At 38.0% G+C, this 136475-nt stretch overlaps 2 protein-coding genes, 1 long non-coding RNA gene and 3 other non-coding genes across 16 annotated transcripts; 2 read left to right on the top strand and 4 right to left on the bottom strand.

Annotated features, from left to right (window-relative positions):
• Positions 1 to 325: 325 nt before the first annotated feature.
• opn1sw.L (opsin 1 (cone pigments), short-wave-sensitive L homeolog) lies at positions 326 to 7537 on the bottom strand. The gene is given in 5 exon segments (NM_001085652.1): positions 326 to 1576; positions 2561 to 2800; positions 3781 to 3946; positions 6730 to 6898; positions 7180 to 7537. Coding segments are annotated over 5 exon segments (1044 nt in total). The 5' UTR covers positions 7526 to 7537; the 3' UTR covers positions 326 to 1453.
• trnap-agg lies at positions 2946 to 3017 on the bottom strand. The gene has a single exon. It is a non-coding gene; the product is annotated as a tRNA-Pro (tRNA).
• On the bottom strand, positions 4530 to 4603 carry trnat-agu. The gene has a single exon. It is a non-coding gene; the product is annotated as a tRNA-Thr (tRNA).
• A 2512-nt stretch (positions 7538 to 10049) lies between the features above and the next one.
• trnap-ugg lies at positions 10050 to 10121 on the top strand. The gene has a single exon. It is a non-coding gene; the product is annotated as a tRNA-Pro (tRNA).
• Positions 10122 to 31070: 20949 nt separating this feature from the next.
• impdh1.L (IMP (inosine 5'-monophosphate) dehydrogenase 1) lies at positions 31071 to 110097 on the bottom strand. 11 transcript variants are annotated; one of them, XM_041584967.1, is made up of 17 exons: positions 110007 to 110097; positions 109648 to 109904; positions 78207 to 78305; positions 67216 to 67264; positions 63125 to 63226; positions 62579 to 62653; positions 56213 to 56419; positions 53788 to 53875; positions 53022 to 53221; positions 47716 to 47806; positions 46972 to 47067; positions 46008 to 46151; positions 43444 to 43588; positions 43206 to 43349; positions 41886 to 41969; positions 35120 to 35136; positions 31071 to 32477 (listed from the first exon to the last, which is right to left on the bottom strand). In XM_041584967.1, the coding sequence occupies exons 2-17, from the start codon at positions 109869 to 109871 to the stop codon at positions 32380 to 32382; spliced, it is 1863 nt and encodes a 620-aa protein (XP_041440901.1). In that variant the 5' UTR covers positions 109872 to 109904; positions 110007 to 110097; the 3' UTR covers positions 31071 to 32379.
• On the top strand, positions 81948 to 83953 carry LOC121401527. The gene is made up of 2 exons (XR_005966319.1): positions 81948 to 82261; positions 82548 to 83953. It is a non-coding gene; the product is annotated as an uncharacterized LOC121401527 (long non-coding RNA).
• Positions 110098 to 136475: the final 26378 nt, after the last annotated feature.

Below are 136475 nucleotides of genomic sequence, written 5' to 3'. Positions count from 1 at the left end.
GGACCTGCACATGCCTTCAAATATATTGAGGAGAATAGGAAATTCAAAAGGGTGAGGTCCCTTTTTTTTTTTATAGTCCTGCTACCTCTTCGATCCATTCCTGTCAATTATACCTGCCATTTTTTCTCTACCTAAACACCCTCGCTGCCATTGTTTTCAGTGTAGCACAACAATAGTTATGTGATCCTCATCTGAAATCACTTGCACTTGTACACAATTTTAAGGGCAAACAGTGACTGTGTGTTCAGGCATTTGCAATTGGCAGAAAGTGACAGTAGTAATAGATTAAACATATAGAGCTTCACATATTCAGTACAAAGAGCCATTTTACTGCATAAATGTCTTTATTACAATGTTTTTTCATGTTGAGGTAAAATTAAATATTCATGAACCCCACTTGCCAATTGGCCATGTGTTTTTATGCCACTTGTACCATTGCAAAGCCTTCATCCAGCAGAACTGAATTCTATTTCTATGCTCCTTCTGTGCAGTATGACATTGCATATAATCATTTATACACACTTTATAACTTTAGCTAAAAAACCTGGATGAAATTATCTGTGCAAATAAGCTGCGAAAACAGAAAATGCATAAAAATGTATTGGTGCCAATTTATTATTTGAATTAAATGTTATTTTGCTCAGATTTCTGAGCTACTCAATCCTTTAGGAACATTAGGCCACAATAGAAAGGTATTGTGGATTTGTATGCTTTGTATTGTGTTTGTTTTCTCCCTACAGTTTTGCTGATCGGGTCGTTTACACAAACTTTTTGGTTGCATGGCATTTCAATCAACCTTTCTAAACGGAAAACTTTGTTTGTGTAAACATATGTACAGCACCACAGAGCTGCTTCAACTGAGCAGAGATTTGATATTAAGTTACTAAAACCTTCCAGGCTATCAAACCAATGAATGTTGCTGTCCACTGAAACAGATTAAGAAAATCCTTTAGAATCTATATGTGTGTTAATTCACAATTGCTCATATGGTTAAACTGTGATAAAAACTGTTCTAGGCACGCGTAAAAGAAAACTTTTTTTTCTTTCAGCACATTAAGCATTTTTGCATTGCATAAAAATATGTTGCCACCAAATACAGTCAGTGGAATTGCAGGTGTAATGATTCTTGTTGTTTACCGGTTGGCAGCCTTACTACTAAAGATTTTGTCAAATTGATTAGAATGAGAAACTTCAACCCAAAACCAGCCTTCATGTGTTGTATACAGTGTGCACAGGTTTACCAAAGAAGATTTGAATTACTGACCGTTTTGCCTCCTTGCACCAACAAACTATCTGCACTGAGAAGGCTCTGTTGAGCATTTGCTCTCAGGTTCTGTGATGGAATGTAGCAAACTATGACCATAAGTAGCTAGTAACTAATGCCTGTAGAGAACATGTATAAAGTAATCTTTATACAGAGCACAGAGCAGTGATTATGCAGCATATCTTCAGTTCAGGCAGGGCTGACTTGGCTGGAAGACACTGTTGATACTTCAGTCCTTTGGCTTGTGGAAGACACTGAAGAGTCATCAGACATAGGTCTTCCACACACTGTTTCCATAATGCATCCTCTGAACTGTTGAAGCAAAGTAAACATCACATAAATATCAATGATATAATATAGCAGTGGTTATTGAGCTTTTGTAGTACATGGTTTTCAGGGTACAGCCTTCTCTCTTGTCTAGTGCTTAAACTAATCCTCTGTGGATCTTTTTTGATTATATAATTGTACATCTGTGTGTATTCATATTTAATGTTAAAATAATGTATTAATGCTACATTTAACATTGCATCTGGTAGCATAGCCAATCACAATTAACCTAACCACAGGCAGATTTCAGCTGCAGATTTGGGCCCTTCAGACCGACTCAGTAGCTAATCTGCCCGTGAATGGGGCCCTCCAATGGGTTTACCTGACAGATATCTAGCCAAATAATCGGGCAGATAATCTAGCAGGCCTGATTTTTGGCATTGGATCAAGGTCTGCATCTATTTGTTGATGCAGTTGCAGAAGCAATTATTATCATATAGTTGGACCAAGAGCCAAATGAGCAGATCAGCCTGATATTTCCCAACTCAAGGCAGGTATACACTTGTTCAGTGGCCTCGACCAAATGAACAGATCTTATAATGTATGGTATGGACATGAGTTTTAATATGCTGACTAGAGGCCAGCCTGCATACTCTCCTTTGTCATGACTTTCAAAGTTTTGCTTTATTAAAGAATTGCTTTAGTATAAATTCAATACTAATTGTGGATGTAGATTGATGGATTACCAGCCCATGTTCTGAATGAGAGTTGGATACCACAGATGTTGCTTATGAAGGACATTGGCCAGAATATGGTAGCACTGCCATCAAGAAAATGCCTAGTATGATATTTGCCTAAGCATTCTTTAATTATTGCTCTGATCATGTCAAAATCATTGTTTCATTATTGTAGTTTCAAATGTAAACTTATTCCATCCTTAGAAAAACATATACACAATACCCCTCAAGCATAATCTATACACCATAAGTCTGTGCCTTTACATAATTACAACTTTGGGGTTGTTTTTACCTGTTTGTTCATGAATGAATATATAATGGGGTTATAGACACAGGAGCTCTTGGAGAAGAAGGCAGGGATGGTGACAAGGCGAAGATCTAGCCCATGGTTGCGATTCGTCACCATATACATGGCCATTGCTGCATAAGGGACATAACACAGACAGAAGGACCCTACCATGAAAATCACCATACGGGATACCTCACGCTCTGCCTTTTGAGTGCTGGCAGATTCCTGCTGCTGTGCTGCCACCTATGATTGAAGGAAAGTTAGTCAGTAAATGACTGTCAATAACCTTCCTTAAAATTAGTTGCTATTATACAAGGGGAACTTTAATCTGATGAGTGGTAGGAGAAAAACATGAAGGCTGACACACAAGCAAGTCTGAAATAAAATTGGGCTCGTCCGGGATTTGAACCCGGGACCTCTCGCACCCTAAGCGAGAATCATACCCCTAGACCAACGAGCCACTGCTGATACAAGCATAACTTTATATGATTCCCTTTTTCAGGTTTACTCTATGAAATGCATACCTATATATTTAAAAATGCACTTAAAAACTGGCAAAGGAAAAAAAAATGCCTGCCATAGACAGCCATCTACTGTAACCCTTGCCATGCCCTCCCTAAGGTGCTCTTAATTTACAACAGACCGTAACCTACAATAGTGACACACAGAATGCAGCATACCTTCCAGCTATGTTTCTGATTGTTACAGACTAAGATAAAAGAACAATAGGAGGGAAAATAATAATTTCCCAAAAGAACTATCAAATAGGTTGCACCTCCCCACTTGGTGCCTAGGTGTTCATAAGCACAATGATTAGAACATATATATATATATATATATATATATATATATATATATATATCTATATCTATATATATATAAATTTATATAAAATAGAACCATATATTGTACATATTTAAAAAAAATTAAAGTCCAAAAAAAAGAGTGCTAAGATAAGCAGCAAAATTAAATGCCTAATGCGTTTTACTCATAATAGTGGATCTTTATTTTTCTCAGCTTTTTGCCACTGAACTGCGTTTGGAAGGTCATATCAGTAGCGCATGACCCCATTTGCCTCAATTTACTGTATCGATAGCATTCGTAAACATAGGTAGTGCAGTAATATTCACCTTAGTTCATAAATGTAATGCTAGTTAACAAGCAGTGCCAAGACCATGGATAGGTGCTTGAGGTACTTACTATGCACAGTTTGAGGTACTTACCGCCCGCAGAGCCCCAAGGAGTCTCCCGTAAGAGAAGCAGATCAGTGACAGTGGGATAACGAAGCAGAATATGAATATAAACCAGGTATAATATTCACTCCGGTACTTTGTGCCAACTGTGTACCAGTCGGGACCACAGGAGCACTGCAAGCCTTCCGGCATGTACCTGAGATAAAGAACATAATCTGTGAGGCAAGGGGGCTGCAGCAGCAGGGTTAACCCAGCAATTTCTATTGTGCTGATTATGTCCTTGATGCTTAGGGGTATATTCATTATGCTGTGAAAAATAAATTGCAAATTTATCAAGGTTTGTTTAGTTTTAAGCCCTGCGAACGCTAGATTTGCCATCGTTATTTAACTTGGCTTCTGGCGGAAGTCACTCTAAGAAAAAAAAGTGCAAAAAATCGACATCGTTTTTTACAATGGAAGCCTGGTGATGTGTGGTGTATTATCCCACCATTTTTTTACACCACATAATGAATATTCTCCTTATTGTAGTGTCAGGGCCCTGTGGGCAGTGCAGTTAAGGTCAAATCTGCAGGTATAGAACTTTACTACAATCCAAACTTGCCTAACTTCCACTCTGAATGCTGAACGTGTTCTTTTCAGAAATAGCATCTTATCACATGTATCCTGTAATACTTTAGTGCTCTGAAATGTCTGAAGTTAAGTTGATTGGAAACGTGGCATGTTACAGTAATAAATAGTGCTAACAGATATGTGCTATGGGAAAAACATATGCACAGAAAAGGCACTGCTGAGATTTGAACTCAGGATCTCCTGTTTACTAGACAGGCGCTTTAACCAACTAAGCCACAGCGCCAGTTCCTGCTCTACAATGTAACTTTTGAAGCATCCAAAAATAGTAGTGAGATTGCAGTTCTATTTGCGGTTATATTTGCAGTTGTAATTTAAATTTGAGAGTTAATGTGGCATAATATTAGAGCAAGATCCTATTTGAAAATATTCTTTTTTTTTCCAGCTATTTGGGAAATCAATTAATTTTCAGGATTGTTCTCTGTGTGCGTGTGTTTTTGCGGCATGCTGATCCAAATACACAAGCAATTCTGCAAGGCTGTGAGAAGAAATTACATCCTGTATTGTGGATATCTGTCTACTGTAAATCCCCCATGCCAATTTAAAAGGGTTCTTTACATTCGGGTTCAATTTTAGAATGATGTGAGCAAGACAATTTGCAACTGGTTTTCATTTTGTATTATTGTGTTTTTTGAGTTATTTAGCTTTTTATTCAGCAGCTCTCCAGTTTGCAAATCTGGTTGCTAGGGTCCATATTACCCTAGCAACCATGCAATGATTTGAATAAGAAACAGGAATATGAGCAGGAGAGGATCTGAATAGAAAGATAAATAATCAAAAAAAGTAGCAATACATTTGACCCATACAGAACATTTGCTCTTTAGATGGGGTCAGTGACCTCCTATTTGAGAGCTGGAAAGAGTCAGAAGAAAAGGCAATTTATTAAAAAATGATTAAAGTTACTTAAAGATGTACCACTCCTTTAACAGTTGTGGAGGCTTGCACTGCTTGAATTGTAGAGAGCTGCTCTGAAAATTGATTCCCAACAGTGTTTCTCTTTGTAATGCATTAGGTATGCACATATCAGATAGTAACTGCCTCTGCTGCAACGGGGCTTCCATTGGTTGTAGAATTTAGTCGCTCATTTACATGAAAAGGTGGTACAGAAGATTGTTGATGCCTTATCTTTTACAAAATGGCAGTGCATTTGTATCAAACCTGTTCATAGTATATTGGCTAGTAACCCTTACATTTAATCCTTATATTTAATTTAATGTGCTGTTGAACATACTTTGTAACATGCTTTAAATGATTACAGTATGCCTTGTGCAGGGTGAGGCTGAAACTCCAGATTCATTCATTTGTGCTGTTGCAGTTTTTACCAGGGTTCACAGACAATCACATTTACATACATTAGCCATGATCACATGTACTCACACTATGGTCAGATTTAACAGGGGCCAGTATGTTTTTGAAGTATTTCTCCCCAGAATACCCAGAGGAAACGCACACAAATACAGAGTGAGCAAGGAGGAGTTGTACTTAAAGAAAAGTCATGAATTTACAGTGAAACCTCAATTCTACATACCCAGAGTTTAAGTTTTCCTACATTTAACACTGTTTTTCTGTGGCCCAGGGGTGCTCAGCCAATGAAGCAAATTAAGAAACTCTCCTCAGATGGCAGCGCCCCCCTGGGTGCCAGGGGCGGGAAAAATGAGCTGAATTTCAGTTTTTTAAACCCAGAAATTCGGCTCTTCTAGTGCAGAGAGCGCAATTGCGGCGAAATGAAGGCCGTCTCGGGTGGCAAAATGGCCAGGATTGCCCCTTCTGTGGCCCCACCAATAAATAATACATTATATGTTCCTTGATTGTACACCTTTATTTTTCTTGTCTCCTGAAAAAGGTAAAATATAACATAAGACAGTGATCCCCAACCAGTGGCTTGCTCACCAACCCATTTGATTGCTCCCAGGGGCCTCAAAGCAGGTGCTTAATTTTGAATTCCTGGCTAATAGGCAAGTTTTTGGGGTATAAAGACCATTTACACTTCCAAACATAGCCTCCTACAGGCTGTCAGTCCATATGATACTAAATTGCCAATCTGTGCCCTGATTTAGAGCTGCCTATGAATTTTTTTATTCTTGTGTTGCTCTCCAACTCTTTTTACATTAAATGTAGCTCACCGGTAAAAAAGGTTGGGGATTCCTGCTCTAAGAGATCCCCCAAATTAATTGTTGCAAAAGCTGTCCCAAACACTTTGCAGTAAGACCAAAATTTCTGCATGGAATAGAGAAGTCAACTCTACCCAACAGTGATTATCTGCAATAGCTTAGTATATCATTTTAAATGGGTGGGTAAGAACATACTATTTTGAGCCAAGCCTGTGCACCACTGTCCCACTGAGAAATGTACCTGCTCCAGCCCAAGAATGGAGGCACCGACACAACAATTCCAATTATCCAAGTGCAGATGACAACAGCCAAAGCATGAGAAGAGCTGAAGTTGAAGTTCCCCATCGGCTTGCAGATCACAATATATCTCTCAAAAGCCAGGAATGCTAGTGACCAACCAGTAACCAAGCCTGGGGAAAGGAAAAAAGATCACACTTCTAAAGATCACAAGCCATATAGGTCATTGGCATAGAGTGAAAACAACATGCAAAATGAACCTGAAAATGACTGATTTTTGGCTAAACTCTCGCTCAGCCTGTCTGTCTCTGAATTGTCAGTCAAGATTTTAAGATGAACAATGAAAATACAGATGCTAACAAACGTAGTGTAAAAAGTCGGCGAGGTGCCATAGGAGAGCAGTTGCATACTTTAAGTTGTAATACAAGAATATTTGATTTCTCTTTTTCCTTACCTGTAAGCGTGCCTACGAAGGCGTCGATGGAACAAGCTATCCTCCCAAAGAAAAAGTAGCCTTGTGAGCTAGAGACGAAGACAGGAAAAATTGAGAAAATGCACATGAGGAATCCACCTACTGTGATGTTCACCAAGATGTAGTTGAGAGGCTGGCGAAGCTTCTTGTACTTGATTGTTACCAACAGTACAATGAAGTTTAGGGGTGTTCCAATGAGAAATACCATGCCCATAAATATTGCTTGCAGGGTGAATGCCCATTTAGGCGCAATGTGGTATTGTGGCCCATCAAAGGGACTCACATTAGACACATTTTTAAAGAGATAGAAGTCTTCCTCCTCCAACATTCTGACAACTTCTGAATGCTCCGAATGTGATCGTTGACTTTCTTTGCAACACTATTATATAGTTCTGGGGCTTGTGGAAATCCCTTTAAATGCCATCGGAATTAACGGCTAATCCTACTCGCCAAACTGGATTAATTTCTTTCATCTCACTCATTTTTTTTCTTGTACCAGAGAGGAAGAGGAAATAATACAATACCTAAAATGACTTTTCAGATGATGGAAAGGCAAGTGAGGGGAAGCATTTGGATCAGTTGAAATGCAAATAATTTAACGTGCAGGTGTATTTAGGAATGTGTTTGTGGATAAGCCATGGCATCAACAGCTGACCTAACACCAAAACAAGAATGAAATTCATATCTGCAAATTGTGATTTCACATACAACTTTACAGATAATAATAGAGATCTAATTTAGATAATCATTTTATAAACATTTTGGCATACAGAACCATGGCTACCAACTCATTCCTGTATTTGCAAAAAGTTTATAAAAAGAAACTGATATTTATGCTTAACCATCTGCTTGCACTAGTTCTATTCATTCTTTTAATATGCTGCTGACTATTGACTTGTACTATTAAGCTAATGCTGTAATGGACAGAATGTGGTCTACCTATATATAATATAAAATATAAATACTATACAGTTTATTTTGTAGTAGTTTTGATATCTTTCGGGTCCTCTTACCTGAATTAGCAGATCTGACCTTTACAATCTGCTTTGTTGGACTGCTCTGCTTTGCTAATTAATCAGTTTACTAGCGAGACTTAGAATGGACACATTTACTTCCATAAGATTATAATACTACTATAGCAAGCTTGTCAATTAAGCCAGTAAAAACTCAGGCCAGAAATTCAATTAACATGAACAATGTATGAACAGTATAAGCTAAGAAATCTTTTCCGTTCCTGTTGACTCCTCCGGCAGCATTTGAGGGTGCCTTGATACTAGGTGAAGGTGTAAAATGTGATGTTAATATAGCGGGATCAGAGCCCTGAAAAAAATACAGCTATTTACAGCAATGGTACTTTAAGTGATGGAGGGTTGAATGCAGGTAGGAACAAAGGGGAATCTGGTTTGTTATAATAATAATGGAGCATTTGTAGAACATAATATTTATACTGGAGATGTTGTTTATATTTTCTAGTAAACATGTTTCTTCTACATGAATTGTGTTGGGTACAGGCAAATAAATGTTCATTAATGTATCGTGTTTGTTTGAAACCTTTACTGTAAAGGTGGCTACATGAATTCTTTTTTTGTTTAAAGCCTGATTGTGGTGTGTGCAATATTGAACTACTGATAGGGAGCCATTGCATCGTTTCTACATAAAGACGGGTGTCCATCCCAGGCTATGGGTTATATTTTCAAAGATTGGAGTCTCATCAAATTCCATATTGTGTTTAATATAGAAATATGCTAAATAAAGTACAAGCAGTACAAGCAGTGGCCAGTAGGGTTGAGAAACATTTTCATGGTAAATTTTGTAGTTTCACCATGCGTTGTGTTTTGCCAGTAAGAAAATTAGGTCTGTTGCACCAAAAGAAGACAAACCTAGTCGTCATTATTATCCGGCACTTACTTTCCACATTGACCAATAGGATTGGAGCCCTCGCACAGTCTATAAAAGGAGCTGCCTGGGCTCCATGTTTGAAAAAAATTAGCAACATGGGAGCTTTTTTTCTATGAAGAACAGTTGTAGCATAGTGAAAAGGGGCTTCTCTAGCAAGGTAGGGCAATGTATATGCTACTGCAGAGCTAAAATGCCTTTATCCAGGGGTGCCCAAAAGGTAGATGGGGATCTACCAGTAGACCTTTAGCTGATGATCAGTAGATCTCAAGACACTGTCAACAAACAGCTCTAAGTAGACCTCACATTAGTAAAGTATGGGCACTCTTGCCTTAATCCAAAGACCAGTGTTTTCTTTCCTTTTCAAGCACAGTTATGGTGTGTTATCTAACCTGTTATACAGAAAGCTTGAGACCAGGAGTTTTCCAGATAACGGATCTTTCAGTAATTTGGATCTTCATACCTTAAGTCTACTAGAAAATCATGTAAACATTATATAAACCCAATAGGCTGGTTCTGCTTCCAATAAGGATTAATTATATCTTAGTTTGGATCAAGTACATACTGGTAATACTGGCTAAAAGGCTAAAAATTTTGATAAAATGGAGTCAATGGGAGAAGACCTTTCCGTAATTTGGAGCTTTCTGGATAATGGGTTTCCGGATAGCAGACCACATACCTGTGCTCATTGACGAGCATTTTGGGGAAACATTACAGGTTTTGCAATTTTTTTTAGCTAACCAAAATGTTTTGTTCATTATTAGTGGCCAGCAAGTTTAGATTTAGTGGACAATTCTATATGATGGATAAGCCAGCACTGGCTGTACATACTCTGTTACTAAAATAAATATTAAATGCATCTCAGAAGTAGCTACTTTCAATGTTAACTACACATTCAGTAACTTTAGACACAGTTACAGTTTTTATTTTGTATAATTTTGTGAAGTATTCCAGCTGGCTCGTTGGTCTAGGGGTATGATTCTCGCTTTGGGTGCGAGAGGTCCCGGGTTCAAATCCCGGACGAGCCCGTTTTTCATTGAGTCCATCTTTAACTGTCACCATTATTCCCTATCCATTTCCCTATGTTGTATATGATCACGTTAAAGCCATATATGATATACCTTTTGTATATATCACAGCTGCCCTGTATTAATGATATGTAACACATATCAGTGTCCAGTTTGTACATCAGCACACTAACTGCACATTACATGGTTCCTGTGTAACACATGCATAGTAACCAAGCAGCTGGGACTGAAAAAGAAAAATGGACATATTCAGTCCTTTTTTTAAATTATTTCTAATGGATTCTAGTTGATCAAGAGGAAGGGTAAATCTTCTCTTTTTGTTGTAAAATGGCGAAAGATCATTTAAAGGGGATCTATTGTGAATATGAAAAATGTTATATAAGCATCTCGCTGAAATAAGACACTTTCTATATATAATCAATTAAAAATTCTGTACAATGTATTAAAGGAGAAGGAATGGCTGAATTTACTTAGGGGTGTCAAAAGTTAGGCACCCCAAGTGATTGTATATACTTACCTGAAACCCCCGGGCCAGTGCTTGTATCAGCAGAAAACTGCATCGGTCCAGGGATTCTTTCAGCGAGTGCCACAGCAATTCCTTCTTCTTTTTTCGCACAGGTGCGCATGCACCAGTAGTACGAAAAGCCGAACTTTAATGAAGTCGCCTATTTCATTTTATTGCGCATGCATGTGCCCCATGATATTTGAAGAAAGAAGAAGCCAATCAATCTGTGGTGCTCGCTGGAAGAATCCCCAGACCGGTGGAGCTTTCTGCTGGGCCCAGGGTTTCAGGTAAGTAAATACAATCATTTGGGATTCCTAACTTTTGGCACCCCAAGTAACTAGTCCTTTCCCTCTCCTTTAATTAAATCTTCACTCTCCCTCTTTTAGAATCCTGTCTATCTTCATTCTCTCTTCATGCAGCAGTTTTTGATTTACATTACATACATTTTATTTGGGGGGTGGGAGTTGCACCTTTTGCCTAGAAGATGGAATAGAGCTCAACCTTAAAATTACTGTTTCTGATGGGAATTCTATTCTATCTCTGCACGCAGGGTGTGTGCCAGAGTCAATTATTTTATTAGCTATTTAGCTTTTGTCTGTGCTGGAGTTGGTTATTTAAGTTAGTGTCTTATTTCAGTGAGATTAAGCTTATATAAAAGCAGCATTTTCTGTCCAGATATGATCTTCAAATATCACCTGACAGTGTTTCAGCAATGCCAATAATACCATATTACTTTTCCAATACCATTAGATTAAGCCCTTGCATCAGGCTTTTATCATAAGTGAAAAATACATTTAAGATTCCTAGCTGGCACTGGCGTAACTATAGAGGAATCCATTGATCACTAGGAGACTTGTATAGAAGGCCTAGGGTGTGTTGGCGAGTTGTGTGCAATATATAAACTAAGCAGTGTTGGGCCATTAAATAAGTCATTAGCCCACCCACTTTGCCCCCCACTCATCTCCACTAGACATTCTCCAACCCACCCAACCTCCCAGAGCAACGCAAAACTTACTCATAAATGACATTAACATGCAGGACCTGCAAAAGAGGCATGTGCCTAGGGTCCTAATACCTCCCCATTGCACCTTAGGCATGTTCCTCTTCTGTCTAAGCCAGGGATCCCCAACCTTTTGAACCCATGAGCAACATTCAGAAGTAAAAAGGAGTTGGGGAGCAACACAAGCATGAAAAATGTTCCTGGGGTGCCAAATATGGGCTGTGATTGGCCATTTAGTAGCTCCTATGTGGATTGTCAACATACATTGAGACTCTGTTTGGCAGTACATCTGGTTTTTATACAACCAAAACTTGCTTCCAAGCCTGGAATTCAAAAATAAGCCCCTGCTTTGAGGCCACTGAGAGCAACATCCAAGGGGTTGGAGAGCAACATGTTGCTCACGAGCTACTGGTTGGGGATCACTGGTCTAAGCCCATCATTTTCCCTGTCTGCATTTTCCACACTGTTCTATAGTGGCTACCGTACTACTACACCCCAGCAGCACTCACTTGCAGCCTAATACTACAAAAGAGCTTATAAAAAAATCCAGACAAGTTCTCTGAAAGTCGTAAATCCTTCCTCCTACACTGATTCTTTTGTGACATGTTAATCTCTCTGAAATCCCATTGGTACAGTTCATAACAGTATCACAGATATTATTAGCTGGGAAGCTCTAGTCTTAAGATTGGTGCCGGGTTCTCTCAAATCAATTTTATAAGGGTCTACATGCAAAATAAATAAATTAATGTAGCTCTCTGAGCAATTTTGTATTTTTCATTTATTTTTGACTGTTTCTGAAATAGGAGATGTGCTTCTTATATATTAATAAATGCCCTGTTGCCTGTGTTAAACTTATACTACAGTATTGCACCTACATAGCACCTACAGCCCATGTTGACTTTTACATACTTCTGGTCCCTTTGATGCTATGTACAAACACAGTTATACATATTTTTTAGGTTCTACCATTGCTTTTGTTGGAAATTATTAGCCCAACTGTTCATGTTAAATAGTGCATCAATACCTTTTACTAATGTATTCTAATTAGCACCAAGTCATTCAACCGGAGGCACAGGCTAATAATTGTACACTGTAGTTAGACATAAATTGGGAGGTGAGGCTAGAGAAGAGAAGGACAGGAGTCCTTTGCTACTTGAAGCTTCAAGATCTCAGTATGTATGATTATGATTGGACTAACAGAAGAAATAGATAGTAAAGGTTATAGAGGCAGTAATGAGTAAATTAAAAATGTAATGAGGCTTTTTATACTTGACTGGTTGAAAAAACTAAATATAAAATAAAAAATCAGGTCTAGAGTTTTTTATTTGAATACGTTTTACAATTTTTTTTGTAAAATTGCAAAATTCCAAAACAGGAACTCAAATATATTTGTTTGTGAAGATTCTCATTCATCCAGGTCATGGTATATCTGTAGAAATAAGTCAGAATAGTTCTGAATTGAGAAAGCCAGTTGGACAGCATGCTGATTTGACTTCTTTCTACAGATATATCAAATATATTTGCAATCTTGAATATTAACACATTTGCCCCAAGAGTCCACTGACATGTAATTAAACCCTAAAAATGGAACAGTCTTAGCCAGTGTGGAATTCATGTCTGACATTATTGTCCTCTATTCCTCCCTTTACTTTCTTTCTATTACAGGGACAAATACAGGAATATGATTACAAGGAAAAAGGGTGGTGCTTTAACACCCTCTATTGCTGCCAATGTACATTTCACTCAAAACACTGAGCTTTCTTAAGGCTCAATATAATCACAGACCCATCTGTCATTATACCAGTATCTTCAAAAGAAACAGTGTTGTTGTGCAGTACCTATCATTGTTTCTGTCTTTTCTGACAATACCTGTGCAATGGACAGAAGAGCCCACAGTGATTTAACACTCAGATAATGTTTGTTATGACAAAAATAATGCTACTCTAGATATTTTCATTTATGTTCATCAGATATTTGTTTGATCATTCAGGTTAAAGGGGTGGATCACCTTTAAGTTAACTTTTTAGCATGTTATAGAATTGCTAATTTTAAGCAAATTTTCAATTTGCCTTTCTTTTTTTTTCTATCTAAAAAACAAATGCCCAGTAAGGCTACAAATGTATTGTTATTGTTACTTTTTATTACTCATCTTTCTAATCAAGCCTCTTATATTCATATTCCAGTCTCTTAATCAAATAAGAGCATGGTCGCTAGGTTATAGGAATGCACCGAATCCAGGATTCATTTGGGATTCTGCCTTTTTCAGCAGGATTCGTATTCGCCCGAATCCTTCTGCCCAGCCGAACCGAATTCGGATTTGCATATGCAAATTAGAGGTGGGGAGGGAAATCACGTGACCTTTTGTCACAAAACAAGGAAATAAAAAATGTTTCCCCTTCCAACCCCTAATTTGCATATGCAAATTCATTTCTGTATTCGGCTGAATCTTTCGTGAAGGATTCAGGAGTTTGGCAGTATACAAAATAGTGGATTCGGTGCATCCCTATTAGGTTAATTTGGATCCTAGCAACCAGATTTCTGAAATTGCTAATTAGCGAGCTGCTGAATAAAAAGCTAAATAACATAAAAACTGATAGCAATTTGTCTCAGCATATCATCATGCTAAAAGTTAACTCAAAGGTAAACAACCCTTTAAATGAGTGATTTTACCTGATTTTAAGAATCAATTTCTGCTTTAATATTTTAGTTCTTTGTTTCGTGTTAAAGAGATGAATTTTGAATTCTAGTATCACAGAGAAATGTAACTATGAGAGTAAAATCGTTTCTATAACATTTATCTTGCTACATTTTATTCTAATATGTTTCAAATTTCTTGTGGTAACTGCATTTGTTACAATGTATATTACGCAAGGTTTTCTTCTCAGGAATTGACCGGATAGGATTAAAACTGGATTGGGAAATGTTGTTTAACTGCTGGGACATTCAATGCATTTATTACTTTAATCACAGAATGTTAAAATGAACTGGTATATTTGGACTTAGGTAAGTGTATTTATTACTACTGAATTTTGGATAATTGTTTTGAATTTTGCTATGTATGTGAATTATTTTGCCTTTGTCAATCATTCACTAATTTGCATGCTTGAAGAAGGGGAGTGCCTAAGAAATGTTGCATTTTACAAAATAAAACTATGCATGTTACCCTGAATACAGCTGCTCTATTCTTAGCACAGAATTCACATGGACAGAAAAAGAGATCCTTCCCTTTAAAGGAGAAGGAAAGCTCCAAGACAGTTTATTGGCAACAGATTAGCCACAATAGTGCAAGCTAAAATGTTATATTTATTCTGCAGAATGCTTTACCATACCTGAGTAAACAGCTGAAGACACTGTCTCTTTTTGTTTAGGATAGAAGCTGCCATATAAACTTGGTGTGACATCACTTGCCTGAGTCTCTCCCTGCTCACTTACAGCTCTGAGCTCAGATTACAGCAGGGAGGGGAGGAGGGAGGGAGGGAGGAGCAAACTGAGCATGCTCAAGCCCTGCCCTGGAGGTTTATGCTGAAAACAGCAAGTCTGATACAGAAGCCCATGTGTACACAATAGAAGGAAAGAAATATTGTGTTTCTTTTGACAGAGGACTCAGAGCAGCATTACTTTGAGGGTTTACTGGCGTATTTATATAGACCTTTCTAATAAAGCTTACTTAATTTTAGCCTTTCCTTCTCCTTTAAGTAAAACAGGGAGTGTTTGTCCACATATTGCAATATATTCAAACTGGCCAAAATACAAGTTGTATATAAGAAGAACCAATGTTCTATAAAATAGAGGTGACCTTATAACTATGCCGTAGGAATGTACTATAGCTGTCACGCCTTTAGAAGAAATAGTATACAGTATAATGTGATAAATTGTGGGACCTATTTTATCAGTTTCATTTAGTCTCTAGCAATGCCCTGTATTATTAGGAGAGTATCCCAGTAATGTATGGAAGCCTGATTATTTAGAGTTTGTGAAGAACTGGGAATTATTAGCTACCCAAGATAAGTTATTAGGAGTACATATTCTTAATAATGATAATGAACAGAGCAGAAAAGTCTCCACTCACCAGTGTAAATGGTGTAAATTTAATTCATGGGTTGTTTCCTTTGACAGTGAAATGACCAGATGACCCATAAGAAAATAATATATTATTGGGTAGTGGAATAAGTCTGTGCACATTATCTAGCATGACCGCAGTGGCAGCACATGTCAGTGAATGAGAGAAACGGAGAAAGTATTATTATTATTATTATTAAAAAGTATTTATATAATGGCAACATTCTGCATTACTATTCAGTTAAAAAATACAACTTTATTTACTGATTCCATTGGTGTAACTAGATGTTACTGGCTCCACAGCAAATTAATTTTAGGGCCCCCCACATATGCAGAGCTTGTCCTTTTTTTCACCAATATACAGTATGTTAAAATTGCTCATTAATTAGGGCCTCGTGGAGCCCTCTATACCCCCTGGGACCCCTGCAGGCGCAGGGATTGCTTCTCTCTCTATATAATGGATGGAGAAACTGTTAATGATATCTGCACAATAACTCACCAAAATGCACCAGGGCCCAATGGACATATTATCCCTTGTGGTCTGGTACTGTAAATACACTATATATTGCTCCATATCTGATGATATTCTTGTTGGCAGCTCACATAGAGTAACTATGATTGTACTTTTTTGGGGTACGCTTTCTTATTGTAACTATACAGTTATAAGACCATTTAGCTGTTATTTCATTTTTTGAACATGGGCTTAGACTACTGTACCTTGGCTGGAGCGATTCTTTTATCATCTTTCTATGTTCTTTCATTTTAATGTATTTAATTAAAGGTCTGTGAATGAATCTGCTCTTCTATGAATTTAACTTCTCTGCCTCCATTATGCGAGTCCCTTTTTTGCATTGCTGATATTCCCCATGTACCAATTAAGAAATAGAGTACCTCCATGATTGTCTGTGAAGGATGGAAATGGGTCCCTGAAATATGTATGCAGTACAAGATCAATGTAGTCAAGTCAACTTTTTCCATAGGTATTTCTTACCCCTCTTGCTTGAACAGACTATACCCTGGAGTCCCTTTTGTGTGCAATAGATATGAGGAACCAGTGGGCACTTTCTTGCATGTATTATTAACTTGCCCAGTTATTCAAAATTTTGCAATTTTGGCTACAATGCAAATGGAACTGCTACTATTGGGTATCAAAAGGCAAGTATTCTGTCTGCTTGTCCATGTAACACTCACACTAATTAATGTTGCTTATGCCTAACACAGGTCCTGTTTTATGCAAGAAACACTATACTCATAACATGGAAATCTGGTTGTGATACAATGCCTTTGCAAAACTGACATACATAGCAAGGGAATGTCCAGAGAAATTTGAAAACATTTGGGGAAATTGGACAGAATCTACAGCACGTACATCTGAAGTGGGAGACTTGGCATCCAGTGACCTTGGGGAGAGTATAAAACCCAGACAGGCCCTTACACAGTGATCCCCAACCAGTAGCTCGCGAGCAACATGTTGCTCTCCAACCCCTTGGATGTTGCTCTCTGTGTCCTCAGAGCAGATGCTTATTTTTGAATTCCAGGCTTGGAAGCAAGTTTTAATTGCATAAAAACTAAGTATAGTGCCAAGTAGAGCCTCCTGTAGGCTGCCAGTCCACATAGGGGCAACCAAATAGCCAATCACAGCCCTTATTTGGCACCCCAAGGGACTATTTTATGCTTGTGTTGCTCTCCAACTCTTTTTACATTTGAATGTGGCTCCCGGGTAAAAAAAGGTTGGGGGCCCCTGCCCTTACACATGGGCGTTGTTCCTGCATCCCTGTGCAGTTAATCTTTCATGCGTTCCACTGCTGGGGGTGCAGGAACAAACGCAGCCCATGCTTCCTGATCAAGCTGCACTCACTGAAGGGAATGTAAACGCTGAATACAGGTAGAAGTCATCAAGTTGCACTGCACCTTAATTCGGAGCTTACCTGTGTCAAAATGATATCCATAACATATTGGCACCCCAAATGAATTAGGCTTCCCTTGTCTTGTTTATTTTACATAATTAAGTTTGTGATCGTAGATAAAAGTGGTGGTGGGTTTGTTCCATTACAATAAGCAGCTGTGATCAAGTCTGGAGGGAGTTCATATGACACAAAATGGTTTAGACAAAAGGTTCAAAGTAAAATGGGTTAGTATCTAACATTTATTTTATACACCATGGACTGTTATTTAAATCCAATTTTGAAAGTATTAAAAGGGAATATGTGCTAAAACTGAAAGTACTGTTCCTTTTTTTTTTAGGAGTTTATTCTATTAGGGCTGAGGCACATGCTGCTATTTCAGGAGATTAGTCGCCCAGCAACAAATCGCTTCTTTTTCGGGCGTCTAATCTCCCCGAACTGCCTTCCCACCGACTAGAATGTAAATTGACGGCAGGATGGCGCTCTGATCGATTCGGCTTTCCGAAATTACACGAAGTTTCCTTGTGAGGCAACCTCAGGTGACTGTAAAATGAAGCGTTCTGATCGATTTCCATTGTAGCCGGTGGGAAGGCAGTTCGGGGAGATTAGTCGCCCAAAGAAGAATCGAGTTGTCGCTGGGCAATTAATCTCCCGAAATAGCATCCTTAAGGATTTACCTCTTGTTAGCCAATGCAAAGCAAATACTGCTGAATATTTAACTAAACTGAGTTTGTGACTAGCTGACCCTCAAACTTTCTAAATTGTAGCCATGTTTTAGGTTTTTTTATGAAAAAACATTGCAAGAATGTTGCTGTTATTTATTCAAACAAACCCCTGAGAGTTTTCTACAAATCATTTTGCAAAATGCTTTATAAAAAGCTTAGTCTTGGCTAAATGTTAGACAAATTTAATTTACAAGACACATTTTTATACCGGCAACATATTGAATCCACATCCTGCATGGCTAGCTAGCAATTTATTCACATGCATTCTGCATATAAATCAGTTTATTGTGCAGCATACATGTACATTTATTTCTAACTAGCCATGAAGGATGTGGATTCAATATATTGCCGGTATTAAAGGGTTGAGACAGCAACCCCACCTACAATGCATGCCAAGCAGAATGGGATAGATACATCCTACTGAGATCTAAGGGTCTATGGGAGAGCAACCCTTTACATTTTTGATTTGAGCAATAATTTAAAAAACAATGTCTTAATCTGTCCAAGACTTCAAGGGATGTAAATTAAAAAACAAGTGTATTTTTTGGGGCGGGGTGTGTGTGTGATCATTTATACACACCCTGTTTGTCATCTGAGGACAGTCCATGCTTTTAGTTTTAACATCTCACTTTTCAGTAAGCAGCCAACATATGCAGTATGGCTTGATTGAGGTTGGGTAGAGAGAGGGATGAAGCAATGTTGATGTTTATGCTTGTTTCTTTCTACTTAGCTAAGGTAATGGAGATTTGGGAATGCATAAGAGACTTACTGAGTAGTTTGGGTCTGTTAATCCTACTCTGCCAAAGAGGATGATCCCATGCTTTATTTTTATCTCATTATTCCTCATTAAAGGGTTTTATCCTTGGCTAATAGCATATCTTAAAGGCAGTCCAAATGTCTTTACATGACTGCTGCATGTCATTATTAAACCTTTCATAAACAAAATATTGTGTTGCGCATGGAATCCTTTTTGTATAGTATTGTATTTAGACTTGAGTTGAGCCAAGCTCCACTACTGCTCACTTTCATTGATTTGACTGAAAAATGCATGACAGTCACACCACCATTTTGATCCATGAATGCTCAATATAGCAGTGTTAGTATCTGTCATTCGTTTACCATTCCAGTAAAGTGTTATCAGTATTCATACTAATATACTAACAAAATTGTATAGCTGCACCTCCACCAAAAATTTGCACACTTAATTTGCAATGATAGTTACAACTTACATTTCATAAGCTGCAATAAAGCTTTTTAACAGAGCCATACACACACACACACAATGTATCATGCAGATGAGGAGCTTGTCCCAATTATTCTGACCACCTGTGCATCAATGTTCTGGATCGTAACAAAAGGAGGGCTGTCCCCCAATGCTGATTCACACATGGTCACAATAAACAGGGTATGCTCTCACCTGCATGATTACATGGGGGTTATTTATTAAGCTCCAAATACCCAAAATCCAAAAAATTCGGATTTTTTCGAACCTTTAATAAATCCTGAAAAATTCAGATTTTTTTTTTATGTCCGATGGTATGAAAACTCCGATTCGGAAACCCCGGCATCTAAAAGCTCTCGAGGTCCTGTATAAGTCACTGGGGAAGGTTCCAGTGTCTGCACTGATATCTGTACTGATATCTGATGATTCGGAGCAAAAAACTCTGAAAAAATCGTCGTTTTTGCGGAAAACTCTGAACAATTCAGAGTTTTCAGGGAAAGCTCCAGAGTTTTCGGAGTTTTGCCCAAACCTATTTTTTCAGGGTTTTTTTCTTCATAAATAAGGTCCATTAGGGAATTCGGAGTTGCTCGAAGTTGGGTATTAGAAACACTGAGATAAATTTCGGACCTTGATAAATAACCCCCTATGTGTGTCACGTCTTTAAAATGTTCTGTTTCATCCTTATATGCCCCATTGGCATTTTTGTATGTTAAACTTCTCGGGACTTTGGTTCCTAACTCATCTATGTCAAAGGGTTTCCAGCTGCCATGAACTGTGAATCTGAACTCATTTATAAAGACCCTACAGCTTTTGGCTTTTATAGTTTGGGTTTAAAGCTATAGGGCTGCATTTAGTTATTGGTGCATTTACATGGTTGTATAAACGCCGCTGCTGACTGTATTGTAAAGCTGAGTACTGGTAAAATAGGCAGGATAAGATGCTGTATAATAGCTAGCCGGATCACCCCATTCACATTAAAGTGCATGTTGTATACGCACTCTTATATATATCAGCCATGCAGAAAGTTGTTTGTATTATAGTAAATGCCAGAAACAATGCAGCGTAGGGCTTGCCTCCTTCGTGTCTCATTTTGATCATTAAAACACCCACTAACGTTGTGAAACTTAAAGGGCAATTCAATGGCAAAATAAAAAATTGCCTAATAAAAGAAAACATAATTCTTAGCAACTTTCCAATACACCTTTATTAACAAATTATCAGTGTTTTCAAAGTTACAGTAGAACCAATATTTTAAATTTTTCAGGGGACCAGGAAAAAATTATGTAAAATCTGGGAAAATATAAACAGATAGTTTATATCATATTAAGTGACATATTAAAGAATATTAACAAACTGGTATATATATTTAAGTAAACATTGCCCTTTTACATATCTTGCCTTGAACCACCATTTCGTTATGGTCTGTGTGCTGCCTCAGAGATCACCTGACCAGAAATACTGCAGCTCTAACTGTAACAGGAAGAAGTGTGGAAGCAAAAGACACAACTCTGTCTGTTAATTGGCTCATGTGACCTAATATGTTTGTGTGCACCGTGAATCATATGATCCCGGGGGGGGGCTTGGGGGGGGCTTATTTTTTATATGTGGCAATTTTCTATTTAAGATTACCCAATGGCACATACTAATAAAAAAGTATATTATTATGAAAATGGTTTGTTTACATGAAGCAGGGTTTTACATATGAACTGTTTTATGCAATATCTTTTTATAGAGATCTACATTAGGGGGGGTTTAGTTTTCCTTTTAAGCAGCTTTTAGTATAAGTACTGAAAGGATATAAGCACATGAGTCAGTTTTATTTTGAAAAACAATATTTACTGCTTTAATGATAAGGGTTAAGCATTGCAGCTTTAATTTTACATTATGGGGGGGGGGGGGCAATCACCTCTCTGCTAGTCAAATGCACAACCTAAGCAATAAATGATTGGTGCAGGACTGTATGAGCTGCAGACTAATTGGAATTGACTATTTAAAGGCAGAACAGTGACAAACATATTTCTGGTTAGTATATTAAACCCCTTTAAACTAATAATAACATTCACAGAGGACAAACAACCATTTTTGGGAACATCAGGACAACATTTTTATGTAAAATCTGGGAAATGCACCCATTGATTTAAAGGGATACTGTCATGGGAAATTTTTTTTTTTCAAAATGAATCAGTTAATAGTGCTGCTCCAGCAGAATTCTGCACTGAAATCCATTTCTCAAAAGAGCAAACAGATTTTTTTATATTCAATTTTGAAATCTGACATGGGGCTAGACATATTGTCAATTTCCCAGCTGCCCCAAGTCATGTGACTTGTGCTCTGAAAAACTTCAATCACTCTTTACTGCTGTACTGCAAGTTGGAGTGACATCACCCCCTCCCTTTCCCCCCCAGCAGCCAAACAAAAGAACAATGGGGAAGGTAACCAGATAACAGCTCCCTAACACAAGATAACAGCTGCCTAGTAGATCTAAGAACAACACTCAATAGTAAAAACCCATGTCCCACTGAGACACAACTATTACCTTACCCTTGGGATGACTTTGACGTAGTTGACCAGCTTAAATATATTGCAATATATGGACAAACAATCCCTGTGTTGTTTAAAGGGTAAGGCATTTTTCAGTAGCAGTATGTACTAAATGTCTCTGTCTTAAATATATTGATAATGGGTTGAGTGCAGAGGAATCTTGTATTTGTCTATATGTATTTTGTGGTCACACCCTCATTGCACCCCCGCCTAATGGTTTTAGAAATCAATGGCGAACCGGAAGCTAGTTCTTGCTGCTGTACTGAGGATTTTAAAGACCTCTGCAGGATTTACTTCTGTGTTGGAACTTCAAGGGTCTACTGAACAGTTTGATGTCCTATATGCATACTTATGCAAAAGTATGTGGCATGTACAGACCCTCTAATAGTACAAAGGCATAATTGCCCCTAAGAGTATGTTGATATGTATGTAATACAATCACAAACACCAAATACAATTAGGCACATCAATGAAATACAAAATAACTGATCCAACAGTGTGGTTAGCAGTCACAATTCCTGATCCAAATAAAACAATTTGTAGCAAGAGGCAAAATGAGAAAATGAAGAATAAAAAAAAAGTGTTTGTGTATGCCTGTGTGTACAGTTCTAAAAAGTGTGTGAATGTGTATTTGTGTATTTGTAACACTACCTTTGGTAAAATGTGTCTGTGGCCACTTACTGGTTTTCTAAACAGGAGGGTCCTTGGCAGCGTTGGAAGGTTTGATGATTCATAGCAGCAAGTGTGTGGGCTTCACAGGGGGGCTGGAAAGGGCATCCCTAACAACAGACCTGTGGATTTAGTGTCTGCTGTTAGAAGCTGGGTCCTAAGATGATTGCACCGCAGTAACAATGTAGCAGCCCCCTTGGTGTGTTATAGAGCCTAATGCACAAAATATTCTGTTGTTATTAATCTATTGAAGAGATAGGCTATGGGCACAAAGGCTGTTGTCAGTGGCTGTTGTCAGCCTGTGTAAATTTGCAGGCTGAGAGAAGCAGATTGATTTGAATCTGATCAGCCTGTGTGCGGTCACACACAGGCCGTGGTCCACACAAATACGCAGGCTGAAAGCAGCCACTCACAACAGCCTGTTTGTCCATAGACTTAATGCAGAGGATCTGTTGTCTTTGTGTGGCACAAAGAATCCCAAGTGCGATACTTTGGTTAAAGGGCCACTATACCATCAATTTATTTTCCCCATTTACTTATTTACTGTTGTGAAGGGATTTCTCTTCATCATGGAAATGATTGTGCGATTATCCACCACTGTTGTCTTCCATGGACGTCCAGGTCTTTTTGCTTTGCTGAGTTCACTAGTACTTTCTTTCTTTCTCAGGATGTACCAAACTGTAGATTTTGCCACTCCTAATATTGTAGCAATTTCTCGGATGGGTTTTTTCTGATTTTGCAGCTAAAGGATGGCTTGTTTCATCTGCATGGAGAGCTCCTTTGACTGTATGTTGTTAGTTTACAGCAAAATCTTCCACCTATAAGCACCCCCCCCCTTAAATCAACTCCAGGGCTTTTATCTGCATCATTTATGATAAAATAAAGGAATAGCCTACACCTGCCCATGAAATAGCCTTTGAGTCAATGGTCCAATTACTTTTGAGCCCCTGAAATAAAGTGATTGTGATAAAAAAGCGGCTTTAGTTCCTCATATTTCTATGCAATCTTTTTGTTCAACCCACTGAATTAAAGCTGAAAGTCTGCAGTTCAACTGCATCTGAGTTGTTTCATTTAAAATTCATTGTGGTAATGTACAGAACCAAAATTAGAAAAAATTTGTCTCTGTCCAAATATTTATGGGCCTAACTGTATATGCAAATGATTCAAGTTATTTACAAGGACTATGAAAAAAGCTGCAGTGGGTCTCTGAATGGTCAGAGTCACCATTACGAAAGAACATCTGAACCACAAAGCAACACAATTTCTTAAAAAAAATATTACCAAATAACAATTGTCAACAAAACAATACAACGTATAACATAAATGGTAGATGTTTTGGCTGTAACTATTGGAAATGTTTCAGATAACTTGTAGGAAATAATTGAAAAACGAGTTAAATCATGTACATGCGAGTGAGGGTCTGAGTCTAAAGGGTTTTCAAGATAATTTGAGCATCAGGATAAGTCGATTGTCATAGCCAGCATGCACTTCTGCATCTACTGTAAAAGTCATTACTCTGATGTATCACAGGGCTGTTATCATCAACGCCAAAGTGGATTATACTGCTTTAAACAAATTCGAAAAGCAATCAACTTTCTATTCTTTTCAATGTGTATAAAGAAAACATTTACTTTTTGAATATATATATATACACCAATAGTTTCCAAGCCAGCACTCCCTTTTGGTGAAAACATGTAATTTTTATTGTGACATGGTATCTTATTCCAACGTTTCGATCCCTATTGGGATCTTTATCAAGGAAGATCCACAGTGTTAAAAAACAAAATCTTAAATACCCTAGTGCTTCACAGCAAGCCAATCCGTGCTCCGGTGTTTCTTAATTGGTTAATTAGTTAAAACTTGAATTGGTAACAACATTTAAAAAACTTTATATATGTGCAAAAAATCTTTTTTTAAAAAGCATATCCACATCATGTGTCATTCAACTTAGGTTTTGTGCTCTATAAATATATGAATATATAAATATATAAATATATAAATACGTAACAATGCATAATAAAATCCTAGTGTTTAAATCTTTAAATCTTCAGCAGGATGTGATTTTTAACTTGTCATCATATCGTCTCAGTGAAGCAGCAGAGGAATCGTTGCTCACCAAAGGGCTAGGTTTTGTGCCATCGGCGGTGAGTAGCTCTAAGTTTACACATATTATCGATAATTTTAAGTTGACCAGGCAAATTAAATTGCGCGAGCATTTTGGTAAAGGAACTGAGGACATAGAACTGGGGGTGAGTACAAGTGAAGGAACAAGGGGTACCACATGAGGAAGGAGTGGTGTGGGGGGCCCCTATAAAGTTGATATGGACAAACAGTTCAAAAAGAAGAGTGAATTTGACCCCACCAGTAATAATGCCTCTATTAAAACCTTTCATCGACTCCTTAACAATGACATGACGAGGCTATATTCGGATAAAAGTAAAAGGCGAGGCAATTTGTCTCCAGTGGAAAAACAGGCTATGAAGTCTCTGCAGGGTAACAAAGAGATCATCATCCGGAATGCGGATAAGGGAGGTGGAATAGTGATAATGGACTATGTATATTATCGTAACGAATTGTTGTCACAGTTATCGGATACCATTAATTATGGAAAGTTGTTGTTTAATCCCACAGATAAGTTTAAGAGAGAATTGAGTAACATATTACGGATGGCGACAGTGCAAGGGTGGATAACCAACAATATGTATGAATATTTGGTGCCGGAGTACCCCGTTATACCCGTGATCTATACATTGCCCAAAGTGCATTAAGATAATGTAAATCCACCAGGTCGACCGATTATTGTATCTAGGAGTTCCCTAAATGAGAACATTGCACATTTTGTCGATTATCTCTTACAGCCTTGTGTTACAAAAATTGGGAGCTATTTACGTGACACAAATGATTTCCTGAAGATGATACAGAGTGTAGACATGAGTCTTGATGATGTGGTTTTCGTGACATTAGAGTACAGAGTTTATATACATGCATACTGCATCAAGAGGGTTTGAATGCTGTGAGAAATTTGATAACTGAAAATGCAGATTATGTTGGTCCCCCAATTGAATTTGCATTGTCGTTACTAGAATTCATCTTATATAAGAATTATTTTAAATTCGAAAATATATTACCTCTAACGTACAGGGACTGCCATGGGCTCACGTGTTGCCCCCGCATGTGTCAACGCCTATATATGGGAGTATGAAACCCAACATATTTTTACGAATGATATTTTTCGGAGATATGGCGCCTTTTATAGGCGCTATATCGGCGATATTTTCTTTATATGGTTGGGGCCCGTTTGTGAGCTGGTGGAGTTTATTGATAACTTGAATCGATTGGAAAGTCCAATTAAATTTAAGATGAATTATAGTGAAGACAAAGAAAACTTCTTGGATGTGACGGTGTATAAGAATGAGGGAAAATGACAAACCTGTATATACACGAAACCTACGGACAGGAACACCATATTGCATTATAACAGCCATCACCCCAGGCACCTTCTAAGCTCAATGCCCAAATCACAAATGTTGCGGGTAGCCAGAATTGATAGCGAGATCTCCAAGAGGAGACAGGATCTACAAATTATGGGTGAAAAATTCATTTCACGTGGCTACATGAGGCAATTGGTCGATTCAATATTGAAATGGGCGGAGAGCTTAGATCGAGGGCAATTGCTAAAGGAGAGTCAGAGCAGGAGCCAACATAAAGATGAGATCTATTATGTAAGCCAATTTGGCGCAAAGAGCAGAGAGGTAAAAATATAATACTCAAATATTGGGATGTTGTACGCACTGACGAGCAATTAAAGGGGAAGTTATGTAAGAAGCCCAAATTTAGCTATTCGCGTGCCATGAATTTAAACTTAGTCCATCTGATCCGAGGGACAAATATAACAAAAAAAGTAATGGATCAATGACCCCAGTACAGCCGGGTGTGTTTAAATGCAAAGGATGTGTGATGTGTGGGACGCTGATCTTGGGTACATACTTCACACACCCATACACAGGCAAGAGGTATAACGTTAGACAGCGGATGAACTGTGAAACCACAATGGTGGTGTACATTATAAAATGCCCCTGTGGGTTACTTTATTGTGGGAAAACGGTAAGGCAACTAAAGGAGAGGATTGGCATGCATCGATCAAGCATTAGGGCAGCATTGAATCCCGAAAGGATGGTAAGAGAGGGAAAGCAAGATATTGCCCAACAGCCGGTCGCGAAGCATTGGGCTGAGGCCAGACATGATGCCTCCTCTTTTAGGTGTATGCCAATTGAACAGGTTAAAGCACATCCCAGGGGTGGGGACATTGAAAAAAATGCTGTTAAAGAGAGAAGCATTTTGGATTTATGAGTTAAATTGCATGATCCCTAATGGCATGAATGGGCAAGTTAATTTGAGTTGTTTTTTTGACATAATTTAATTGAAATTTCTCTCAGTTGGCTGCTACACTGCAAACAGAAACTTTTCAGTGGATACAAAAATGACGCCTATAGTACTTATGTGGTTGTTACAGTAATGTTTTTAATAGTTACAAATTTATTTCTTTGTTTCCTTTTAGGATTTATATCTAATGGACACTATGGACACTGTAACTTGAACTCATTTAGAATGCACTGGTGACACCTTGTGGAGACATTAAGGTTTTACAATTTTATGTTTTTTTAATGTGGTGATAAATAATTCACACTGACATAAAAAGATTTAAACACTAGGATTTTATTATGCATTGTTACGTATTTATATATTTATATATTCATATATTTATAGAGCACAAAACCTAAGTTGAATGACACATGATGTGGATATGCTTTTTAAAAAAAGATTTTTTGCACATATATAAAGTTTTTTAAATGTTGTCACCAATTCAAGTTTTAACTAATTAATCAATTAAGAGACACCGGAGCACGGATTGGCTTGCTGTGAAGCACTAGGGTATTTAAGATTTTGTTTTTTAACACTGTGGATCTTCCTTGATAAAGATCCCAATAGGGATCGAAACGTTGGAATAAGATACCATGTCACAATAAAAATTACATGTTTTCACCAAAAGGGAGTGCTGGTTTGGAAACTATTGGTGTATGCTAAAATTACCGTGCACCCCTCCTTATCCTTATTGCATTGGAGTGCAGATACTCATTGGAGAATTATATATATATATATATATATATATATATATATACACACACACACACAGGTATGGGACCTGTTATCCAGAATGCTCAGGACCTGATGTTTTCCGGATAACAGATCTTTCCGTAATTTGGGTCTTCATCCCTTAAGTCTACTAGAAATTCATTTAAACATTAAATAAACCCAATAGGCTGGTTTTGCTTCCAATAAGGATTAATTATATCTTAGTTGGGATCAAGTACAAGGTACTGTTTTATTATTACAGAGAAAAAGGAAATCATTTTTAAAAATTCATATTATTTGGATAAAATGGAGTCTATGGGAGACATTCTGTAATTCGGAGCTTTCTGGATATCGGGTTTCCGGATAAGGTATCCTGTGTGTGTGTGTATGTATGTATGTATGTATGTATGTGTGTATGTGTGTATGTATGTATGTATGTATGTATGTATGTATATATATATATATATACACACACACACACACACACACATTATCCAAATGATTATTTCCTTTTTAATTGATTTCCCTTTTCTTTGTAATAATAAAACAGTAGCTTGTACTTGATCCAAACTAAGATATAATTAATCCTTATTGGAAGCAAATTGGGTTTATTCATGTTTATATGATTTTCTAGTATGAAGGTCCAAATTACAGACAAATCAGTTATCCAGAAACGGATCCTCAAAGCAACTCTCAAAAGAACTGAAAAAAAAAAAAGATTGTTCAGTATTATGGTCTCAGAGGTTTAAACTGTCAGTTTCAGCTGTAAGGAATGTAATCAGGAAATGGAAGGCCACAGGCACCGTTGCTGTAAAACCCAGGTCTGGCAGGCCAAGAAAAATACAGGAGCGGCATATGCGGAGGATTGTGAGAATGGTTACAGACAACCCAAAGATCACCTCCAAAGACCTGCAAGAACATCTTGCTGTAGATGATGTATCTGTACATTGTTCTACAATTCAGCGCAATTGGTACAAAGAACATCTGTATGGCAGAGTGATGAGAAAGAAGCCCTTTCTGTACTCGCCAAAAACAGAGTCGTTTGTTGTATGCAAAAGCTCATTTAGACAAACCACAGTCATTTTGGAACAAAGGGCTTTGGACAGATAAGACAAAAATGTAGTTGTTTGGTCATAACAAAAAGCACTTTGCATGGCGGAAGAAGAACACCTGCTACCTACTGTCAAATTTGGTGGAGGTTCCATCATGCTGTGGGACTGACTAGTTCAGGGACTGGGGCCCTTGTTAAAGTCGAGGGTTGGATGAATTCAACCCAATATCAACAAACTCTTCAGGATAATGTTCAAGCACCAGTCACAAAGTTGAAGTTACACAGGGGTTGGATATTCCAACAAGACAATGACCCTAAACACACTTTGAAATCTACAAAGACATTTATGCAGAGGGAGAAGTACAATATTCTGGAATGGCCGTCACTGTCCCCGACTTGAATATCATCGAAAATTTATGGGATGATTTGAAGCAGGCTGTCCATGCTCAGCAGCCATCAAATTTAACTGAACTGGAGACATTTTGTATGGAAGAATGGTCAAAAATACCGTCATCCAGAATCCAGACTCATTAAAGACTACAGGAGGCGTCTAGAGGCTGTTACATTTGCAAAACGAGGCTCAACTAAGTATTGATGTAATATCTCTGTTGGGTGCCCACATTTATGCACCTGTCTAATTTTGTTATGATGCCTATTGCATATTTTCTGTTAATCCAATAACCTTTATGTCACTGCTGAAATACTACTGTTTCCATAAAGCATTTTATATATTACTTATTTGAATCTGAAATACAAAAATAAGAATCAGAAACCAACTTGTGAAGCCTTGTGGTTTTTGGTATTACTATTGTCATTTTAATTACAAATTTGATTAAGTGGACTATATTATGTGTGAATGTGATAGGGACTGGATGTGAATGATGCATAAGCTCAGTTATGTGCTGGGTTATAGAGATTGTTGTAGGGCAGGACTAGCTTAGAGCTAACTCCACTTCTGTGAATTCCCTATTTGCTTGGATTTATGGTTGTACCACACAGCAAATGTATTACACAGCATAGATTTTCTTTGTGTATAAATGGTTATTCTAGTCAGTCATTGAAAATTACAACAGTGCCGCCTTCTGGTCAGTTTTCAACCATGAAGTAGTCAAGGAGGAGAAAGAGAGGACTGCTCTGATATTCTTCTGGTTAGGAAAACTGTTACAAACCTCAGATAACATTTTCTGAGCAGCGCTTTCTCCTAATGTCCTTGACTACTTTATGATTGAAAACGGACCAGCAGGTGGCGATGTTGCAACAAGATTAATTCACATTAACAGTACAGGTATGGGACCTGTTATCCAGAACAGCACAGAGTTCTCGATCCCCTAAGAAGCAGAAAAGCCAAGTTCTATTTCGTGAATAGATGCACTTCTGGGGAGAGGAGGCAAACCAATGAATACAGATTACCTGAACCCAATCACGAATGAGACTGAAATGTGCATTAACACTTTACCTGCTTCACAAAATCATAGCATTGATATCCGCATAGATCTTGGTTGTCTGTAGAGAAATCGTTCATACCTTTTTTTGTATGTTTATACTTATAGGGGTACGTTAAGCGCAGGGACGGTCTATATTGGGAGGAGAACGGAGATTTCAGTCAATGTACTTCTGAACTGTATTTTGGCTCATTGCTTTCTTTAGACGACTGTACTCGAGGATGAGAGCGTTACAGATGCCAAATACTACACCTCAGCCCATCAATATGCATTAGATGCAAGTGAATCATTTTGCCACATCCACAATGTGCCCAACTTCTATTATAAGTCTTTTGTCCAGCATCCATTTAGACCAGTGATCCCCAACCAGTAGCTCGTGAGTAACATGTTGCTCTCCAACCCCTTGGATGTTGCTCCCAGTGGCAACTAAGCAGGTGATTATTTTTACATTACAGGCTTGGATAAAACTTTTGGTTGCATTAAAACCAGTTGTACTGCCAAATAGAACCTCTTATAGTCTGCCAGTCCATATAGGGGCTACCAAATGGCCAATCACAGCCCTTCGTTGGCATCCTCAGGAACTATTTTCATGCTTATGTTGCCCCCAAACCCTTCTTACATTTAAATGTTGCTCATGGGTGAAAAAGGTAGGGGATCCCTGATTGAGCATTTTCAAATACACAAACACGGGATATATATTTTTTTTAAACTGAAATTTTTATTGAGCATATATCATAGGTAACTGGGATATTTTAACGATCTGTGTAGTCTCATTTCTGAAAATGGGCTTCATATGTCATAGTTACTGTTGCAAAACAAAAACAAATGTCCAGAGACGAAGTAAAACTCGGGACTAGCAAACCAATCACAGGCTATCTGCAGCAGTTTGGGTAAACATCAAAACTTTATTAATCTCTATACAAGATCCAAACTGACCACTTTCAATGAGGGAGATTTGTGGCGAGGCTCATACATAAAAGATTAAGATACCCTTGAAATGTTTTAGAATAACGAGAAAAAAACAGCAATGTGTGTTTCCAGTACAGGCATCAGCAAATCTTTGTAGACATGAGATATATTACATTTAGGCTCAGCTTTGGCGTGTCCAAGCAGAAAACAAGCAGAAATAAGTACACACATGTACCAAAGAACTAACTAACTGTGTGGCTTACTGTATAAATGGACTAGTTAGCGCTTAATAGAACAGCAGCTATTGTCACCTAACAGCCAGCACACTGAGGAGCAATTTTCCAAAGCTACTGATTATTGTCGTTGATCACATCAACTCTGAAAATAACAAGAAGCAGTCCTACAAGATGGACTCTGCCTGGAGAGAGATACTACAGTGAGTACTTCAGACAGTGAAGGCATCATGATAACGATGGAGGAAAAGTAGAAGTAAAAGGAATAAACCATCTTCAACTAAGAGAAATAAACACCGGTCTAAGGGCACAGTACCACTAGTTAATTTGGTGTTTCGTTGCACAGCTTGGTCAATATTCAGTTCATTAGAGAAGAAATTTGATTGGTTTCTGCTCCGGGAGAATGTATCTGATTATGTACAAATAGTACATTTATCAAAATCATTGTTTACTACACTTCTTCATACATTTTAAAGGTCATGGAGTGAGAGAATGAAGAGACATTATTGCAATCAATCATATAACCCATTGTTTGTTGGTTTAAGCCACAACTTTGTGCAGCCAAGCCATGTGCCTGCAAACAGGCTTACCCAGCATCAGGCTGTAGGCATAACCAAGGTCAACCAAAAGTTGAAGATTTAATAAATAGGTTTAATCAAGCTTGTTCATCACAATTACAAATAACATGGTCTGGATGCTAATAGTAACAGTGATCTCAACCCTTGAAGTCTTTCACGCACCCCATGGAAAGGTTTGTGTAGTGCAAATACATGCCATGTGCTCAGTAAACATTGCCGAGCTGGATTTCCTGCATTATTAGGGTCAGGGAGAACGTGAGCAAATTCTAAGTACATCAGTGGCTTCTTCAATGCTTAGTAGGTTTGGATTGCACCAGACTGGGAATGTTGGTAGTTGACTGTCGGTGGTTACGCCTGCTGGCCTCAGTACAGACGCTTCTCGTAACTGCAGGGGGAAAAAAAAAAAAAAAGATTTTGGACATTTATATGCTTTTTACCAAAAAAAGGGTGAAGAAAAATAGACCTTATTTAGATAAAGAGTAAATTAAACAGTTAACATGAAATAAATTTAGTTTGGTTCTTTAAATGTATATTGTTTCTCCAACAATAGCAACCGGGGCAGCATTAAATGGAGCAATAGAATATATTAAAGAACTGGCATATAAGGAGGCCTGCTGGATTAGAATTTTAAAAACATATAGTCCTCAATTAGGATAGAAATTAGAATGTAAGCTCTTTAGGTAAGAGAGTACCCAAGTAGTAATGGTACCTTTTTATTGATAGTCTGTATTTGAATATACAAATTAATCCTTGAGCAAAAAGGTTTTTTTTTTGATATCCGTTTCTTTTGTAATGTGTTGTTAGATTGTAACATATTGCTACCATATAATAATAATACAAAGGTGATTGTTCTAGGCAATGATAAAACTAAAAATTCTGCTTTCCTATCTGTGCTAATCTGCAATAAAGCCTTTTTATTCTCATTTTGAATCAGTTCAAGTGTTACTTCTCAAACAATCAATTCGATTCTGTCAATAAGAGAAAACACTTATGATGAAAGGAAAAAATGAATAGATCAGCTGTTTATCTGTACAGTAACTCAAGTGTGGGGAGTGCTCGCAGTGGAACAACTCTAGTGAATATTCTAACCACGCCGCGCACACACTGATGTGTTTATAGTACAATGTATCAGTATGGTAAAGGAAAGCGACTCCAACACAATAATCCCCTCCTGACACAACTTGCACACTTGAATGAAAAAAAACTTTTTATTTTTTATGTTCCTGATTTTCATGATTTTACAGATTGTACAGTGTGATTGTGGAAAATAATAAACTGCTTGAAACTATGAAATACACCAGAGGAATAAAAACGGGTTGAGCCATCATTCACTTTCAGTTCACTTTCTGGTAACATTTTATCATGTTTGGAGTTGTTAAGGGGTGTCTTACTTTTCACTGCTGGTTCTTACTCCTAGATAATAACTGAATCTCCAAGACTACTACTCCCACAATCCTTTGCATTTACTCTGTGACTAACACTTGTAAAGAAAGAAAAGAAACAAGCATGCAGCAAGGCATTGTAGGAGATGGAGTCTTGGCTGGAGGAGGTGAGCAGTAATGAAAATAGCAAAACACAGACAGATACTGCCTTCTTGGCAGTTACATTTATCTTTAAAATTGTTGAAAATGTTAAAATATATATTGTAAAGTTGCTTAGAATTAGGGGAAATAACACTGGGTTGACATTTACTTGTTTGTACTACCCACTCAGGCTACTCTGACCATGGAAAATGGGAAATTCTGGAATTTTATTTTACCTCCCCCCTCATGTGATACTGTAGGTGGAGCAAACACCCCATGTTTGCAAGCTGAAATGTACAGAATTTACCATTTTTTTTTAATCACCGTCATCCAGTGCTATAACAATGAAAAAGGTATAGATTTGCTTCAATCAAATCAACAGATTCAAACCGAATCCTGCACATAAAATAACATTAAATCAATATTTAGGCTAGTAGATATACCTGCCTCTGAATGAGCCTTATTACACACACATTAAAGGGCACCTAGCACAGCCAAAATCAAACACAAATTAACAATCTGACCAGTACAACCTAAACACGTTTAATCAAACTACATATATAGTTTTTTGAAAAAAAAAAAAACCTGCAGTCAAATGGCTTCTTTCACTGAGGGAGTCCACACAGTGACTATAACAGTGACCATAACATGCAAATTTTAGGAGCATGCTCACATTGTAGCATTGCCTTGAGTATTCTACCCAGAATGCCTTGTTTTAGTAAACTCCTCCACTAGAAGTATCACAAGATTTCCCTATCTTGTCCCCTGCTGGTGATGTTATTATGCCAGTGAAATCCAAGATGCCTGCCCCAGCTAGAACTGCAGTGGAGATAGGCGAGATCTTGTAGGAGGTATAGTGAGCTGATGATTTATACGACTGTAACAAAGTTTTATTTGACGTGTGTTGGGCAGGCTACCCACAGCATAAAGATATATCAGTTGGTTCAGCTATTGGGTATCCATTTGGAACATAAGATCCTATTCATTTCCTGCCCAACTGAACGAAAGAGAAGATGGTTATACCATGTACAGTACACTCACTCAGAGTATTTGTTGGTTTAGCCCACAGGCCTATTGGTCAAATACCGAGGAGTATCGCAAGTGCAAAGGTTTAAAGCTTACGGCACTTGGAATGTATGAGTCTTCTAGCATTTACCAACTTCATCTGATTATAAATACATCACTCTTTCAATCCTTTCACTTTGCTGTGTGCAGAATAATGTCAGGGCCCTGTCTCTTTGGAAGGATGATACAGACTTTTATCAATCGTATGTTCTGAGATGAGTCTATCTACTCAAAAACAACCAAACACACTAGAATTCCAAATTACAGGCTACATCTCTACCACAGTGCCCACAACCCACTGCCAGTAAAACAGAATGCCACAGAGATACTACTTTTACTATTATGTGGAATGGTATAACCTGTTCTTCTGCACCATTATTTCCTTCATCAGAGCCATTCGCAGAACAAAACACAGATAAAAACACTACAGGTTACTTACATGGCAGAAATGTATAGCTAGGATGAATGCATGGGCAAAAGAAAAAGAAAAGAAGAACCTAAGTTTAGATAAATATATATAATTTAGGCCTTGCTTATAATACAGACTTGTATGTTGTGAATTATATAAAAAGAAAAAATACCCCACATACAATGTCATATTTACGGTTATTTGCAGCTGCATTACCCTGGCACACCTCATACTTCCTTTTACAAAAGTTTGGCCAACTGCAGCAGATGAAGCAGCTCAGATGAGGGGGGGGGGGGGTTTTCAAGAAAACTTCGAGAAAATCCACTTGCAAGAGAAGCAAGTTCACCTTTAAATGTGGACAACAATGGTCTATTTTTTATATTTTGGGTAGTTTACCACAACTATAAGACACATATACAGTGGTGTGAAAAACTATTTGCCCCCTTCCTGATTTCTTATTCTTTTGCATGTTTGTCACACTTAAATGTTTCTGCTCATCAAAAACCGTTAACTATTAGTCAAAGATAACATAATTGAACACAAAATGCAGTTTTTAAATGAAGGTTTATGTTATTAAGGGAGAAAAAAAACTACAAATCTACATGGGCCTGTGTGAAAAAGTGATTGCCCCCCTTGTTAAAAAATAACTTAACTGTGGTTTATCACACCTGAGTTAAATTTCAAAGGTTATAAAGCCATTTCTAAAGCTTTGGGACTCCAGCGAACCACAGTGAGAGCCATTATCCACAAATGGCAAAAACATGGAACAGTGGTGAACCTTCCCAGGAGTGGCCGGCCGACCAAAATTACCCCAAGAGCGCAGAGACAACTCATCCGAGAGGCCACAAAAGACCCCAGGACAACATCTAAAGAACTGCAGGCCTCACTTGCCTCAATTAAGGTCAGTGTTCACGACTCCACCATAAGAAAGAGACTGGGCAAAAACGGCCTGCATGGCAGATTTCCAAGGCGCAAACCACTTTTAAGCAAAAAGAACATTAAGGCTCGTCTCAATTTTGCTAATACACATCTCAATGATTGCCAAGACTTTTGGGAAAATACCTTGTGGACCGACGAGACAAAAGTTGAACTTTTTGGAAGGTGCGCGTCCCGTTACATCTGGCGTAAAAGTAACACAGCATTTCAGAAAAAGAACATCATACCAACAGTAAAATATGGTGGTGGTAGTGTGATGGTCTGGGGTTGTTTTGCTGCTTCAGGACCTGGAAGACTTGCTGTGATAGATGGAACCATGAATTCTACTGTCTACCAAAAAATCCTGAAGGAGAATGTCCGGCCATCTGTTGGTCAACTCAAGCTGAAGCGATCTTGGGTGCTGCAGCCGGACAATGACCCAAAACACACCAGCAAATCCACCTCTGAATGGCTGAAGAAAAACAAAATGAAGACTTTGGAGTGGCCTAGTCAAAGTCCTGACCTGAATCCTATTGAGATGTTGTGGCATGACCTTAAAAAGGCGGTTCATGCTAGAAAACCCTCAAATAAAGCTGAATTACAACAATTCTGCAAAGATGAGTGGGCCAAAATTCCTCCAGAGCGCTGTAAAAGACTCGTTGCAAGTTATCGCAAACGCTTGATTGCAGTTATTGCTGCTAAGGGTGGCCCAACCAATTATTAGGTTCAGGGGGCAATTACTTTTTCACACAGGTTTGGATTTCTTTTCTCCCTAAATAATAAAAACCCTCATTTAAAAACTGCATTTTGTGTTTACTTGTGTTATCTTTGACTAATAGTTAAATGTGTTTGATGATCAGAAACATTTTGTGTGACAAACATGCAAAAGAATAAGAAATCAGGAAGGGGGCAAATAGTTTTTCACACCACTGTATATTTTGGGTAGTTTACCACAACTATAAGTAAATATACAGTAAAACAAATGTTACTACCACAAATATTATGGTCACAGGAAACTCTCACTAACTAACCAACTAACAAACAGTATGGAGGTTTTAGATAATTAGAGTTAATGTCAGATTAATGTCATTAAACTGAAGACGGTGAGAGCACAGATTTCATACTAATTAAAGAGCTCAACACAACTCTCTAAGTGATTCAGTAGTTACTTACCTGCAAGTCATGAGGAATGTGGGTTAAGCAGGCATACATATTATGTAAGGGATCTATGATCTGAAAAACCTGTGATCCAGAAATGCTATTTCTTATAGTTTCCGTTTTAGACCATTTCTCTTTTTCTTTATCAGATTTGCTTTTTCCCCTGGTATACTAAAACAGTACCTGGCAATTGATGGTAAATAAGCTGCAAAAACAGGTAACTGTGTCAAAATAATCCTATTGGCTTGTTTAATGTATCGATGATTTATTGGAAATGCCCCAATTTACCCCAACAGTTCCACAATTTTGCAGAAAAGAGTCTATGTTTCCAGACCAGAGCAATAGGCCTGTTTGAGCTTTCTGCCTGAAGTCCTGACCCCCCCATTAGTGATTAAAGTGTGAGGATGGGTCGAAAATGAGGGTTCAAGGGAAACACCAGGAAGTTAACCAGCATGAGTGGACAGAAGGATGGTTATAGGCATCAATTGGGTTTTAATCATCTGCATTTTTTCCTTACTGCTGCCATGCAAACAATGCTTGTACCCCACACCCAGCTGAATTTCCCCTGCTGCAAGTACAATCTAAGTGAGTACCAAGGTCTCACTACCTTAGAACTGCTGTATTACACCAAGACCAGTCGTAAATGTCCTGCAAGGCCTGTGCTAACCAAAGCAAACCAACAGCCATGAGATGATAAAAACCCTATAACACAAAATGAGGATGTCCAATGAAAAGACAGCAAAAGCAACTAGATAGTATTTACAGTTGCCTACAGCTGCAGGCTGAAAAGACTCCAAACAGATAATATAATATTAAGTGCTTAGCTTAGTAAAAGGCACCTTAAACAAACTCTGTTTGTCATTTGCTAGTCTCTACACTGCTGGTTCTGACCTAATACCACGGGAACTTATTTGCGATGCATTACTTCAACCATTACTCCTACAATACTTTGTACAATTTTGTGATTCTCCCCTTTACAGGTCTGTTTATCACAGAATACAAGTATGTATGCATGTAAGTTGTAGCTAACTTGGCCAGACCAGTCACATTTCCATTGTAGGAATACAAGGTAGATAAACCATCACTAGAAGCTCGGGGAAAGAAGAAAAAATATATGGTGTAGTATTTCTTTGTTAGATATATAACACCCCTGTGGCTATTAAAAGTAAGACCGTGTCTCTCCACCTGTGCGGTTCAATCACCCCGCAACCGTTCACCAGAGTGTAAATAATTCACCGCCTGTGTTTGACACACGAATATACTCACAGACGTTTTAAATATTTGTTCGCACTAAGAACGTTCGTTGTTGCTCCGTTCGTTTAGGCATCTAAGGACATATGCTTAACATCGTGTAAAACAATTTATTAAACGAATTTAAAAGTTTAAAATCTCACTCACAAAACTTTCTTGAGGTATGCACATATAAAGAGTCAATTCAAGGTCCTCCCAGATCCACCACGATTTGTTCCGCTGTATGAAGATGTTAATTTGCCGGCATAGTCAGCGTGCGGTGTTTGGGCCCCCTTGGATGACGTCACAGCCTTGAGAAAGTCTGTCTAAGACGAAACGCGTCGGCTGTGACGTCATCCAAGGGGGCCCAAACACCGCACGCTGACTATGCCGGCAAATTAACAACTTCATACAGCGGAACAAATCGTGGTGGAGCTGGGAGGACCTTGAATTGACTCTTTATATGTGCATACCTCAAGAAAGTTTTGTGAGTGAAATTTTAAACTTTTAAATTCGTTTAATAAATTGTTTTACACGATGTTAAGCATATGTCCTTAGATGCCTAAACGAACGGAGCAACAACGAACGTTCTTAGTGCGAACAAATATTTAAAACGTCTGTGAGTATATTCGTGTGTCAAACACAGGCGGTGAATTATTTACACTCTGGTGAACGGTTGCGGGGTGATTGAACCGCACAGGTGGAGAGACACGGTCTTACTTTTAATAGCCACAGGGGTGTTATATATCTAACAAAGAAATACTACACCATATATTTTTTCTTCTTTCCCCGAGCTTCTAGCGCTGGTTTATCTACATTGTATTCCTACTATATATCCGAAGGAGAACGGATTTCCTAACCGGCAGAGGGGCGTGAACTACAGAACTTGGATAAAAAAAATTTTCTATTGACATTTCCATTGTACCCCACTGTAATTGTGACTGGAGGAGAGTTGACTTCAGCTACGTTGTCTTACTAATATAGGAGAGAACAGAACCAGCAGTGCTGCAAATATCAAAGGACAGACATTGCACATTTTCAACTATTTTAAGGGTATTTGTAAATTGTTTCACTGTATAAGGGAGCGTTGCTTTTCGATTTGTATAGTTCTGAAAAGATTTGCCTTCCTATTTTGCCTCTTTTAGACTGCAATGTAAAATGCTCAGGCTGATATGGGGGGTGGGGTCACAGACCACAAAAGCAACAAATAAATATAGCTCTTCAGCCACAATGTGATTGTGACCTTTCATTATTTATTCTTATATTCAAGCCAACGCCTATCCATTTTCCAGACTCTCATTAAAGATACTGTCTGTTTGCTACGGTAAATTAGACCCAAGCAACAAGATGACTGCAGAGCTGCTGAACAAAAAAACAATAATTAAAATATCACAAAAAAACGAAGACCAATTAGAAATCGTTTCAGAACATCACTGTGCCTCAGAATTCTGTAACCAGCCCTCTGCTGTTGTCCATACACTCTATTTAGCCAACCCTCTCTCTTTATTTGGCCTTAAATATCACTTATATGAAGATGACATGCAGATATACTTAGACACCCCTTGACTAACCAGATCCAACTGCTTCCTATTTATATCCTCTAGGATGAACCAACACACCTTAAACTAAACCCATCTAAAACAGAGCTCATACTTTCTACCCAAACATTCCCTTCTCCTTTTACCATTAGTATTGATGGCATGACCATTAACTCTGTTTTTTCAGTATGCTGTCTGTTATCTTTGACAAGTCCCTCTCCTCTAATCATATGAACACCATTGCCAAAAAAAGTTGCTTTTCCTTCATAATAGCCCTAGATACTTTCGTTTAATAATCCAAGGATATGATCAAGACAGCTTCAGGCAGTAGTTTTAAACTGCAACATGTTTATTAGCAGTGTAGGCCTGCACATAAGGTGTAACACAGACACCTGAATCTACAGCTATGAAGTAATGAATTTTGGAATCTGAATCATATCTACTATATTGACGTTCTTTTGTTTGTCAAGCAACTGCTAAAACTGTCATCCATGCACTAAAGCTGGCCACAGACGCAAAGATCCGATCGTACAAATCAATGTACGATCGGACTTTCCCATCTCCCGACCTGCCACTAACCATTCAGATCAAAGTCTTACCATTCCGACCAAATAAAGTAGTAAAAGAACAGATCAGCCGATGTTCTGCCCCTGACAGCAATCGTACGATAGACAAAGCTAGTGACAGTCTCCCATTGAAAATCGCAAGATTGGCAATACACGCAGAGATATTAACTGCAGCCGACAGAAATTTTCTAACCTGTCCGATCAACCAAACGACCGATTTCCGCCGGACGAAAAATGTCGGGTCTCCACACACGGTCCGAAAATCGTATGAATCCTCGATTCGTACGATCAGATCTTTGCGTCTATGGTCACCTTTAGCCTATCCCTTTCAGACTCTTGCACCCTTTCCACCTCTCTCCCCTGCAATCAATAAACTCCACTGCTAAACCTCCTGTCTTGCTCTTACATTATTTTATGGCAAGCCTAGTTGGGAAAAATGGTTTAGGGATATACTGGGCCTTGATGAGGAAATGTGGGTAGAAGCACTGAAACAGGTTGCAGACTTCACTATTTTAGTAGGGGACAGATATATACAGATGAACTTCCTGAATAGGATGGATCTTACCCTGTACAGCCTTCCAAATCTTTACCTTCTGACCCCTTATCAATGTGTAAATTGTAGTTAAGAGGTGGCTCTTGCATTCATGGGACTTCTCTCTAATCCAAAACTTCTGGTGGAGATTGTGCAATTTGTTTTGAAAGCTTTCGACTTTGCATATCATGAGTGTGAGGGAGTTCAAAACTCTGGAAAGCTATAGGCTGCAGCCCCTGGATTTAGAGCTCTATATGGTTCTTAAATGTTATTTTGCTGCTTGAAATTTCAGCACTACCTGAATATAAAATGGCAATCTCCAGGGGCGTAACTACCGGGGGTGCACTTGGAGGAGTGCACATATTCCTTATGTAACCTTAATGTGATAAATTCGTCCCACAAAATCATCCATGTAGTTTTACCCTTACTCCCATACTCCACCCCATGTTAAAGTCTATATTAACTCGGATTTCCTTGTTCAGGGTTTTGACTCTTGGTGGTGGTCTCCTGTAACAACTGCCCAGACAAAAGAAAGCATTGGAGAAATATCCCCTCTCTCAGGCAACTATGAGACAGTTTCATATGATAAATAAGGGTCCCACAGCATGTAAAGAATTGCACAGCATGTTAGGTGTTGGTGTTCCTCATATAAATCTATGATAAAAGGTTACTCTTACAATACAACTAGGAACCCATGTATGTCACCAGTAAACACTAAAATACAGCGTATACTCTGAGAACCTTTCCCCATTTCCTTTCAGCTCCTTGAAGATTTTCCAGTATGGCATTAACAGCAAGAGATTGGAGACCATATGCAAAAGGCACAAGAAACATCTATAAAGAAGGAATTAACTTACGAATGAAGACCATGGACTCCTCCTTCTACTTGGGCAGACATGGTCCTCTTTTCTAACTTGAGTTCCCCTGAATACATCATGGAGCTGCAAAAAACAAAAAAAAAGAAAAAAAACCCCACAATTTAAAAATCCTTAGCAAGGGAATATTATTAACTGATAATATGTTGGACACAAAATGTTTAATATAGTTTTTACTTAAAGCAGCATTTATATGAATCTATAGCCTTGCAATGGAACCTCTCCAATAGCCAAGCTAGTCACAGGTGTATGTGCACCAATTCCTTTATAATCAGTTGGTCATTTGTTTGTGATTAAAACAAACAGCTAGAAAAAACCTTCTTGTATAGATTGTAGAATGGGTTTTACAAGGGAATTATAAATAGTGTGGTGACCAGGTCATCTGAAAAAAATAAAATTAGTCACAAGTTAAAAACAAAAAAAAAAAAAGCAGTCTTTGTGATGACTAGGCTATGAATTCACAAAATATATACCTGCAGATCACAAAAAAATTTACCTGCAGATCTCACCATCCAACTTACTACTTTTAAAGGTACTCTGTTTATTCTGTTTTTTTTTCTTGTGATTATTACTATTACTATTAATTTATTTCTTTGATAGTATCTCCCAGTGGCTTTGAAGCACCTGCGTGTATTAGAGGTTTAAAGTGATACCGACACTTTCATGGTCCCATTCCCAAGACCAACATTGCTGGTGCAGAAGCAGCAGCTACAGAGGTGTTGGAAGTCAGTAAATAACAGGGGCTTCAATAGAAATCCTGTTTTTAAATTCACATTTCTATGAAAAGTCAGTATTACTTTTATTAAGCATGGTTACAAAATAAGTGCAAAAAATGGAAGGAATAGTTGTTGACATAAAACAGGAACAGGTATGTTATTTATCTTCATGTCCCAATGGCTCAAAGATTATTAGTCACAGACTTTTTGGAGAATGGCTGAGCTGGGTGTAAGCAAGCACTACTGGACACACAAGTGTATCGCATTTAGGAAGGATGTTTATTTCAAAGACAGCCATACACGTGGCAATCTAGTATGCTATCCAACCATTTGGCCTATAGAGAGCGAACTTTAGGGCTACACACTATGGCCACCTTTCTATTGTCCTGATTTAGAGCATGAATGACTCCACTTCTTCATTTCACCATGCACTGGATGACATGGTGATGTATGTTGAAAAATGTTTGGAAAGTGAACAGCACATTTAATATCAAATACTTTTGTTTTCCCCTTTCTCTCAACTTTTCAGTGACTGCTTCTATACCATTATACCAAGATTAATGTTTTCATATAGATGAGAACTTACCGGAGGATAGAAAGACTCTTAGCGCCTATGTCTTGGCAGCCATGCTGAATACCCGCGATTAGGTATGGTACAAATTTATGTATGGATCCTTTATCCTGAATAGAACCAGAAACTCCTTGGGCCACTTTAACTTTATCTCCTTCACTGCAGAAACATAGAAAAAAATCAAACATGATTTGTCTCAATAAACTGAAAAGTGATGCATTCAAAGGCAAAATTATGATAGTTGTGTAAAGACCTGAAGTATCTTTTCTGGCTGCTTGTGCTCTTTTCCATGGCATCCAGTGAACCCATGCCTCTGTACTTTTTGAGTCTCACACCATCAGAGAAGAAATATTCACCTGGAGCCTCTGTAGTGGCAGCCAATAACGAGCCCATCATTACTAAAAATAAAAATTCAAGGAATTAGGATGAAATGGAAATGTTATATTTGTAAAATAGAAAAATATTAATTGGGTCCTACCAATTATTAGTCCTACCAATCATTAGTCCTACATCTGGAACAGTCATTATAAAATATGCAGCAGCATCACCGACAACAAACAGCAGCTTTAAAGACAGTGGTATGAGAAAATGCCCCAAAATTATGAAAGGACTGTTCAGAAATAAAAATGGTAATTTCCCACTAAACAAAATGTTTGTTTTCAGACAAACTATGAAACCTTTTAAAAAAATATATAGCCGTTTTTAATTTTTTCAGCAAATCCTTATTTGAATTGTACAGTTACATTACTAAATCATAAAAATCTCCATTTACAGTAATATGAAAAAGTGTGGGAACCCCTCTCAGCCTGCATAATGATTTACTCCACTTTCAACAGAAAAGATAACAGTGGTATGTCTTTCATTTCCCAGGAACAGGAGTACTGAGGTGTTTTCTGAACAAAGATTTTTAGCGAAGCAGTGTTCAGTTGTATGAAATTAAATCAAATGTGAAAAACTGGCTGTGCAAAAATGTGGGTACCCTTGTAATTTTGCTAATTTTTAATGGAACTGCGCAGTAAGGATTACTGACAACACCAAATTGGTTGGATTAGCTCGTTAAGCCTTGAACTTCATAGGCAGGTGTGTCCAATCATGAGAAAAAGGTAATTAAGGTGGCCAATTGCAAGTTGTGCTTCTTGTCTGAAGAGCGACAGCATGGGATCCTCAAAGCAACTCTCAAAAGCTCTAAAAACAAAAATTGTTCAGTATCATGTTTTAGGGGAAGGCTGCAAAAAGCTATCTCAGAGGTTTAAATTGTCAGTTTCCACTGTAAGGAATGTAATCAGAAAATGGAAGGCCACAGGCACAGTTGCTGTAAACCCCAGGTCTGGAAGGCCAAGAGAAAAAAAAGCGGCATATGCAGAGTATTGTGAGAATGGTTACAGACAACCCAAAGATCACCTCCAAAGACCTGCAAGAACATCTTGCTGCAGATGGGGTATCTGTACATTGTTCTACAATTCAGCACAATTTGCACAAAGAACATCTGTATGGCAGAGTGATGAGAAAGAAGCCCTTTCTATACTCGCTTGTTGTATGCAAAAGCTCATTTAGACAAGCCACAGCCATTTTGGAACAAAGTACTATGTACTGATGAGACAAAACTTTAGTTATCTGGTCATAACAAAAAGCACTTTGCATGGTGGAAGAATAACACTGCATTCCAAGAAAAACACCTGCTACCTACTGTCAAATTTGGTGGAGGTACCATCATGTTGTGGGGCTGTGTGGCTATTTCAGAGACTGGGGCCCTTGTTAAAGTCGAGGGTCGGATAGATTCAACCCAATACCAACAAATTCTTCAGGATAATGTTCAAGCACCAGTCACAAAGTTGAAGTTACGCAGGAGTTGGATATTCCAACAAGACAATGACCCTAAACACACTTCGAAATCTACAAAGACATTTATGCAGAGGGAGAAGTGCAATATTCTGGAATGTCCGTCAATGTCCACCGACTTGAATGTCATCGAAAATCTATGGGATGATTTGAAGCAGGCTGTCCATGCTCGGCAGCCATCAAATTTAACTGAACTGGAGACATTTTGTATGGATGAATGGTCAAAAATATCGCCATCTAGAATCCAGACAATTAACAAAGGCTATAAGCGGTGTCTAGAGGCTGTTACATTTGCAAAAGGAGGCTCAACTAAGTATTGATGCAATATCTCTGTTGGGGTGCCCAAATGTATGCTCCTAATTTTGTTATGACGCATATTGCATATTTTCTGTTAATCCAATAAACTTTATGTCACTGCTGAAATACTACTGTTTCAATAAGGCATGTTATATATTAAAAGTAAGTTGCTACTTTGAAAGCTCAGATAATGATAAACAAAACTCCAAAGCATTAAGAGGGGTTCCCAAACTTTTTCATATTACAGTATATGAGCATTAAATGCAGATATCTGGAATTGTTAGCCAAATGCAAACCATCGCTTAAGTTTTTAATTTCTAATATTTGATTATCGTTATGAACCTGTATACAGTTCTGTATTTTCTGTTGCACCCTTTTTTTTCCACCCAAGCTTATATTATTAGCAATGCATGCTAAATGGTGTCACTCCCGAAGACAAGGGTATGTAGAATGATACTTACAGTCATGGTATAGGGAAATATACTGGCCCAAACAGGAGCACTAATTTCAATAGGCTAACAAAAGTCACACCTTTCTGTCAAGATAGGTCTCACACTGTGGTTTATAATAGTACTGTGTTTTTTTCCTTATAGCTGGAGAATGTAGTTGATGTATAAGAGTTTATGATCAAATAATAAGCTGTGTGCCCCAATTAGGAAACTGTATATCTTTGTTAAATACCTGTAGATGCACCAAGAGCTAAAGCTTTCACAACATGTCCCACTGTCTGGATACCTCCATCAGCTACGACTGGAACGCCAAACCTTCGGGCATACTCTGCCACCTTGTACACTGCTGTTCCTTGAGGCCTGCCACAAGCCATTACTGAGAGCAAATAACACATGTTACATGAGGAAAATATGAAGCATGCAGGCAATCTACAAACAGTTTTTACTTATGTCTTCTATAAATTTCTGAATGAGCTGGATGCAGTTTTTATATCTAAAACGTGTGCTACAACGCAAGTGCCCAAACATACATTTCAATCATTAATACATTAAAACAACATGGATAAATTCCAAACCCATGGCTACATAGCAGCTTTTTTATATAAACTAAAGGTTAGTTTCTGAAGCAAACACACCAGTTTTACTAGTACAAGACAACAGTACATTATATTTTCATTACTTTATTAAGTACCATTAGTAAAACACAAATTTTTTGGTGTTACTGTTCCTCAGTCTAAAGAGACTCTACCTTTGTAAAGAGTAGGTATACTGTAAACAGATTTCAGTCTCTGTCATTACATATGTTAGCCCTAACAAATACCCTGCATCTTTGATAGAAAATTGAATTACTTTATTACAGTAAAGTTACAGCTGCTTTTACAATTTACAGCTCGAGGGGTTGCAATTTACCAGCAGCTCTAACTACAAGTGAAGAGCAGGTAAACGAGTCCCCTAGGCAACAAGTCTGCCAGGGAGTGTCTCAGGAGCAACAGACAAGAATATACCACATTTTTATCTGCCCTATCCTGACTCCCCATGTTTCTCTGCTGCAGGAATATGATGGAAACACTCCTGTAACTTCCAACAGTTATCCAGCTTCTGGAATGTTTTAATGATACAGATGACTACTACGTTCCTAATGTATAAATGGGAAATTCCCATTTATAATGTATCGGTAGTATATCATGAAAGCTCACCTTCTTGTGTGATGCATATGGATCCACAGCCCATCCCTACACGCAAAGCATCTACACCAGCATCAATTAGATTTTTAGCCTGTGCTGCGGTCACCACTATGGAATTAAAAGAACATACAACAGCAATTTCAAATTTTCTATAGTGATGTTTGTAATATTAAGTCATGTTTTTTTTAACCATAAAAAGAGCTACAGGATATCTTATTTGACCAGGAAGAGTAAAATTGTAGAAAACATCTTATGTCTAAAGAATCCTTTTATGATAGAGCAATTAAAGACGGCACAGTAGGTAGAGGTCTGTGGAGATCAACTACCAACATTGTGGTAGTTTCTAGCTTGTTGGCCACTTGCTAACCACTTAACCATGCAAACTACAGTCAATGCCCTTCCTTTCCTGTAACATTTAGTACATCCAGTCTTATATATGGCCAAATACATGTATTTGATCCAACTCAGGGTCCAGCTGCCACAATATGTTCCTGTAGGTAGAGAAATTATAGTCACTAGGTCCAGGGAATTAAGCAACACTGTGGGCTTTGATTTATTGAAGAAAACAGTGGATAGCTCCCATGGCACTTTCTACCACTTAACTTATAGAACTGTTTAATTTGCAAATTTTCACAGGAAAAAAAAAAACAAAAAAAGGAAAAAATGATTCTTTTCCCATCATGCCTTGCCTACAGGATGAAATAAGCTAAACCATACTGATCAAACAAGATGAAAACCTACTAAAAAGCAGCTCACCATTTCCTCCTACCACTTGCAGCTCAGGGTATTTTTGTTTAATGTAATGGATCATGTTTATCTGATAGACTGAATTCCCCTGGGAGGAGTCCTGCCAAAACAAGAATAAAATTAGAAGGGTTAATTAATTAACAAGATGTAACATGCACATTCAATACATGTTGGCTGGATACTTCCAGAAACTTGTCGGATCTAGAAGCGCAAAGAATAAGAACAGAGATACTGTTTTCACAGCCAATTACTCCTACAAATAATTATAAAACCAATACAAAATGTTTAAATAATAAATACTAATACTGTACTGGAAAGTTACTAAGAATGACATTTTCTTACATCATGCAAAACCATAATTTGACTGGAGGCACCCTTAAAAAAAAGCGACAAGCCTGCCATTAAAACAGTACTGTTGAACCAAGGATCAGTTATGGATTTAAGGAGAAACAACCCCTTAATAAAAAAAAAACCCCTACCATACATACACATTGAGTTAACTTTTAGTATGATGTAGAAAGTGATATTCTGAGACAATCTGCAATTGATTTTCATTTCTTTATTATTTAAGGTTGTGGAGTTATTTAGCTTTTTATTCAGCAGCTCTTAAATTTTCAATATATATGATACATTACCATTATATTATTATGGTAACTAGGATCTAACAAACCAGCAACCATGCATTGATTTGAATAAGACACTGGAATATGAATATGAGACAGTCTTGCTATAAAGATGAGAAATAAAAATTAGCAATAACAATAAATTTGAACCTGTAACTTACTGGCCATTCTGTAACATACTAAAAGTTTACTTAAAGGTGAACCACCCCATGTGTTTCTCTCCACGAAAATACATAAAGATTTTGTACTTAAAGGAACTGTTCAGTGTAAAAATAACTGTGTAAATAGATAGACTGTGCAAAATAAAAAACATTTTTAATATAGTTAGCCAAAATGTAATATATAAAGGCTGGAGTGACTGGATGACTCACATAATTGCCAGAACACAACTTCCTGCATTGCAGCTCTCTTGGTTTCCACTGATTGGTTACCAGGCAGTAACCAATCAGAGACTTGAGGGGAGGGCCACATGGAAACATTGTTTATGTACTTAACCAGTTTTATTTTTATAAAAATATTTTTAATGACATTTTAATGTTACAGTAGAACAGTATTGTTGCCTCGAAGAGGCTTGTCATAAAGTCCATATTGCAACAATTTTAACAAATTATACAAAAGCAAGAAAAAGATTGCGCTAACTGTGCATACACCGACACGCCGCTCTCTTCCTGAAGATTGCGCCCGTGAACTCTGATGCCCTGAATTTGCAAAGAGGGGTAAGTAAGTAAGAGTTAGGGGCATTTAACCAGGGTAATACCTAGGCTGGGGGGGGGGGGAGCAAGGAGGGGGGTCTATGTAGGGTAGGGGATTTTAATAAAAAGGGGTTGGTTCTCCTTTAAGGGGCATGTTTACTAACATTGGATGTAAATATCACTGGGGATCTCCTAAAGGTCTCGATAAAGGGCCAGGGTGGCCCGAAACATTGCCTTTTTTCTGTATGCTTTAGGCTTTGATAAGGCTGTGATTATCGATAGTAGAGAAATATCTGGGAGCTGGGCAACCTGCAGTAGTGAGTTAAAAAGATCACATGGATGGGGAGCTAAAATCTTAAACTTTTTGTAACAAGTAACAGAGAATCTGTAACTTGAAATTGCACACAAACAAAGTCAGCGTATAGGGCTGGGTGAGAGCTCTATCCAAAATCCAAACGTTCCACTGTGGTCATGTGGATAAGACAAGCACTGTACTGAAGGCGCATAAGTCGGATTCTTCTTTGGATGGAGACACTATATGAAAGAACTGTATAAAATCTTCCTTTATTGATCAAACTTGGTTAAAATCACAAAGGTCCAGATGAACAGGGCAGGGGAGTGCATGGCTCAACACGTTTCGTGACTACAAGGTCACTTCATCAGAAGCCTTCTGATGAAGTGACCTTGTAGTCACGAAACGCGCTGAGCCATGCAAAAAAAAAAAAAAAAACATGTTTTTCCATGACAATATCCCTTTAAGAGAATATATTGATGCCGGGCGGGTAGATTTCTCAATTTCTTAGCTAACATTTTGCTCGACTTAATGGCATTAGTATAGAATCTTTGTTGGGACCAGTGGAGAGCCTTCTTGGCTTCGTGTGTAAGAGGTAGATTAAGGTTAGACTGAGTTCGGTTTATTTCATCCCTTAGATCTATATGTGGGTTGTCACACTGCTGATCAATCAACCTATCAAGTTCTACGGACAGGTCACTGCGCTGTTTTTTTGCATTGGTATCCTAGCTGGATAAATCTGCCCCTGATAACGGCACCTCCCATAATGTAGTCCCCTGTGAAACGGAACCTACGTTAACTTTAAGATTCTTCTATAGGGTTGATTCTATATCCTGCTCAGTTGTGGGAATCATTAATAATGAATAAATGAGTTTCCATTGAAACCCTACCCAGTTTTATTTTTATACTGAATAATTCCATTAAAATAAGATTTCTTATAGAATCATTATACAACAGTACATAAATATAACTGCCCAAGAATTGTATCAAGTGTACCTTCAATTTCTATCAACCTGGTATATTTGTGCTTGGCTAAGTAGGCAGTTGGAGCCTTCCTGGAATGCCAATAGCTGTAGATCCTACATACCTCCCAACATTTAGAAAACAGAAAGAGGGACATAAACATTTGCTGGATGGAGCGCAGCGAAAAATTTTTTGGACCATACCTGCTTTGTGGTCACACACCCTAAATACCGCATCCTTTTTACAAAATGTGGCAGGTTATGGAGAGTTTGAACACATTTCTGGGGGTTTTAGGTTTTATGTGTTATTACAGTTTTGCTAATGAAGGTGCACTACCCTTTAATCCACAAGTCACAGTTTCCCCAAGAAACTTGCTTATCTTTAAGTTACAATTGTATCTTTGCTTATCTTAAAATTGATACAAATATTTATAAGTACACATGTAATTCTGGGCTCTATGCCATAAGTCTCCATTTTAGAAACTGTTTCTTGTTCTGGCTGTTCAGGGCAAGAGATCAAGGAGAAAGTCGCGACATTTCAGTAACAATACGGGACTGAGGTGTCAAAATAGTAACTGTCCAGTGAAAAACGGGACAGTTGAGAGGTATATAAAATACACTTAGAAAAGGAGTAATGAAAATGGAACAGTTAACCAAGTGACTTTGCCCTATGAAGGAATATCATTTTGGAATGAGTAGGTTTAATATGTACTGTATTTTTCTATGTGAAAGTGACAAAGAGACATTCATGTAATGTAAAGGAAAGAAAGGTAAACACACATTTTAAAAAAAAATAAATAAGGAGATTGCTGCCAAGGCATAAGATACTATTCCCAAAAGTATCAGGACATATGCCATATAACAACCCACTCAAAAAACAAGGGTATTAATATTAAGTATGTTTTTTTTTTTTTTTGCTACTATTCTGGGAAGGCTTTCCACTAGAAATTAGAACACTGGTGTTGGGTGGTTAGGCACTCCAATTTATCCTGATGTCATGTTCTTACAAGTTCCAACACCATCTCAGCAAAACAAATATTTAAGTCCCTTTATCAGTGTGGGAAGAATTACTCAGAAGAACCAGAGAAAATTGGAAAGTACTTAAATCAAAAACTACTGTATAGATAATTTTTAATATAGGCAAAAACACAGGTTTATTATAAGCCCCGTTTCTCGAACTTGTGCTGGTTCATACTAAAGTCATTGCTGCCAGCTTCCCTGAACAAGTTGTGAGGAGACATCTGCTTTCCACTTATTTTGTAGCCAGGCATTATGTTGGCTTCCATTTAGATGGTAAAAAAGTAATGATCTGTGCACACAAAAAGCTATGTATATATACTTTAACAACATTAGATTTTAGACACTAGATGGCAGCAGTATATCGCAGGCTCTTTGTTTACTCTGTAGCACTTCATGTACTAAACTGGAGGTCCCCATCCTTTTTTTTTTTAACCCATGAGCCACATTCAAATATAAAAAAGAGTTGGAAAGCAACATAAGCATGCAAAAAGTTCCTGGTGCCAAATATGGGCAGTGATCAGGGGCGTAATTACAGAGTATGCAGACCCTGAAGGTGCAGGGGAATGCACAGAAAAGTAACCCACCTGCAGCGCTGACAGACTTATCCACGGGAGGCCAAACAGCGGCTTTATTGAAACAATACACAGTGGTAAAGTTGTGTTGGGTGTACCGCAAACTAACGCGTTTTGTACCCCAAACACCGGCACTTCTTCAAAAGAAGTTACTTTTCTGTGCATACCAAGTATCGGACGAAGCTACCGACATTCCGCGATAGCTGCTATGGACGAGGTGAGGCTTTCTGTGCGGATGAGCTCAGCCATTAATGCCTCTCTTCCTGCAGGTGCAGGGGGCCTAGGAGGTGTAGGGGGCCCCATGTGCAAGACCAAAATATTGGTAAAACAGGACAACCTCTTAATATGTTGGGGGCCCAAAAATTAATTTGCTGTGGTAACATCGGGTTGCACCACTAACTGTGATTGAATATGGGTAGCTCATATGTGTACATGCAGCCAACAGGAGTCTCTGTTGACAGTACATCTGTATTTTATGCAACTAAAGCTTTTCTTTTAAGCCACAAATTCAAAAAGATGCAGCTGCTTTGAGGCAACTGGGAGCAACATCCAAGGGGTCTGAGAGCAACATGTTGCTCATGGGCCAATGGTTGGGGATCACTGTACTAAACTATTAATTTGCACTGCCAGCATCTCAAAGATTGGAAAAAACTAACTAGACCACATCTACTGCACTTCACAATTACAATGTCCTGTAGCTCTGACTTCTCTATTGTATACACAGAAAAGGCAAATATGCTTAATTAGCTCAGAGACCCTTGTTCCTAAAACTACTGATAAACTTTAATAACTTTTTGGGATTAGTTTTATCCTCACTTCCCATCTTTGATTTTCTGATTTATGTCTAGGGATTTCTCTGGAAAGTGTAAGGAAATGTGTTAGTGTTAATTAAAATATAGTGGCATGTTCCTGTTAAAACCAGCGACATGTCACTATCACTTGAAATATAGCATTGTTTAAGAACGAACAGGTAAACCTACAGGTATTTAAGCAGAGCAGGAATTGACTGACCAAATTCACCAACAAACTCCGTCTACTTGAACAATAAATGCTAGAAATTCAGTGTTGCTTGCATTATCAGTTTAAGGAAAGTACAGGTAAGCATTCAGGACCATAAATACATCTTAAACATAGTTCAAGCTTTAGATACATACAAGAACGACAACATCCACGCCAGCTTGCATGAGCAAATCTAGTCGGTATTTGTCATCTTCTCTTGTTCCAATGGCTGCCCCACATAGCAACTGTTTCCTACAGTCCTTGGAGGCCAGTGGGTAGTCTCTGTTTTTCTTCAGGTCTGTCCTGGCAATTATGGCAACCAGTTCATCACTGTCATTTACAATGGGAAGTTTTCCTGAGAAGAATTATTACCATAATCAGAATATTTGAAATGCAAACCATTGCTGGCAAAAAAAAAAAATAATAATTTTGAATGAGCTAGAGATCTGGAACTATATTAGATGGGGGCATTTTCATGGTCCATGGTGAGTAGCAAATCACTGGCCATCGCTGCTCAGACAGCCCAATTTGCACCCAAATGATGCTTTACAACTTTTTAGTTGATTTGCTCTGTTTTGGGTAATAGCACATAGGTGGAATTCCTCATATTGTGTTGCCTGAGCATTTTCTATCTCAGTGGGCAAGAAAAAACTCAAAATCTCTCCTTCCTTTTCTATCCTAAGCAAGTGCAGGAGACTATTGTTAGAAGAAATGTAATTAGCCAGCATATCACAGCTATAACCCCGACAAAAAGGTGTTATTGCCCCATATGCCATTACCCTTAGGCAAAATGGAAGTTAAAAGTACACTAACATGAATTTTAAGGTTTTTTTTTTTTTTTTTAAGAATTCCGTTTCCAGTAAGCAGCTTAGGACAAAACAATGTAGCACTTAGCCAGTCAAAATCATTCTGTGCTCATACCTTTCTTACTCCGCTGAAGGATCTCATTAGCTTCTTTAAGTGTGACTCCTGCAGGAGCAACAACCAGATCTTCACGTTTGGTCATAACCTGGAGCCATTAATGTTATGAATGTCAGAGAATGTGAACTTCGTATAAGTAAATACATCACAAGAAAAAGTGCTACACAAACAGAATAAAAATGAGCATAAAAGTATTAGCAATATTCAGTTATCTGTTAATTGGACTGATCTACTAGAAGAATTAATTTAGAGAAGAAAAAATTTATATGTTTTAGATAAAAGCAAATGCCATGCAAAATTAATGTATTCAATGAGGGTTAAATTGCCCTGTTTTATTCCATATACAAAATCCACCATTTATGTAAGTTCTATAACACGTGACACTAATAAAGAGAAGGTAACCTTGCCCTCATGTATCCACCTCTGCGTCAATCAGCACTGTGCCACATGGAAACAATTTAGTATGGAAGGGGTCAAAAACCAATGATAATATAAACAAAATAAGCATTACATAATTGATGAAGTAACTAAAATATCATTTTTTCCAGGTTTACTTGTTACACAGACACTGTAGTATATGTCAAGGGAACTAGAGCTATAGGAAATTCAAATATAATCTGACAAACAAACCACAATAAGCAATTTACCTTCACCCAATTTGGCAGTTTTATTTTGTCTGACAAAAAGTGTTATAGAATTTGAAAATTTCCTTTAAAAAACTGCTGAAAAGTGAGATTACATTAATTTAAGACTATGAAGATTTTCATTCATCCAGGTCATAGTATATCTAGTATAGGTCAATCTAAAAACAACTGGATTCATTGATTACTCAGCAAGTCCAGTTGTTTTTAGATTGACCGATACTAAATACATTAATTTAAGAAGAGTTTAGGTGGCCATAGATGCAGAGATCCGCTCGTTTGGCGATCTCTCCCCGATATGCCCACATTGAAGTGGGCGATATTGGGCTGATCTGATCGTGGGCCCTAGGGCTTTGCTTGTGTCTCTGCCCTTATGCTCTGTTTAAAGACTCAAAACGGTTGCACCTAAAAAAACAAAGATTATATTAAGGGAAGGTGGAAAAACATTGTACTTTGTGCAATGCAAATTCGCACTTTTAATGGTGCCCTTTTTGTTAATGGCATCTATGAGTTAAGATATAGCATTTAGCAAAGCAGAGTTAAAACCATATTACTTGTGTGTGATTCTGTGAAGGTGTTATATGTATGAAAACAAGTTCTGCCTAGCCTTTCAAGACAAAATGATTGTTTATTTTGTCCCTAATCACTCAAGTTCTCTTCTCAGTCTTAAAGGGAAAATATTCCCCCTCTTTTTGACAAAAGCTCATTTACAGTTGTGCTTATTAAGAAAAAGGTGCATAAACATTGTCTAATAAAAATTGTCTGAACTTCCAAAAATAAAAACTAACAAGTGTGTATGTACACACACACATACATACACGTTGTAAGACTGCTGCACACACTTCAAAATGAGATAATGCCCTGGTGCCAACAGAATATATATATATTGATTTGTAGAAGGAGAACTGTTGCACGCATGGGACTTTATCAGAAGGCAAAAAAAATTTTTATTTAGATCGCCGTTTCGGCCCTCAATGGGGTATCTTGATAAAGACCCCATTGAGGGTCGAAACGTCAATCTAAATAAAAAATTTTTTTTTTGCCTTCTGATAAAGTCCCTTGCGTGCAACAGCTCTCCTTCTACAAATATATCTATCTATCTATCTATCTATCTATTATTAAGACACATACTTGCAAAGGATATTTTTTACATCTTTCACAAACATACTGCATTATATTTTCACTTCACTGTGTGTTTCCTTATAGCTTGACACCAACATTCTTTAGGTTGACTGTGTAATGCAACCTCTACATCACCTTCTTCCACTGTGAAGTGATGGGTTCAAGCCCCGGAAATGGAAGAACTTAACTTAAAGTACCAGAATCCACAATGGAAGGGAGAGGGAAGGATTTTTTTTTTTTATATATATATATATATATATATATATATATATATATATATATATATATATATATATATATATATATATATATATATATATATATATATATATATATATATATATATATATATATATATATATAAATAAATAATTAATTTGGAAGTTCAGATAGTGCACCTTTTCTACATAAAACCAATGAGCTCAGGTCAAAAAGGGAAGAACAGTTTACCTTTAATGTCACATAACAAATATTAAACAACAAAATGGATTAGGGTGTGGTCTTGCAGGTAAGGGTATTGAGTATTAGGTTTTGGTGAAGAAATGGCAGATTATGCAAATGTGAACAGATATCCTCTAGTTGTTTAACTAACATAACTATGCTAGTGAGCACAATTTTAAACTATAGATTTTAAATCTAGATTTTTTTTAATAAGATAATACCTCGCTCAAATACGTGGAGTAGTCCTTTTCTGTCAAGAAGTCGATATCCCGTGAAGTGACAATGCCCACCAGCTTGCTCCCCATCTTCCCGGTTTCAGTCACTGGAATCCCAGAAAAGCCATGTCGATTTTTAGCTTCAAATACATCCCCTACAGTGTGGTTGAGGCTCATAACCACTGGGTCAGTGATAAATCCTTGCTCGAACTTCTGCAGATCAGCAGAATAAATATGACCTTAGAAGTGCATATCCATCATACATAAAAATATACTTGTGGAATTATTCTTCAAGTTTATATTACAATCTGTGACTTGTAGAGGATTGAAATATGCACATTTTCTACTCAAACAAAACAGAAGTACAGAGATAAGTTATTCAGCAAAGGCAGCATCCAGTTTTAGCACAGGTACAAGAGTCAGGTAAGAATCATTATAGCACCCACGCTTTAACCATTATAATGACCGCTGTAACCTTTTACATTTGGATATTAACATTTTCTATTTGAAAGTTGTTAAAGTTTCACTTTGGGCAATGACCATGTTGCTTGTACAAGCAAAGAAAAGCATGTGCCAAGTTTAAATTGGGCATATTGAAAATATTTATATCTGGAGCTTGAGGGGGCATAGGGTTTGCTGTACCAAAGCAATTTGAAGCCTCCCCCAAAGCTCAACTCTGGGTACCAAATCACCCCACCCTTCTAAGATCATTTATCTCAGATGCGAAAGTGTATGTCAACTCTAAACCTCTTGTAGCACACTTTTGCCTGGATGATTGTTGTGGCGCAGTGCTTATTTTTAGTTAAGTTAATTTACCCTAAATTCAGCCTCATAGTAGTGATGTGTGGGCTGGCCTGAAACATGCAGTTGGACGGGTACGGAAAAATCTTCAGGGTCTGTTGAGAGCTCCCTTCTGCTCTCCCCACCTACAACCTTACACTGCAGGCTTCCGGCATGTCAATTTATAAACTCACGCCTGCCCCCCCCTTTTTGTGATGTCACCAGGGGGCAGGGTCTATAAATAGAGGGGATAGAGTGGGCCAGGTTAGGGTTGGGAGGGTGTGGGGTGGGGTGGGCAAGGGTCAAGGAAAACTCACTACTTTATAGCATATAGAAAAGGATAAACAGGCTTCATAGCATGTAAAAAAGGGTGAAATGCTTTAAGTAGATTTTCACATTACAAATACATTTATACTAATTAATGTAATGCATTAACCTACTTCATGTATTTCACTATATTCTTTTAATTTTAGCGATTGTGTGTGTGTTTTACATGTGTACGAGTTCACAGCTAAGCAGTTATGATTGTATGTGTGCGAGAGAGACAATGCTATAGCAATTGTAAGCTGTATTGGGACGGGGTCTGTTATGCACTGAAGCACTAAAATTATTTTGTACTATATAAAGAATATTACATTTCAGTAATGCACCTGCTTAAAAAATGGTCCCTCAAGCAATATATTTAGCACTGCACAAAAATTAGATTTGCCAGGTGCATAGAAAAAATAACTGAACTTATAAGAAAATACCTTGGTAAAGTTTATGTTTTGTTTTACTATATTTGTAAAATTATTTCACTACTTTTATAATACTAACCATAACTCAATGGAACATGGGGTGTTTTGGCTACTGCTGTGGCATAAAGCAATAGTGGTTCAACACCACTTTTCACCTGTTTGCTCATGGTGTTATAAATCGGGAGACGCCAAATACAAGTAATTTTTTTTTTTTTAAAGGTAAGTTTTATTTCTCATTTTTAAACACATACAACAATCATACGTACAACAATAAGTACACTCGCAGACTAGACTGTACAATTTAGGCAGGAAGAAAATATGGCACATGCTATCACCAAGCATAACACAATACAGTTATTGAGCAGTTGAGATGGACACTATCAAACTCAGGGGAACTATACATCTGACGGTTAGGTTGGGACCCTCGAGGATACGAAGGATAGCAAACCATGCGGGGTGTCACAGTAGGAGATGGACTCGGCTATGACCTACTATAGAGGGGTCGGGGCAATGTCATTCCACAAGCCCCAAATTTTATCGAATTTTGTTGGTGTTCCCCTAATTTCGTAGGTGAGCTTATATAGGGGTACTGCTTTGTTAATCAGTTGTATCCACGCATTGAGAGAGGGTGAGAGGTTACCCATCCAGTGAAGGGCTACAGTTTTTTTTGCATAAAAGAGTAGGATACGGAAAGAGATTCGAGTATATTTAGCTGGGACTATCTCTTCTAGAACCCCCAAAAGGCAAACTGCAGGTGAAATTATTCTTGGGAAGTCAAGATTATCTGATAGATAGTTTACAACTTGTGTCCAAAAGCTCAGTATGTAATGGCATTCCCAGATTAGATGGAAGAAATCCGCAGCTTGTTGGTGACACCTGGGACAGGAGTCGCAAGGGATCTGGCCCATCAGTTTGAGTCGTGTGGGAGTTATGTAAATATGGTGCATAATTTTATATTGTATTAGTTTGTCTTTCAACGATATCAGGCCAGTGTATATGTGTTCCGTCGCTTCGTCCCAGTTATCTTGGTCAAGGCCTATAATTTTAGTATTCCACCAGTCTTGTGCTGCTTGAAAAGGTTTGGGGCCGGATAAAAGGAGCTGCCGGTAGAGCCGGGACACCAGTTTTGCTGGGTTGGGATCATGAAGAATTTCTTCTATGACTAGGCAGGATTGCTGGGGGGTAAGACTGTTAAATTGGGAGTAGAAGGTATGACGTAATTGTAGGTATTTAAATAGTGGAATTTGCGTTGGCTGGCATTTAAGTTGTAATGTGCAATGGGTGACAAAGGAATGATTCTCAAGGAGGTCCTTCAAGCATTTAATGCCTTGCCTGGGCCAGAAAGCAGAGTGTTGCAAGGATCTAAAGTGATTCAAATAGGAATTTCTCCAGAGTGGGAGGTGAGGGGATAGGAGGGGTGGTGAATGGCCCAAGATTTTGAGAGCCATCAGCCAGGCCTTCTGTGGGGTAGTCAGTGTCGTCGGTAGCGGGGCAGAATCCCTGGGGCTCCGATAGGGAAAGTTGCGGAGGCTCTCCCACGAGGATAGTAAAAGAGCTTGTAACTGGGAGTTTGGGTTATACGGGTCAGGGTTAAAGCACCAGTGGAGGTAATATATTTGTGAAGCTATGAAATACCAATGGAAGTTGGGGAGGGCCAGTCCTCCCTTGTCGCATGGTGCACATAACTTTGACCAAGCGATTCTGGGTGTTTTCTTGTTCCAGAGAAAGGGGGTCACGATTTGGTTTATACTTTTAAAGTATTTTTTGGGAATAAATATTGGCGCATTATGGAGTAGGTAGAGAATTTTGGGGAGGTAAATCATTTTAATGACATTTACTCTACCCCAGAGAGAGAGAGAGGGAGTTTAGCCCATCTGTTTAAGGTATTGGTCAGATTAAGTAAAATAGGGTCTAGGTTTAAGGTAGTGTATTTGGTGAGATCTGTATGGACTATCACTCCTAGGTACTTGAACTGGGTGGCCCATTCAAGTGGGGTCTCTTGTGGTAGAGATCGAGGTTGGTCAGGGTCAATGGGGAATAAAACAGATTTTTCCCAGTTAACTCGTAGTCCGGAAAACGAGCCAAACCGGTTGACCAGGTCAAGGAGGGCAGTGAGAGAAGCATTGGGATCTGCCAAATATATAAGGAGGTCGTCAGCAAAAAGGGAGATTTTTTTCCTGAATAGTGCCGTAGGTTAAACCCTTGATTAAAGGAGACTGTCTGGTCAGAATTGCAAGTGGTTCTATTGCTAGGGCAAATAGAATTGGGGAGAGGGGGCAGCCTTGCCTTGTTCCCCTCGATAGTAAGATAGGGGGGGAGATATGGCCATTAACTCTCACCCGTGCCGTGGGGTTCTTATATAGAAGTTTGATCCAGGATATGCATCTAGGGCCAAATCCGAAACGGGCTAAAACCTCCCACAGGTAATCCCACTCCACCGAGTCGAAAGCCTTAGCAGAGTCAAGGGATGCAACTACTCTGGTGCCTGTTTCAGTATGGGCAATCTGCAGGTTGGTAAAGAGTCTGCGGAGGTTGATGTTAGTGGAGCGTCCTGGCATAAAGCCAGATTGATCAGGGTGAATAAGGTCAGGGACTACCTGTTGGAGGCGGGAAGTGAGGACCTTAGCCAGGATTTTAGCATCTGTATTTAGGAGAGATATAGGGCGGTACGAAAAGCAGCGAGCTGTATCTTTACCCGGTTTAGGGATGACAACTATGAGGGCCTCTGTAAATGATGGAAGTAGAGAATTACTATCAAAAGCACTTTGCAGCGTTTCTAGATATTTTGGGACTAATTGTTCTGAGAGAGCTTTATACCAGTCTGGAGGGAGGCCATCCGGTCCTGATGTCTTATTGGGGGGTAGGGAGGCAATGGCATCAGCAATTTCTCGGGGCGTTATAGGTGCATCCAGAAATGTTCTGTCACTAAGTGAAAGAGACGGGATAGGGATTGAGTCCAAGAACTGAAGGAGTTGGGTTCTAGAGTGAGTAGTTGTGGTAGAATAGAGGGTTTGGTAGAAGGTGGCAAATTCTTGTGCTATGAGCTTGGGTTCTGCGACTATAGAGCCATCATCCAAGATAAGGCGGGGAACAGCGGAGGAAGTTGTCTGTTTAGCCAAAAATGCCAAAAGCTTACTATTTTTGTCGCTCTGATCAAAGATACGCTGGTTCTGGTAAAGTAAGGCTTTCCTAGTTAGTGATATGGAGGCTCTGGAAAGAGAGTCTTGGGCGCTTAGGAGACCGGCATAGTTGGCAGGGGTAGGGTTCAGAGTATGTGCTCCGGAAGCATTGTGGAGTTCATTCTCCGCAGCTTTAACCTGGTCTAAAGTATCCTTCCTCGCTTGTGAGATTGCCCCCATAAGCGCTCCTCTCATGACTGCTTTAGACGCATCCCACAGAGTCAGAGGGGAGGTGGACCCCACGTTATGGACCCAATAGTCGCCATAGGCCTGGGCATTCGCTTCAGCCACCGTAGTGTTTTTAAGCCAAAGAGGGCTTAAGCGCCATAGCTTGTCTGAGGCCTCCGGATTCCAGCGAAAAGTAACTTGGAGTGGTATCGGATTTGGTCAATCATAGGCAGGAGGTCATGAGACACTAGGGCCAGGTCTATCCTAGAGAAAGTTTTGTGTGTTGGAGAGTGGCAGGAGAAGGTTCTTTGGAGTGGGTATTTCCATCTCCAGGGGTCAGTCAGCTGTAAGGCTTCTGTCCACTTGGTGAGCTTTGTAAGCGTATGGGGGTCAGGGCTAAGCTTATCCAAGGACGGATTTAAGCAACAGTTAAAATCCCCCATAATACAGAGGGGGCTAGGTGGGAATTCAGACAGTTTAGTCATCATTGTATCCAGGATTGACACTGCAAATGGCGGAGGCATATATAGATTGACCAATAGAATGGGTTTGTTGGCGATAAGGCCATGTAATACCAGGAATCTGCCGTAGTGGTCTAAGTGGAGCTTTAGAAGTTCAAATGGCAGACCCTTGCGAATTAATACGGAGACCCCCCTCGAATGAGTTGAAAAAGTAGAATGGAAATGCCAACCCACCCATGGTTTCTTAAGTGCGAGAACTTTTTGCCCGGAGAGATGCGTCTCCTGGAGGAGAAGGATAGAGGGAGGATATCTCTTGAGGTAATTAAACATCAAGCTCCTTTTAAATTTGGAATTAAGGCCCCTCACGTTCCAAGAAAGTACTGATATATTAGCCATAACATACAGTAGCAGGTATATGCCGAGCCAGAGGAAGTGTCCATCCCTTCAGGTACATGAAATACAAGTAATTTTTAGTAGGATTGGCCAAATCCAAGAGTCTGGCCAAACAGAATCCGTACACTATATAAAGAAAAGATTTACTGCTCAAAAATCAGCTTTATCCACTCGCGTGTCAGCGATTTCTACCCCAAGCAAAGGTTTGGATTCGTTTTAGTATTCGTCCAACTCCGTACCCAAGGGAATTGGCTAAACCCAGAAAAGAAGGGTTTGGTGCATCCCCACCTATTAATATAAAGTGCCCTGGCTGCTGCACATGGAGCTGTGAGCAGCAGACAAACACTCATTTTTCAGGAGTGCTGACAGGTAGACATTGTTAGCGGTGTTCGCTGCTGTTTTCTACTTGAAGGAAGAAGCGGGCAAAATAACCAGATGGCATTAGCCTTAATCATGAAAAGATAGTTAACTTTACTTAACAGTACATACTGCTTTCAAACTTTTTGAAGTACTTTGAAAATAGGAGACCTATAAATGCAATAATAGTATTTCTAAAAACTTACGGTAAGTAATTAAGTAAATAAGGAAAAAAATGTAAAATTATCCTACATCAGGACCAGAAATGTACCAGAGCTATACTGATTTATTACTTGCCTTCACTTTGCGAACTTCATTGGCTTGAAACTCTGGAGTGCAGTTGTGATGTATTATTCCAATGCCTCCCATCAACTATAATAAAAATTGTGACAATTCAACTTCATATAAATAAGTTTCCTGTAAACAAAGGTTGACTAAATGGACACTAACCAAGACTGTTAAATCTATAGGTATATTTCTGCATATGGCCTTCTTGCAAATATTGCAAGTTTCCCAAAAAAGGGTCGCTTACAGAATGGGTAAATAAGGGCAACACTATAATAGTAGGTGTAGGGGCTGTATGTCTATGTTCACAGCCTTTTGGGAAAGGGGCCATGTGTTTGCAGCCTGTGAATAAACATGGGCAAACAGCCCCTGCACCTACACTTACAGTGGTGCCATTGTATGCCAACATTTAAGAGCTATGTCTTCATAAATTTACCAGACCAGAGGAAGTTACTTATCACCTGCACTAAAAGAACATTCTGTTAATTGTGGCATAATGTGCACATTTTGGCTACTCTATTCCTAAACAAGATGCAAGTACAAGATTTCACAACATACCGCCATTGCTATTGCCATGTCAGATTCTGTAACGGTGTCCATGGGAGAGGAGATCATGGGTGTTTTCAATGTAATCTTGCGAGTCAAAGCAGAAGTCAGATCCTAAAAAATAAGGAAAGTAGAACAATTAGTTGGTAAAAAGGGTTTAGAAGACAGCCTACATGATTATAGCATACCACAGAGTTGACATTTTCAAATAGGTGTCAAAATTGTCTGTCTAAACTAAGGAGTGGGTTACATTTCTGGTATTGCAAAGAGCCACAGAATGGGTAGTCTTTAATGGCAGTTGGTTGACTTTACACCAGTGTCATTTCACCTTTTTCAAATAGTGAGCTGATTATTGCTCAAAATCATAACATGTTCTAGGGCCAGTTTGTAAGGTTCCACTGGCATTTTAATGTAAATATGTCAGTTTTGCTGACTGTGCTTACAGTCATAAATTATACCTCATTATTTTCTACATTTAAGACACAGACATAAAAAAATTGTTAAGTAGCCAAACTTAGTTTTGATATTATTTGTGGATAAATGATTTTAAAAAGACGCAACCCCTTTTTACAACCATGAGACTTTCAAATTAAACATGAAATCCAATTTCTATTTTTTATTAAAGCATTCATAGCCGTTGTAAGATCATTTAAAAATCTCAGCTGTCAATCAAATATTGTCTGCCCCTCCTCTATGCCTAAGGCATAGAGGTGGGGCAGACAATTACTTTCACTTGCTCTCCCCACATTCCCCCATTCTCTAAACTGTTTAATTGTGTAGCCAGGGCATGGGGGATGGACATTGGGTCCCCCATTTTGGTGCACAAACAAGATCAGCTGCCCTGCTCTCCAGCCTCCACCTCACTTACTGTAATATAATATTTAATATATTTAATCTAATGTAATTCTAAGAAGTTTCCCTGTATATGTTAATGAAATGCTCTATGGTTATTTGTAAATGTAAGTGGTATTAAAAGCAGTGCCTGTTTGTATGTATGAAGTGGTGCCTCGAACACGCAGAACCACTGGCATACAGTAACTATAGAGGTAGCAGACCCTGAGGTCGTGGGGGGCAAGGTAATGGGGTTCCTAGGTGGTCTGCTTGTTCTGTAATTAAGAAAATTGCTCCTCCGCAGCCAGGGGATGCAACTGGGAGGAGGGAGTGCCAGACTGGAGCTGCAGTGCACCGTGTCCGTCCGAAGTTTTTTCGCAAGGGGGTCCCAAAGCGACTGTTATGACACTGTGCAGTACAGTTACAAACATGTCATAATACAGGATTCTTTGTACAAAAGTACAAGATCTGATAAGATTATAGAATTTGCCCCAAAAGATACAGGAAATGTATTACTCTTCCACATTATTAAGACACTGGCATCTTTTGATAGTGCCCTTTATTTGCAATTGTCTTTTAATTCTCTTGCACTAGAAATCAGCTGTCACAAATGAGTATCTAAATGTGATTAAATGATAAAATATGAACACCAATTGTAAAGTATCTAAGGATATCAGTCTGCATCATAGTAAATAGATGGATGAACTACCCCTTTAATAATATCTGCCAGTTGTTCTTTTTCATCAACCTCTAGAAAGTCTGCGGACCAGGCTGACTAAACTTTGCTTGCTTTCCCCTTCAAAGTTACATACAGATAAGTAGATGCATTTTCAATGTATCTGTGCTGGTTTCAGAGATCTAAAGTAAAGAGTACTTGATATAGATAGTTAGGTCCATAAATCTTTGACCAGAAACACATTTTTTCTCATTTTGGTTCTGTACATTACCACAATGAATTTTAAATGAAACAACTCAGATGCAGTTGTACTGCAGACTTTCAGCTTTAATTCAGTGGGTTGAACAAAAAGATTACATAAAAATGTGTGGAAGTCCAGGGCTTTTATCTGCTTCATTGATAATGACATAACAAAGGAATTGCCCACACCTGCCCATGAAATAGCCTTTGAGTCAATTGTCCAATTGCTTTTGAGCCCCTGAAATGAAGTGATTGTGTTATAAAAAAAAAAAAAAAAAAAAAAAAAAAAGCGGCTTTAGTTCCTCACATTTCTATGCAATCTTTTTGTTCAACCCACTGAATTAAAGCTGAAAGTCTGCAGTTCAACTGCATCTGAGTTGTTTCATTTAAAATTCATTGTGGTAATGTACAGAACCAAAATGAGAAAAGTTGTCTCTGTCCAAAGATTTATGGACCTAACTGTATGTTCATATATGCCCTGGCTGTGAATACCAAATACAATACACATGCCCCAGCTCAGGTTTAATAAGTTTAAACAACACTTTTAACACACAAAAAAACCCCTAATAGGATATGGTCTCCATCTTATTTTTGATGCTAAATTGCATTAGGGAAGTCAGGGATTACCAAGCCTTCTTTGCTCATATTAGCCTACTTTTAGACTGTGCTTCTGACCTTCAACCATTACAACATGGATTAGGGTTTGCGCTGCAGACACAGAAGCTTGATTAACCATAAATCTATAAACCACTCCACAATGCATTCATGTTCCCAAACAGGTCCTGTATGCAAAACATTACCATGGGAACTGAACTCGAGATATTAATCCTGCCCAGGAAATATAGTAGGAATACCACCAAAGCAGGAACAGAGCAGTGGAAAACAAATCATGACAACCTGCTGCTTTGAAACGCATTTATCCACATGCCCTTGTGCGGCAGTTCCACTTTTACATTAAAGGATAAGTAACCCTTTAAAATAAGTTAATTCAAACTGATTAATTTAAATTGACAAGGGTGCTATTCTAAGCACTTTTGCAATGTACATTTTTTTTTTTTTTTAATTCAAATATATTAAAGGATAGATATACCATTAACATTAATGTACTTTGTTACAATAGCACCACCTGCTGGTCATTTTCCCACCATTCTGACCACCACGTAGCCATGGAAGTTGTCAGGAGAAAGAGGCTTCGCTGATGTTCTTCTGGTTAGAAAAGCTTTGAGAAAGTTTCTAATTTTTTTAACAACGAAATACATAACCAGTGTAGGCTAATCAATTGAAATTTTAGCACAAGGACATGTACATTTTAGTAACATGGAATAAACTTCAATTTTAAACTTCATTGGTTGGCTCCAGGAGTGCATTTTCGTTTTTTCTGGTTCTGATTTTTTTGCCTAACCATAAGAACACTAGACCAGGCCTCTTTTCTTTCTCCTGATTTAACACAATTCATTCATGTTAATAGTACGTATATCCTTTAATATCTTGGAATTAAAAAAAAATGTACATTGCCGAAGTGCTTAGAACAATACCCTCGTCAATTGTACATTCAATTTTTACGTTCACTTATTTTAAATGTTTACTTATCCTTTTAAGAGTAAGTAAAATACAAGTGAGGTCATTCTGGTATGGGAACCTGTTATTCCTGGAATGTTATTTTCATTTTTGACCAATTTGCATTTTCTCTGTATTAAGACATCATTATAGCATAAATGAACACTAGTTGCAAAAATCATCTTGGGCTTTTGTATGTAGCTTAGGATATTTATGGAATGGTGCTCCAAGTTGATGGAAAGTTGCTTTATCCAGAAACCCCAGAACCCAAGCATTCTGTAAAACAGATCTTGTAGGTATACATGACCATCAATTTGTTGTTAAGAATTGTTGTTTCTATTTCCAGTTGCTTAGAAAAAAACAGTAATGATATGTTACCCAATCTGGCAGTTTTTTTTTCAATGACAATATTCCTTTCCAAATACAAGTATGGCTTTTTAAAAATATGCTTGGGACTTGGGGTTACCAGATAAGGGTATTTTCTTAATATGTTGCTTTATGCCTATTATCTAATGAAACGTGATTATAATTTTGCCAAAAAATGGCTGTTTTTCATATTGCTATACATATTTGATCAATATCATACAAAAACACACAATTTAGGCCAGTGGCAGTTGTCCCTTCGATTATAAATGATGACGTGATGTGTGACGAGCCTTGAAATTCTCTTTCCATAGTTTTGTTTTTGTTTTTTTTTTTGGCAAATGCCCTCATCTCAAAAATAAAACTAGTGGCTGTAGTATATCAGAACATTAAAATAAATAAATAAATAAATTAAAAAAAAAAAACTCATTCTTACCACTTCATCAGCAGTAAAGTCAATGAATCCTGGAAGAATCAAGAAGTCACTGTAAAAAAAGAGAGAGAACATTTCATTTTAATCAGTGCAGTCAAATATAGGGGGAAAAGTGGCTGCTAGCTTAAGCTTCCATAGACCATGTAGTCTGTACTTACACTACATGAAGAAGGAAATGTGGTTTAAAAGCTGCTGTTTTTCGCCAGACCACAATGTTGGTCAAAATGTGCCGTTAGCTTTATTGTTTTGTAGTTTATCAAACTTTAGAAACCTTCTCCTATCAATCATACATTGCCACGTTGCAACAGCAAGTCAGTTAAATAATTCACATGCAACAAAAAATTAAAACCTGCAGCAAATTGTTTTAGACTATCATTATCTACATTCTACTAAAAGTTAATTTTATGGCGAAGTGGAAATATAAACAGCTCTAAACATTATGCATTTTACTAAGGCAACATCAATAGCCTCTACTTGTTTCATACACCCACCCTGTGAGCTATTATGTGACTTCATTGCTAGCAGAGCTGTGGAGTCAGGTACTCAAAATAATGAAATCAGATTTAAGAGCTTCTATGAAGGTGGATAAGGCAGAAGCAATTCTGTTTTTAAGAACAATACTATGTTAATTTTGGATTGTATTTAAACAGCTATTTGACACCTACTGTATATGCCAGGTTCAATTAATATATTTGTTGTTTTGTGTTTATGTAGTTTTTGATTAGAATTATATATATATATATTTTTGAGCTTTGGCATTGAGAACATTTCTTGTATGTGGTGTACTTCGTTCAAACAACATGGAAAATACATTACTTTATTAAAGGAACAGTAATAAAAAAAAATGAAAGCAGTTTAAAGTAATTAACATATCATATACAGTTAGCATGCACTGGTAAAAGCTGTGTGTTTGTTTCAGAAAGATTACTATAGTAGTACTACTATGTATATAAACAAGCTGCTGTGTAACCATGGGGCCAAGCTGGAAAAAAAGGCACAGGTTACATAGCAGGAAACAGATAAGCCCTGCCCAATACAATGTGTCTTTGCTCCTTTCTCCAGCTTGAATGGCTGCCCCAATGGCTACAAAGCAGCTTGTTTATATAAACTATAGTAGTCTTTCTGTAGCAAACACACCAATTTTACCAGTGCCGAGTAACAGTACACTATATCTTAATTACTTTTATACACTTTCAGGTTTTTGCGTTAACGTTCCTTTAAACGTTGGAGTCGGAGGTACCATGAAAGACAAAGGATTTATCGACCAACTCCACAGCCCTGATTGCTAGTGCCATAAAGTAGCAATTATTATTCAAATACCGATACCAGTAGCACACATTACGAGGAAGCAGAAATGGGAGCAAACAACAGTTGCTGGCCCTCCACCCCAAGTATGCTTTACTCATTAATTATAGTCAGAGGATGTTGAGAAATTAAATTAAGCAACCACTAGGGATTAAGAAACACTGCTACATGAGGACAATGTCACACACAGGAATGTATTTATAGACGTACTATGGCACATTAGCCTTAAAGTGAATTCATTCCCATGGCTACAAAAAATAATAATAAACGAAACAAACATCTTAAGTACACAAAATATGATTAACATGGAATGTTTGTTTTATCGTAGAATTAATTTGCATTTGGACGTGCTTGTATTTGTATAGCTATTCAAATTGCTTTTGTCAGGGCAACATTTGTAATGATTTGTGCAAAGCAACAGTATTGATAAAGTTGTGTAAGTTTGACACATAGGGAATTCTGATCTCCTCTGTAAATAAGGCAGAACACAGTAGTGAACACCAATGTGACTTATTATGTGTAGGGTTCATTTATTCCATTAATACTAGCGCGGTTACTGGCCCCAGTAATTTCTGTGCCTGAAGATATTGTGTATATGTAGGGCTCTCAGTGTTACGACACAGAAAGCCTCATATTCAACCACAGGGGAGTGCAATTGTTAGAAGCAATTCATATTTTTTACACAATCAAATGAGGTGCAGATTCACTTGGTGCAAGTTTGCGGGATTAATGCCATGTCTAGAGCGATTCCAGAATTCCATGCGTCAATAGATGAACTTGCGCAGTATGCATCAGAGCAGACTGGGCACAAATACCTTTACTGAATAACGCAATAGACACACTTGCAGATTAAAATGAAGCCATTATCAGAGTAATGGGGGGAAACTCACTAACACTGAAGTGTTGTGCGTATGTTTAATTAAAGCAAAACTATACCCCTGAACACCCCCTGCAGATCTCTATAAAAATGAATTGCATTAAATCCCAAGCCCATCTGTAAAATCCTGCTTCATCTAAATAAACGATTTTCATACAAATATACTTTTTAAAGTCTACTAAAACTTAATTGGAACATTAAATTAACCCAGTAGGTTTGGTTTGCATGCAAAAAGGATTAATTATATCTTAGTTGGGATCAAGTACAAGGTTTTGTTTTAATATTATTATAGAGAAAAATGGAGAGAAAAAATAAAAATGGATTATTTGATTAAAATGGAGTCTATGGGAGACGGACTTCCGTTTGGGCTTTCTGGATCGCATACCCGTAATATGTGCCATTGGGTAATCCTAAATAAAAAAAGATTGCCATTTTCAGTACTAAGAGCTGCCCACTGGGTCGTATCATTCACATTTCAAAAATGGAAATGAAAGCCAAGGCCACACTGAAGAGATGCTGAACAAAAAGATAAATAACTTAAAAACCTCAAAAAATAAGAACTGAAGACCCATTGCAAATCAATGTCTACATCAAACTAAAAGCTAATTTAAAGGTGAAGTATCCTTTTAAATCTGTGCTTTCATTTATTTAAGTAAATATGTTTCTGTGGGACTGTCCAAGCACTTCCTTAAATAGTCTATAAACTTGACACAAACAAATGTATTGTTGAGTGCCCCATCACTATCAACTTGTCAAATTGTGTTTATGGCAGTTTACCAGGTTTGAGATTAACATGTAATGGTCACATAAATATTTTAAGGATATATTTGAATTGACATGTTAGAATGGTCTGAGACTGCTCTTTTCAAGTGATTTTCTTACTTGGATCAAACTTAAGGTGGCCGTACACGGGCCGATAAAAGCTGCCGACAGACTGAGTCGGCAGCTTATTGGCCCGTGTATGGGGGCCCCCGACGGGCTTCCCCGATCGAAAGTCGGCCAGATCTCGATCGGATAGGACTAAAAATCCCGTCGGATCGCGGCCGCATCTGTTCGTTGATGCGGTCCCGCGATCCGACCACCCGTTCGCTAGGATCCGATCGTTGGGCCCTAGGGCCCACGATCGGATCAGCCCGATATTGCCCACCTTGAGGTGGGCATATCGGAGGGAGATCCGCTCGTTTGGCGACATCGCCAAACGAGCGGATCTCTCCATGTATGGCCAGCTTTACTCAGATCTTTGGATGCTAAAGCCAGATCTTTGCAGGATAGGTCTTTATGTCTGGCTAACCAAACGGCTTCAAGAGGATCATAGAAATAAAATATATGGTTCCCTGAACGGCACCTAGGGGGTGCCTGTAATCATGTACTCCACCATTTGTTGTGGAGAAAGCATACTATACAGCCTTTTACACCAGACACAGTTCAGCAAATAATCTTTGCTGTGACCAAAGCCACCTCTGGTAGACACACAACTTGTACGTTTGCAATAAGTATAGGATAGGGATGTTGATGTTGCTATGTCAACATACTATAGAGTACAACCAATTTTGAGAATAATTCCTGTGTTCCATATAGATACATACTATTACAATCAAGTAAGCACCAAAGTTATCAGGAAGTGAATAGACCAATGATTAATTTAACAATACAAATCAGAGAGCATCTCCCATAACAACAGTGCTGCTGTAACTGCAAAAAGTTACAGTAGCTCTAAGTAGGGTGTCAGCCTTGTCCCTTGTATATAAAAATGCTGTCAGCCACAATCACATATCTGTGATATCTAGACCATGATTAATGCACGTTTGAGTCTAAAAGCACCAAAATAAGTAAATTTAGACAATAACTGGTATTGCAAGGGTAGTTAAAAATGTAAACAGGCATTGGTAAGCCATTCAGTCTCTGTGGTTTGGCAGAATTGGCAAATTCATTCATAAACTAAGGATTTAAAATGAAGGGATTATCAGTATTGCTGCATTAAAGGTAACAATAATAACAGTATTAGGGTAGGGGCACACTGGGCAATTCGGGAGATTTAGTCGCCTGGCGACTAATCACCTCGTCTTTGCGGCAACCAATCTCCCCGAACGCCTTCCCTTTGTCTTGCGCCAGCTAAAATGAAAAATCGCCTGTGCTAAAGCAGAAGCGTAGCTTCATATTCCAAAGTTTCCTTGTGATGCAACTTCGGAAAACGAAGTGCCGCGTGTGCTTTAGCGCAGGCGAATTTTCATCTCACCGAATTGCCCAGTGTGCCCCTAGTCTTAGACTATTAAGGTACCCAGTTAATGGTACATTGTCGCTGTATCATTTAAAATTAAAACCATTTCAATATATAATAAAAAACAAAGTATGCCTTATTTAAAAAGGGGTGAGCAAACTCTTAATTTAACTTTCCAGTAAGTGTCGTTTTGTATTTTCTACCCTGACATCCAAAAGGTATTGCAATATATGCATCTTTGGCTGTGAAAGATGAATATCAGCGTGAATCTTGTGTTCATCAGTTTGCCAGAAGGAAATATCAGCACTCTGTTCACTTGCATAGAATTTTTAATGGCAAATTTAGATAAGTCATTTACTTTCAAACAACACCCTTTGCCTTTTGTAGTTCAGAAACACCTGGGGAGTCCCTGGTTGCCATTATTTATCAGTGAACATAAAAACATTTTCTATAAAAGTTACCAGAATTTACAAGCTAGCTGAGCTATCTGTGCCTTTTATTTTCCATACAATTGCACTGGAAACACATCATGACAAACTAGTGGTAGAAAATAGGAAGCACTTGCCATTCTGGGATCTTTTGTAAAATGGTTCTTGACGAAACCGAAACCTCAATGCTGGCTCTATCCTCCTGCTCCATAATCGTCACAATATGCAGGCAACCCAAAGTTATACTTAATTATTTGTATCTGGAATATGGGAGGAGAAGTGTCACTGTTACCATCTATTCTTCCTGGTTAATAAACATAACACATATAAATATGTCCTTCACCCAAAGGACAATGGCAACAGTGAATTCAGTTGTGTCTGTTGCATTTTTTTTTTTATTCCTATTAAAAATTCAGTGTCTAAACATCAAAACCAATCTCCATGGCTCCCTACAGAAATACTGTTAAAGCACAGGAAATATTCATGCAACGCTGTGCTAAACTCCACGGAAGATTTTGTAGGATGGTATCGGATTGACAAAATGCAACCTACAAGTTGGATGTAGTCAGATCCGATTAAAAAAAAAAAAAAAATGTATAAACTACAAGGAAAGTTTTCCATCCGACACGATCCAACTATTGGATGCAAACACAGCATGCTGCAGCTTCATCAGATGAGATAAAATCTGATGGTGTCTGACAGACTTTTTTTTACCCCCAGTGAAATACATTAAATGTCAGATGTAGATGCAAGAATATACTATATGATTCAACTTTACATTCTAGCTAGAATATACTATATGATTCAACTTTACATTCTAGCTATAGGGGGGTCAGATTTTACAGGATCCTAGAAATCTTGTGGTGTTGCGTTCAGTTGCATGAGAAGATCATATAAAAGATTTTGTAGGATGGTATCGGATTGACAAAATGCAACCTACAAGTTGGATGTAGTCAGATCCGATTAAAAAAAAAAAAAAAATGTATAAACTACAAGGAAAGTTTTCCATCCGACACGATCCAACTATTGGATGCAAACACAGCATGCTGCAGCTTCATCAGATGAGATAAAATCTGATGGTGTCTGACAGACTTTTTTTTACCCCCAGTGAAATACATTAAATGTCAGATGTAGATGCAAGAATATACTATATGATTCAACTTTACATTCTAGCTAGAATATACTATATGATTCAACTTTACATTCTAGCTATAGGGGGGTCAGATTTTACAGGATCCTAGAAATCTTGTGGTGTTGCGTTCAGTTGCATGAGAAGATCATATAAAATCTGACCCACAAAACCTAATAAAATCTCCTATGTAGTTTTACTCTTGAAATCAGGTGAGACTTGTGAAAAATTACCTGATCTGGTGTTTTCACAGTGCTATAAAATCCAAATCCTGTCACCTTCTTAATTGGAACACCGAAGGTACATGTTTCTGGGTAGATTAGCGATATGCTATTATTTACAGACAAATTTGCCTTTTTGAGTAATTTCTGCTCAGCAGCTCAATCATTTGGGATTTCAATGGTTGCTAGGGTCCAAATTACCCTAGCAACAATGCACTGATTTGAATAAGAGATTGGAATATGAGGAAGAGAGACCTGAATAGAAAGAGAAGTAATAAAAAGCAACAACAACAATTCATTTGCAGCCTTACAGAGCTTTTAATTTTTTTAGATGGGTCAGCGACTCCCATTTGAAAGCTGAAAAGAGTCAGAAGAAGGCAAATAATTAAAAAAACTACTTAAAATTAGTTTGCTTACAATTAGCCATTCTATAACATACTAAAAGTTAATATAAAGGTGAACCACCCCTTTATTAAGTAAGTACATTGTAGGAGCAGAGATGTATTTGGATCCAGTGCTACTATAGGCAAAGCGCCTATGCATGTGCCAGTCGAGGAAGAGAGGGGTACCCTCATCTCAGCTCAACTGTCGAATTTAGCTAAACGTGTTCAGTGATGGTCTGGGGAAATTCATGCTGTGTCTGCTTACCATATCTAAACTTTAAAAGGTATCACTACAGAGATTAACTGGCCCCTGCATTGTTTATACCTCAAACTGTAGTATACGAAAGCAACAACTTTAGTGAACAACCTGTATTATTATTTTTCTAAATAAGCTGTATTTTTTTGCCTAATTTACTGCTTCATATTCTGGTTTCCTTTGTCAACATCTACATCTATAGTGTATCACTATTTTATGCTTTATATTTTGCAAAACATTTTCATGAAAACTTATTCTTTATGGATATCCCTTTTTGGATACTCTTATAAGGTAGCTTTTTGTTAAAAAATAGCATAGAAGAATATATGTAACAATACTATAAATGCAGAATTTAAAAAAAAAAAAAAAAAAATCAATCAAAGAAATGACATTGCCTTATAGCAGCAATCTATAGCTTACTTTTATTACCCTTTTAGGCAGCAAAAATCAATTTGCAAGTCTCATAACCAATCATGAAGTTTTTAAATTGATATACGACAAACATTCAAACTTACTGCCTCATCATATCCTGCTCTGTCAACTACAAATCCCTTAGATATATAAAATGTGTCTTGCAAAACATTAGCGAATAACCAGCCCCGGAAATTTATTTGAAGACTACAAAAGCCAATTTGAAAGGGCACTGTGTAACTATGAGATATATGTCAAAGTTCCTGTAGATTAAATTAAAAGCAGGGTAATAATGTGTTTTGGTGACAATACCCAGAAAAACCCTCATTATAGCAGTTAAAACACTTAAATCAATGAACTGCCCGAAACTGCCTTCTTAAGGACATTTTGCAATATTTAGTAGTCAGTTTATCGGTTGTGAGGCTGTTACTTTGCTAGTTATAGTTAAGGCAATGGTAAGAGAAGCAATTTGGTATGCTTTCATCTGTGAAATGACCCTCTGGTGCCAATCAGCTAATAAAACTATCGCAAGCACTTGTCAGGCAATTGGCACCTGGACATTTCACGATGCATGTGACAGCAGTTTTACTAACATTTGTCAACTTACAAAAACACACACGGGTAATATTTCAAGGACTAAATTGCAGCAGAAAATGAGAAAATGTGCTCACCCTCATATAGGATTTCAGAGCTATAACAGTGTAACAATTTAGCTGCTGTTGCTTGGGGCAAGTGGTGTAGAGGGGCAAACCAATGTTCATTTTTCATATGTGTATGTTGGTTAGAGTATTCTCATAAGTAGGGAGTATCCTACAAATAGCTAAGACGTCACACAAATATAAATACCCCCTGCACAAAGCACTTGAGGGTTAAAATCTAACTGCCAACAGTAGCAGGCCTTTACCCCGCTCCTGCACCTTCAGTACAGTCAACTCAAACTTTTTTATAACTCTTTGGGAGGAGATAAAACTTTCAATAGACCATTGACAGATTTCGAAAAGTTATGCAACAGTTTAGCCCTCCCAAACATACTCTCTCATCAATCTATAAAAGTCTCTTAGGAGTGGGTAAGATAGAAGAGTTGACATTCATAAAAAAGTGGACCAGAGAGCTTAACATTACATTAACAGAAAATGAAACTTTGGATATGGTAAGCACTTTATTGAAGAGCTCTAGATGCTGTAGAATACAAGAATTAAATTATAAAATATTAAATTGGTATTACACACCTTCTAGGCTGCACAAACTCTTTCGGTACACAACTGCACGTGCTGGAGATGTAGAGGCGGGGAGGGCACTCTGTTAAATATTTTTTGGACTTGTCCTATGATTGAACAATACTGGAAACAGGTCCTCCATGTGTGCTCACACATCACAAATGGAAGTGACCTTAATGACCCTTTCTACTCTCTACTATTCCATATGTCCCAGACAATAGAATACATTTTATTAATTCAGCACTTCCTCACTTGTTGAATGCAGCCAAACTGCTAATCTCTGGACGTTGGAACACACAACATGTGCCTACGATTAGGGATTGGTTAGCGAAAGTGGATGAGATTCAACAATTTGAGAGGGACTACTCTGCCCAATGGATGATGTGGATCTTATTCAAAGGTGAAAGAGAATACAAGCAATATGTGCTCTAAATAAAAGATTGTTTGTGTTGTATGATTCTAAATGAGGATATAAACTTGCGCTACCAGAGGAGCATACACTTCCCCTTTACCCTTCTCTGTAACCCCATTTAAGTTGCGTTTATCATTGTACTGTTACTTGAAGCAGTCATGTAATTTGTATATGATCTTGTTTGATAATACTGTATTACAATGCTATTCAATTTGGGTTATTTTTTTCTTCTGTAATACAAATAAATATATATTTGAAAAAAAAAAATATATGTATATATATATCGAACTGCCCTATAACATGCACATTTACACATTTTTTTCAGCTGCGGGAAGAAACCCATACAAACAACGGGAAAACAAACACAGAAAGTATACTGGTCAGACTCACACCCAAGACCACAGAGCTGTCAGGCAGCAATAATAACATGGCACTATTATTTATTTTACCCTACCACTCCTCATTTTTAGATAACTGAACAAGCAATGGTTACACTACAACGCCCCATCACAATCGCTCACAACATAATAAAAAAGAGAAAGAGAAAGAATGTTTAGTTTGACTTGTTTACCACCACCCACTTGATAGCAAAGAAAGAAAAGGAGGCCAATTAATTAATTTCTAATATCAGTTTGTCACTTCTTATTTATTTCAATGATTTTATATATTCGATCAGAGAAAACATTTATTCTGTATATATCAATTAATTACTGAGATTTTAAATAAATTAATTTAGGTGATTATTAAATAGAGTACAAGTGCTTTTAATTTGATTATGATTAATTCAATTAATTCTATATATCAAATAAATTAGCACATTATTAATTCTATTTATCACAGTTGTTTAATAGAGCTAAAGGTAAGGAAATCCAAGTGATTAATTATAAAGTGCAGGTGCTTTTTCCAATTAGCTATTTTGCTTCAATTCATTATAAAAATTCATTGATTATTAAGGTGACTAGTGCTAATAAATTAATAAATAAAAGGTCTATTGATTTCCGTCTCTCAAGTTGCTCCTTGGTTAAAAATAAAACAGGAAATTGAAAATAGATAGTTGCGATTCTACTTCCGTAGAATCTAGCAATGTTTTCTAATCCCTGGGACTACCACAAAGTGGGAGGAAGGCAGCAACTGAAGGGTTGCGGTCTCAAATTTTTTCTTTCCTGTTGGATTGGAATAATTGGAAGAGGCTATTATAACCTACAAAACCGCTAACACAACAGACCTTAGAAAATAAAATAGGATAAAGTAAAAGATAAGATAAGTATGAGCGGTAAAAAAATGCTTTCGCAATCTCCAATCACTCTCTGGTACTTCAATTAAAATAAATAGTTTAGTCAAATCTTGCCCATAGTGAGTCAAATCTAGGGCAAGATAGCTGCTGAAATTCCAACCTGGAGAGCGGCTACATAAAACGTCAAGAAGCACAAATGAAAACAAGTTGCATATCTCAGAATATTATTTTCTACATTATACTAAACGTTAGTTTAAAGGCAAACAACCCCTTTAAAGGACATGTAACCTGTCCCCTACCAAAAATGGGAAGGCTGCAGCATTCCCTTAACTTAGAATTCCTTCTCCTCTTCTGACCCACTCTGCCCCCTCCCTCAGGAATTTACTTTGGCTAATGAGCATGCTCAATTCTTCTCAGCTTCTACATGTCCTTTAAGTATTAAATGATCAGACCCTGTGCAGAAGGGTGGTGTGACCAACAGGATTTTCAGAAGTGTCAGAATACAGCAAAGCTTTTAGTTTACACCTTAAAATATTTAAAAATCTAAAAGTTTGTTTTAAAATAAGCTCTTCAGAGTCTTTGGCTTCCTGAATCAAATACAGTATGTGGCTTACTTCAACAATATACAAATAATTTTAGATTATACAACAAACTGCTACATAAAATAATGGTTATCAATCCAACCCAGTATCATCCTTGTTCGTCTCCTGAATGGCAATCCTATTTTAATCAATCTCTGCTACCCTAAAAATACTACACAAATTACCACTGCAAGGAAGCAAGCAAAGTACAGATCTCATTGAAATAAAAAAAAAAGATTGCGGGACAGTATTCTACCTTAGAACACATTAGAAATCTACATACAATAAAACACAGTATATAACAGTGATACTATAAACTTACTTGTAGGTGAGACCTTCTGAATTAGCAAACAGCTGCTGGGCAGTGAGTCCATCCTCAGGAACGTAGCCAGTGCCCCCACTTATAAGATAGTCTGCCATGCTGAAATAAGAGAGGCTTTATTAAACTTAGAATCAAAATGTACACATGAAAGTTATCAGTTGCATAACCCACCCAAAGGGCATTTTAATACCAAAGGAAAATTTAGACCTTTCAGCTCCATCTACAACCCAATGCAGACTATATCTGACAGCTAAATCTTGCCCCCAGCAATGAGTCAAACGTGCATATTGATCAGAGAGGTGATGCACTGCCGATAGTAATTGGCTGCACTGCGCACTATGAAAACCCAACCACCCACAGTAGTGATGACATTTCATAGAAACATGTTGCACCTATGAATGAACTCTATATTATGAACCACCTTGCCAATAAACGTTCTGTGATGAAACACTTAACTGCTTATATTTAGAAGTTGGGGATACATATGCTAAAGTAAACCTTTGTCAACATTATTTATTATTGTCATATCCTTTCTTGCTCTGGTTTCTGGTTTTCAAATGCTCATATTCTTTATTTTTTTTAATTTTAAAGGAATTGTTCAGTGAAAAATATAAAACTAGGTAATGTTTCTACTACAGTTAGTTAGCCAAAAATGTAATATACGAGGGCTGGCGTAAACAGATGTCTACATAATAGCCAGAACACTACTTCCTCCTTTGCAGCTCTCTAACCTGTTGAGCTGGCCATACACGCGAGGATCAGTTTTTCTACCCATATGTTCACCTTGAGGTGGGTAGTTTCCAACTGATCTGATTGCCTGGCTCTCAGGCAATGATCGGATCATAATTAGAACTACGCAGCCTGTAGTGACGACGAACGTATCAACACACTGGTGCAGTCCCTTATTCGATGGCAAAATCAAACCAGCTGGATTGCTATCTGGCTGATTTTCTTCAGGAAAGGCCACCATGCATAGGCCAAAAAGCTGCCAACTTGGCATGTTTTTAGTGGCCCGTGTGTGGCCTCCTTTAGCCAATCAGAGACTTGAAATGGGGGCAACATGGGACATAACAGTTTAGTTAGTTTGCTTTTGATCCGGAGCATGCAGGTCAGGATCAATGGCTACGATACACAGGGTGTTTTCACAGCTATGTATTATAGTGTGGATAGGCATTGGAATCCGCCTCTTCGCATTAAATGGTTAGTGCTGGACCTAGCCAGCACCTGCCTTTTCAGCCAAAAAATGCTCTAGTGGTATATAGTAGGCTAAAACAAACCAGTAAACTGCAGTTTAATTGATATTGTTATATTGATCAGCTGGTGAATAGGTTTTCTCAATTGTTGCCAATTAAAACATATACTGTAGTTATTATATATCTTATAGCAGTTTCTTCCATTTTTGGTAATGTAATGGGAAAATGAAAGGACATTATATAGGGTGGTAATAACAAAACCTCATAGATGGTAGACCAGCAAAAGCTTGTACATTTTGACAGGTTAGAAACTATTTCATTTAATTTCTTTATTTATTTTTTTAAAGGAGACATATGATAAATGAAAAAACCCTACTTTTGTAGGCAATTATAAATAATATATGGTGTTGCTTTTACATGGTGCTTATAATTAATATTATCTTTAAAAATAGCTCCTTTATTGGAGCTCCCTATAGATGTTCTCTGGTCCCTGTCTGTGTTTCAAATGAGGGGTTGGCGTGTCCTAACGGTCCCTGCCAAAAGCACATTAGGAGGGGGAGATCCAATCACAGCCCTGCAGTCACACAAGCACAGACAGGCTTCAGTTCCCTATCAGGTCCTGCTAGCTGCCGATTGGTTCCTGTCCTACAGTGCAGTGAGCCGCTGGCTCCCCTGCACAGCTTGGAAATTCAGGGAGCAGGAAGTGGAAGAGAAGCAAGGGATTATTAGGGTTTTAGCAGAAATATTCAATAAATCAGCCTGAAACACTACTTTTTTAAGCACAATTTTTCTTTATCTAAAGGAGTATAATGCACTGGTACATTGTTATTTTTTACACAACATATCTCCTTTAAATAAATATCTTGTGTGCAGATTACATAGGCAAGGTTTGAAGGGAATACCAATGACTTGCATTTTACTATTTTTTTTTTAACTAGGCATGAGATCACTTATAGACTGTTCTTGGCAGCATGCTCAATGAACAATAACACAGAATAATGCATGCACAGAATATACATTATATGCATGCCTAGTTTTCAATACATTTTGGTCTTGTGTGGGAGTGATTTCCTATGACTTTAACCACATCAGACGTATTGGCTTGTGCAGGACTAAACTACACACATCCTGCTTTCTACTGAAACTGTACACCAGTTCTAACTCTTAGGGTTAGTTCGCACGAGGAGATTTGGGGAGATTTTGTCGCCTGTCGACTAATCGCCTTGTCTTCTGAGCGACAATCTCCCTGCACAGGCAACTTCGGGCGACTTTTCATTATAGCCTATGGGAAAACACGCTGAAGCAGTTCGGGGAGTTTGTCGCTCAGAAGATGAGGCGATCTCCCCGAATCTCCTCGTGTGAACTAACCCTTACTGTTCAACCAAAAACTACCAAAACAGCAGCAAAATAACAAAGCAACATAGATTTATATAAACACAAATACAGAAAAAGCCAATCTTCTGTGCATTCATCTTGAGGATATAAAATAAATGATTGATATTTAGATATAAATTAAAGCAAGGTTTATTTGCTAATAAATGGCAAGCCTGGAATATATGGTGGGCTTCCCCAATAAAACTGATTCTATGATGTATTAAATGTTCCAATAAGGCATGTTGTGCATAGTGTTAGACGGTATATATCAGTGGAGTGCCAGACAGGTGCTATTTGGTTAAAGCTGCTGCTGTCCGGTAGTTTCCTGAGGTACATGGAGCACACATGATGCACAACGAGGCCAGGACTAAGGGAAGCGCAAAGGGACAAGTCGATGGGGAATAATATAATAGCTGCTTATGTATTCAGGGGCCACGTGACACCTAGCTGCGCTTTTATACCTGTTCTCCTTTTGCACAAGCAGCTGGTCGAAAATAACCCTACAGCTACATGGTTTCTGCATCACGTCAAACGCACTAAGACTTACGGCACCACTGTGCAAAATACAACTCTCATCATCCGCACAGCAATGTTACTGTTTGCTGTGCAGCCTGGGAGTTGTAGTCCAGCAGCCATGGCGAGGCACGTTCCATGCCCCTGCTGTGCTACAGATTATGGCTCGGCCTTGCCACCCTACCGCTCATTTATACAAACACGCAGTAGATGAGAGTACGTTTGCTACCGGAGACCGCTGTCCGTCTCCCTCAGACGGAGAATCTTTGCGTCGTATCTGTTGCCGAACAAGTGTTTCTGAGAAATGGTCAGCCAGCACCCGAGTACCGCCGGCTACACCAACCAACACAGCGAGGGCCGATTAAGGAGGAGCCAATAGCGCCCCGCCCATCGCATAATCTCGCCAAACCCGGAATGTGGAAGGATGTCATTTCTCTCTGACATTTTCCACAGCGGCCACAAATGGCCTTGGCAACGATCACCCACCAATGTTCAGGAAGTAGAAACAGTACAAGAGTAATAGCGCTGTTTTATCATGAAGAAAAAGGCACCAGCGGTAAGCGGTTCAAATCAGCAGCCAATGAGAAATCCCGCTCCGCTAAACATTGCTTCGCGCAAGCGCAGTGACGTGTGCTCGTTCAGAGAGCCACGTGGGAAGCGGAAGCAAACAGTAGGGACACGTGGGCAAGCAAGCACAGGGTCGTACAGTTGTGTAGCAACGAGAGCCGGTCGATACGAAAGTATTGTGACAGTATTTATAATGGTTTCCTCCCATTAAACTATCCCAGCGCCCGACTAGGAGATGAAGCACAATACGCACCGGCGAGTGGCTGCTTAAAGCGAAATAAAAACATAATGGCTGATTGTATTATTTGTGATGCTACAGGTGCTCATGTCTCTCGAACCGCCAGTGGAACCTTGGGGTTTCTCGTCCGAAGCAGCAGATCATAACCGGATCGCTCGCATGTCGACTCGGTAAATAAACGCTCTTTCCTGGGTTTTATAGTCGCTACCAGCGCATTTAAACATTATTAGCTGTAATAAACGCTATTGCGACAATCAGACAGCGGCCTGGGCGCCCGCGACATCTCTGCTACACGTGTCTGCCAAATGCTTGCTCATTGTCATACAGCCTGTCATCTCCCCCATTCACCTACCTGTGCCAACACTTCTTTCTTCTGATCGCAAGCTATGCGTTTCCTCCAACTACATGCATTTCTAGCTCCACCTACCATTACCCACTGGCCCACTGATTTTTCAGAGCTGCATGACAGGAAGATGCCCCTGAAATTACGCTGATCGGGCTAATGGATGCAAATATTTCTCGGACGGACGACCCAATTGCAAATCACATGATGGCAGAGAGACAGAGAGCCATTCAGAGAAATCCCTGCTAGCCATATTTGAATATGACATGCTGGCTCAGATGGGGGATACTGGAAATAATGTACTGCGGTAGTCAAATTATGCTGATGTCTATATCAGACAGCTGCCAAATGTACAGCTACCATATACTGACTTTCTGTTCCCCTAGAAAAAGATTTAAAAATAAAGTTTACTTTTTTTTTCTATTATGTTATAAATTGACCAATTCTTGGAGACATTTCAGTGGGTCTGCTTTGTTTTTCCCAGATTGCTTCAGACCCCCACAGCCGAGATACTCATGCTCTGTTAAAGGGGAACGCCACAAGAATATAACATACACTTTTTAAATATTAAACATAATTTCAAGCAACTTTGCAATATACATCAGTTGAAAAAAATATGCAGATTTTCATGATTTTTACTGGTTTGGAAAAGTTCCCTAAACCTAGTCCCCTGCTATCCTGCTTATCTGTCTGACTACTTTGCTGAGCTGGCTGACAACTGTTACTTTGTATCAGCATAGAAAGACAAATTTACCGCCACTCAAGGCATTTGTTTGCAGGAAAAACCTTACTTTATTGCAGTGAGGAAGTGCAATGTTTCGGGGCCACAAGCATCAATGCTTGATAAAGGGGTGTGGCCTCAAAACTTTGCACTTCCACACTGCAATAAAGCAAGGTTTTTCCTGCAAAAAAACATCTTGAGTGCTGGTAAATTTGTCTTTCTTCGTTACATGGGAGGTTGCCGGATCCTCCATTACTGAGCACTGGGCTACACTACTTAAGGGTTGTTGCGGGTGTACATCCGCTCCCACTTGCTTTCTTGGACTTAGTATCAGCAGCCATCTGTCCTTAGCCTGCATCCTCCAAACCCCATAATTCCCTGCACATGTGATTGAGGTAAGAAATGGAAGATCGCAGTGCAATGCATTGTGGGTTATGTAGTTCCTGTTTGTAACAGTGTTTAGTCCCTGCCAGGATTTCAAATGATGCAGAAAGAGAAGAACTGTTAACCAGCTGGATTGCAGCATAGAAAATAGCATTTAGTCATACTTTTTGAAGAAATGGGTAGCTGTGATGTGTAAATTACGGGTTTTGTGTTATGTGGGCATCTTTATCAAATTTTAGTTTGGATGCCGGAGTTCCCCTTTATGTACAGTATGTATATGAAATTTTATGTAACAACGTGTGTTTGTTTGCTCTTTGGTTGTACTTCTTTGCTCTTTGGTTGTGTCTTGGGATTTAGTTCTGTAGAAGGTTATTTTTATCATCAACACACCTATGAAAAAATACACTCTGAATATTTATAGAAATGTACTAGTTTTTACTTTCAAATAATGAAATCTAAAACTGGCACATTTGGGTCTTGAAAAAAATGTTCATGTTTTCAATTTCTGGCTACCTCTTTTGACATATTAAATACAATGCAGTTATTCACTCTCACATGCAGGGAAACACTGTGTATTGGTAAATAGGACCCAATATATTTCTTCTAAATAGAAAAAAAACTCTAATGCGTTTTCAAATCATGAGAAGGGACTGTTACTTTAAGTATGTTTCTGCAATGTTTTAGAATTTGAAACATAGAGGGCTATTTACTAAACCTTGATTTTTTTTCTGGTCAAGTTTTTTTGTGCAAAAACTAGAATTTTTAGAGGGAAACAAAAACTGGAGTTTTTCGATATTTATTATACCTAAAGCTGCTATAGTCCAAGTCCAAATCCAAAAAAACAGCCAACTCAATCCTGTTGAGGTCATGTAGAAGTCAATGGCAGATGTCCCTTTTACAATTTGAAGATATCATGATATGCACTGGGTTTTGTCCAATAATCTGAAAAATTCAGGTTTTTGGGCGATAAGCCAAAAAAAATTGAGTGATTCGGGCGATTTTATCTGGTCTTATCTGGTTAATAAGAGCACATATCCATGATAGATAGTACAGTGACGTGCTATCTAGGCAGCACGGGTCATTTAGTAGTGAAAAACCAACAATTATCTTTGTTCCAAAGCAGAGACACACATCATGGTCATTAGGTCAATACAAAGCCTAATGGAAGATCCTTTCAAAGACTGCATGCAGCTTTTGAATCAGACAGGGACGATAAAGTACATATACAAAGATAATGGAAAATTTATAAAGGTATTTTTTAAAGTCATTGCTGAATGGATCAGTTCACAGTAAATATTGCAAAAGCATTTCTGCTGGGCATCTGGCTGCACTCTACACATTGTGCTCGATTAGAAACTGAAAATTAGGTGCAGAGCACAATTGCCACAGGGCAGGTACTGGGTTATTTTCCAGCCATTGCTCCCAAACTTGTGTGACTGAAGAACTCAGGTAGCACTGTGTTCTTGGGGACAGTCTGTCTCTTTGCAAAAGAGTGTAGAGACTTGCAGGAATTCATACAGTGTGGAAGGCAATGTACAAAAAATGGCCTTGAGAGACCAGTACAAATGAGACACAGGAGGACTATCACAAGGCCAAACTATAATTTCCAATTTAAAATTTTGCTACAGGAAATGCCTTATTTGTAGACAATCAGCTGGCTATACTTAGCCAATTTCCTGTACTCCAGAAGCAAAAAAGTGCTCCTTTGTTGTATGCATATAGGGGCCTATTTATCATGCTATGTAAAAAGTGGAGTGAAGCATTACTGGTGATGTTGCCCAGAGCAACCAATCAGCAATTAGATTACAACAGTTCTCTTTTCAAAAGATCTGATTGGTTGCTATGAGCAACACTACTGGTCATGTTTCATTCCACATTTTACACAGCATGATAAATAGACCCCATAGGTGTACAGTGTTACAAAAAGTATTTATACTGCAGTGATCCACAGTCTTTATGATCTGTGATTGCATGCAGTTGGGCAACTAGCATTCGTGCTGGCTCACAAAATGCTATTTTCAGTTACAGTCAGTTGACAGTGTGAGCAACTCTAATGCATGTCCACAAGTTTTCGAAAGGGCGATTTGGCCAAAATATACAAAAAATCTAACATTTATCAAGTATTTTCCTAAATTTCTAGCAGTTTTTATTGCAAGTTTTATTATGTCCTCCAGCAGATATTTTAAAATCACTCAAAAGTTTCAGCTCAGTATTTTTGTTTAGTGGTTATTACATTGTTGGTATTACTGTGGTGTAAAACTTACTACTGTAAAGTAGCTAATACAGTTAATTGGCAAATCGACTTTCTGCATATCCAGACCATTCCCAGCATCTCTTGCTTTCACAGCATGATATTAACAGCAGTACTTTGGGAAGAATCAGGAGCGTTTCAGGGGCTGCTGCTGCCCCTTCTCCGCTCCACGCTTTTAACTTCTAGCGTCGGAGCTGGTCGAGGAGGGCCACATCGCTAGTTCAGTGAGTGCTATTGCGCTCGATTTACTAGAAGAGCTGAATTTCCGTTAAAATTCGACTCTTAAAGTTACCAGAGGTGGCTTTTTGCCAACCCTGGTAACTGGCCGCTCCGTGCTGCCTGATGCGACAGCTTCACTCACAGTGCAACACTTCGGCAGGCTTAGATTCGCCAGGACAATTCTAATTCACTAAATTCCGAAGTTGCATCCAGGGCGCCGAACGCTGGCGAAGTTGCCCTAGCGTTACTGCGCGAAGCAAAGTTGCGCTATTGTTGGCTAATTTGCATACGGCGGGAATTTAAAGTTCAATGGACGTATATGTTGCAGCAAATACATTACACTACACATGAGCCCAGTGTATAGTTTATGTGCCATATGGTAGGAAATGTAGGGGGAAGTCAATATGGGCTTTGACGGGGGCCATTTACATGTACGGGTATGGGATCCATTATCCAGAAACCTGTTATCCAGAAAGCCCCGAATTACAGGAAGTCTCCCATATACTACATTTTATCCAAAGAATCCAAATTTTTAAAAAATATTTATATTTGTCTGTAATAATAACAGTATCTTGTACTTGATCAAAACTACAATATCATTAATACTTATTGGAAGCAAAACCAGCCTATTGGGGTACTTTAATGTTTAAATGATTTTCTATGAAGTTCCAAATTATGGAAGGATCTGTTATCCGGAATACCCCAGGTCCTGAGCATTCTTGATTACAGGTCCCATACCTGTAGTACAATACAGTGATTTCCTAAAGATTTTTTCTTTAATAAAGATTCTGATTTCACCACACCCTATGTGGGTTTTGTGATAAGTTTAATTATGGTTTTATGGCTTTGTGGACAAATACTGTTTGCTCTGTGCATGCAATTGTTAACTAGAGCAGAAATAATTGATGGGAAGTGAATGTTGTTACCCCCCCCAGCTGCTTTAAGAGACTTGCAGCTTCAGAGATGATGGCATAACCTAGGCAAATGTTATTGTTTCGAGATGGCCAATAATTTGAGATGGCGTTATAATATCATGAGTTTCCTATTGAAGGGTTTGTTCACTAGTTGTTTTCAAATTGATCACCCAAAATAAAGATTTTTTTCAAATACTTTTTATTTTATACAGTTTTTCCAAAATGTAAGTTTAACGTTCCTCTGTCTGATGTTTAAGTCTGGCAGCTCAGTAATCCAGGTGCAGATTCTGAAATGTTACCTAACCTAACCTAACAGTTATCTATCTACTTGATAGATTCCTAAGCATCATCTTTTTAATATTAGTAACTATTTTAACAATTCTAACAATTGCTTTAAATGAAATCAGGGATTCTGCTCAGCAGGGCCAAAGATAAGAAATCAATTTAGAACAGAGTCAACAACCCCCCCCCCTCCCAGAGCTGCTTTAGACATAAAAAAAACTGGCACACATAGAAAACAGAAAGTTAGTGAAAAAGTCTTTATTTCTGGTGAACTATCTGAAAACAACTGAACTGAAAAAAAGTGTTGGAAGGTGAATAGCCCCTTTTAAATAGGATTGTTTTACAATCAGCATTGATTTGTATTAGCTTAGGTTACATAAGGTACAATTGCCATTTCATTTCTGGATAATGGTGTTTTCTGATAACAGATACCATACCTAAATTTAATTTCATAATGTGGCATATATTAATTGAAAACACAGAACAAATCTGTGCACATCTGGTTATACATGTAAACGTCACCCCATCTTGTGGCCGACTTGCATAGAGGAAAATAAGTCGTTAATCATTCAAGTTGACACTTTGCTAACATATTCTCTAAATTGCCCATGGCTAATCCAGAAGACAAATATTGTCCATATACCGTATATACTCGTGTATAAGCCGACCCGTGTATAAGCCGAGGTACCTAATTTTACCTACAAAAACTGGGAAAACGTATTGACTCGCGTATAAGCCTAGACACAACTATGCCCTATGCTACAATCACTACAGCGCAAACTAAATCACTGAAAATTTGTCCCCCCCCCAGTGGATTTATATTACAGATATTTTTCAGCTGAGACAAAATATACTTTCCACTAGCAATTATACACACATAGACACACATATACTTTACACACACACTCTTCCCACAAAATAATCACACACACATACTATACACACAAACTCCCCACACATATACTATATACACACACAAACTCTCTACCCACACCATCATACACTATATACACACACTCCCCACACAATAAGTGAATGGGTGGTACGAGTGAATGGGTGGCACGAGTGAATAGGTATGTGGGTGGGTGGGTGGCACGAGTGAATGGGTGGGTAACATTAGTGGATGGGTGGGTAGCCAGGCACAATGCATCCTTACACCACAGCAGACAGCAAACAGTTTAGCCATTAGTCCAAGCTGCAGCACTGCAGCAGTACATTGATATCCCTCTGCAGCACAGCCCCTTACCAGGCGTATGAAGCCGAAACCCCGGTCACGGTTGATGAACACCTCACTGAATTCCCCCTCGGTGATGTCGATGGGCAGGTTCCTCACAAAGAGACGGCAGCGCTGCGTGTAGCTCTTCTCGCCGGGCTTCAGAAAGCTCGTGACCCCTCTTTCCTCCTCAACATCCTCCATCTTGGGAGGCATCAGAGACGGGTCCCCCTCGGACACCTTTAAGTGCGCTTGTTGCCTTTGCGGGGCGGAAACATCTGCTGCTGAGGCGGCCGCCATTGTTCTTTTCGATGCGAACTTGCTTCGGATTACGGTTAGCCAATCGCGTCTCACTGTTTTTCAGTCTCCTGCCTTCTACCGTATTCCATCTAAAATACTTACCCGCGTATAAGCCGAGGTCAATTTTTTCAGCACATTTTGGGTGCTGAAAAACTCGGCTTATACACGAGTATATACGGTACCATCAAAATAAAAAATAAAAATGTCTTCCAGACTTCCTATCTTGATCAAGGTCCTATGCATAAGCATCCTTAGGTCCTAGTTCCTTAGTCCTTTGCTGAAATTATTTATGCTGTTGGCCAGTGCCACATCTTCAGGGAATTAATTCCACAGCTTTGCTGCTCTAACTATAAATTCAGTAGTTGCTGATGAATCCCTTTTCCTATCTCTCCACATGCTCAGTCCTCTATATACACCTGTTAATTTGGTTTCCCAGACCTACTGTACAATTATTATAGGGGTGAATATGTTAAAATACCAACAGATCTAAATAGGAAATACATTATTGATGCATAACACTTTCACAATAAAGTAAAATAAAGCCAGTACTGTAACATCCACTTATATCTATTTAAACGGGACTTGTCACCCTAAGAAATCATTCCAAATCCTTTTCTAACATATTAATTGAGCAAAATAAACTTTATTAAACTATATATATTATTTTAAAATTGTTTCCTTCAGTTTTGGAATAACACAATCACAGCAAGCAGGCAGGAGTCATTTTGTGGACACTGTTATTAAAACAAGCTGTGTATTACCCGAAAACTTGTGTATGCGCTAGAGTGGGGGACTTAATGTATATGTGCAGTGCCCTACACAACAATAGAGCGTGAGGAGGGAACGGGGAATGTGAGGCTTGCAGTGACATAGAGAAAGTGCTGAATGGAAAGTAAAAGTAATAGACTGCCCCACCTCTATGGGGTAAATTTATCAAAGAGAGAAGTTCCGCCACTAGAGTGAAATGCCGCAGCTCTCAATTAATTTCTATGGGATTTTGAAAGGCGTATTTATCAATGGGTGAAAGTGAAATTTCACCCTTTGATAAATACGCCTTTAAAAATCTCATAGACATGAATGGAGAGTGGCGGAATTTCACTCTAGTGGCGGAATAGTGGAATTCACTATTAACTTCACTCTTTGATAAATATACCCCATTGTCTCAGTCATAGAGGAGGGGCAGGTAATAATTGATTGACAGCTCACATATTTAAAGGGGACCTGTCACCCTAAAAAATAATTTCAAATTCTTTTCTATCATGTTAGTTGAGCAAAATAAACTTTACTTACACTGTATTTATTATTTACATTTTGTTTCCTTCTGTCTTGGAATTATACAATCACAGCAAGCAGGCAGCAGCCATTTTGTGGACACGGTTATTAAGAGAAATTGTGTATCACCCCAAAATCTTGTGTATGCACCAGAATGGGGGACCTAATGTCCATGTGCAGTGCCCTACACAATTATAGAGCCTGAGGAGGGAAGGGGGGAATGTGAGGAGAGCAGTGACATGTAGGAAGTGCTGAATGGAAAGTAAAAGTAATTGACTGCCCCTCCTCTATGCCACGGGCATAGAGGCGGGGCAGTTAATATTTGATTGACAGTTTAGATATTTAAACACCTTTATAACAGGTATGGATGTTTTAATGAAATTTTTTTTTGGGGTTTCATATTTAATTTGCAAAGGACTTTCATTATGCAGCTTTTTATGTGTAGATGACAGGTCCACTTTAAAGGAGAAGGAAAGGTTAAAACTAAGTAAGCCTTATCAGAAAGGTCCATCTAAATATACCAGTAAACCCCAAAAGTAATGTTGCTCTGAGTCCCCTGTCAAAAGAAACACTGCATTTCTTTCCTTCTATTGTGTACACGTGGGCTTCTGTATCAGACTTCCTGCCTTCAGCTTAAACCTCATTGCCCTGGGCAAGAGCATGCTCCTCTCCCCCACCCCTCCCTTCTCTACTGTAATCTGAGCCCAGAGCAGGGAGAGACTCTGGCAGGAAGTGATGTCACACCACATTAATACTGCAGCTCCTATCCTAAACAAACAGAGAGTTTCTAGAGCTTTTTACTCAGGTATGGTAAAACATTCTACAGAATAAATATAGCATTCTAGCTTGCACTTTTGCAGCTAATCTATTGGCAATAAAATGCCTCCGTAGCTTTCCTTCTCCTTTAAACAGCTTTATAACAGGTATGGCTGTTTTAATGAAAAAAAAATAATTTGGGTTCCATGTTTAATTTGCAAAAGACTTTTATTATACAGCTTTTTATGTGTGTGTGTGACAGGTCCACTTTAAAATATAAAGCATGGACACTGTTCTTACTTATTAAGAAACAAAGCATACAGTATATGCAATTTGTTAACAGATACACCACTGCTTTCAGTGAAGGAAAAACATAGCCTTTTATAAATAAATATGCATACAAAATTTATATTTACATTTATGTAATGCAATTACTGTGGACCCTTCCAGACCAATACATTACTCCAAACAAGCACTAAATTTTTTTTTGTTTGCTCTGTTTTCCTTTTATGTAATCACACCAGAGATTATACCAACAACTTTTGGTCAGGTGTTCATCAGTTAGGTACATTGAGTTGGGGACCATGATGATGATTATACAGTGAGGTTGGATACTTACCAAATATGAAAGTCTGTGCATGAGTGGCAAATTAAAAAAAAAAACCTATCTATCCACATGATGTAATTTCTATTAAATTGGCATTATTATTCAGAAACAAATTCTTCCTGAAATATTTTGGGAGATGTCACACAGCTAATGGTATACTATAAGTAATACTGAGTTTAGCATGCCCGTAGCTGCAGATTTTCAGCCAGGTTGTACATTATATCAATTAAAAATAAATCACAAGGAAATAGAATTTCTTGGGCTACATTTGTTTTCTGTGCTGAAAATACAAATGTAGATCAAAAGCATGCTAGAGCAAATATTTCATACCTAGCAATTCTAGGAATGCTATGGACATTAAATGGCTGCTGCCTGTTAAAAGTGAATTTTAAATAGTTCAGAGCCCAAAACAGCTGATATTTATGAATATAAAGACACTGCTTCTACCCATCACTACAGTGATAGAAATTTAAGTCACTGGAAAATTAAGGTGGTTTAACATTACATGACAAGGCATGACACTGCAAAAATTATTCTCAGTTTTATCTTAAACAATCCAGCCCCCTTGATAAAGTTGTCCTTATGCAAACCTTTTACTTAGTTGCACATATGCTATGACTGAGCGCTAATCAAACTACTATTTCTTTTTTTTCTGTCATTATTTTTGCCTGGCCATGTTTTCCTAAATATTTACCTAACGTTAGAAACATCAAGTCTTCAAGCTTTTCTTATTCACAGAATTGATATCAAAATGATATATAAAACAGACAGAGGTCTCTCCTCTCTTTAAATCATGGATTTTTCCCAGTCTGATTGATCTCAATAGCCTAATATTTTTCATAATTTTCTTCTCATGTAGTAAGATCCTGACACGTTTAATTTGTGCATCTGTAAACACACTTATGTTATGACGGGAAAAGCACATCTGTGAATATGTTTTCAGTTAGATAATAAAACTCTCATAACACTTTGGTGCTCTCTTGGTGGTTCTCATTGCTCATGTTCTCTTTTATCTGTCTTCTCCCTTATTTGTCCTTGCCCTTTATCTTAACGTGCTGTGTTTAGCCATTGATTTCCCTTTAGGATAGTCCATTAGAATAGATAGACCTTGACATTTTTGTAATACCTTACAAGTAAAGTACTGTTACGAATGGACAATGCGACATCATGTGAGCAAGTTTGTATCTACAATAATTTTAAAAAATACATTTCATTTAAAAATATTCAGGATATACTAACTGTGGGATACTTTATAAGCACAACATTAAAAATGAATGTTAAAAAATGCATTAGGCCACAGTCTGTGTTGTCCCTTAACTTCTCAGAAATAATAAATAAATGTGGCTTATGTAATAAAATACGCTGTTTGCCTAGGTACAGTAACCTATAGCAACTAATCAGGAGGTGGCATTTAGTTATTACCTCTTAAAGTGGATCTGTCATCTAGACACAAAAAGCTGTATAATAAAAGTCCTTTTCAAATTAAACATGAAATCCAATTTCTATTTTTTATTAAAACATTCATAGCTGTTTTAAGCCCATTTAAATCTCAGCTGTCTATCAAATATTGTCTACCCCAATAAAAAAGGAATGATCTAACTTCAGATATATAAAATTGACTAAAAAGAGGGGATCTGACTTCCGTCAGTATTTAATTTTGTATAGGAGAAAAGAAGAAAAGTATCCCCGTCTTCTTAATCAGAAAAATTACAAAAGAATATATATTATCACTGTGTGATTTGTTTTCAGTTAAACCATTAGGTCACGTGATCCAGTATCTATGAGTTCCCCCTTTTTTTTAAATAATTGATCCCACAAAGTGCTAGTGCTTAACCTCAATAAGTTAACATTAAATAGGGTAAAACTAAGACACAATTAATTTTCCTTTTAATTATTGTGTGTATTTGGTAATTTCTAACTCATAAATTATTCATTTAACATTGATTAATAAATTACTAACAACCAGCTAAAACACCAATAAGGATGGTAAAGTGCCACCAATTGTAATCGATTCACATATAAATTACTTAAAGTGCAATTATAAATATCTCTGATTCCAAGAAAAGGTAGGAAAAGGAAATTGGTAGAAGGGTGGAGAAGTCCCGTATTGTCTAGCTGAGTGTTTTACTAACTGCGGGACCCCACAAAGGAGGAGAAGTCAGTGCTTCTGGAACTGTGGTCTCAATTCTATTTTAACTAGTTAGATTGAGAAGCTATCTTGTCTAAAAAACACACAAATTCCAGAGCACTTATAGTGAAAACAGTAAAACAAGAATACAGATGAGGAATCTCCTATAATCTGAGCAGAGAGAAGCGCCCAGATCACTATAAAAATGTTTTTTGTAAAAAGAACCCCCCAAGGTTTTATCTAAAAATGGTATAAACCAGTGAAAATGGCAAGCCAACGCGCATTTCGCAAAATTGCTTTTTCAAGGCTGTGTGTGCTGCCACGGACGCCAAATATTTATAATCTTTCGAACATGCGCCGGCGTCTTTACGCATGCTTACGCTCAGCGCAATGACGCTGCCAAAATACGCCCGCGTCATTACGCATAGCGTGTGTAGTGATGCGTTCAGTGACAGCCTTGCTATAATCATTATAGGAAAACTTAGCCTGACTTCTAGGGGATGTTATTATTGGTGGGAATTAATTCGACTAAACTGTTAAAATATATCTTTATTAATTGTCACTGAACGCATCACTACACACGCGCGTTGGCTTGCCATTTTCACTGGTTTATACCATTTTTAGATAAAACCTTGGGGGGTTCTTTTTACAATTTTGCATTAATAATAGATACTAAAAACCTATTAAAAATTGAGAGCACATGCTTAGTGCCAGTACACTAAACATTTTAACTAACTAAAAAAAATGAAATACTTATATATTTTCCAACCAAGAAAAAGCACAGTTAATTGACTTAATTGTTCTGTTTAGAAGTAGCCTGTGAATGAAGATCAAATAACACATGACTGTTTTCGAGGATGATCATGTGTCTAATGCTATCCACCTCGTGCTCATTCATTAGCATTGGCTGGTTTTTAAAATTTAATGGAATTAAGAAAATATATGCTATTTTTATTAAATTAATCAATTCACAGTATCTAATCGTTGTAGTGCAAAAATAAGTATCTCAGTAAAGTCTTTGTCTTGTGATGCACTCAGGAAGTAGTTAAGAAAATATGGCAACAGCGGACTGCAAAAGAACTTTATGGTTTACCATCAGTAATGTGTCTGACATCACAATTTCGTGCTGCATTACCAGTTAGGTAACCAAAACTCATACACAGGGAATCAATCTGCTTGTATTTATTGTAATTAACACTAATAAAAAAGAAAATACAAGTATGGGATCCGTTATCTGGAATCACATTATCCAGAAAGCTCAGAATAACAGCAAGGCCACCCCCAATAGACTCTATTTTATCCAAATAATTCAAATTTTAAAAATGTTTTCATTTTTTCTCTGTAATAATAAAACAGTACCTTGTACTTGATCCCAACTAAGGTATAATTAATCATTATCAGAGGCAAAATAAGCCTGTTGTGTTTGTTTAATGTTTTGATTTCTTAAGTAGACTTATGTTATGAAGATCCAAATTATGGAAAGATCTGTTATCCAGAAAACTTCATGTCCCTAGCATTCTGGATAACAGGTCCCATACCTGTACAGCTTTAGTTCAGGAGACATACACAATTAACATCACTGAAGACAATTGCAATGATTTTCATATTTCTTGCTTCTCACGTAATTCACCTAAGATATGAGTGCAATATGCCACATGCTGTATTTCTCCCTGTAAAAACTTGAATTAAACCAGTAATTTCTTACTAGAGATATGCAGACCCGTTGTAGCCATCTAAGGCATCTACATGGTTATCATACTGTCCACAGGCCCTAGAGATTTTTTTAGTGACTATTATTTGGATAATTCAATATACAGTAAGTTGAACTGCACTGAAATAGCTCCAGCATAGTGTATTTGGTAAAAAATACATCTCCTCTTTCCTGAGAATAAACAGGTTACCCAATAATTTCTTGCAGGTAAACTAGCTATCTCTCTAGTCTCTTGTTAACTGAGCATTCAGCTCATCACTACATGATTATAAACCCTAAAAATACATCTAGGTGGATGTGTGTAAATGTTACCACATCGATATTTATATTTACTTAAATGTATTTTTCTAAATTATGTTCTTTCTATCGCATCGTAATTTTGTATTTTCTTTTATGTTTGTTGATTATATATAGGTGCCGTTAGTACAGCAATAATACAGTATGAGTAGGCTGGTTACACAGGTATCTATAGCACTGTATCAGTTCTTGGATGCACCATAAAGGTGCAATCCACCCTAAAATCATCTCTCAGTCTTAAAATTTACTCTGGTTGTTAGTGGCTTATTACCCTACCAGCTAGACCTAAAACCAGAGAATTAAAAATACCCAACACACATACATTTTTTCTACTATAAAAGAGCATTATTTAACATGTTCCACATTTGTTATATTACTTGCAGGCTCTGGCTGCACAACAGCAAAAGTAGCACTAAAGGAAAACAGGATATTCACATGGGAATATTTGCTGATTGAATCTTATTACAGCAACTTGCTGACTCATTGCAACTCACATTCTATGAGCAGCAAAGTCAACAGTCCTAATTATTCCTATTCTCTAGGTGCCACTGTTAAATGTCAGCTCAGCACATGGGTGGCCCAGTTTATACAGGAGGCACAGCTACTCACAGGGGCTCTTCTCCTAAAACAAGGACAATTTTCAAAGGGACAGAGATTTGCTTTCATCAGTATAGGTAATTCAAAATTAGTAAATGGTTACTTGGTAATTTCAGTCTGGGCCTGGCAGTAGCCCCAGGGTTCCCCAGTGTCAGTAGAAGCAGTTGCCCACGATTCAGTATAAGAGACTCGATGCATTCATAAAGCTAATGAATAGCATCAATACACGCAGCATTTGTTTCTATTGTAGTGTGACTGCACTTGTGGTTTCGTTTGTAAATGACCCTAAGAGACTCATTTATGATTTCCCGAGCTTTTGTGCTTAGCCAATCATAAAGGAAACCGCACATGAGAGTATAAATCATGTGGGGTTTCGTGCCAAAATAATCTTGGCAATCTTTGTTGCCCCTAATGGGCTTTCGCAAAAACTCTGGAAACCATAAATGGACTCCTAAGTATTTGGCTGAATCCAGATCCTGCAATAATGCTAGGATTCTCAAACCAAATCCTGCTTTCAGAGCTTGTATAATTTATGATATAGTCCACTCACTTGATTCTTACCATGACATGCATAGTGGAACAACTGAAAGCACGTTTGATACATATGAATGAATACAATAGTCATTAAAATAATTATTCTTATAAAATACTAACATATTTCATGCAGCAGGATTGTACGGTTGGCTGGCTGAAACCTGCTTTCCATCCCTATTACTTTCATCAGATTAAAGAGAGGAAGGTTTTAGCTGCTGCTTTAATGCATATTGATTATGCTGCTATATATAGAGCAGCTTTTCAACCAGTAAAAGATTAGCATATAATCTATAATAAATTGCTGGCTGAGAAGTTTGTTTTAAGGTGAAATGCGTGGCTAAAAATGAATTGTTAATTAAGATTATATTGCAAGGATGTGCTGTTGTAAAGAGTACCTCACTAGGGAAGTAGTTACTTGTTTATCATAAATGAAGCAGAGCAAAACAATCTAGAAGCTAAACAGAGCAATACCCTTGTAAACTGCCTAGTGCATTAACTATGTGGGCTGGATGAACTGGAAATTCCAGACTGGCAAGTAATTATATTAGAAGTGTTAAGATATAGATTTTTTTCAAATATCACAGGTCAAACAAAGAGTATGTGATAAAGGATCACCTCTACCTAGTTGGGGGGGGGGCAATAACATTGCATATTAATTAAGAGGAGTAAGACAGTTTTCTTAAAGTAACATTCAATTTTGTACTTCAGGAGTCCCATACATTTGAACTGTTAAAGAAAATATATCCAGCTGGCCTATCAATTCAGTTGATTTGATAGACCAATTTGATTGTTTTAGAACACATGTGGTATCTATAATTGTCTGAACCTTCAGGGACTTGTTATCTCAGATCCCCAAAATAACCAGTGGTCTGGGACAGTAATTACTAACAGAAGGCAATAACATTGCATATTAATTAAGAGGAGTAAGACAGTTTTCTGACAGAAGGCTATAGCATTGGTTTTTTTTCTCAGTTGATTGGATCAATATTAATATTAATAGATGCTGATTGCATATAAGCATAGACTCGTCTTCCTAGCTGATTGATCAGCATTAGAACAAATCAGAATTCATCTATTTGTATATCTGATAAATCTGCCATACAGAGTTTCAAAGATGATATAGCTGCTAATTCTAAAACCATAGCACTACAGCAGAGAATCAAAAGCATACCATGTTATACTATGCCTATTCTTAACAGAAATGACAGCTGATATAAAAGTTAGGTTTAAATTGTTTACCTGTAGCTCTTAAAGTTCACACAGTAGATACTGCAAGAGTAGAGTCTGTTGTTTTTACCAATCTCCCAGCACACAGTAGATAAACTTCCTCTTTGCACTGGGTCAGATCTGATTCTAAAATACATTAGTCAAGAATGCTGACAGGTGCTGTCAGAGAATTATGTCAGAGATATTATGTTTTTGTATTGGTGTACTTTCAAGTTTCTTTATCAGTTCATATCATGTAAACACAACCAGGCATAGTATCATTTCAGGTCTTTCAATAATGGGAAGTGTTTGTAAATGTTATAGAATTCCACCCATACACGTTGAACTGCATCCATTAAAAAGGAACATACTTTAATAATGCACACACATATAATAAAAGGGAAGAGGCTCCTGCATTTCAGGATAATTTAAATAGGTCATAATAAAAAGCAAATGTGCAGAAGGGATTAATGCAACTCTAGACAAAAAGAATAGAAAAAAATAGGCTACTTCGGCCTTCGACTACGACTTTGACTTTGATTCGAACGATTCGAACTAAAAATCGATCGACTATTCAACCATTCGATAGTCGAAGTACTGTCTCTTTAAAAAAAACTTAGACTACCTACTTTGCCACTTTAAACCTACCGAGCTTCAATGTTAGCCTATGGGGACCCTCCCCATAAGTTTGCTAAACTTTTTCTGATCAAAGGAAAATTCTTCGATCGATGGATTTAAATCCATCAAATAGGTCGATTCGAAGGATTTTTCCTTTGATCGTTTGATTGAAGTATTTGCGGGAAATTTTACTTCGAGGGTCGAATATCGAGGGTTAATTAACCCTCGATATTCGACCCTTAGTAAATGTGCCCCTTAGTGTTTTTTTTAGTTATTTTGAAACTCTTCAATTCAGCAGTTAAGCTATGATTGGGTTTCTAGGTTCTACAGATGAAAAGATGAATTTTAAAGTATAAATGTGTAGAAAGATAAGTGCTTAAATGATATATATCAATACAAATCTAACCTCGTGATTAGTCTGTTTTTCAAATTATTTTCATTTGTAGACTTGAGAGATACATATTAGAGAAATTATGGGGCCCATTTACTTACCTCGAGTGAAGGAATAGAGGAAAAAAAACTTTGAATTTCGAATGTTTTTTTTGGCTACTTCAACCATTGAATGGGCTACTTCGATCTTCGACTACGACTTCGACTTTGAATCGAACGGTTCGAACTAAAAATAGTTTGACTATTCGACCATTTGACCATTCAATAGTCGAAGTACTGTCTCTTTAAAAAAAAACTTTGACCCCCTAGTTGGCCACCTAAAGGCTACCGAAGTCAATGTTAGCCTATGGGGAAGGTCCCCATAGGCTTAGCTATCTCTTTTTGGCCGAACCAAAAATGTTCAATCGATGGATTAAAATCCTTCGAATCGAATGATAAGGCTAAATCCTTCGACTTCGATAATCGAAGTCGAAGGATTTGACTTCAACAGTCGAATATTGAGGGTTAATTAACCCTCGCTAATCAACCTTAAGTAAATTTGCCCCTAAGAGTTAAAAAAACAGCAACAATTTAAAAAATAACAGCACTTATATATAGATTAATTTAAAAGAAAAATATAAGGTGTACTGCCCCATGAAGTACAGCAATATTATTGTTCTATTCAATTCTGAGCCTCCAATGTTATTTACAATGCACGAGTACATTAATGGGCTTCAGCATGTCACCTTCCTTTACCAAACTATACATGGGTTAATTTAAACAAATGCACATGTACAGTATGCTTTAGAAAATCGCAATAGTTTTAAATGTCCTAAATTACTCTAGTGCTAAAATACTTGTAAAGCACATTTTCAGGTATATTAAAATGAACAGTTTTTTTACACAGTGACAGAAGTAGTAATTTGCAAAATTTAAAGAGAAAACCTCCCCACTTTCAAAACTTAAATTGTACTGGGGGTGCAATAAATCTATTTAACTTTTTTTTTATTTCAGTACAGTTCTTTATGTATTTAACAATTTATTTGTAAATTCTTCAATCCAACATGTTTTCCTGTCTGCAGATAACAAAATGAAAGGAAAATGTAAACTAAACTGAAAAAACCTACTTGTGATAATAGATTTTTAAGCATTTACAGTTGTTGATAAATTATCTGTAAATGTATATAAACATCCCACTTTACACCCTTCTATACAATATTCAGTGTACTTAAAGTAGGAATTGTCATGTCACAGAGTAGCCTGTTCTTTATAGCTTGGATTCTGAAATTCTGGGTAATCCCATTTTTAGAAAATCTTTATTAGGGTGGGAGTGTTGAGGGAGGAGACAAGGGGACTTTCTATAACTGAAAGCTAATTTCCATGAAAAGATACTTGTAAGGAAACCATTTTTCCACCAGAAAATGTTGTTTGTCAAATGTTAGTATTTCTGATATAAAATAAACACAATAGAACCTTTGTTTTATGCTCTAGTGCCATCTTCAGGGAAGACCATGCATTTAATACTACAGTACGTTAGTCACCCCCTGATTTGATGTAGCTACCATTAGAAAATTGTATCCTGCTCCAAAATGTTCAATGTTTTGACAGCCAAGGTCAGAGTTAATGATGAGGAGGTGGGCCAATCTCGAAGTAACTTATATAAATTGGTAATGTCCATTTAGCTGATGGTGGGATGGTGAGAGTAGGCCAAGCTTGTCTCAAAAGGAGTGGGCTAGGGGAGGCATACGGGCATCTTTTCATTCCATCCCTACCCACCCCAGACCTTGCAGGAAGGAAGTAAAGTACCAGATGCCCTGGAATGGATTGAAGCAAAAATAAAATACTGAAATGTTTGTGAAGATTCTCATTAGTCCAGGTCATGGTATATCTATAGAAGTAAGTCAAATCAATTGGATTTGCTGTGTTTTTTTCCTTGAAGACAGTTCACCAGTCATCCAACTGGCTTACTCAATTCAGAATAACTTGTAAATCTTCCTTCGAGAATATATATCCTCTGGAGCAACATTCCAGAGGATAAATATTCTCGAAGGAAGATTTACAAGTTATTCTAAATTGAGAAAGCCAGTTGGATGACTGGTGAAACGTCTTCAAGGAAAAAAACACAGCAAGTCAAGTTGCTTTGACTTATTTCTATAAAAATACTGAAATAGTTCATGTTTATTGGTATATTTCTGCAATTATTACATCAATGAACAGTACCATTTCTTTAACCATTTCTGTTTTTTTAAATTTACATCCATCTGCAGCAAGATGCACTTTTCATTGAGTGCCCTCTGAGTGAATTGTGGCTAAAATTAGTCTGAACATAACCAGCTTGGATTAATAGATGTCATGTCTCTATCTATCCTAACTTAAGCAAAAAGTAATCCCTGTCACTGCACTGTTCGAGCTTCAACCAGAAGCCGATTTAGACAAACAGGGAGGTGTTTTAACCCTTGTGTATCAGACTGCCAGCAGCACATGCACTGAGACTGCAAGTAATTCAGCAGAGCTTGTATTTTCAATTTTTCAGTGGTGTGTGATAAAAATGCCTCTGCACAAAGGGAACATAAGATCAAATCCTTTGACCTTCCCAGCTTCTCTATCAGTCATTTGCATCTGTCTTTTTGTTAATGTTCCTATCTCAAAGTCATGTACATAGGTCTTGTCTTCGCTAATTGGGAACATTTTATCACAAAAAGCTAACAAAATGTCTGGTAGATAGGAAGGAATAATGCTTAATCACTAGAACGCAGAGTAATATCATACCTAAAATATTATAAAGTTAGGAACCTATGGCTAACACACCTTGGAATGCACTGGACACCAACATTGCATTCAAACGCTTGTGTATATAATGGGCTGCAGCTGCGTGACTTGTTTTCTTTATTCAGCTAACACAGTCTCCTCATTTACTGCTTGGCAACCTAGTTTCTTCTGCAGCTTACTAACTAAGAGCTTTAACTTCAGCCCTATAACCTCTATAGTTACATATGTAAGCTTACTATGCAGTTTGGTATGTGAAGCTTTACTGAAGATAAGTCTGACCCAAGTGTCAATGTCTTAGAAAGTTGTGATTTACTGTAGTTCTGCTTTATTTCATGCATTCTATGGACACTGAAATTGTTTACAAATCGGACACAACATAAATTGACACACACTATTATATATGTATATATGAATGTTGAATGATGTTGAAAAATATAGCCATGGATTTACTGTACAAGAATATTTGTGGTGGTGGTCTTGAGCTTAAAAAGTAGAATTTAAAGTTCAATGACAAGGCAAAGTACAATATGATACAGCTAAAACACCGCCAAAGACTGCTGACAACAGCATATGCTGAATCACTTATCTGAATGTACAAATCAAGTTACGCACATTTCAGGTTCAGCGTACAAGTGTACATGCCACAAGTTGCAGTTTAATTTATGTAAGTTCATTCCTCACTCCTTCATATAGCAACTTATGGGTTACTGCTGGTTTCCCAATTAACTACTCATCAAATAAGAGAAACAAGCATTTTTTTTTTTTGCAAAAATTCATGCTCCATTCTAAGGGCTTTGTGCTACATGATAAAAACAGTGAATTATAATTTGCCCAGTTAGAAATGTTGTATCTGTTTATTAGGATGCAAAATGTTTTTCCTGCACATTTATACAGGTTGTTAAATATTAAGCACCATAAGTGTGAATGTAGTCCTAAGTGGGTAACATAGGTTAGTGACAACATTTGCAATCCCACAATGTAGAATATCTTTTTACGACCAGCCTTTTGTGCTGTTGTGGTCAATGTGGCTGACATAGTAAACTTTACATCATGCCTACATGGACAGGCACACTTGTTTGTTTTGTGGCTCATAAAATAAAATACATGGTGCACTGCATCTCCATTGCATTGTGCATATCAGGACCGGACTAGCAATCCCTGGGTTCTGATAAATGCCAGAGGAGCTGCTGTAAGATGCCATAGACACTATTTCGTGGGCTGGTGCCGGTGGGGACTGTTTCGGCCTTTGTGTATTTGGAATGCCAGGGCCTATTTGGCTCCCAGTCCAGATCTGATGTATATTTATGCCTGGAACTGACAGAACTGCTTCTAGATGTTTTTTTCTCTGCATTCACACTGATTCTGCAACAGGTAAATTGGTCTTTCACTGTTCTGGGTCTAGCATATTGCTGTATTTGGTACTTAAGGGGGGATATTGTAAAGAATGTACAATAATCTTAATGCATATAGCAGGGACATTTTGATGCTACAGAATGCTACTGCAACCATTATGGACAATGAAAGATTAAAGCATATACATGAATAGGGAAACATCATATATGTGTGCTAATCCTTTCTGTTAATACAGTTATTTTTGGAACCCTTACTTTACTAAAACAAAAATAAGGAATTAATTTAATAAAAGCCACATATGGCAGCTCTTGATACTTGTGAAATACAATGTTATACACAAAAAAGGCAGCACTGGGCTAAGGAGCTTTGGCATCCAAAGCAAAGGTGGCAGTCTGTACATCCTCTCACTCCTTCCCCCCCCCATGGCCATCCATACCATTACCCCTTGTCCAAGATTTTAAAAATATGATGACTTATACTTTGATCATTGGAAGTCTCATATTTGTTCAGCTCAACTCTAAAATCAGTCCTTCATGCCAGGAATCAAGGTTAGTAGATCCTTCAACATTTGGATTAGTTACTCTGATATCTCTTTATACTGAACATCACTGATCTCACTGGAGCAAACCCCCCTGAAGTTTTTACAGGAAAAGCTTATGAAACACACTCTTGGCAATAACAGGGCAGTACTTATTTACAAATAGTATTGTATGGCATTTGCTGTGGAGTACAGCAATACTTAGAAACATGTTATTTAACCTTAGCTTTGAAACTCAAATATTGATTTATGTATCATGGTAACCTACCCTAAACATTTAGACAATCTCTGGAGTGAGTGCAGACTAAAAAAACTTCTGCTTCTTTCAAGTGAAAAATACTCCTACAATACTTGCAATATGTACCATATTTAATTAGCTAAAATAACTTCTGCCTCTTTCAAGTGAAAATTACTCCTACAATACTTGCAAGATGTACCATATTTAATTGACTAAAATAACTTCTGCTCCACTAGATCCCTCCTAAACCAGTTCACCCCCTGACAATTCGTTTCAGGGGATCTATTTTTATGATGTAACTTAAGGGAGATGGACATTACATAGGGACATTACATTCTCTACAATAGGATATGAATAGAGAATTAATGTTAAGCAATATAAGTATGGGTTTAATACTCAAATATGTCTCCAAGGTGTCAACGGAAAAAGGACAATTGGGATAGAGAGTTTAGAACTAAAGAAAAGAAGTGAACACCCTGGTGATTTGTATTTATACTTGTATTTGTCTTTTCTTCCTCCATGTCTCGTGGTCTTTCTAGCATTTGAATGAACACACTGTATGGAAAACTTGTTTTATTTTTGTAAAAAGAACGTTGAGATGTTATTTTTGTGGATGCTATATAAACCAAAAATAAAGATTATATATATATATATATATATATAAAAAAAAAAAATAACTTCTGCTTCTTTTAAGTGAAAAATTCTTCTACATTACTTGCAATATGTACCATGTTTAATTTTATTTCCAGTAAGCTTAAATAAAGGTAGTGGCTCAAAAATATGCATATAGTGTAACCCTGAAACAATGACACCATCATGCGCTACTAGTACTATTTTTTTTTTTAAAACAAATTAAGATATAACCATAGGGTAATGTCAGGCCGGATTATTTTATGGCAGCCATTAAATGGGAAGTTTAAGGAACTGTCAAAAACATTTTAACCTTGAAAACAACTAGCAAAAATAGTGGTGTATTAAACAAGCGGTGTATTAATGCTTATGCATGATTCCAACCAGAATCTAATATTATGTCCAAAATGGTTTATTTATCAAAGTGTGCATTGTATTCCATAGCACCAAACATGACATTTTGTTTTATAATTTCACACCATATTTTGGAAATTTTGTAGGATGCCTTTGAGGTTATGGGGCAAATTCACTAAGATTCGAAGTTGCGGCAGGCGCAACTTCGCCGCACTTCGCCAGGCGTAGTTTCGCCAGCGCTCCGCAAATTCACTAAAATCCGAAGTTGCGCTCAGGGGTAGCGTAAGTTTGCGAAGTTGCGCTAGCGTTGATTCGCTATGTAAAGCGAAGTTACGCTAGCGAAGGCTAATTTGCATACGGCGCCAAATTCAAATTTCAATGTAGGAATACGTATCAGCACTACAAATGCCTGGAAAACCTTCAAATCATCAAATAAAAATTTTATTTTGCCCTACACATGTGCCCACTGTCTAGGTAAGTTGCCATGAGTCAGGAAATGTAGGGGGGAAGGAGGGGAGCCCCAAAAATTTTTTCGATCTTTTTCACCCATAATGTAGAAAACACGCCAGCGTTTTTTGCGACTTAGAAAAAATTTTGACTTTTTTTGAAACAATCCCTATCTAATCTATTGCGCTTCGCCAGGTCTGAGGTGGCGAAGGAAGTCTAGCGTAAAAGGTAGCATTCAGTACACTGCGCAAGTTGAATTTGCGTAGTTACGTTGCTAGCGAAAATTCGCCAGGCGTAAGGGTGCGAAGTAACACTAGCGAAACTACGCCAGCGTTCGTTAGTGAATTTGCGCAGTAACAAAAATGCCAAATGCTAGCGAATTAACGCTAGCGTTCGGCGCATCGGCGCTTAGTGAATTTGCCCCATTGTGTAGCCATAATCTATAGACAACCTGATGCAGATCTATATAACCTACAGATCATATTAAAGCCGACCTGTCACCCACACATAAAAAGCTGTATAATGAAAGTCCTTTGCAAAATAAACATGGAACCCAAATTCTTTTTTTTATTGAAGCATTCATAGCTGTTATGAAGCTGTTTAAATATGTGAGTTGTCAATCAAATATTACCTGCCCCTCCTCTATGCCTGAGACATAGAGGTGGGGCAGTCTATTACTTTCACTTTCTAGATGTCACTGCGCTCCTCACATTTCCCCTTCCCTCCTCACGCTCTATAATTGTGTAGGGCCCTGCACATGGGTATTAAGTCCCCCATTCTGGTGCATACACTTAATGCCATTTATTGCATAACACCCTTTGTGCTCCAGAATGGACAGAAACAGCACTTGGAGGTGTTATATCAGAGTTCCCTTGGATACACATAGTTTGCATGTCAGTCAAAAATACAAGCTACGAAGCAAGAACAGTCACATGAATTAAAAATGGAACTACCTTGTGATCAGCTGTATGTAGCACAAGGCAATATTCATCCTACTGAATTATTTTAATCCAGACATATTTTTTTCTTTGCAAGTTAATATTTGCTTTAATTGTTTCTCCCAACCTGTCTCTTTCTCTACATATCTACTTATCATATTTGTCAGTCCAATGCAAGCAGATCAGAGAAATCGTAGTCAAACACTCTCAGTTAGGAGACATCATATTACAAATTATTGACGGTCTATAACAATTATAGGAATATGTTATATATATATATATATATATATATATATATATATATATATATATATATATATATATATATATATATATATATATATATACACACACACACATTGCCCTACTCTTCTAATCTCTAGTCTTGCTGCTGCTACTGTTTAAGATATAATGATAACTAACCTTCAACACTGACAGGTGTCTAACCTGCACTGCAATTTAACCCCTCTGCAATACTGTCTCCCTACTGCTTCTGCTACAGTATCCACGATTTACTACTTATACCAAATGTGTCTTGTGCTTCTCCTCCTGCTAGATTGTAAGATTGTGAACTGGGCCCTTGCACTGCAAATATAGGTGTTACTCTTCCACTCCACAGCATCTTAATAAGTATATGTAAATGAGTTTAGAATAGATGTAAGTTTACAGTTCGGTTTACACCAATGATAAGCTGTGTGTTTGTCAACTTCTTGCCTGAAATTAAAATCTGCAGTTATTTTACTTTGCCTATCGCGAGATCTGTCAGTACCTGCTGTTTTTTTCTTAGTTGAATACCTCCACCTCGAGCTGTAGGTCTGGTGTATGAGTACCTCGACCCCACGTGTAGACGTGGTGAGATTATATACTTTGGCTAAGAACCGGAATTCCCTTTTTCCAATATTGTGTTTTTACTCCAAAGATACAGAGTAGTTCTGGTGTAAAAGGCTGTGTGTACAGTGAGATCTAGTTAATCACAGCCTGGTTGGATTCCCATGGCAGCTTCTTATGACCTTGGGCAGGAGTAGACTGTGCCACTGAAAGTTTGTGGCCAGCGCTACATAAAACAAGCAATGTAAAATGAGAATCCATAACAATAGTTAAATAAACACACAAATGCCTGATTTTATGGTGTTAGTGGAGGGGGAAAGGGCAACTGCAAGTTATTCTGCTTCAGCATCTCTAGATTAATGTGAGAAAATTAGTAAAACAAAATCAAGATGATTTGTTTTTAAATACAAAAATGACATATCAAAAGACACCAAAAAATGTGTTAAGGTCCCCATAGACGCAAAGATTTTTTTTGCAGAATGACCGATTTTAGCGAAGTCCGTCCAATCCTTCGAAATTATCGTGCGGTTAGTGGGATTCGAACGATCATAAATCTTACGATTTTTCGGCCGACATCTGTCAGTAAATTGATCGGCCAGGTTAAAAAATCTTTATCAGTCCCAGTGCAGGGTTTGCAGGGACAAGCAGGCAGCTACCCTTTGTTTTTCTGGCAATATCACCTGCAATGGTCTTTTTAGTTGATGGACAATTCGAGATAATCGTGGTCTCACAATGATGATCGGATCTTTTAAAAATCTATGGCCAGCTTTACATTAAGAAATGTGTTTCTTCAGATGTGGAGGTGTGTCACATAACAGTAACACAGTATAACAACCGAAATGATAATTATCTGTCATATGTAAGATCCAACCAGATTCCGCTACCTGAAGCACAAGCCAGGGAGCACTTCTGTATGCAGACCTCAGTGGAGTCCTGTACTTACTGTCTTGCATAGGACATTGTTGCAAGAATTATTAGAATGTGTCCAGGATAATAGTAAATTAACCCGAATTATTTCTGAAAAACTTATATTTCAGCATAGAAGGGTACATTAAGCGTAATTTACAAAATGTGCAAAAACTTTTTTTCACACTTTTCCACCCTGCCTTAGAGTTCTGCTCGTGTCCATTTTTTGGGACCCGTACCTGACCTGTACCTGCAACCTGCAATCCGCAACCCAGACCCGCATTCTTACCCGCTTGGAACCGCTACCCGACCCTACCCGCAAGTACCTTATCCGCAACCCGGACCCGCTGACCATCAAGAATCAGGAAGTGCTGTCATGGTAAACAGAAGTGACATCATCGGATGTAGACGTAATCAGAAAAAAGGAGTCAATATCGCTATTGAGAAGACCCACGGCCCAACCCGCAAACCCACAGAAACGCCGACCCGCGTCTTTACCCGCACCTGGAGCTTCTACCCGCAGGGTACTGCAGGTTTTTGCGGGTAACCTGCGGGTACCCCACTCGCTGTAGGACTCTACCCTGCCTTGCACTTAGACCAAGCACATCCCCATGAATACAGCACTGTATACCTTACCAACTACCTTACACCAACCCAACACTACTACACTCTGCACTTCATGCTGGATTTTAAATCCAGTGAATTACTAAGAGACATAATTTTACACTTGTCAGAGCTCTTGCACATTTACTTATGCCTCTAATTCTAAGGCATAAGTAAATAAGCCCTATTATTTTTTATAATGTGTTTTTTCAGTGTAGGAACTTACTTGCTGTTACAATGTGCACAAGAATATTAATATAACTCTGGTAGTGTGAAAAAGTGACAAATGTAAGGATACATTTTATGGTATACTGTAAGCTCTTATGTATTAGAAATATACAAATATAAATAGATAAATATTAACATGTATGGCAGAAAAAATCTATATTACCCTTCTTTATGCAAACTGGGTAGTGTTAGCTGTAAAAATGTTATTGTGGCTAAACAGTATATGGTGTAATGTAACTTGTATTATAGCAGCAAAGATTTTACACTTGGGCTCCTGTTAAAGGGATTGTATCACATTTTGTGCCATCCAGAGCAACCAACTTTGGAATAGCAATTTTATTTTTTAAATGTATGTATTTTTGGTGGGGCACCTGTCCAATGCTTCCATATTCAACTTGTTAGATAGCACTGAAAGTGGACTTGCTACCTAGTTTCCCTTATGGAAACCCTCAGCAACCCAACTTCCTAAGCCCTCCATACTGAGTAATTCCAAGAATTTTGAGTGGCTGTATCACTGAAAATATTGTGTAAAAAGTTTATGTGTGGGGGAAGGTTTACCCTGGGGATGACATGCATATTATTTTTAAAATTCCTTTCAATCAGAATTCCTATACTGTAAGTAAAGGTGCATACGGCTCCTTAGATGCAGGCTAAAAACGTATACCAAATAGGTGTTTATCATTATAACAAAAGGCATTTGACATGGGCGACCTGTAAAAGATGTATTCACAGTACTGCCAAAAATGTAAATACAATCAGTCTACTCTATTACACATGACTTTAGTTTACTAAACTAAAATTCCAAACCACAAAATTCACAGAATGCCTTAGCTCACAGTGTCTTTAGACTTTGGACAATTTGCTATTCCATACACAACAATATTTTATTCCCTTAAATTAAAAAGTCATAGAAAAGCATGTGTATGTGTGTATGTATAATTAGTAACTGGAAAATCCAGGGTAAGGAGCTGTAACTATATTTAACCTAATTTTGCCTCTTACCTCTCAGGTTCATATCCTGCCTGCAGCCGGGTGGCGCTGTACCTCTGTGCTGCGGTCTCATGCCCATGGAGATGACCACTGTGTATAGGGGAGCAACCGTTGATCATTGAGCACCTATGTGAATTGTGAGATGGTGAAATTGGGGGTTCCTTCACATCACCTACTATAAGCCGGTAATCATAGTGTCCTTGCTGGTCATCTTCCTCATACCTGTACCCATCCATACCCAGGGACAGCACAGTCGCTGATGAGAATTGCTGCAGAAGAAATGACTGAGAGTCACTTGCACATCCTAAGAAGCTGTAAATAAAACAATCTTAGAGATGGTTTAAGACGTCTTGCAAAGTGCTGTTACCAACCTACAAGTTGCAAAACAGGTTTCCCAGACTTCATTCACAGCAGAGAGTTGGCTTGGTTCTCTGAGCTGTACAGTTTCTCTATCTGTCAAAGAGGATCTGAGTATTTAACATGCAGATAGCTAGGGAATTTGCACACTTGCAGATTCCCTGCCCCCTTTCTCCCTGCGTGCATCTGTCTCCAGGAGCTGTCTCCACCCAGAGGACACATTGTGAGAGTTGCACAGGGGACCAGAAAGTGTCCTGCCTCCTCTCGGTACTTTTATCACAGGACCCAGGCCTCGCAACTTCTGCTGACGTTTGCTGGATAGTGCGTGTTACTGAACGCACAACTGATATGTATATTCAGCTCTTCTGAAATCATTCTGTTATTGTGAAAGCTATCAGTGTTGTAATGTACTGCTTACTGTTTCCCGAGTGCAACTGACAGGGTTAATGCATTAACAACAGTCTTTCAGGATTAATGCTTTTATATTTATACATATACACTCTCACACATGCAAAGCTGGTGAATTACAGCATCTGGTACAATATCAGAAATTACTATAGGACATATAATGGAAGAGATTAATACATCCAGAGGTAAAAATATCCCATAGGATCATTTGAATGTTCATAGGATCAAGCATGCTGCAACATGTTCCAGGCAAATATAGAATTACCATAAACGATACTGAGTAAAATCACTTATGACAAGCATGCCGTAGGACTGGCTAGTGGAACAATTTGTCTTCAGCTGCACACCAGTGTAGTTCAAGGTCTGCATTTGCTAAACCTTTATCCTCTGCCCAAAAACAATCCAGAACCCTTACTTTCATGTGACTGTGCTGGGCAGCTAAAGGCAGCAACTGTTATCTTCTTTTCATATTCTTGTTCACAAATAAGAGTGTGAGTTAACGTTATATTGTTATATTCAGTTTGGTATTATACATGATGAACATAGACCAAGTAGCCTAGTCAATTTTAGCTATACCCTGAGACAATTAGATACATATTATATCACTATTGTAAAATTACATCACATGGCCTTGCAATACTATATATTCTAGTGATCCAGTTATAAAATCCCAGTTAGTTGATCACAATGACACCATTACGGCATTACAATCCTATAATTATAACATTACTCCCCATTGTCAGTGTCGGACTGGTCCACAGGGATACCAGGAAAACTCCCAGTGGGCCCAGGTGTCAGGGGGCCCTTGTGCTGCTAAAGATTTGGCCTATTTCATGACCATTTCCTTTTTATATGAGAACAAGGTTGAGTGAGGAGAAGAAGAATAGTACTGAGAGTGGGGCCCTTGTGTCCCAGTCTGACACTGCCCATTGTAATGCACTCCTGGTTTGGTGCATGCAGGGCTCTCCTGCTCACCAAAATGTGCAATCTCCCAAGCAGTTACAGTGGGCCTGTTTCATAGAATGTGACAGTAACCCTTTCAGGCTACTGGCCCAGCTGCTATTCTCATATCTACCAGGGAACTGTTATTGTAAATATAATTTTCTCTAAACTAGATTTGCAGGGAGCATATAAAGTCAATTGTATCTGCCAAGGAATGTGGGAGAGTGCTTTCAATACCAGTGACAGCCATTATGAGTACTTGGTTATAATATTTGGATTATGTAATTTCCCGGTAAGTTTTCTTCCTCGCTGCCTGAACTAGTTCTACAGCATTTGAAAAAGAGAGAGAGAGAGAGAATAAAATTTAAGCCAAGGTGGTAAAGTGTGGATTTTACAGACATAAGGTTCCTTTTTTTAGATTATTATCTCCTCTTCCGGGTTTGAGATGGATCATGCCAAAAGTGTGTGCAGTATTGGACTGGCCCTCTCCATTGGATTTAAAAGGCATTTAATGTTTTGCGCGTTTGATAACTTTTATTAGGGGCGCTCTGCCAATAAGGCGGGTTGAGGCACTCACCTCAGGCGGCAGCGGCCCCCCTGGTTGCCAGGGGCGGCAAAAATGCCGCTCCTGGTAACTAAGAGCCGAATTTCCGGATTCCAACCCGGAAATTCGGCTCTTCTAATCTGCTCTTCGAATTGCGCTCTCTGCACCAGCGACGTGGACCCCCCTGACCCCCGCCCGGTGCTGAAGGTGAGTGCCATGGGGGAGGCGGGGTTGACAAAAATAAAGGCCGCCTCGGGCGGCAAATTGGGCAGGACCGCCCCTGGCTTTTCAAGGGTTTTGACTAATTGTTGCCCCATTTACAGCCCCCACTTTGAAAGACTCTAAAGCCTGGATCCACCAAGACAAATCCTGTTCTTTTACCCTTGAACGAGATGCCTCTGACATTTGTGTAGGTGCCATCTTATCTCAGTGTTCTAGTTTCAAAGGCCCATTACACCCGTGCGCCTTTTTCTTGCCCTCTCGCACTTTGGGGTAGATTCAGTGGGCAAATTTTTGCCAGCGTCAGCTTCGCACAGCTTGCACCAGTTCGACAGGCGCAAATGTGCTACGAGTATGCCAATTCACTAATATGCAGAGTTTCGTCCTGGGCGCCGAACGCTGGTGACTTTTCGCTAGTGTGAGCATTTCTTAGCAAAGATGCACTTGCGTTCATTTGTGCCCAGTGAAAATTCACTAGTGATCTTGCGCTTAGGTCAATTTGCATACGGCAGGTAATTTAAAGTTGTATGGAGGTCTTTATGGAGGTTAATATAATGCCCTATACATGAGCCCACTGTAAAATGAATGTTCCATATGTTATGAAATGTCTGGAGACAACCGATTACCCAATAAAAGTTCAAGTCAGCACTTTTGCAGGTAATTTCACTTCAAAAAAGGAAAAGTCGCCAGCGTTTTTGGAACTTTAATGCATTTTCAGCACACAGGATATGATGTACTGTAAGTGACATAAGATTGAGGAAGATCTATCTTAATTTTAGCACTTCACCTGGTCTGAGGTGGCGAAGTCAACTTTGGTGAAAGCGGTAATGTTTGGTAAAATCCGTACTTTACTTGAGGTTACGGAGTGAAAAGTCGCCTGACGAAAGATTGTGAACGAACGATAGCGCCAATTTCTTTCTCTAGCGAATTGGCGCCCGCCTGCTTAATTGGCGATGTCCATAGGGGTGGCAACACAAACGAATTGTCACTTGCGTAAGCCACTTCGTCCTTTAGTGAATCTACCCCTTTGTCTCTGCCTGTACTACTTGTGTGCAGCAAAATACTTCTTGCTCCTTTCTTGCAGGGTTATACCCTTGCGTATTTTATTCTGCAAACGTGCAACGTTTCGGGGTCAGACCCCTTTGTCAATACACTGCATTACTTCAGCTGCTGCCAGTTTCATTCCAGACATGGTCTGATATCTCCATGGACTTCATTGTTGACTTACCCAAATCTGCTGATTTCACTACATTGTAGTGGTAGTAGATCATTTCTCTAAGATTACCCATTTTGTTCCTCTAAAGGTGTTCCTTTCTACTACTCTTTTACTAAGATTTTTGTCAGAGAAATTGTCCACCTACATGGGTTCCCTCCTCCATTGTCTCAGACAGGAGAGAGGTCAAGTATGTATCCCAGTTCTGGGTGCCCTCTGAAAGAACCAATCAAGCCCTGGAACAGTTTCTCAGCTGTTTTATCTCTCGAAACCATGACAACTGATCTGAACTCGTCCTTGGGCAGAGTATGCTCATAATACCCTGTGTCATAAATACTTGAGTTTCTCTGCTTTTTTTTCGGCATGTACAGACTTAACCCACTGGCTCTACCATATGCATTCACCAAAGTAGATGTGGCTGCTGATGAATCGGCTTTCTGTGATTTCCAGACTATCTGGGTCCAAGTCCATCTGTCAAAAGTTAGCAGCCAATAAATTTCCTGCTCCTTTCTTCTAGACTGGAAATTCTGTCTGGCTATTTACAAAATATATCTGACTTTCACTTCATGAAAACGTCAAGCTCCTTCCATGTATCTGTATTTAAACCTGTGTTTAAGAATGTAATTTCCTCCGATTCCTTCCCCAGTAGAATTACGGTCACAAATGACACTTGCAAAATAGTGGTAAACTCTATACCACCCTATATCCTGTTTTTTATATTTGTGTTTTAGCAATGGACATTTCAAAACATACATATATTAATAGTTTCCTTTAAGCCCCCCTGCTTATTTCCATAAATATTGTACTGACTCAGCTTGCAGACTTCCTTATCCCCTACAATAAGCCTTTGAATGTATTATAATCCCCTTACAAGAAAACATTAGGGGGAGTAAAAGGATCCTGCATACATATATAGTATACAACTACAGCAGTGTAGGTATTCCTCTGAACTGAACACAAACCTGGAAATATGTTTTCACTTTAATTACATGATCATCACTGAGAGAAAACTGAGATAAAAAGATACAACAAAAATGTAAACAATTAACACTATGAGATGAGCCTCTACATTTTCTGTTCATTTCTCTTTACAATATTTTTAGATATGTTTTCTTTTTATACCCTACTAACTATTATTGTTATGTTCATATAAGTGCCAATATGGGTTGGCGCCTTCCCTTTTGGTTTTATGGATTGTTTATTTCAGCCAATAAAGTGTTGGGGTTTTCTACTTATATGTATCATACAAGTTGAGCAAAAACTTTGGCTTTTCCCTTTTCACAGTTTCCTCTTGAAGGTTAGTGCCTTCTTTCTTCATGGCAGGTTCAATGTATTGTTTTTTTGTCATCTGCTCCCAGCTGTCTGACTTTTGTGTTTTGATGTGTTTTGTGCAGTTCTCAGTGAACAGTTCCCTGAGTATCATCATGTTCTTCTGGTCTTCGGGGCATTTTCCAGTCTTCCAGGAATCCTGTAGCCAGCAAGCTGAAAAACAGGTTGCTGGGTCCCCTGCCCACTAGATAGTGATTGGCTGTGCCTTCTGCAATGCAAAGACTTGAGTGCCAGTGGCACACCTTAGCCACCAAAAAAAAAGGCAGCAGAAGTAGGAGGCTCTGGGATAGCTTGAAATTGCTGTCATTTGATATTATGTCCATGATTAAAAGTACAAGCTGGTTGCAGTAAACTTCCACCATAGCCATTAATATCAGAACACAAGGACCCACCCAGGGGCGGAGAGCGCAAAGGCCTAATTTCAGGTTTTAAAAAAAAATTAAAATTCAGCTCTTAAATGTACCAGCGGCTTTTTGTTGACCCTGGTAACCTGCTCTACGCTGCCACCTGATGCTAGTTTTTTAATTTGCCTCATTGGTGCAGCACCCCTGAACCCACCCTGAGCAGATCAAAGGCTACCTAGGAGAAGGAAGATGGCAACAGTCTAGAAAGTAAGCGATTTTAGTCACTTTGGGGTGGGTGCCTAACAATCTGGTTTGAAACAGTAATTTTTGTTTGATTCCGACTAATCGACATAAACCAATATTGATAGCAAAACAATCCTATTGAGTGTATTTAATGTTTAAATGATTTTTAGTAGAATTAAGCTATGGTGACCCAAACTACAGAAATAGCACATATCTGGAAAAACAAAGGTCCCAAGCATTCTGGATAATATAATAATTGGAGGTTAGTGCCCTCTTTCTTCATGGCAGGTTCAATGTATTGTTTTTTTTGTCATCTGCTCCCAGCAGTCTGACTTTTGTGTTTTGATGTGTTTTGTGCAGTTCTCAGTGAACAGTTCCCTGAGTGTCATCAAGTTCTTCTGGTCTTCGGGGCATTTTCCAGTCTTCCAGGAATCATGTAGCCAGCAAGCTGAAAAACAGGTTGCTGGGTCCCCTGCCCACTAGATAGTGATTGGCTGTGCCTTCTGCAATGCAAAGACTTGAGTGCCAGTGGCACACCTTAGCCACCAAATTCAGGCAGCAGAAGTAGGAGGCTCTGGGATAGCTTGAAATTGCTGTCATTTGATATTATGTCCATGATTAAAAGAACAAGCTGGTTGCAGTAAACTCCCACCATAGCCATTTATATCAGAACACAAGGACCCACGCAGGGGCGGAGAGCGCAAAGGCCTAATTTCAGGTTTTAAAAAAAATTAAAATTCAGCTCTTAAATGTACCAGCGGCTTTTTGCCGACCCTGGTAACCTGCTCTACGCTGCCACCTGATGCTAGTTTTTTAATTTGCCTCATTGGTGCAGCACCCCTGAACCCACCCTGAGCAGATCAAAGGCTACCTAGGAGAAGGAAGATGGCAACAGTCTAGAAAGTAAGTGATTTTAATCACTTGGGGTGGGTGCCTAACAAACTGGTTCCCCAATAATTTTAAGTTTCTTTCTCCTTTAAAGGAAAATATGTAACTTACAATGAAAGGCTTGACAACTGTAACTTTTCTAACTAGAACAAATGAATGTCAGAGGAGATACTATCACATGAATCAATATATACATGGTGGTATGGACATTTGTTCACAGGACAGTGCAGGTGGCAAGAATAATCTCTTGAGCTGAGAGTAAAGGAGATTTTAATTACAACATAAAAAGGGGTTCATTCCTGTAAGTATAGCAAGGCTATGGCATGTACAAACAAATTATGTAGTTATAGTCAATTCAATGGTGGGGTTAAAAATAGGTTGGATGTCTTACTAACAGAAAGGGGCAAATATCATAAGTTGTGATGTCTTTCTAGCAACAAGGACAAATATAATTAAGATTTATTAAACAATATAAACAGAAGTAATTAATCTAGGAAGTAATACAATAAGGAAGTATTTTTCCCTCTGAGACTGGGTATTTTCTTTGTATTTCTTTGAGTGTATAGCGTGTTTTTGGTTACAGTTAATGGACTTATGACTCTTATGCATCATCGCAATTAAAACATTTACCAGAGCAACTTTTTATTGGAAGACGACAATTTAGCAACCCCTTATATGCATTCAGAAATTATAAGCATTTGCTATTGCTTGTGTTGTATTACATGTTTATGTCTTGTGAATGTGGAGCTATGGGTTATGCCACTGGCATTCTTCTGTATAGTCTGTCTAAACATGACAAAACAGTAGCACAAAGTATCAGATATGACCTCTTTGCCCTTCTTAACATGACAGATGTGACAAAAGAATCATTCCAAAAATAATCAGCTTCAGTCCCTCATCAGAAAATTAGTTGGCATCACACATTACCCTCCCATCTGTCCTCAAAAAATACATAATGTTTCTGTACATTCTTTGCTGTCTGGACAGTCCTCCCATGTTGTGTGAATATCAATTGTGATTTTTGGAACAATAGTAAAAAGAGTGTTAAGTTGCCAAAATGGATACAGCCTTCCATCTTCCTAATAATTACAGTGGTATATTTGAGTTCCAATATAAATTCCAGCAGCACTCCGGTATAGTGAAAGAAATTTTATTTGTGCAAATGAAGCATTATTTGAGAATACACACAATGGCTAACAAATGCCCAGATACATTGTTGTGTACATTGCCTCTAAATGACCATATCAAGTGGTAAATAATGTAGTCTGTTTATAAGAGTTTATATTATTGATGCAGATGAAGTCATCCATCAGATATATTTACCAATACAATCGAATCTGCTTGAATTGCCAGTATTATGTGCCCCTGTAAACCAATTTACAAAGTGCCAGCTTCCAAATAAAGGACTACCTGACCTTGCCTATTTCTGAAAACCTACAATAATTTTATGCATTTTTCTCAACAGTTTACTTCTGCATCATAACTGCAGCCTAGTCTTACTCTGAGGCCTCCCCTGTATTATCCAAACAGTAAAAAAGGGACCAGTAACATTAAAAATGTAAAATTTTTAATATTTACATTAAAAGTTTTTATCTGTTCATTCAGCACCTACTACAAGCATGGTATCCCTTATCTACTGGGAAGGACATCTCTCATATATTCCATTTTAAGCAAATCATTTTATAATTTTTAAATAATTCCCTTTGTTTATTTTTAATGATAAAACAGTAATTTTTGTTTGATTCAGAATAATCGACATAAACCAATATTGATAGAAAAACAATCCTATTGAGTGTATTTAATGTTTAAATGTTTTTTAGTAGAATTAAGCTATGGTGACCCAAACTACAGAAATAGCCCATATCTGGAAAAACAAAGGTCCCAAGCATTCTGGATAATATATCCCATAACCGTACTACAACTATTTCTTGGCAACAAATGTCCTATTTTATATAGAGAAAAGTTCTCAGTCTCTATACCCGCAGAGAGCCTGTAGAAAAATGCATAGTACCCCTTTTTATCTTCCTGTGTATGAACTAAACCCATTGTATTCTATACAGCTTATCTGTTTTCTACTGCGTAATCATGAGCCATATTTAGTATACCATATTCAACTTGAATGCCTGCCTCCATTGCTACACAGAAACATACTGTATTTATATAAACTGTAGTAGTGTTTCTGAAGCAAACACATTTTTAACCAGTGATGTGCAACAGTACATTATATTTTAATGCATATAAAACACTTTCATTTTCTGGTGTTTCCTTTTAAAATGTGATTTTTGTACAGACTGTGGCTATATCTACTAGTATGTCTTTAACAATATTTAGTTAATGTTATTTTTCTACCTCAAATAACCTGGAATGAACGTATTCTGTTCCCAGTCCCAGTTCATTTTAAGAAACATTTCAATATATTATAATGACATTGTTAATGGGTTTAAAGTTTACAATATTATTTATTATTATTATTATAAGTGTAATTGCTATTAAAAACTTTATTTGTCCCTTCCTGTTCTCTGTACTATAGGTTGTGACTCTTGAAGCAATCTAGTATAAGCTCCCTCATTAGCATATCTGGTGATTAGCACACACAGGAAAAGTCATGCAAGGCAGTGTGAAAGAAGGATTTCAGGTTGGAGAATAGCTACCTTCTGCTTCTGGCTTCTGCTGCAAGTTCTTCTGAACTTGCAATGCTGAATGGGACAAACAGACTTACAACTGCACTTACATTTACAAATATTATACATTTACAAATAACTTTAAAGTCATTAAAAATTTTAATCAATGTGTATTAGATAGTTTCTTCTTTCATTATCATTGTAACTCATTTTTATTATGCAAAAATGAAGACCTTACCAAGAAAATGATTTTCTAGGAGTTGTTTTCTTCTTCATGTTTATAGGTAGGGAGTAATGAAACATGTTCAGCTAGGAGGTGTTTCCCTTTAAATACATTTTATATGCCTTCCTTATCTTTATTTGAGATGCTTCTTCATTTTTATACACTTCTAGCCATAATTATTATACAACTGCCCAGGATGGTGTAATAAGGAAATGTTGTACATGTGTAGACGTGCATAAGTTCTTAAAGGGAAAAATCTGGTTACTTAGGGTAAGGCCAGACGAGGAGATTCGGGGAGCTTTTGTCGCCTGGCGACTTATCGCCACGTCTTTTGCGCGACTATCTCCCCGAACTGCCTCAGCGTCTTTTCCCCATAGGCTACAGCGCAAAATCGCCTGCGCTAATGCACACGCGGCGATGCGTTTTCAATAGTCGCCCAAAGTTGCCTCACTGCTTACTTCCACCTTACACTGCTGACTTCCAACTTCCGGCTTCTGCTTTAATAGGCTTGCGTCTGTGTGTCCCGCCCCTTTTGTGATGTCACCAGCAGGACGGGGTGGCGTGGGTGGAGGGAGGGCGCAACAAATACAATCACATGTAATATTAACTTATTTTTAGAAAATACATTTTATGTTTATTATCACATAAATACCCTTTTAAAAGGCATATTTTAGGGCTAGGCCACACGGGAAGATTTCAGGGAGATTAGTTGCCTGGCGACTAATCGCCATGTCTAATCTCCCTGAATGGCTTGCTGGTATCTTGCACCCGCTAGTGCTAGAGTCGCCTGCGCCTATTCACAAGGCAATTTCGATCGATTCGATAGCGGGTGCGAGATACCAGCAAGCCATTCAGGGAGATTAGTTGCCTCAAAGACGCGGCGATTAGTCGCCAGGCGACCAATCTCCCTGAATCTTCCCATGTGGCCCTATCCTAAAAAATAATTCTTACTGGGAAACTATTGCTTGGGACTAGTTCAGTGTTTCACAAAACAGGCCTTTTCCATATACCTTTGCCAGAGAATGGAATAGCCAGTAAACTCTGTGGAAAATGTCCCTATGTTTCATTCATCAGAATATCAGATAAAATCCATATGTATTTCTCTGCTTTGCAGTTCCCAATGATATGTTTTACATGAAGGAAAAAAACACTTTGGGGGTTATTTATCAAGGTCTGAATTTATCTCAATATCGGCTGCTACAAACTCTGATCTAACCCGCCCGGGTTTTTAACGCTTATTCATTAGTACATTTTCCCGTAAATTTGCTTTGCGGGAAAAGCTCCGATTTTCACAATTTTTTCGTGAATTTTCCCCGAAATCTCCGAATCTTTTGGGGTTTTCCCCAGAAACCTCCGAAAACATTGTGAAATTGCCCAAAACCCCCGACACAACCAAAAATCAATGGGACTGTTCCCATTGACTTTTATGCAACCTCGACAGGTTTGAGATGCCGTATTTTTATATTCTGGCTTTTTAGCCCTCGGGGCTTAATAAATTCTGAAAAATTAGTGATTTTTTTAAAAGTCAGATTTTATTAAAAAAATCAAGAATTTTTCGGGGAATTTCAGGTATTCGGAGTAAATAACCCCCTTGATGTTAATAACCATTCTTATTAAGAATAGAGCACCCCCTGGTGCCAAAGTTGCTAATTACAGAGGAGTTCTTAATACTTAACATTTTGTATGTTTTGCTATTTTCCTTGGTAAACACCAATATTCAGTGCAGTACTGTGAAATATAAATAGGAAACACTATAACAAAGTTAGTTTTAGTAACATCTATGAATTCATTTAAGGCAAGGCGACGAGAATCACTCCTGTTTTTCAACAATTATTAAAATCCACTGGTATCCAAAGGTTCTTGGGAGTGATATACACTGCAGTTTGATAAAAGAGGGAGGGCTTCTGATTTCAGTGTATGAGTCATGCAGAAGAAAAGTGACAAACATTTATATACCCAGTTCTGAAACATAATAGGAAGATGTTTTCCCAATAGAGTATTTGATAAACAGTTTCAGTACTTGGCCTAGACCGTGGTATAGTCTCATGCTACCCTTAGTCTCTTGTGGAAAGCAATTACCTTATGGTATACTATGGAAACTTATTTCATAATTTCAGGAACTTTCCATGCCCAAGTAAACAATATACCTGCCAACAAGTCACTGCAAGCACCTACTGTACTTACACTGTGGTATTTCACCCAAAAAAATTACCTTTAGCATGCTGCGAAAAGGATGCTACGCAGCTGATCTTTTATTTTTAACATTTGCTGTGAATGTCTTGCCTTTCTATTTCTCATATCACTAAAGTGTAATGTAAAATGTGTTTATATGATCAGATGAAATTTGCTTTGGAAGAGAAAGCTGCTGATGCCGTGTATGATTAGCTATAAGTCGAATGCAGCCTCACCAACACTGCTCTAAGCTACATCTCTAGAATGGATTCCAATTATCTCACTCAGGTTGACCTTCTCATTCCAGATCTCCTTGCCTTTATAATTTGAGTCTCAATAGAAAAATATAGAATTTATCTTGTGAATGAATCACATTTGTTGCATGTCATTCGACACTGAGAGGTTATTTACTAAAACTAGATTTTTTTTTCTGGTAGGGCTTTTTGGGGCAAAAACGCAATTTTTTTCGGGGAAAAAAACCTCAAATTATTCGGGATTTATTAGAGGCCAAAGCTGCAAAAAGCCCAAATCCAAAAATCCATATAAATTGATCAATTTGAGTTATTTTAATGATAAAAAAGGCAAAATCATGGATGGGAGTTTGGTTGAGCTTTTTTTATTTAAAATATGAGGAAAAAATTGGATTTTAGTAAATAAACCCTTGAATGTCAGTTTCTGTGTAATACCCAATTATGGTAGTTACCTTAGTTACTCTTAGTAGAGAGAGAGATTCTTTCCAGGGTTTTATTTGATAAATTTGTTCTGGTTACCTTTTACCAGGTTTGCAGACATTTTTAGTTCGTTTTTTGCCCCAGCCTTATCCGGTACAGATATGGGATCCGTTATCCAGAAAGCTTTGAATTACAGAGAGTCCATCTCCCATAGACTCCATTTTATCCACATAACATTTCCTTTTCTCTGTAATAATAAAACAGTACCTTGTACTTGATCCCAAGTAAGATATAATTAATCCTTTTTGAAAGTAAAACCAGCCTATTGGGTTTATTTAATGTTTATATAACAGAAAGATACGTTATCTGGAAAACCCCAAGTTCCGAGCATTCTGGATTACATGTCCCATATCTGTATGTCAATAGTATACTATGAGTAGGTGTTGTTTGCCCCTCCCAGGCTTCCTTGGCTTCATCTAATAAACCTCTGGCAAGTCTACCATTTACAGCTGAATGCAAAATTTAGGGCACCTCTTGCCAAATTACATGTTTAGTTAATTTTTAAAAAATAGTAAAACTGAAAAATAGTAAACAAGCGATCAGTGTGTTAAAACAACAGCAAATTTTAACGCACAGTTACATCATGTGATGAACTTTAAAGCATGGGAAGAAAATATGTGCTCCTTGCACTTCTGTATAGTTGCGCTCCGCACCACTGCCTTTCTTTTCCCTCCTACTACAAATTGAGCACTGTCTATTAAGGCAGGGGAACCCTGGAACACAGGCGCGCTCCAGGCTGTTTTGCCGCCTGAGGCACCGATTGAAATGCCGCCTCCCATGCCCGTCGTGCTTACCTTAAAATCGCAGACGAGGGTCCAGGGGGGGCGCATCACTAGCACAGAAAGCGAAATTGCGCTCTCTGTGCTAGAAAAGCCGAATTTCCGGTTTAAAAAACGGAAATTCGGCTCTTAAAGTTACAACGAGTGGCTTTTTGCCGCCCCTTGTAACTTCTGGGGAGATGCCGCCTAAGGCAAGGTACTCAACTTGCCTCATGGCAGAAACGCCGCTGCTGGAACAACCAATAGTGATGAGTGCATTTTTTCTGCAGCCATGGATTCGCGACGAATTCCGCATTTCGCCATCTGCAAATTTGTCCATGAAACTGTGGGAAAAAATTTGCTGCAACGAAAAAGTCGCAGAGACAAAAAAGTCACCATGATAAAAAAACAACCATTGACTAATGCATTTTTGACAAAAAAGGTCCATTGACTTTGATGCATTTGGAAAAAAATGTCGCAGAGACAAAAAAAGTTGCCACAAGAAAAAATGCAGATTGACTTTAATGCATTTGGTGCGAGAAAAATTGTTGCGCACTTCAATGCCTTTTGCGATTTTTTTCACCGGGACAGATTCGCTCATAATTAACTACCAACAATTTTGAACCAAGTGGTATATCCAGGTTACCCACAGTTTTTAAACAGTGTAACTTCCAAAACGAAGCGTGTTCCCAGTCCAGCAATTGTCAGGCTCTTTTCTGTCTCCAAAAAACAAATTTCCAAAGTGAATAGCTGTACTCCTCAAAAATTGTTTTTAGAGGGGAAAAAACAGAAAAATGAATATAGTGTAGTAAGCTTAATTAGTATGGCATGATGGGTGATAAAGAAGGTCTAGTCGATATCCACTGCGGATTATAGTGTGGGTATTGATTAGACCTTCTTTATCACCCATAACGAACCACATGATTGATGTGCCTTTCTTCACTCCTCATCACAACTAATGAGACTCTTTGGGGTGCACTAATCAAATAACACTAAACACGTGTTTAAGCTAATTAAGCTTACTACACTATATTATATATACGCTATATTAATTTTTCTATTTTTTTTCCCCTCAAAAAACCTTTTTTTGAGGAGTACAGAGGTTACCCACAGTGCCTTGAATCAATATAAGTGAAAAGTGAGAATTTTTATAAATGATGCAGGAGCTTCCCATTTTACACCACTAGATGGCAAAGTTCTTTCAGATACGCAATTGTATACCATGTAACAGCTTCACAAGATAACTCTCTATTAAAAATATAGTTTTTAAAAAATATAATTCTGCTAAAGTGGTTTTATTTCTATTCCTGTGAATAATGATATCCTGAGGAGCTCTTCCACCAGATTCTTTTCCATGGTCTTGTCATAGTTTTTTCACTGTAGTATAACTGTGTGTTTTAATGCATTTCCTCTTTAACCTTCAGCTGTAGTTCACAAAAATATCTACTACTGTGCCTCCACTTTGTCTTCTATATGGGAACTGTGATACTATATATGATGATGTTTCAATTGTATCTGCCGTTGATGGAAAACATGGTTATTGTGTCTGAAAGTGCATCTGTCGTAAGTAAATTATGTTCCATTAAAAAAGGAAATGCATTAGAACCCACGGGTATTATGTTTTCATGAGCTCAACATACAAACTGACTAATGGAAAAAAGAACTATTGCCTTTAGTATATTTTTTATGCTTTACCAAGTAATAAATACATTTTTTTAAATGCCATTGATTTACCAGTCTCCCTGCCAAAGATCACCTTATTATAAATGGAAAGGGTGGGAGCTTTCCAGCTATAGTCAGGTGATCCCAGTGGTGGCCAATAAAAAGGCAACCATGTTTGGGCGTTTTAACCTTGAAAGCAGCAAGTAACTTGCAGGCAAAACGTGGTCCCTGCGTAAAATGTATAATGAAGCAATAGAATTCTTAATGAATCAGATAAAAGTGAGCGTAGGACTGGCCAGATATGGGATGACTTTGACGTAGTTGGCCAGCTTAAATATATTGCAATATATGGACAAACAATCCCTGTTTTGTTTAAAAGGGAGGGCATTTTTAGTGGTTTAAAAGGATTGTTCACCTTTGAGTTAACCACGAGGTCACCCATTCCGATTAGAAGAAAAGAGGTTCCGCCTAAATATTTGGAAGGGGTTTTTTACAGTGAGAGCTGTGAAGATGTGGAATTCTCTCCCTGAATCGGTTGTACAGGCTGATACATTAGATAGCTTTAAGAAGGGGTTGGATGGCTTTTTAGCAAGTGAGGGAATACAGGGTTATGGGAAATAGCTCATAGTCCAAGTTGATCCAGGGACTAGTCTGATTTTGGAGTCAGGAAGGAATTTTTCCCCCTCTAAGGCAAATTGGAGAGGCTTCAGATGTTTTTTTTTGCCTTCCTCTGGATCAACTGGCAGATAAGTAGTTAATAAAAAAAAAAAGGTTGAACTCGATGGACATGTGTTTTTTCAACCTTACTTACTATGTTACTACTTAGTAGTAAGTACTACTTACTATGTTACTATATATGTAGAGAGTAATATTCTGAGACAATTTGCAATCGTTTTTCATTTTTTATTATTATTTTTTTTTTTTTAGTTATTTAGATTTTTATTAGGCAGCTCTCCAGTTTGCAATTCCAGCAGTCTGGTTTCTAGGGTCCAGATTACCCTAGCAAACATGCATTGATTTGAACAGGAGAGGGCCTGAATAGAAAGATAGTAATAAAAAGTAGACAATGAATTTGTAGCCTTACAGAGCATTTGTTTTTAGATGGGGTCAGTGCCCCCCATTTGAAAGCTGGAAAGTGTTAGAAAAAGAAGAGAATAATTCAAAAACTATCCAAAAAAAAAGAATGAAGACCACTTGAAAGTATATATATATATATGGAATTTACTAAAATAACAGACTTGGTAATAGCTTTTCAAAGGGACTTTAAACAGCAAGCCATCTGTTGTATTCACAATGGAGGATTTCAAGAGAGGAGACTCTTGTAACTGTGCATAACAAATTAACAGCAACTCGCAGTTCCCTTCATTAACAGCCCGGTTTACTGACAGACTGACAACACTCTTCTTGTTTTCTGCAGCCAAATTCTATACCCACTTAGTTGGTTAGTCCATATATCTGCTTCTTTCTGACTTGGCACATGAGGTTCTTTTGCTTCAGAGAGGTACATCACAAACTTCCTGCTTCCTTTTCAGCCAGCTCCCCTACCCCAGGAGATACCTCACACTTACAGCACCTGTGATAGTTGATTTACAGACAGTCTCTATAATCCTGTTCACCTGCTGGCTCTTATAGAGCATTCTGGGAGATATGTACCTTTCCACTAGAGTTTTCTGTGCCAACATATATATCTATATCTATATCTATATCTATATATATATATATATATATATATATATATATATATATATATATATATATATATCTATATAGATATATATATATATATATATATATATATATATATATATATATATATATATATATATATATATATATATAGTTGTGCCCTTTCACTTGATTAAAATAAGGGGACTGTCAGTTCTGGGAGATTTGCATAAACATAGGTGGTCTTGTTTCTGTTTCTTTTAACTCCCAACATATTCATTACAATCTTCATGATTGTAGTTGAGCAGTCTTCACTGTTAGGGGCATATTTATTGAGGGTCGAATTTCGAATTGAAAATACTTCGAAATTTGAATTCAAAAAGATCAACTGAAGTGAAGTTGACGTTTTTTTGGGTCGAAGAGGTCCGTATTCTGCCGTATTCGAATCGTACGATCGAAGGAATAGCCCATTCGATCAAATTCGATTCAAAGTTTTTCCCCCCAAAAAACTTTAATTTCTCAAAGTCCACCTATTGACTCCAAATAGGTTCTAGGAAGTTCCCCATAGGCTAAAACAGCACTTCGGCAGGTTTTAGATGGCGAATGGTCTAAGTCGAAGTTTTAAAGAGATATTCGAATTTTCTAGTTTTTTTCAAATTCAAATCGAATTTGGATTATTCTCTAGTCGAAGTACACAAAAAATAGCTTGAAATTCAAAGTTTTTAACTTCGAAAATTCTGCCCCTAAATGTTAATATAACATTGCATATTATTTATGCAACAACATGTTGTTACATTCTGAAATTTAGAAAAAAACACTATAAAAATGTAACAAGTTTCAAGATAGTTAAACATGTGGGTGATTATTATCTTTAGCTACAGGTATCCGTTTTGTTTACATACAAATCTTATGTCTTTAAGGGCTCTTACACACGGGCGTTTGTTTGTGCGCTCCCCTGCGTTGCTCTTTTATTAATTATTGTCAATGAGGATGAGAATCACAACCTGTGTTTGGAGCTTACATGCATCTGTGTGAGTACAGCCCCATTGACAATTATTCAGTGCGTCTACTCCTGCGCTCCCCTGCGGCTGAACGGAAGAAAGCGCAATGCAGGGGAGCGCACAAACAAACGCCCTTGTGTAAGAGCCCTAACTGTTTTAGAAGGAGGCTGCTACAATAACATATTAGGGGAACAGGTAAATCACTTTCCCAGTAACTAAAGAACAGTTCACACAGGTAATTTATTGCAGCACAAATTCACCTAGCTTTGATTACCAATAACTGCTTTACTTTGGCACTGGAAGTAAATCAGTCATTGAGCTAGCTAAGTCATCAATCACTTGGGGGTGCCAAACGTTAGGCACTCCCCAATGAGAGGAGCACTAGCGCGGGGCAACAAGTGATTATAATCACTTGGGGGTGTCTAACTTTTGGCGCCCTCAAGTAATTGTAACTTTTTTTCTCCTTTAAAGGGGTAGATCACATTAAAATGATATTCATTATAATGTGGGCTGCAGTATTTTTAGACTTATTGCAATTAAATTATTAAATGTTTGCATTTATTTTGCTGCAACTGTTGGGTCTGTAACTGTCAGGTTATTGGTTAATGAACATTATTCCTTCTTTATTTTCTTTACCTAATTGTTCTTTATGCAAAACTTGTTAGGCAATTATCATAGGATTTATTAAAATCCTCCTGCTTAGTGCAGTTATGTCTTACCCTGCCACTGTTAATATAAAGATGAATGAATATTGCCTTCAAATAGCTTATACAGGTGAGAACCTGGGCTGTGAGTCGTTTTTAAGATATGTATATGGTAGTATGGGCAAGGGAATGATGTTTTTTTGATCACTGGGGGCTGTATATATGGAAATGGACAAAACATCATAATGTGCCCAGTACAGCAGCTATCCATTCAGAGCAATCCTCTGTGCACAGAGACATTAATATGAACTGCAAGAACAAAACATACTTCATAAATATAATTCATTAACTATAGCATGAATATTCATGGCAATATGTTGCTGCACAACAAAGCAACATGCAACAGAGATATATATAGCTTTGTCAGTTACAATTGTTGTTTCCATGTCGCATTCATGAATGAAAATATTTAATAGCTTATTGGTGTAAAGCAGTACTGAATGCTCAAAGGCCAGATGTGATAGCTGACACACAGGCTTCATTCTTAAAACACAACAAGGCCACATATAACAGCCTACCACATGAACAAACATAAACTGTGCTATTTTATTGTCTGCTGGGTGAGTTGGACCCACTGCCATTCTTCTATCTCCTATAGCTATTTACTATACATCCTCCTCTGATCAAAAAAATATTGCTACACAGTCTTTGATGGAAAATTCCAGCATGGAGGCAGGTCTTGATTCCTTATTGCACACTTTACCAGGATAGAATAGCACAAAGCAGCCGTGTACCTACTGGTCAGATTTCCAGAGTGTACTTTCTGTAAGTGCAGTCACTTGTAGCTTGATGATGAAAGATTAGAGGAAGATCACCAATTTGGTATAGTTGCCACAGCAAAATGAGGCTGAGTATTAATGTTGTTATGAGAGCAATTTCTTTTCCAGCACTGTACAACAAAAATAGTGGAAACTATGTGCTGAAGAGGTATCTGTGTAAAGTGCCAGCTGAGAACATAAGTAACAAGCAGAATTCCTGATACCACAAAAATGATACAGCAGAATACTGCTGCAAGCCTGCCTTAAAGGAGAAGGAGAGCTACCAAGGCAGTTTATTGCCAATAGATTAGCCAGAATAGTGCAAGCTATAACAAATTCGTGAGTCAACCCCTACTTAATCAGTAGTCATAGCTGTGCTGGATGGATGAGCACTAGAGGTTATTTTGCACAATAAATGGCAAAGGTCTGTTTAATGAACTTTGTCTGTTTACCCACTATATTATTATTCTGGAAATACTCAACTGCCCTCAGGCCAACCTTGTGCTCTATAATGGTATAAATGGAGCACACATCTGCTCCATATAATTATTATTTGATATCTGATCAAATAATATTGTGGTTGCCATACTATGGTCTTAAAGGAGAAACAAACCCTTAGGATAGAACTACATGGGGGACTTCGGTGCGTTTCTAGAGAATAAGGTAAGCAATAGCAATGTCCGATGGTGTTGCAGCGTTCATCCGACACAACACGACTGTCGGATGCAGCATGCGTGTCGTGTCAGGTGAACTCTGCGACACCATCCGACATCCGATTTGATGCCTGTGTTTTGGCGCAGTGCGTCGGATCTACCCTGGGCGAATGCCCCTAACTCTTTACTTACCCCTCCATGCAGATTCTGTTCAGCCATCTTCTTCTCTTCTATAATCTTCATAATGATGCCGGCGTATCAGCGCATTCGCTGTTGGAGCAATTTTCTTTTTCACGATAACTGGGCATGCGCCAAAACTCACATAAATTGCTGAAGTGCCGGTCTTATTCTGAAGATTACCCAAGCGGCTGAAGATAGCGCCCGTTAACTCTGCTGGACAGAATCTGCACGAAGGGGTAAGTAAAGAGTTAGGGGCATTTGCCCGGGGGGGGGGGGAAGCTAGACAGGGGGAGGAGGGAGGGGGGTCTATGTAGGGTAGGGTTTTTTTTATTAAGGGCTTGTTTCTCCTTTAGGGAATTGCATTTCATGCATAGAGTCCTTTAGAATTTACAGTAGAGAATTAACAAACTTTTCAAAGTTTTTATGGATCTTTGGAAGAAAATATAATACTGGGATCTTAGAAAAGTTTCTTTTAATAAAATCTCTTTTTCATTTCTTTACTATACCATCTTCATATGCTTGATCTGCCAACTTATAAAATTTCTTAGATATAGATTTAGTTGGATCCTGTTAATTTAAAGCCTCCTGATCCTGTAGTTGTTCATTTCATCAACATAATACCTTTTGTTAAAGGGATTTTGTCATGATTTTTACGGTTTACTTTTTACTCATTTACACTGTTTACGTTGCAAATAATTCACTTTACCATTTAAAATTTTATTCTCGAACCAACAAATGTATTTTTTTAGCTGTAATATTGGGGTGGAGGCAGATATCTAAGTGCTTTGTGCCTGATTCTTAGCTTTGAGAAGGAGGGAACTGCTTTGAGACAGCTATTGTTTCTCCCCTTCCCATTGCATTTAACTACGACCTAGGCTGTAGTGCTTTTCTCATGTCTACCACTAGGTGGGTTTAAAGACAACTACCACTCTGCCCGTATCTGCTGGCTTAATAATATTTTCCTTATTACTGTTACTGATTCTTAAGTGCCTCGTTTTCTTGTCTGGAGAGTTTAACACTACCCTTTTTTTTTGAGCTAGAACAGGACCCGTAGAGAAACCACGTGGGACTTGGAGAAACAACTTGATCTAGATGTCTATGAGGAGATAGTAGCTCTTAAGGACTGAGAAGTGCGGAACCCTTTGCATCAAGATCGCATTGAATGAGCAGCATTGAAAACATTTAAGTCTGTTACCTACAAACTAAGCGCAGGGGAGTAACACCATCATGTAATACACTATGAGGGTTATTTACTAAAACTCGAATTAATCTAATTTTTTTATTAAAACAAATTTGATCAAACACCCTTCCATGAATTGAACTTATTTATCAATAATTTTGTATGAAAAAGTCAATGCAAAACAAAATCATGCATCAATTCGTATCGGACGATTGATTAGAATCAGCTCTGCAAAATATTACCATTATGCTGGCAGATTTATTGCACGTAGTGTAGCAAAAGGGATTACAAATCACCCCTGGAGAAATAAAAAAAACTACTTTCAATTAGAGAATTATCTGCTTCTACTGAGTACTTAAAATGAGTATAATACCTTATGAAAAGCTGTGGGGTTGCTTCAATATATGTATATAGATTGACTCCCATTGAAAAGCGAGAAAGAGGTAAACAATTATAAACTATTTAAAAAATTGCTAATATGTTAATTTAAAGGTAAACTACCCCTTTAATGCTAATTGCAATGCATCCTAGAATATGGAGTATTGCAAACAGCATCTCAGCAGCAACCATAAGGGCTCTCTCCCATGCGTTCGTGTGCGATGGCTGCATGTTGCATCTCGCTTGCATTCAGCAAGTTCAGTGTTGCTTCATCAGTACAGCCTGCATATAAAATAAGTTAGTTTGTATTTGGAGCACTGCATATATAATTTGACAAACTGTATCAGTGTCCATGTAGCATTTATGTGACTCCCTTTGTCAAATGTTATTTGCAGAATTGCATATGCAAACGGTGTAAACAAAACGGAAGGTGTAACATGATGGGGCCGATTCACTAACTTCGAGTGAAGGATCCGAAGTAAAAAAACTTCGAATTGCGAAGTTTTTTTTGGGCTACTTCGACCATCGAATGGGCTACTTCGACCTTCAACTACGAATCGATTCGAACTAAAAATCGTTTGACTATTCGACCATTCTATAGTCGTAGTACTGTCTCTTTAAAAAAAACTTCGACCCCCTAGTTCGCCATCTAAAAGCTACCGAAGTCAATGTTAGCCTATGGGGGAAGGTCCCCATAGGCTTGGCTAACTTTTTTTGATAGAAGGATATTCCTTCGATCGTTGTATTTAAATCCTTCGATTCGAAGGATTTAATCGTTCGATCGAAGGAATAATCCTTCGATCGTACGATTGCACTATTTGCGCTAAATCCTTCGACTTCGATATTCGAAGTCAAAGGATTTCAATTCCCAGTCGAATATCGAGGGTTAATTAACCCTCGATATTCTACCCTTAGTGAATCAGCACCGATGTGTTTGGTGGCTTCTCAGTTCCTGTTAACAAGTCCATCATGCTCTCTCTCCATGGTGCTGAATACAGTAGTACAATGCAATTGAAATATACTTTAGGGAACCATGAATCACACTCTCACTACTGATTTCCCCAGACCCATTTATACTTTTGAAGCAACACATTTTGCTCCTACATATTACAAATTAATGCATGCCATGCCATGTGCTGAGGAAGGTTTACTGGTCTCCCATACTACCAAGTCTAGTTTTTTTCATCTTGTTAGAAGATAGAAACTGTAGAATCCCTATTTCCCTACACCTTTTTAGTTATTGGTTGCATTGGACACTGTTATGCACACTATGGGGCAGATTTACATAGGGTCGAAAATCGAGGGTTAATTAACCCTCGATATTCGACTGCCGAATGTAAATCCTTCGACTTCGAATTTCGAAGTCGAAGGATTTACCGCAATTCCTACGATCGAACGATCGAAGGAAAAATCGTTTGTTCGATCCAACGATTAAATACTTCGAATCGAACAATTCGAAGGATTTTAATCCATAAATCTAAGGATTTTCCTTCGACCAGAAAATTGTTAGGAAGCCTATGGGGACCTTCCCCATAGGCTAAAATTGGCCTCGGTAGGTTTTATTTGCCGAAGTAGGGGGTCGAAGTATTATTTTTTTTTTATATTCCTTCACTCGAGCTAAGTAAATGGGCCCCTATCTGTTTTTATTGGAATTTTTCTGCTAAACAAAATAGGGATGCACCATCCAGGATTTGGCCTTTATCAGCAGGATTCAGACCAATCCAACTGCCTGGTTGAACTGAATCCTTAAAATCATGTTCAGGATTCGGCTAAACCCTTCATGAAAGATTCTTGATTTGGCCAAATCTCAAAACAGTGTATTCAGTGCATCCATAATTCACAAAATAAAGGACAAAAGAAAATAACACATTGACAGGCACAGTCCTTTTAGTTTGACAACGCAACCACCAGAATTTCGTCTGATCTGTTCTAAGTGGGTTGTGTGTCAATCTTACTAAATAACGTTCACTCCAAGGACATTATCAGGGCTTCTTTTGTCATACCTTCCCACTAATGCAAACTATTTAAAGGAACTGTGAGCTACAAACATCTCTAAATCACAGTGTCAAAAAGGATTTTTAGATACATATGAGATCATTAATCCTCAAGTTTTTAACGAACACTGGCTCTGATCCTCACAGTACATCTAGAATTTCTGCTGTAATGAATGATAGTGTTTCTGCTGTTTGGCAGAATAGAAATAGAAATCATTTACATGAACATAGTTCAGGAGTGCCCATACTTTACTAATGTGATGTTTACTTTTAGTGATGTTGTCCCATTATGATCTACATCCATAATAGCATTGTTAGCATTTTTTATTGCTTAAATATTAAATTGATTTATGGGTAAAGTTATATTGCTTTATTTAAGAATTGTATTATTTATTATGTATTGTTATAATGTCATTATTGTGTTATTATTATAATCATTTATTATTATTAGATATTTCGTATGTAACTTTAACAGAATAAATATCTAAATAAAACAGATTTAGACAAGCTGAAGATCTCAGGACAAGACAGTGTCTTAAGATCTACTGATCATCATAAGATCTGAATTGTTGTATATTGTGCTGCTCAGAAAAGACAATTTAACTCCAAAGCATAAAAAGCCTCTTATTCATGTGAAGTGAGTATATAAGGGCTCATGCATTATGTCCCACACAGTGTGCAAAGTACAAAACAAGGCTGCAATCAGACATTACATCAGACATTCTACAAATAGCCACAGGCCACTGTAATCCATTTCGGATTGCTCTTTGAATCGAATGTGGCCTACGTCAGATGCAAGGGTTGCCACCTTTCGGCCTATACTGGCCTTCAGGTCTGGGGCAATGATAATTACTAGTGATTGGCGAATTTGCGTTTTCTTTTTATCCTGGCGTCCGTTTTTCTCCAAAAATTTTTTGAGGCGTTTCGTGAATTTTTTCCCCGGCGGCGAATCACCGCAAATTCGCGCCTGGCGAATAAATTCGCACATCACTAATAATTACACTTGGTGGGGGGCGATGATGATATGGGGTGAAGAAATGGGGTAGGGGAAATGGGATGGGAGAAATGGGAGGGTTAGGAGGAGCAAAGGAGTGGAATGGCTGGCCAGCCATCTATGTAAACTCTTTCATATAACCCAGATAGTGATCTTTTTGGGCTTTATATTGGTTGCAGCTTGGATAGCCACATATGTGACTGTTTACTTCTGGATAAATGTTTTGATAATACATTTATTTTAGTTGCTGACAATTAAAGAAGGTAATTTACCCCTACTATGTGTTGTTTTAAAAAGCTATCTTTGCTAAGGAGAGTTGTTGAATACATACCTCCCAACATTTCAAAAATACAAAGTGAGAGAAAGAGAAATAACGTGTTACATGTCCACATCTGGGCGTGCCACCAATTAAAATGCACATTTTTCAAAAACACTCCCGTTTTCTATGGATGTAATGCCAGCATCAGATACAAAAAGTGCACGGGACAGTTGATCTAACAATATTGTTGTTAAGCATTCCATGACACTCTTAAGCATTCTACAATACACTGTGGCACCCACATGTCATGAGCATTTTATGCATAAGCATCCCATGCTAAATTTTGGCTCTCTGCATATCTAATGTCCTAGTGTGAAGCTACCCATAAAGCCATAGATGGGATAAGTAAATAGTACATACATACATACCAGAAGTAGCACCAGTACGCCATCAGTTGTGAATGCAGGCTGATTTACATGTGATTTTATATGCTCCCTTGTATAAAATGAGACTTACTTCATGCTTGCCCAGTAATGACCCTGGATGGGGGATTGGCCATTCCTAAATCATTTAAGGCTCAGCATATCTGTATCTCTGCCACCACAGGGAGTCATGACATTTTATTTATAAAAAAAAATACTACTAAAACTACTAAATTTAATTCTGTAAAGTCAGTCTTTGCTGAAATGTATTCCACTTCATAATTATGTTCTTCTTCTTAACTGCCCATACCACAGTAAAATTGGGATTGTAGATTGCAGAGATGCTATATGATTCTAGCTCAAGGTGATACTAGCTCAAGGGAGCTAGCCCCAGCATGAAAATACTGGGTTGAAGTCACAATCTTGTAAGACTTTTTGTCCTGGAACAGCTAGAGCAAGTGGGGCAATTTGGGCAACACATGAAATTTAATCTGGGACAGCGGGCTGTGCTATGTTAATTGGGACCCTCTCCTTAACAGCGGGCAGTTTAAATGTATGTTGAGTCTTGCAGTTGAACAGCAGCATGTGGGATGCAGGTGGGTCTTTTTAGCTCAGCAGACTTCTTTTAAGGGCACAATGTATTGGCTGATTTGTGAGCCATCTGTCTGTAATGTGTAGATAGGTTTTGGCGGCACATTCTGTGGATATTCTCTCTTCTGTACTATCATGTGTAGACAGGGGACACAGAGAACACAGGGAGCATTAGCAGCGTTTCCAAGTACCTGCAATGTGTATTGAACTTGGGCTGCCATAAATAACAGGAATGTAGCATAAGGATAGAGTCTTTGTTCCCAAATAATATGACCAGTTATTAGTTTATGTATAGTGCAGTACATTATCATGATTTATACTATTATACTTTTTGGACTTTGCAAATAAATTCTTACAAACCTGACATAGTATAGTAAATCAGGTTGCATGGCTGATGATTTTGCCCTCCCATGGAAAGTTTTCTGTGGGCGCCCATGATGACTAACAGATTTTACTCTTCTCCTTAATTCTGCACAATAACACAGTCCACTGCACTTTCTTCTGATAGAGACGGGTATTACAAAACAGCAAAGACCATTGTGTGCAGTATATTGACCAAAATAGGAATATAAACCTCTGGATTGATTTAGCTAGAATACAGATCATGCCTCTAATACTCGAATGTGTATCTTGCAGACAAAGTTTATCAGAGTATACATATATTTATGTCATTTCAAATAGCCAGGCAGTGACGCAAATAACTATTCTTGCATGAACAATAAATGCACAATGTACATCTGTAATGAATGGTGACTTTTATGAAATTGATACAGATGTATCGATCTAGATGTACTCTGTGAGTCATAGTTTGTCCTGTAGAATCATTATGTGTGTTTGACTTGCTCAGGCTTGTCTCTAAGCATCTAAGTCAGAATGATAGCTTCTATCTCCAACCGGGACCAACAAGAACTGTATATTTATAGGCATGAAGGTGCTGTTATATATTTGGGCAGCAGCAGTAAATTGATCAAATACAGTTGAAAAGAGATAAAAGTGATGGTTCCCTTCATGCAAAGACCACAGAGAACAACCCCAACAGTGTCGGGCTGGGGGGATCCGGGCCCACCGGGGCTGCCTTATCAGGGGCTCGCACACACCCGCTCCAGGCCCCAACTCTCCCCCACCAACTTCAGGGCCCCTTTTTGGCAGCTGCCGTCGTAACTTCGCTTTGCTCGCCGCAATAATGCTAGTGCAACTTTGCAAGCTTTGTTGGCGAATCAACACCTGGCGAAGTGTTGCGATGACAATGAAGCCGTCGTTTCGGAGGTAAGTAAATTTGCCCCCAGGAATTATGAGTCAGTAATAAATCTTTACTTCGCCTATTAAAAAATTTAGTTTTTATTAAAAAATTGGCAGTGCTGGAAGTTCAATATTTATATTTAAACATATAAAAACATATAAAAACAC

This window comes from Xenopus laevis, chromosome 3L, assembly GCF_017654675.1.
Source record: "Xenopus laevis strain J_2021 chromosome 3L, Xenopus_laevis_v10.1, whole genome shotgun sequence".
NCBI lineage: Eukaryota > Metazoa > Chordata > Amphibia > Anura > Pipidae > Xenopus > Xenopus laevis.
Note: the sequence above shows the minus strand (reverse complement) of the source record. Positions and strands in the feature narration are given on the sequence as shown.

Bases quoted from the DNA above. Each gene is read 5' to 3' on its own strand.
- impdh1.L (XM_041584966.1), bottom strand. From the start codon at position 110,040: ATGAAGTCTGGGAAACCTGTTTTGCAACTT. The intron at 109,905-110,010 runs GTAGGTTGGTAA...TTTCTTCTGCAG, and splicing joins GGAAACCTGTTTTGCAACTT to CAATTCTCATCAGCGACTGT. The intron at 56,420-62,578 runs GCAAGTAATAAA...GCTGATCTGCAG, and splicing joins ATGAAGTTCGCAAAGTGAAG to AAGTTCGAGCAAGGATTTAT.